Source organism: Lissotriton vulgaris, chromosome 12 (genome assembly GCF_964263255.1).
Source record: "Lissotriton vulgaris chromosome 12, aLisVul1.2, whole genome shotgun sequence".
Taxonomy (NCBI): Eukaryota; Metazoa; Chordata; class Amphibia; order Caudata; family Salamandridae; genus Lissotriton; species Lissotriton vulgaris.
The window spans coordinates 744,671,395-744,815,573 of NC_141700.1; the positions used below are offsets into that span (position 1 = coordinate 744,671,395).

General features: G+C 44.7%; 1 protein-coding gene across 1 annotated transcript; it reads right to left on the reverse strand.

Moving 5' to 3' along the window:
- Positions 1-33,509: 33,509 nt before the first annotated feature.
- Positions 33,510-102,334, reverse strand: LOC147678543 (extracellular calcium-sensing receptor-like). Its single transcript, XM_086946591.1, has 6 exons — positions 102,105-102,334; positions 84,839-85,130; positions 66,856-67,689; positions 56,072-56,308; positions 34,534-34,657; positions 33,510-34,438 (listed from the first exon to the last, which is right to left on the reverse strand). Exons 1-6 carry the CDS (start codon positions 102,332-102,334, stop codon positions 33,510-33,512), a joined length of 2,646 nt encoding a protein of 881 aa, XP_086802717.1.
- Between the last annotated feature and the right edge of the window lie 41,845 nt (positions 102,335-144,179).

Here is a 144,179-nt window from a genome sequence, read left to right on the forward strand (position 1 = left end):
CCCCAATACTGCCTACTCCTAGCATCCAGACCCCGAGGAAGGAAGTATTCATAGATGAGGATCAGGAAAGTGAGTGTGAATCTGTGGTTCTGATGGATCTGCCCATAAGGGAGTCGAGGGCCAGTATAGCAGGGACAAGAAGTCAGCCCAGACAAAAAGAGGTGGTGATTGAAAGTGCAACTGGAGTTAGGAGTGCCACTTTAGTTTCCCCTGAAGAATTGGACAGATGGACAAAGGAGCTAGAGAAGGAGACCACTCCCCAACCTAAAGCATTGGAAATATATAAATTAAGAATAGAAATAGAAGAAATGATGGCTGGGAACGTGGGAGTCGAGCGCCTAAGCTCGTATAATGAAGAAGAGTTACTATTCATCAGTAAAAGTCTTACCCGGAGTGCTAGGGTGCTCCATGAAAAGATAATGGATACCGCCACAGAAATGGGAGTTGATGTTAGTCGCTCCAAAATTCTTCAGAAACCCTACAGAGTAGACTTCTCAGACAAGGATTTAGAAAGCCTGAATGTGATGGGAAAACAGATCCAAGTAAGAGAATTGTTGAAAATCTTGCAGAAATGGGGCGAAGTGGGGAAATGGAGAACCAGGTGGGCAAAGAAAAAGGAAGGCAGCAGGGCTGGGTCAGTAACTTCAGAATTCGTATTAAAGGAAGTAACCCCAACAGAAAAATTGTGCCCCATGAGAGAGGTCCCGGGAGGAAAATATGTCCATGTCCCTTGGTCCAGACAAGACATTGTGTCATTTACAAACGACTTCCCGAAATTACGTGAGAAACCAGTTGACTGGTACAGACAGGTAGAACGTTTCATAAAAGTTCAGAAGTGTCTACTGAAAGACCTGGATGGGTTTTTCGACATTGTGGTCCCTGTAGATTTATGGACCGACTGTAAAATTGAAATTGATTGGCCCAGTGAGGAATTTCCCAGAGATGAGAAAACAGGAGCTCCCGCACCTGAAGTAATGAGGAAATATGAGCAAGTCATACAATACCTCAAGAAAAAGGTACCAGCAAAGGAGACAGATTGGACCCGTATAGATAGAACCACCCAAGAACGTGATGAAACGGTGCATTCATTTTATGAAAGGTTACTGCAGGTATTCAAAACTTACAGTGGTATCGATAATGTAGACATGAAAGACATGACCCATTTCAGTTATAGGTTTGTGCTAGGATTAAGGCCTGAAATCTCACAATGGATTCGAGATAACAAAATCAGTTGGCAGGGAAAACCCATAGATGATGTCCTGAAATATGCAAAATACTGCGAAGATGAAATCGAAAATAAAAAGAAGGCCCTCAAGGAAAAAGTCATGTGGGCACAGGTGAAATTAGCTGAACAGCAAGAAAAACAGTTAAGTAAAATGACTTCTGATAATAATGTTCAGAATACCAATACTGGGGGGGGAGGAAAGCCCAGACCTAAAATGAGTCGTGAAGAGGCCATGAAAAAGTTTCCGTGCCATGGGTGCGGCCAGATGGGGCATTGGAGAGACGAGTGTCCACACCTACAGGCCGGTAATGCCCCTGTAAATGGTTTAAATCCACAGGTACCGAAAGAGGGGACGAGAAAGAACCAGCAACAGGTAAAATTACCTCCAGTACCTCGCGCTCCTAGACAGAATTTTAAGAGTCAGGGTCAGCAGAATGAGAGGGCGGAAGTATGGGAGGTTGAGAGTGAAAGAAACGCAGTCATTCCACAGTACTTGCTAAATGATACCTTCCGTTGTGAGGATCAAGATTGACGGGGCCTGAGAGGGGAGGATGAGGAGTGCGTACTTGGCGCCTCCTTACCGGTAGACCAGACTGGACCATACATTGAAGGAAAGGTAGAGGGAAAAGACGTCACCTTTCTGTTGGACACTGGTGCTACCCGATCTACTGTAAGAACAGTGGATGTTCCTAACCTACCCCTCTCGGGAGAAGCAATCCAAGTAGTGGGCGTCTCAAATCAGATAATAAGTACCCCTGTAACTGAACCAATGGAAATTTCTATAGGAAATTTCAAGGAAATGCACAGATTTGTGGTCTGTGATTCCAGTCCTGTAAACCTGCTAGGACGTGATTTATTGTGCAAGATGCGTTGTACCATTTTCTGCACACCAAATGGCGTCGAAATTCAGACCCCCGATGAAGATGGCCTGTACAAACTGATGTTAGTCAGACAAGATGCTGACATCAAGCCTTTGACAATTGAGGATTTACCTGAAGAGCTCCAGTTAAGGGTAGTACCAGAAGTGTGGGATTTCACAGGAAAAGATGTAGGCCTGATGGCAAATGTGGACCCAGGTAAAATAGCAATAAAAACAAATGCTATCTACCCGAAAACCAGACAGTACAAAATGAGTGCAGAAGTAAAGGCAGGAGTAGCGACTGAAATTACGAGGCTGCTCGAAGCAGAAATAATAGAAGAAGTGTTGAGCAGCCCCTGTAATTCGCCTATCATTGGGATCAAAAAGCCTAGTGGGAAGTACCGGGTGGTGCAAGATTTGCGCAAGGTAAACCAAATTGTTGTGCCTTGCTGTTCTATTGTACCCAACCCTGCAGTGATACTATACCAGATTCCCTGGAATGCAGAATGGTTCACTGTCATCGATCTGTGCCACGCATTCTTTTCCATCCCCTTACATCCAGAAAGCAAATTCCTTTTCAGTTTTGAATTTGACAGCCATATCTATGTCTGGAATCGTGTCCCCCAGGGGTACACCGAAAGTCCATCGATTTTCAACCAGATACTGAAAAAGTGCCTTGAATCCCTAGTGCTGCCAAGAGAGTCTGTTTTGGTACAGTACATAGATGACCTGTTAGTGGCATCTAAAACCCAGACTGACTGTGTCACTGACACAATTGCCTTGCTGAATCACCTAGGAAAAGGAGGACATAAAGTGTCGCCTGACAAATTACAATTCTGTAAAAACTCAGTAAAGTATCTGGGGCACCAGATAGAAAAGGGAATCAGGAAGGTCAATACCGAAAGGATCAAAATAATCAAAGCAATGGAACTGCCCAGAACACAGAAAGAGGTGAGAATGTTCTTGGGAGTTGTGGGTTACTGCAGACAATGGATTGTAGGATTTGCGGCTCTAGCCCGACCCCTGATAAATATGACAAAGAAAGGAGTAGAAGACCCCGTCCATTGGGACAGTGAAAGCATGAATGCTTGGGTAACTCTGAGAAACTGTCTATGTACCGCACCTGCATTGGGTATGCCTGAGTACACTAAGCCATTTGAGCTGTTCTGTGACACAAGAGAGAATTGTGCTCTTTCGGTCCTGACCCAGGAGCACGGATTAGTCAGAAGACCAGTAGCCTACTTTTCGGCCACCCTAGATCCAGTGGCTGCTGGACTGCCTGGATGCTTAAAAGCCGTTGCTGCTACTTGCGTCAGTCTGGAACAGAGTGAGAACATTGTCATGGGACATCCCGTCACTGTCTATGTTCCTCACTCTGTTGTCATCCTACTGACTAGAACTAAGACCCAGTACCTCACACCTAGTCGGCTGACTAAGTATGAGAGAATTTTGATTGGTGCTGAAAATGTAACTATTTCCAGGTGCAATGTCCTAAACCCTGCGACACTGTTACCTATCCCTCTGGATGTAGAATCTGATGAGGACGGGGAACATAATTGCATCGATCTAACTGAATATAGCACAAAACCCCGTCCCGACATCCGTGAAATAGCGCTACTTGACGGGGATAAAACAATGTTCGTGGATGGCTCGTGTTTGAGACATGAGAGTGGGAGTCTGAGTGCTGCCTATGCTGTGGTTACACTGACAGGAACCATCGAGGCATCTTACATGTGCGAGGTGAAATCTGCACAAGTGGCAGAGCTCATCGCGTTAACCAGAGCCTGTAAGAGGGGTAAGAACAAGAGAATAACTGTTTACACAGACAGCCAGTATTGTTTTGGGGTCGTTCATGACTTCGGCCAATTGTGGTTACAAAGAGAATTCATGACTTCCTCAGGCACACCTATCCGAAATGGGAAGGTGGTGCATGACTTACTGGAAGCTATCCAATTACCCAAAGAATTGGCTGTGGTCAAGTGTGCGGCTCACAGATCTGGAAATGATGATGTGACTGCCGGTAATAGGTACGCTGACCAAATTGCACAGTTTTGTGCCCGACACCATATGTCCCTACAAATTGCACTGTGGGATGGAACCAGCTGCCAACTTATGTTGTTTGAGAATGTGTCAACGTGGGAAGAATTAAAGGAGTTACAACAAGCCACAGACAGGCAAGAAAAGGGCAGGTGGGCCGCAAATGGATGCGAGTTGAGAGAAGATGGTGTGGTGGTAAATCCGACTGGGGTGCCTGTACTGCCTGATAGTTTGATCGACCCCATGATCAGAATGATACATGAGCCAACACATATGGGAAGAGACGCGATGTGTCGGGTGTTTGAACAGGTGTTCTGTAATTCAAAGTTCAGGAACCAGGCGGAAAGGCTTTGCCAGAGGTGCCTAGTGTGTCAGCAATTCAATGCAGGAAAGAAGACTGTAGTGGAACAGAGCACTATTGGAAAGGCAGTAGGGCCCTTCGTTAGAATGCAGGCAGACTTCATAACCATGCCCAGATGCAAAGGATATAGATATATCTTAGTCATAGTTTGTCTATTCTCCAGGTGGGTGGAAGCATATCCAGCTAAGAAAAATGACGCTATCACCACAGCCAAGTTATTGCTCAGGGAGTTGATACCTAGGTACGGAATCCCAGAGACAATCGAAACGGACCAAGGTGGGCATTTTGCCAACGATGTCCTAGAAGAACTCTGTAAAGCATTCAAAATGAAGCAAAGATTGCACTGCGCCTACCATCCAGAGGCTTCTGGGGTAGTGGAACAAATAAATGGCACCCTGAAGTCCAGATTGGGAAAAATGTGTGCTTCCACAAAAATGAACTGGATAGAGGCTTTACCCCTGGTGCTGATGAGTTTGAGAAGTATCCCGAACCGAAAGACTGGCCTAAGTCCCCATGAAGTGTTGATGGGAAGAGTGATGCGCCAGGCATGGGTACCCGGAAACAAACTGCTAAGCATTTCTGATGATATGGTGCTAGAATACTGCAAGCAGCTGGGTGACCAAGTGCGTTCTCTCTCTCAGCAGATTGGAGAGACAGAAGACGAGTGGCCAAAGACTCCAGCACACAATCTGCAACCAGGAGACTGGGTGGTGTTGAAGAAACACACCCGGAGCAGTTGCCTGAAGCCAAGGTGGGGAAAGCCACGACAAGTGATCCTCGTCACTACCACTGCTGTGAAGTGTGCTGGTGTACCGAAGTGGATCCACGCCAGCCACACAAAGCGGGTATCTGGAGAAAACGCGACTGGAGCTGAAGGCAGCGCAGCTGAAGAGGCTTCCGAGGAAGAGAGTCCGGAGCTAGCTGACATCGAACTGCCGAGCACAAGTCGAGACGTTGAATGGTATCCCGCCGACGAACCAGTTCATGATCCAATACGAACCAGGAAATATTCCTACTTAGACAGTGAGTGGGATAGTCCAGGTGAGTCAGAAATAGAAGAAGAAGGTCAGGTCAACGAAAGCCACAACACACCTGATCAGGACATAGGCCAAGTAGGGTCAGATCAAGACCTCGAGACTCCTCCTGAAACTCCGGAGCCGAGAACGGGACAGTTAGAAATTAGAGCTGACGTTCATGCAGAAGAAAGCGAAGAGATCGAAGAGCATGAACAGGAACAGATAGAACTAGATCAAAGTGCTCAGACAACGGAAACAACAGTAACCAGAAATAAGAAGAAAGTGCGTTTTGAATCTGAGCAGGGTCAGAATAGGGACCAGGCAGAAGAAATAGACGAAAGACCTGGAACTAGTCAGACAGGCAGGAAAACAGAGGTGCCACCACAAAAGGTGAAAAGAGTGCACGAAGAAGGCGAAGTCTCCTCAACCACTGGGAGGCACGGAGGAAGAAGTGCACCCCGATACGTCAAGAGACTAAGGCTCAGACTAAAGACAGTCGAAGAAAACGATAAAGACCGGAAAAGGGCTCAAAGTGAAAGAAATGCAGCCCAAGGCAAATCGCTGAGAAAGAGCGACAGAATAAAGAAACAGAACCGACTGTATCGGAGCCCTGAGTGGACGTACTTTGTGTTGGAGGAAATTGACGAGCCACACCCCAGTGGCAACAGTGACGACGAGTCCATTGCTGATCGGAGTTCGGACGAAGACCCTCCTTGAGTGAAGCCCCGAAGTGAGCCTTTGGTGCAAAGAAACGAAGAGGGGTAGCAAAAGCCACCTGTAAGCTAAATATGTCTGATCCGAATGTCTCTGGGAGATCCCGGTGTGGGTGTCTCAAAACCTGTTGTAAGATATGCTTATGTAGTATAGCCATGCTAATAGTAATGTGGATAGGACTAACTGTTTTCCTACCTTTTATGATAAGTAAAGATCCAAACTTGTCCCCTACTGAACCAGAAGCAGTAGATGTAGGGGTTGTACAGACTGCAGAAACACCACGAAGCCTAGTAAGACACGACAAAAGAGTAGGACTGACACACACACGACCTAATTTAGAAGCACCAGATGAGGATGGACTACATTTTCACAAAATGAAAAACAGGACGCATCTAAATGTTTTTGCTAACTTATTAGTGCATTATGTAGAAGCTATGGAAATAGAGGACTGTTATGTCTGCATGAAGCTACCAACCTCAGTGGCTGAAGGCGTGACATACCACCATCTACCTTTGACCTATGGAATCTCCTGTAGTATATTAGCTAGCCTGTTCTATAGAAGCACCTTGCAGTACTATTATTCAAATGATGACGTAGTATTCTCTGAACTTCCTGTTAGAGGACACTTGAACCGTGTACATACTACAAGTGACGTGACACGCTATATGGGAGAATATTTCCTGACTATAGGTAACATAGATTTAGATCAAGCAAGAGAAGATAACCTGACCTGTTCACTGCAAGAGCAGGAAAAGATGTTTATAAAGATGGCAGACAGAAGGAGAGAAAAGTTTCAGAAGAAGGCAAATGATGAGAAGGATAGAGTCCCTAGGTGGGCTGAGCACATGGATAACACCTCGGAAGGCGAAGCTAGTCCTGCCTTGTTGCTGGATTTTGAACGAAAGGGGAAACTTTGTATCCATAGGGAAAAGACAGAGTACTATAACAATGTATTCATCGGTTCCAGCAAGTGTGAACATAATTACAAGGTAATTGGAGGTTGGGGATTCAAAAATGGGTCAGAACCTGTGTTTCCCGGAATATATTATATATGTGGGAACAAGGCGTATTTCAAATTGCCGGATCACTGGTATGGAAGCTGCTACTTTGGCATTGTTTTCCCGAAAATATACCATGTGAATAATGCAGCTGGAAGCGATGAAGAAACTAATGGTTTAGTGCGTAGTAGACGTGAAAGTGTAGGTGAAATTATAGGTGATATCTTTAGTGCACTGATACCTGGAATGGGGGTAGTTCTGAACACTCATAGAATCTGCAAATTGTCTACAGTAGTGGACCGGTTATCAACGGACACTGCTGCTGGTTTCCTGCTGGTCAATACGGAAATGGTTGCGATCAGATCAATGGTTTTACAAAACCGTCTTGCCCTTGACACCCTATTAGCAAAAGAGGGCGGAGTCTGTAGAATGCTGAAAGCGCAACATTGTTGCACTTACATTCCTGATAAAAGTATCGAATTAAAACAATATGTGAAGAACATAACTAATTTGGAAAGGGAACTCAAACCATTGGAGGTTGACAGTGCCTGGACGAGACTGACTGGAGGTCTCTCCTCTATAGGTAGTTGGTTTACTAACTTAGGTAAAAATCTTTTGTGGAAAATACTGATGCCAATAGTTATAATAGGTGTAATTGTGTTGATCATGTTTATCTGCTGCAAATGCCAAAAGTGCAAAAAGAAATATACAGTAAATCCGAGGGGGGTGAAAAGAAATATTGACGAACTAGAACTAGAAGAGCTAAAGAGTGCAATTTACAAAAAGGCGAAAAATCACCACTCTCATAGGGAAGCTGAAAGAAAACTAAACAATAAGTTTATTGAAATTGAAATGGACGATGTGGATGAATGAGAAAAGTTGGCATCTGTTTCCTTCATGTAGTGATGATAGTAAATATCATCAAAGAGGGGATTGATGGAGCAAGGATTCGCATGTAAAGCGCCTTGCTCGTGTGCAAACCCTTGTCTAAACCGCATAATAATATTAACACCATTGTTCGTCATTTATAAAGTGTTTTCCCAACACGCGGGTGTCCCCAGGATGCTTGCTTGTTTGTTTTTTTCCGTACTAAAACGAAGCTTGCACTGAAAATGGCTGCTTCGCTGAGATTCAGTCTGCGCATGCGTCGGTCATACCCATGTGATGTGACGCACTCGCATTCTGGAGGGATTCTGTGCTCATGCGCACTGATGCAAAATATGGCCGCTTGTCTCTCACCACGCTCTCTGCTTGCTACTGCTGCTTTAGCCTATCTGTCTTTTCGCACTAATCCATAATGATATAGTCATTATAAAATAAGGGTTGGTTGGATTTTATCATGGTATACAGTGCGATCATTTTTATGTATGATTTTAATTTGTTTTCGCTTACTTTTCATGTACCGCGTCTTTGTGGGCTGGGGCATACATGAGCGACGCCATGCTGAGGCTGACCAGGGAGAGTCCTAACTGCGCAGAAGCTAAAACTAGCCAGCTGGCTCCTGAAGCCGATGCGCCTGGGAACCCATCCCGAAGATGCAAGATTACACCTTGAATTGTCATACACTGTTGCTATATGCTGGACTCTTGCATTGTCTTCTGTATTCCTATGCCTGGGAACGTGAACCAGGGGGGCGGGTGTGCAAAATTGAATAATTATGATGGGAACGTTGAATTCTAGGAGGTGGTAATGACCGCACCACCTCTCCTGACCAATCACAATGTGGGAAACTGTCACTTGCAACATTAGTGGGTGGTCTGAGGGTCCCCAAAACAGTATAATTGCCCTAGTTTAGCTTAGAAAAATTGTCCGACTTGTCCGAGTAGCAGACCTGTCACTGACCCTACGATCTCAATAGGTGCTCATTCTGAAAGTGCTGCGGAGCACTTTGTCCATACTTTCCACAATCTCCTAAGGGGTGGAAAATCCTAAGTGCTGGCGAAGCACTTTGCTGGGGAATTCGAAAATCCAATCTGGGTTTCTGGCGGATTACTTGCAGGAGGGGGTAACGCAGGCGTTGCTGTCCGAAGCTGTGGGTGTTGGTCGTATCCTGGGAGGCCCAGTCCTTGACCTGAACCTGAGGGGTATCCTGTCCTTACTGTCCGTGAGCTGTACCTGCTCGCATTCTGGCATTCCTTTTCTGAGGGTCCCTGTCCCCGTCTTCCCAACTGACCCGTGGCCAGGGTTGGTCTTCAATCTGAACTAGGTAATTATTGATTGTGGGTTTGCGTATCTCTATCTCTCTCTCTCTCTCTCACCCTTTTGTCTGATCTGTTAAAGCCTTTTTACCTGTGATATTGCTCTATTGCCGTTGAAATATCAAATATATGTGTCTGAATTTTTAGTTGGTTCCTTCTCTCCCCCTCTCCTTTAGGAGTTCATTGATTTTATAAAGCAATAGCATGTTCCCGTTTTTCCCTTTCCTTTAGTGGATTGCAGTGAACTTAGCAAGAATAGCTTAAAACACTTAGGTTAAGTATATGTTCTAGGTCTCATCCCCATTCCTATGTTCTAGTATAAAATTGCAGTGATTAGTTTTGTTCTAAAAACTTCTACCTTTAGTCTTCCCATATATCCTAATGGTCATATTTTTGATGCAAAGTTACCTATTGGTGTTGATTTTAATGTTTGATATATTATTCTGTGTATCGCTTATTATCTTGGCATCTTCTCTTTGAATTCTTATATAAAGTTTTAAACTTCATCAGGTGTCTGTGGTCATTTTACAGAATTGTGGAAAGTATTTTTCTGATTATAAAGAGTACTTGATGTTAGGCCTGTCTACTATTTTCCCTGATAGCTCTAGGTCCGTCGTAAGAGCTGTGCCTGTGGTAAGTCGGGTACATGGTAAGCAGAGGTAAATCCAAACTTGATTACTCTTAGCAGCGTGCAGGAGAAGAAATCCTCACCCGGTTCACCCAAACAAATTAGTGTGATAATAAAAGGTTTTTTCACGCCAAGGGCCCAGTGCGTGTAAAGGAATTGGTAACTCGGGTGACCTGGGGGAACTGCGCGCTCTAGCAGTAGTAGAGTAAGCACCCTGCCGAATTGCCCCCCCCCGCCCTGTGAACCCGATACCCCAACTGTACTTAATGTAGATTCTACCCTTAAAATACTGAGTTGGAAGGTCGCAGGTCTTGCATCTAAATTAAATTTACCAGACTGGTTGGAGTTGGTTCACAACCAAGATATTGTAATGTTTCAAGAGACCTGGGCAACCTGGGAGTTATTCTTAGAGGGGTTTGAATGTTTTAAAATCGTAGTTCCTAGTCCAGATTTGGGCCGGCCGGCTGGAGGCCTTTCAACCTGGATTAATATTAGGGCAGGGGGCCGTGCCAGGGTCCTCCATACTAATAATGCCAAATTTCAGGCCATAATTTATACACGGGATTTTGTTTTTTTTAATTAATGTTTATAATAACGATTTTAAGAATGTTCCCAATATGAACTTTATTGCTTATGAGGCGATTTTAATGCAATAGACTCAAAGAGTATTTATTCAGCCATCTACCCCACTGATATGGCATTGCTATGCCATAGGGGGACCGGTTACTAGATCTCCTAAGTTCTAATAACTTTCTAGATGTTATGGAGCTTGCAGCTGTGCCAACGAGGGATGGCCATATAGAACTTCCTACAGGGGCAGGGGCTCGACCTCTACTATTCATTATATTTTTTCTACTGCTTGCCTAGAAAATTGTGTGTTAAAAGCAGAGGCGATTCCCAGACTTCAGGGGGATCCCAACCCAATTAATTTAACTCTGAGGTTTGCGTCCAGACCAATTTATGATAACGAGCAGGGTGCTAGGGATTTGACCCCCACTACTGACAACCTTAGACTGGTTGGGCGTGGTATAGATAATAAAGTGGTATTTGATAGGATGGTAAGATCTTATCCTGATCTGATTAACACTTGTTTGATGTTTAAAGAACGCAACTCGGAGGTAGATGGCGCTTTTTCAGAGCTTTGTTTAGGTATTAAACCCTCGTTGTCTAGGCCCAATAAGAAAATTCACTCAGACCCAGGTTGGTTTAATGCTGACTGCTCCTTAGCTAATAGAGCCCTTCGAAGGGTGCTTGCTAATAAACCCAGAGATGGCTCTCTCATCAAATCATTTAGGTCAAGTTACAAAAGAGCTATAGCAATTAGAAAGGAGGAGATTACAAAAGAGCACTGGGAAAACCTCTCTCGGGCCACCCACTAAAAAATGACAAGGATTTCTGGTTGGCTGTTAAAGGCATGAGGTCTCTGGGAAACCCTATGTCGTCAATCAGTTTTAATATCTCTAGTGAGTCTTGGGAAGTTAATTTCAGCAAAATTTATGCTGCCCCGTCTCGATCTTCAGCTATCAAAGAGTACACATTAACTACTAGGGTACCAATTGATTTATAGGAGGTAGAGGAGGCTATCGATCAGAGCCTGGGAAGTAAACCTCCTTGGCCCGACGGTTTGCCTATTGACCTCATTAAAAGCTACCCAGTTTTTGAGCGCCCCTATTGCTAAATATTTTTTAATAATTTAATTAATTCTCCCATACCTCATACTTGGTCCTCCAGTATTATCGTGCCGATTTTTAAGAAGGGGGACCGCTCAAACCCGAGTTGGTACAGGCTCATCTTCCTGATCGATAAGACTCTGAAAATTTTGGGGAGGGTCTTGTACAATAAGATTAGGTCATGGGCAGAGGGAGGTCAGATTTTACATTCATGTCAGTTGGGGTTCAGGAGCAGCATCGGCAATGTGGAACAATGCCTTAACCTCAACTTGATTTTCGGCAAATACAACATAGCAACATACAACAAGAAAACGCATCTTTATCTGGCATTCATGGACTTACGTCGGCCTTTGACTTTGTCAATAGGTCTCGGCTGTGCACCACTCTTTTAAATTATGGGTTGGAAGAGTCCCTTGTGTCTTCTTTAGCTTATTTGCATAAAGAGCTACACGCCAGAGTATGCATTAGCAGTTATGGTGAGGTTTCCAAAGACATTGAGGTAGGTAGGGGGGTCAGGCAGGGCTGTGTCCTGGCCCCCTCCTATTTATATTACATATCAACAATTTAAAGAAGTCTCTGATAACATTACCTCAGGATGTCCCATACATCAATGGTCATAAATGTCCTGCACTGTTATATGCCGACGCTGTGCCGATGGGGCGTCCCCCAAAAGCTCTCCGTATCTTGGTGCGTGGTTTCGTAGAGTTTATGGCAGCCCTGGATCTATGCACCAATTTAAAAAAATCTGTTTTAATGGCGTGTGGGTCTATGAAGTATTTTAATTAATCAATAGTTTTAAATTCCAATAGTTTACAGAGCACTCGCACTTTCCCATATCTTGGTTTAGTTTTTGCATCAAATCGATTGTGGACTGATCATGTGGCCCATTGTAGGAGGAAGTTCACAAACTCTACTAATATGATACTTGGGCTCTCAAAGCCGAGGAACACAGAGGTGGTATCTGCCACTGTCAAGATTTTTAGACTCCAATGCATGCCAATCGCAACCTATGGTGCCTAAGTTTGGGGTCATGCTAACAGTGGCAGCATCAAGGGTGCATAGAATACATTTTGTCGCAAAATCCTGGGTGCACCCGTCTCATCATCCAAATACACTAGTCACTGTGAACGTAAACTGTTTAGTTAGTGTGAATCACAAATTTGTATTTTTAAATCCCTCAGACCTTGGTACCATTAGCAGTAAATCCCTTCAAAGGGCCCTCCATGCATCGTACAAGAATGCTAGACTTGCCATAGAGCGTAAAAAAAGTCAGTTGTTAGATATATGCACATTGAGAATGTCTCATGCGTGGTTTCCAGTTACCTGTTAAAACCTATCGGCCTTTGGGAAAGGGGTTTACTCTTCCTCCTGAGGACTGACACCATGAAATTTATGCTCTAATTTTCCATGGGTTTTACTCCTAATCTTGACCTCTTGCCATGTCCATGCAATAACTAACATAAACATTGATGCTACACTTTTTATTTTTTTGTTCTTATTCTTTAATATTTACTAAAAGTTTTCTGATTCCTTATTCCACAGCCTCATCCGAGATTGATTATAAGGCAGCTTATGGGAGGGTCATTGCTCTAAAAGACGATGAACTAACCTTTCGGGTTGGCTCTTTCCTGAAGGCGCTGGTGCGCACTCGTAACTCAATGTGCCCATGCTGAATTATAGCACTTTACTTCATTGTTTTTAACCTGTATGCCATATGTTCTTAATGATTTGTTCCATTATCAGTTTGTGCATTGTATTACTGGAGGTCCAATTTTAATCTTAATCTTAGTGGATGTCTTAATTGTTTCTCTGTTTCTGCACTTTTTTGGATATGCACTTTTATCCGAATACAGTTTATATTGATTGATTCATTGATTTAGGTGCATAGTCACCTAGGCGGGTGGTTTTGTTTGCATACTGTCCTCTTAGTGTTCGCCCCCAGCTTGTTTGCCAATTAGTAGACTGATGGTCATTTTGTATGCTGAGTATATGCAGCCCAATAGTCTGTTCAGCTGCTTGGATAAAGTCACAATACTCTGACTGTATCTGTTCACTTTATAAAGATATCCTATATTTATTTTTGTCACAGTAAAAACAAATTGGTGGAAACCTAAATCATTGACAGACCTCTTGGAGCTTGGCGGAAGAGTTACCTCAGCGGGTTCTTCATTAACACATAAGTAAGTCCTGTACCTCTAGGCGGGGCTCTACTTCCAAAAAGTGTACGCCTCCCAGCTTGGTGAGTGTGGGTATAGACATCTTCGGCGTGAATTGAAGTGAGGTTGGTGGCAAATGGGGAAAAAAAATCATTGACAGAGTAAAAGGTTTGTGAATTGGGAATATGGTAGAGTGTTAAAATGCAGCATGTTTGTATTTTTTTATTGTAATTCATCACTGTGTTAACCCCTTCGATGCGTATGACAAGGTAAGCTCGTCATGGGCGTTACCTGCGCTGTGCGTGTGACGAGCTGACCTTGTCACGTAACGCAGGATTTTTAAAATCGCAGCGCTCAGCGGGAAAACCGCTAGCGTGCATGCGGTTAATGAAGTACAAATGGCGGAGTTAGAATACATTTGTGAATATTTGTATTCTGGCTATGAGTCAGTGGTATAAACTTGCGGCTCGATTGGTGAATGCTGGAGTTCGTATAGCTGAATCTCAGCCCCGGATGCTCCTAATAACTCAATGTAGTTTACATGTTGATAACTTGACATGAGCAGCATGCGATGTGTATAGGATTACCTCCTAGATTCAGGGCTGTAAGTGAGCTGGGTCCTGCCGGGGCTCAGCCCTGGCAGTTCTAAAAAGCAGGTGCTGAGACAAGTCTCTATGGAGCTCTCCATTTTTGCCCTCACCCTCACGGTGGAAAAAGAAATCTTAACTCTGCAATAGTGTCACTCTTCACTCCCTTCGAGGTAACTTCAAAGAGACTTGTTATAGTTCTTTTACTGTCTTATCATTTCAGAACTGAAGTGTTTTCAATATTCCATACAATGAAGTCGTAGTTGGTGCTTATTTATCAAATGCAACTAAAAACCACTGACAAAGCCAATAGTCCTGGCTTGTTGTAGGTGTAGTGTTGCTTGTTGTATTATATATCTGGATTCAGTGACAGAAGCAGCAAAATACCAGCTGGGTGGCACACTATGCTAAGCACTGATTTTTAGCTTATGTTTTTTTAAGCCACACCCTTAATTACATTGACCCCGCCCTTTGAAAGTCCAACCCCCACAGTTTTTGCCTAGATTATTTTGCAAATCGTTCAAATCGGGAGCTTCACTACAACTCCATTGTGAGTATACACCCAGCGTGCCCAGATTCTGACTAAGGCAATAAATACTACCTATGTATTTCATATAGCTCTTGAATATGTTAACTCCATTCTCAGGTGAATAATGTGTAATTTCGTTTTAAAGTTGCATCAGCAGGTGGGATTCCCCCAAAAACCTCTCCTGCATGTCTGAACACAATGCTAATATCCCTTCATATCGCCATCCTTCTTTTGTATCTTGCTCAAATGTCTTTATTTTGGGCAGCTCATAGTAACTTGTAAAGCAGTTTTCTGTTTTTGCTATGTAGTCTCTGTATGAGGCTGTGTGGGGTGAAATATGAAATGCATAATTTCTGTTGTACGTGGCTCATTTTATTCTGTTTTAAGGTACTATGACTGTGTTATTGAACTTTGCACTAGAGCAGAACGATATTTGCACCATTTTTAGGTCGAAACAGCATATTTTAAAACAAAAGCATATACAATATTACAAGACACCAGAACGTGCTGTAATCTAATAGCATACAATCATACGTGTTTCGCCCTGTCTTTGGCTGACAGGTGTAACTTGCATACTTTGCCATTGAATAGAATAAAACATACAGGGGCAGATTTACAATAACTGGAGCATTCCTGCATATCAGCAGGGATGCGCCAGTTATTGTGCGCCATGCCTCCTCCATGGATGCGCCGCATTTACAATGCGGCGCACCATGGGGCAAAAACGCGCATCTGTGCCGTAAAGGTGGCGCATTGCTGGAGTTGCGGCGCAAGCGAGTCGCAGCTCCAGCAGTGCTCTGGGGGGCCCTATTCTTACAATGCTGCGTCAATCCTTACGCCTGCTTCAAGCAGGCGCAGGGTTTTAACGCAGCATGGGCCCAAATGTGACTGAGCGAAATCTTGTAGATTTCACACTGCCACTCTTAGGAGGCGTTCCTGTGCCGGAACACCCCCCACCCCACAGGAACGCCTCCTTCTGGCGTAGGGATTTACAACATGACGCATCTCCCAGACGCGTCACGTTGTAAATACCCCGCACCATGCGTCATCTTTTGCGCCGCCACTGCGTCACAAAAGTGATGCAACAATGGCGTAAAAGAGGCACAAGGGGCTTGTAAATCTGCCCCACAAACTTTAAAAATAGACAAAGTGTATGTGATTATTGGCTATCTTTGAGAGACGTTTATCTTTTTGTGTGAGCTTGCTCTCCTACGAGGTTGTGAAGATATTCCGAGCTCTCTCATAGGAGTAATCTATCTAAAAGGTGAGCGTTTCCTGGTTAGCAGGCACGTCTCCTGCACATGCATTCATTTAGGTCTGATATCATACAGTAAGAGGTACAGGTTTTCACTAGCACCTGTGGGCTGAAATAAGGAATGCATCATTTCTGCTGTACGTGGCTCAGTGTATTCCATGTTAAGGTATGTATTTTGTTGTGTTGATGTAACTGAGAAGGGAGAGACAAAGCATCTACAGAAATACGAGCCATGTGAGATGTCATTAACTTGTAGTGTGTGTGTTAATTTATGGAAATGTTTCTTGGGTAACAACTTAATGGTTGTTTTCATTTAATGGAATATGCTTATTCATGCATGGGGTATTCGTCTTTTAATCCGTTCGGTTTCCTATTTAATCTCGCCAACTTGTTCTTGAAAGCAAGGCACAGTCCCCCACATCTTTAGTTTTCATATTGTACGTTAGTCAGAGGCCTCAAGGTTTACCTGTGCTCTACTAGTTCATAATAAGTTTTACTTATAAATCATACAGAATATAATTTCGTTTCCAAGTAGTTTCTGTACAGGTGGCCATTTGACACATGACTTGTTTAGTCATACAGGCTTTGGTATCCTGTAGACCCTTAGCACAGCGGTATCTCAAGTATTTACATCATATTTTTTGGTTCTCTTTACATAGGTGGGTGCTTTGTCAGGACAAACAGTATGATCTGTCTAAAGGGTTGTAGTTTCCAAGGCTTCTAGGCAGAACATTGGTTTAATGGTGTCATGTGCTTCTTGTGCTGCCAAAGGAGTTCTTCCCAGTGGTAATTCCATATTCTTTGTCCTTTAGGTAGTGCTGCAGCTGTGTCTCGGTTCTCAGTGGTAATTCATCAGTCTTAGCCCTGTAGACAATGTTGATAGCTACTTCTCTGATCCCAATGTTAATCACACAGTCTTAGTCCTCTAAACAGCACGGCTAGCTGCTTCTCTGGTCTCGTCTGTAATTCCTCATTCTGAGTCTTCTAGACAGTGCTGCTAGCGGCTACTCTGGTCCCGTCGGTAATTCCTCATTATTAGTCTTCTACACAGTGCTGCTAGCTTATCTGGTCCTATCTGGAACTCCCTCATTCTAAGTCTTCTACGCAGTACAGCAGCTGTGTCTCTGTTCCCAGTTTTAATTCCCCAGGCTAAGCCCTCCGGACTGTGTTGCTTGCAGTTTCACTGGTAATTCCCCATTCTAAGTTCTCTAGACAATGCTAATAGCTGCTTCTTTTGGCTCATTGGTAATTCCTTGTTCTAAGTCCTTCAAACAGTGCTGCAGCTGTGTCTCTGCTCCCAGTGGTAATTCCTCATTCTTAGTCCTCTAGAGAGTGCTACTAGCTGCTTATCTGGTCCTGTCAGTAACTCCCCATTTTAAGTCCTCTATGCAGTGCTGCAGCTGCATATCTGTTCCCAGTAGGAATTCCTCATTCTTAGTCCCCTTAATGTTGCTGCAGCTGCTTCTCTGGTTCTCTAGGCAGTGCTGCAACTGTCTCTCTGTTCCCAGTGGTAATTCCCCATTCTCAGTCCTCTGCATAGTTGTGCAGATCCGTTTCTGTTTACATTCACTACATTCCAAACCAAAACAGATAAGTAAAAGACATTGTCATTTACAAGGCCAATAGATCTAACTCTCAAAAATGCAAGACCTATTGCATTACAAATGCTTGTTTTTATTTCCCAATCCTAACACTTAGGCGCCTAAAACAAAAATATCCGTCCAAAGGAGCAATGAACAGGTTGAATCCATGTTAGGCCCAGAAGGAGAGAGGGTGATAAGTGGTGAGAGATTTGTTATCTGTATTTAAGTGGCTTGTCACTTTTGCTTTTAATGTTACCCTCTGCACCAAATGCTACTCATGCACAGATAGCTCACTCATGAACAACTGTGAAATAAATTATTATGAAGATCTGAATAAATGTCGCTTTTTTCGTTGGAATTAACATTGTGTATAGGACAGAAGTAGAGTTTGCTTTGTATGGTTTAATAAATGTGCACGCAAATGTGCTAATGATTTATAAGGAATAAATGCACCTTTACGGATTCATATATTTTCTATGCATTCTGGGTAAAACAACACTCTTCTGACAGCAATCCTTTTCAAAGTGTTTTCCTAAGCAAAGAAATATTTCTTGTATCTACTGTGAAATCCTGGAACTGCAATAGCTCACTGACCTGTACTCTGTGCACTCTGCTGTAAGAGTTTGCACCATGATGGTGACACGTTCTGGCACTAATGCGTATGTGGGACACGTGCAAAAGTTTTCTGTGGGCAACAAATAATATTTTATTGAAACTTTGCACTGGCACAAAAGCACTGCAATTCCACATGGAAAATATGGTCTTCCATTTGATGTTATGCATGCAGAAAACTATTACACATTGATTTACCTTGGTTGGATGTATGTCATTACAACGCATACTTTTACAATGCATACCTTTACAACGCATTTTTTATACAGCAACATCCATTACAACGCATTCCATTACAACGCATGCCATCACAACGAATTCTTTGAAACTACCTTTACAACGCATTCCACTACAACTCATACTACATTTACAACGCATACCATTACAACGCATACCATTACATTGCATGTTTGGTAAGTATTGGATAGTGTAGGGGTAAAAATTACTATTCTAACTCCAGGGGGTGCAATAGTAGGGTAAGTGTTGGATAGTGTAGGGGTAACAATTACTATTCTAACTCCAGGGGGTGCAACAGTAGGGTAAGTGTTGGATAGTGTAGGGGTAAAAATTACTATTCTAACTCCAGGGGGTGCAACAGTAGGGTAAGTGTTGGATAGTGTAGGTATGCGATTTAATGGTATGCGTTATAATGACTGCGCTGTAATGACATGCGTTGTAGTGCTAAGCGTTGTAGTGACATTCGTTGTAATGGTTGCGTTGTAATGGCATGCGTTGTAATGAATGTTGCGTTGTAAAAGTTTTGTTGTGAAGGTAGTGCGTTGTAAAAGTTGCATTGTAAGTGTTGTTTCCCACCTTGGTTATTTGGACATTCATCTTGATCTTGGATCATGTTACATTCTAAAAGAACTGTTTCTTTTCTTTTATTTGTTTGTGTGATTTCATATAGCACAAACAAGGTCCAAAGGTTTATCTGAGTTATGTAACCAGCTTATAAAAGAACAGTTGAGTGGGCTAGGATACATTAGGACGTTTTGCACAGTTATGAAATACAGAAGAACAACAAAGAAGAGCAAAAGCAAGTGGGTGACGTTTTTCCTAACAGCTTGACTGTCATGATGAAACCAAAATGGAGTAAACGCGATAGCAGAACGAGTCGCAGTATTGCAGCCTGAAAGAAATCAACGGAGTAACTCCAACCAATAGTCAACACAACGGTCAGCTTCTATACGCTCATGATATAGCATCAGGCTGTGCTGTAAGGTGGTGTCCACAGCTTTAATAGCTCAATGCATCAATCAGTGTTTGTGTAGCACAGCACTATCACCCCTAAGTGTATCTGGGTGCAGAGGGTGCTGGTCTTTAGTTGACAAGGCAAGTTTTGAGTTTCGTTCAGAAGTCAACAAGGGAGTAGGTTGTTCAGAGGTGGAGGGACAGGTCATTCCAAGTCTTGGCAGCGACGAAGGAGAAGGAGCGACGGCTGCAACAGATGCGGTTGGAGTGTGCAGGGAGTTTTTCAGTGCGCAGGTGTCTTGAGGGCCGGTGGAAATTCAGTCGATGGTTGATGTATGATGGTCCTTGATCATGTAGGGCTCGGTATGGCTCAGTATACATGTGTGAGGATTTTGAACTGGCATCACTTCTGGATGGAGAGCCAGTGGAGCTGGCTGAGGTAAGGCTAGCCCATTTGGGGAGGTCCAGGATGAGTCTAGCTGCAGTGTTTTGTATGGTCTGAAGTCTTTTAAGGAGCTGGATGGAGATTCCGGTGTGGAGAGCTTTGCCATAGTCGAGGTGGCTGGCGATGAGGGATTTACGTGACGGTATTTCTGGTGTTGATAAGGATCAATTTGTAGAGTTTACGAAGCATGCAGAGGGTGTGAAAGCAGGCAACTGCAATGACTTGTGGTTTGATGGTGAGTTGGCTGTTTAGGATGATGCTGAGGATGCAAGTCTGGTCTGTTGATGTGTGTGTAGATCAGAGTTCTGCCAGCCACCAGCTGTGGTCCCATATGGAGGTGTTGTTCCTGAAGATCAGAATTTCTGTTTTGCCGGAATTGAGTTTGAGGCAACTGTCTCTCATCCATTTTGTGACATTGGTCATGGTGTTTTAGAAGTTGGTTTTGACATTAAAGGGGTCCTTGGTGAGTGAGAGGATTAGTTGAGTGTTGTCGGCCTAGATAATGTTGAGCCGTGGGATCTAACGACATTTGCGAGGGGGACAAGCAGCCACCACAGCGCTGCCCTAACCTCTTGTATGGGTTATCACTAGCACAATCTCCCAGACTCTATTCCGTGCTCAACTCTCTAATTGGCATAGCAGGAGTTAGCGGATGAAGTCTCTGCTACCTCCCATGGACCGCACAGACTCTTCTGGTTGAGGGAGGCCACCAGAGCATGGCGGTGGCATCCCCCACACTTAAACAGAGGCCCAGCTGCCCCATATTGCATCTTCCCAGGTATCAATCACTAAGGAGCCTCAGGCATTCTGCAAGCATCTCCAGCAACCACATCAACTCCCTAGCAGCAACTTAGCAGCTGTGGCATGCAGTAGGGTTCCTCCAACTGAATCTCAGTGTCCATCGCTCCGAGGAGGTGCTGCCTATCTGCCGCTGCCATCATGAGATACTGTTACAGTTTGAAAGGCACCACAGAATTACTTTCATTGCTGGAAAATGTAAGCCAATGGAAATATTATCATTTGTAACAGTATGATAATCCATAGTTTTGTTATTTTCCAGTGTAGACAGCCCTGCGTGTTCTGCAGCTACAAGGTCAAGATCCAGGATGCTTCCAATAGTTACCGTGAGCACCTTCTGACCTTCCTTGCTCAGTTCCTCCTCTACCAGTGAAGGAATGTACACAAATCCATTTGGTTCTCTGTAAACAACTCAGACAGATGTAGCCTTAGATAGAGAATCATTAATACCTTCCATTGCTGTTGTTTTTACACCCAATTGGCACATGTAATTTACTTGTAAGACCCTTGTAAACTGGTACCTCATGTACCCAGGGCCTGTAAATTAAATGCTACTGGGGGACTGCAACACTCATTGTGCCACACTCTTAAGTAGTACCTTAAACATGGCTTGGGCCTTCCCTTGCAACCTGTGTGTGGAGTTTTAAACTGCCATGTCGACCTGGCAAAATAAACGTCTTGCGAAGCTCAAACCTTCCTTTTCAATACATCGAAGTCGCCCCTAAGGTAGGCCCTACCCAGCCCAGAGGTTAGAGTATAATATTTTTAAAAAGTTGGACATGGTCTCTTAAGTTTTCAATGTCCTGGTAGTGAAAACCTCCTAAATTCATTTTTCACTGCTGCAAGTCCTACTTTTCACATAGTATAATATTGGAGTAACCTTATTCCTTTAATAAGCTGTAATTTCCAATTCGGAGCAGGTGTACAGGTTGATTTGATGTCTAAAACAGTAATTAATAGCCTTCTTTAATGGTATAGTAACATTTTTAATCACAAATTTGAAAATGCCACTTTTAGAAAGATCTACGTACTAAGGGTTTGAGCCTTTTGATCAGCAGGGTCGGGCGACTTACTATTTTTTTTCCATCAAAGTGCCCTAGCTTATAACCATTCAATGAACACAACTTTTCAGAAAAGCCAAGTAATTTATTTGTCTTTTTTGGATTTTACGTGTTTTTGTATATTTCAAACACTATACATACACACTTAACATATCCTTTCAACAACATTTGTATGATTTTTACATTATTTTGGCCTTCCGGAAATGATATGTAAATTCTTTCCAAAACACACTAAGGGTTACATGATTCATACCAAATACATCATACAAAACATATATATGACAAAAATTAAATAATGATGAACCAGTATTTTGATTTTGAAGTGCTGGAGCTTCTATTATTTTTCTCTTTTCCTGTGAAACAGACTGAAAGTCTTTTTTTGCAACTATTGGTGTTGTTTCTGCACACTCTAGGTGCTGTTTCCGGTGTCCCTTGTAGGATTGCCTACACTTGATTCTTTTCCAGATTGGGTCAGATCGCTGTGTTCTAAACCTCCTTAAACATTTGAGTTCTCCTAAGGACCCTCACTGTGTTTTTGCTCTCCCTTTTTGTGGTGGGTTGTGCAATTCTTCAAGGTGTTCTGGCTTATCTTACTTGCCCATTCTGGTTTTGCCTTTGCCATCTTAATTTTTTAATTTTTCTCAGTTCAGGCACATAACAGTTTCAGTATTGAATCGTCTTCAGTTTCTGCAATTTTACAGATGTCTCACATGCCTGGTTACTGCTGGCATTTCGGTCACTTCTTGTGAATGTAATTAGAAAGATGGCATTTTCTCGTCCCAACCATTTGGTGTCTGATGCCTGTATCCTGGGTCACATGACTAGGTGTAATTGGTAGTTGGTCTTTTTCTATTGCTCCCAAACTGTGAGATAAAGGGAATCTAGGTGTTGGCCGGATGAGCCACTCTGAATTAACGAGAGGAGGAGCTATTGTCGTGTAGTTCCTTTGTACCCTATACAGGATCTGCGTGTTTGGATAACATAAACTGTGGGATTGGTGGCAGACTGGTTCTGAGAACCCCCACAGGATATGTTAGCCTGTTTGTATTACTAGCTCACAATCCCACTAGAATATCCTCTTATCGGGGAGAGAATAGTTTCTTGCAACCTCAGAACATGACAACCCTGATCCCCCCAGGATCGTGGCAACAATATACTACCTTTCGCTCAGTCACTCGTGTTCACTTAGTTTGTCTCAGGGATACCCAGAATAAACAGTCTGGGCGTTCAATAAGAATTTATTGAACAGTTGTTATTGTAGTGTAAAATAGATGTGCTGTAACAACCATTAGACAGTCGCAGAGATATATAATGAGCAGTACTATGACAGTAATTGGATGGTACAGTTCTACCGCTTTGCAATAATCATGAATACATACAAGTATATAAAAACATGATAAAAGTGCGTACTCCTACGATGCCTCCTATACTAGATATACCTAAATGTACCTAGCATCTGTGTAGGTGTTATGCCAAGAATCCCTCTAGGATCTAGTCGACCCCATTACCTGAGAATGAGAGAATATGGAACCCCGTCCTGGTCTCGAGTTGGACACCACGCGAGGGATGTTATTCCACTGCTAGCTGGAGTGTCAGCCTGCAGAAACCTCAGCATCTCTGGTCAGTGTGTCATCTGGGAAGTCACAGTCTCCTCTTTCTTTCTAAAGCAAGATGTGATGTATATATACCCACAGGTCTCCCCAGGCATCCTACCTTGCTGTGTTACAGTGTCGGCCTAAAGGATGACGTCTGGCTTGAACCTTATACAGGAGATGTTCGTCCAGCAAACCTCGTGCATAATGTATGAGTTTTCGAATAGGGAAAAATCTGCATTCTGAATGCAGTGCCGTATATAGGTAAAATGTCAGTCCCTATGAACTGTTGCATAGGTAATGTAGGGAAGTATATAGGTGAAAGTTTGCAGTGTTATCTGCACCTATATAGGGTACCTATATGGAATATAACACTGTCAACTACTACACTTGCATTTCACACAGTCCCTTCCTGGGAACTCTCCGAAAGTTTTTGAAACTAGTCAATTGTGACCGCAAAAACTCTGGGAAAAGGGCAGGGAGGCAGGACATTCCAAGCACCCCGGGGGATAGAATCCTTTGGAAGCTTCTACCACTTCAAAGTGAGCCCAGGTATAAATATTGGCCCTGCGGAACCAACTATTTAAGTACACGTATGGACCTGTGGACTCTCGCCAGGAAGGACCACAGTGCAGCCGAAAGGGCTGCCACTTTGCTGGACTGCTGCTCTGAAGGACTGCTCCCCCGCTGTTTTGACCTGCTGCCCTGATTCCCTCTTGCCTTGGTAAGAAGGACTTGACTTACAACTCTGAACCCAGAACCCAGGTGACTCCAAAGGATAGTTGACCAGCCTCCTGATCAGATGCCTAGGGACTTAACAGTCTTCTGACAACCTTGAACCCAGCACCTAAACTCTGACACCTGGGAGTTCTACCCTGCCAAATGGTGCCACCCCAGTCCTGGACCCTTGGAAGTGGTCCTAAAGCTTTTCAACCAGCCCATCTGTGGATGCAGCAGAACTGACACATCTTCTCTGCTGTGCAGTACAACCCCAAGCAGAACCGATGCATCGCCTCAGCTGCGTGAAATTAAAAAAAGTTTTTATTGTTTTAGACCTCATCTAAGATCCACAATATATGAAAATAACATTTACAAATTACCAATCTCATTATCTTACAGTGTATCATAAATACTTTATAAGCAATCTTGATTATTGTTCTTAACTTGCACATCTCTAAAATAGCGGAAATAACACTTTAAAATAATTAAAAACGTTATAGCATAAAAATTCATCAGGAGGGTTTCTTATGATCTCAATTAAATCTGTATTTCTAAGAATATTATGTTTTGTACTGATATGTTATAAAAATTGTGAACGCTCCTCAACCACACTACTATTTGGACAGACAAATAAAACATGTGCCAAGTCTTAGATTCCTCCATTACATAAGTCAAATTTGCCTGTTTTATTAATGTTGCCACCCCAATTGTTTGTTACATCTTTCAACTGGAGTATCCTCAGCCTTAACATCAGAATGCACCACCTGGCCCTATGGTCCAGTGTGAAATTCAAATATTTCGAGCACTTTTTATACTCCACACTAGCTAACGCCAACTTATAGTGCGATAGCTGATGACAATAAAGTTTATCCACTTCGAAGCTCAAACTCGGGGTAGATTTTTTCATAAAAGAACTTTAGGAATTCTGGGGACCAGCTCCGTAAAAGGATTTCTGAGCATTGAAAGTGTTCTAGAGCAAACTCTAAATTTTCCTTAAAGGTGTACACTCCAGAGTCCGCCTTAAACATTTCCTGACGTAAAATTGCTCTTAATGTACCATCGGTTGCATGTAGTATATTATATGCCCATCTAACAAAATTTGCCATAGCTCTTGCGTACGCACTCACCACTCCGAATTCCAGTCGAAGTGCTTGAACCGGAGTGGCTTGGCTTGTAGTCAAAAGCATACGCAAGAGTTTTGACTCCCTGAGATTTAAAAAGTCCCAACGGCTTATTGGAATATACTGTAAGCCATATGTTAGAATTGGGGTAATCTTTGTTCAATAAACATCAAGGAGAGCTGAAAAATGTCTCTTACTGGTGGAGTAGTAAAACATTTTTATAGCACTTGCATGGGGTACTGTTTTTTGTTCAATTTGCTGAAAGTGCGAGGCAGTACCAATGGACTGGGAGAAAACTCTCCCCAAATAGATGTAAGTAAATGCTATTTCTACTATTCTTCCTCCTAGTTTCCCGATAAAAGGTATAGCTTTTTTCCATCCCCTGAATGGTACTATTTTTGTTTTTGAAATATTATTTTTTACAAAGTGACTTTCAGTATAGTTAAAAAGAGCCCCCATGTTGCGCTGCAGTCCAATTGGGGTTAAATCGAATAAAACCACATCATCGGCATACATTAAAAGGTGCATTTTTTGTGGTGATAATTGTGGTGGAAAATTATTTGTCTATTGGAAACATTCTGGTAATTCACAGAGGTATTGTGAGAAAAGGAGGGGGCAAGTAAACATCCTTGTTTAAGACCATTTGCTTGGATATCTCTTGGGTTAAGCCCTTATCTCCTCCCATTTATACCTTACACTGTTTGGTTGTATGAAGTGCAACTAATATTCTTAGCAAAGTTACAGGCACGCCTAACTTCAGTCATTTCCTCCACAGGGAAGACCTCTCTACTTTATCAAAAGCTGTAGAAAAATCTACAAATAAGCTATAGACTACTTGAGCTCTATTAATCACATATTTATCAATAATAGTTTGAAGGATGGCAATATTGTCAATTAAGGAATGTTTTTGACGAATACCTGCTTGTGCCATAGGTATTACCCCTTAGATTTGGCCCAATCGTTAAGGTGTTCCAAAATGCTGCTGGCAAATATTTTTCCTGTGGCATCAAGGAGAGAAATCTGGTGATAATTGTTCAGAGAGAAGCGAGAACCTTTTTTCAGAATAGGAACTACTATACTGCCTTTCCATGAGTTTGGAACTTTTCCAGTCTGATAGCAGTACATAAATAGGGGGGGGCAAAAGTTTGCTCCACATTTCGCTATTTCTTTTATGACCTTAACTGAAATCCTGTCTGGTCCCTTTGCTGCTGTGTCTCTTGCTTTCCTAATGTATACAAAAATTTGCTGATCAGTAGGTAGCTTTATCTGCAGATCAATCTCACTGTTGACTCCATCGCATAGGGATTTCCCAATGTCAGTAGAAGGTATATTTTCCTCATATGTTAAATGTTAAATGTTAAGCATACTTATAGAGCGCACTGTCACCCCAAGGGCATCCTGGTGTAAATGTACAGTAACTTGAACCATGCACACATATTGCAGTTGGGGTCCAACCCAGAGAGGGCCTAAATAGAACCATTCATATAGTTTGGATACATAAATGGCCCATTCTTTTTGAGGGACAGGAATAGATCTTAGTTGTATTCTATTTCCACTGGCTTCAGCAACTATATCCCAAAAAGCTTTAGGATTTTTTGAATGGACTGCTTCTTGCACATCCACCCAACATCTATACATTTTTCTCTATACTATTTCCTGCTCAGCCTTTTTTGCCTTTTTTTCAAGGTGAAATTTCAGCCTTCTGGCCGTAGGGATGTTCATAAATTGTAACCTAATCAACTGGTTTAGTTCTTAGACAGATGCTTTATTGTTGGGTCATTTGTCCTTTGTGGGCTGACTTTGCTGGGAAGAGGTTTATTTTCCAAAACCGTAGATATTGATGTTTTTTTAAGTTTTCAAAACTGGAGATTGGGTTAACTCTCTTGTAGGTTTGTTCATATATATGGGACTCCATAATCTTATTTATTTCATTACAAATTTGCTTATGGTTGTTCCTGCTCCACAGTATTGGAACTGGCTTTCGTTTATTTATTTACCCCCCTACCAGATGATAGGGACCATGTGGAAGTTGGTTGAAGGTGGAGGTCTATTTCAAGACCAAGTATTGCATAATCACTACTTTGAACAAATTCTATAGAGAGGCTGCAAAAGTTATTAAACAAATCAGAGCTGCTGATGGCATAGTCCAATATAGATAACCCTGTTGGACCTTTTCGGGTATATGAGCCTGGCACATCGCCTCTTGTTCTCCCATTTAAAATTAATCTGTTGAATTCATTAATTTGTTCCAATATAATTTTAGCCCTTTTATTTGCTCTAATATGATCTGGAAATACTGCCGCTGGAATAGAGCAAGATTCTTCAAGTTCTAAATTCCGAAATGCATAGAGTACAGAAGTAGAGATTTTTGCATTAAAACCCCCCATTAGGAGTACCTGCATATTTTCATTTGAACCTATGGAGATATCTATTTGATAAAATAAATGTAAAAGTTTTGTATCATGTTCAGACCCAGGGGGAACATAAACATTAAAAAGAAGATTGGCGGAACGCGAAGATTTTTATCCTGATGTTTTATTGAAAGACATTGAACATTAGGACTAGTTAGATGAATTGCTGCGTGGACTTTCCAATGTCATAGATTTCATAGCCTGCAGCCTCAATAAAACCACAGCTGCGCAATGCACCACGATCACAATCCTTCACATTACAAGCCTCTCAGTGACTGTGATGAATTTCTGACCAGGACTTCCCATCTCCTCAAATTTGCGAGGCATTCTCGATGCATGACTCTATAACTCTTTGCAACCAGGATGCAGAAGGCCTAACTGGGCCCTGTAGCCAGCATGCAAACAGTCAAAAAACAACCAGTTTTTTTACTGTTTTTATGTTTACTTTTATTGTTTTTTTATGCTGAAATTAACCCTTTTTAAATAAATGTTTTTAATTTAGAGTGTAACCCTAAAAGGGAGGTACCATAATAAATTGTGAAAAGTTTCTAAACTTTTAGTTCAATTTTTCCTTGATTATAAGTGTGACACTCAATTGGATTCATGTTTAATGTATGATGCACTCCCCCAAATGTTTTGTCAATAGTCAACATTTTGACTTTTATAGATTTATAAACCACAGGACTTTACTTTCCATTGTAAAGATGACCCACACCCCTGGATGTGGTTACTTCTGGGGCAGATTAGCTGCAGGGGCTAGATGCCCATTGGCTACTAGTTCCATACCCTTAACTCCCATTAATGTAAGATGTAAGGGGCCCCCAACACCAGAACCTCATATCTGAACAATGTAAATCAAGAATGGACCCAGAAGAGAACTGTGCCAGCACAGCACCAAAGCAACAGATTGATGCTTTGGCCCTGCATGATCGAGCCTTGTCCTTGGCAAAAGCTCGACACTCCCTGTCAGAGAGACACCTGTGGAAGCCTGAAGCACCCTCAGATTCACCTATAATAGTGACACTAGGCCCCTGCAAAATGCAGGTAAAGCAACTCTCCAGTTCCGAAGATTTGCTGACTATCAGACTCTCTGAGGGATCGCCCAAATCCAGATAGACTAGTGCATTGTGGGAACTGTAGTCCTGCTTTTCACAAAGTTACAGGCAGCTACTGCATTCCCCAGAACCATCTGTCGTCAAAGTTATTTTTTTGCACTACTTACCACTGCTAAGGCCTGTAGTTCACCAGTCCTGCAACTGACCCTTTCACTCGACGCTACATTAAAAGGGAATTCCATCCGACCTTCGACCAACATTAAAAACACTTCCAGTGTTGTCTTATAGCATTTCTCCCCCCAGCATCATTTTAATGGTGAAAGCAGCTCTTCTGTACCTCCTGTTCAGCTCCAAAGACAGCTAAGACAAATTTGTACCCGGGGTCCACAGGCCAGGTAAAACTGAACTGATTGTTGTGTCTTGGTCCTGGGATCCACATCACCTTTACCCAGCAAGGGTTCGGTACAACTCAACCTGCAAGTGGCAGATTGTCATTAGTGTTTTTTTGCTCATTGACCACAATGTTAAAGTGTCCCTTTATTATTTTGCATTGATTTTCTATTACTTCTAAAATCGATAACTTGGGGGGGGTGGCCTTGATTCTAGGTAGATATGATGTAACTACTCGTCCCTCTGCAGCCGCCACTGCCATTAATCTGCCTCCGAACTTCCCTACAGTCCCACACAGGCCCTAAGGTGCCCCCCTTAATACGGAGAAGGCATAGCACCGGGGTACACTGAAGGATGAGAAGAGACTTGCCCCTGATTCGTTCCACACAGCCCAGCCGCAACGCTCAGGGAGATGCAAAATGGCGGTGGCCACGGCGCTGTGAAACACCGAAGTGGACAGACTGCACCAGCCCCTACGCTCTACTCTGAGGTGCCTGGGTCACAATTTAGCAGCAAAACCTGCTAATTAATCTGGCGGCAGTGTGACCGCAAAGCATCAAATCTGGGCTGCACCCCACCAGAGGGGACACAGAAGATGGCGGTGGCTGGGACACACTACCAATGCAGCGGTCCTCGGCCCCACCGAGATTTCAAGTGGGCTGCGTGTCTCCACATCTGCGACCCCAAAAAATGAACTAGTAGAGAGGGCCTGTAGCGTAGCTGCAGCCATTGCCGAGGCCCACTGCAACATCCGTAGCCTCAAGCAGGAAGCAGACACAATGATCTCCGGGGGGAAGCCAAAACCAGCAGTTTGAAGTTGCTGCATCAACCTACACCCAATGCGGGCACACTGGTGGGCCCTTCTTGCTGGGACTAACGCCAAGTGGACTAAAATGGACTGGACCAAACAGAGGAGTGCAGACTCCAGCTCCCTCCGTCGACTTCCTGTGCTGACTGTAGCCCCATATCTCTTATTAATTGTAAGGTAAAGATCTTTGCTATTATTCTTGCCACCAATTTGTGTGAAGTCTTGTGGTCCTTAATTCGGCCATAGCACATCTCCATCTCCTGTCCACTCCCTTGGCGTTGCTATTGCTTAACTTCGAAAAAGCCTTCATTACCGTAGACTAGGGGTACATGGTGGCTGTCCTGGTTAGGACCCTTATTCTGGGGTTTTGTACAAGTCCTTTACTCCAACCTGACAGCCAGAGTGCTAATCAATGGTGTGTTATTTAATGAGTTTCCTATACAGCGTAGTACCTGTCAAGAATGTCCTCTGCCCCCCCTCCACTTAGCCGTTGAACCCCATGCAAGGCTCATACGTTGTGACGCGCAGATGCATGGGGTAATGGACACCGGGTCATAAAGATTGCATAGCACTCTATGTGGATGATGTTCTCCTCTAGCTGGTTAACCTGAGAACAAGCAGCCCACAATGCCTCAAAATGTTGAGTCTTTTTACTGAAGCATCAGGACTGAAGGTCAACGCGTCTACATTGGTTCCATTGAGTCCCTCATGGGATTGTGTGGACTGGCAATCAACTATCTCTATAGGCTGCCTCAATTTCCATTACTTATGTGTCCAGGTCACCTTGGAGCATACACTGACGTGGTCCCTGAATATTATGCCCCTTACTTGCAAGGTTAAGGATGACCTAAAAAGTGGCAAGCACTCCCATTGTATGCCATGGGGATGACAGCATTGTACAAAATTATGCTTTTGCCTACACAATCCCCCTTCACTTGTTTCGGGAGATAAACTCTGTGGCAAGCACCTTTATCTGGCACAACATGAGACCCCATTTGGTGTTGGGTACCTGTCAGCTTGCCCCTTATGATGGCGGTATGTCCAACCTCTACTTATATTGGCTAGCGTCCCAACTCCTTACTATCAATGACTGGCTTACTTATGGTTGATCTGACCCACCCAATCATGTGACCTAGGTCACATGATTGGGTATAGTTGACAGGTGTATACCTTGTTTATTCCTCCCAGACTGTCTCACAAAAAGAGATTAGGTGTTCCTGGGTGGACCGTCAACAGGTAGGATTGTGGGGCAAAGTTGGGACAGCCCCACATGTAACTAAACAGTTGGTGCTATACTGTGACGGAAAGGACTTGTCATACCTGCATTGTTCATACAGATAGCCAGGAGCCAGGACAGGGGAAGCTGGAAACTTCAAGAAATACAAAGGGAATTCTCTGTAAACCTCTACTTCAAAGAAGGCACCAGGTATAAAAGAAATAACCCTCAGATCACTTTTCAGTTTAATTCCTGGACCAGCAGAAGTATCTCAGATAAATGCCTTTTGCTGTAGCCTCCAGTGTACTCCACAATACAGCTCTGTGGCACCTGCAGAACTGGTTTGCTGCCTGGAGCCTACCTTGCTGCTTGAGCCTTGTTCCACTGCTTGAACCCAGAACTACCAAAGTGACTCCAAGGGCCATTTAGCTGGCCTCTTGATCAGAGACTCAGGGGCAGAAAAGGCTCAAACCATTTTGATCCCACACTTGGGCCGAGCCAGAATGCATCATAATCCCCCAAGTGCTGACTGTGTCCTATCCACTTTTTAAGTCCAACTTGCGCTCCATCCCTTTGGCCATTTCTATCTACTTTGGCTTGGTCTTGCATAACTAGATGTCCACAGTTGGTGCTGTGATCTTTAGGTGGTAGTTTTTACCTTAAACTTTAAAAAATCACTACTCCAGTTCTACTGATTGAATTTCTGTTGTTTTGGTGTGAAATTATGTATTAAAATGTTCTCTTTTTCAAAATTACTAAGGGATTTTTTTGGTGTTGTCTTTTCAATTCATTACTGTATGTGTGCTATATAAATACTTTACGCATTTAGCTACCAGATGGTTAAGCACAGGTTTATTTAGTGACTGTTTGTGGTTCATCCTGCAAGGGATTTTGGCTGTGGTTGACCAGGTCTCACATTCCAGTAAAGCAACAACCCACTATCTCGCAGCCTCTAGAGTCTTTAGGCAGATTACAGATAACTTCCTAAAGATCCTGTGTGCTGCCTCTTGTTCCGTCCTATCACAGTGTGATCAAACCTGCAAACAGTAGCTTCTGTGTGTATAGGTGCTGGAGGACCTCTATATACCAGCTGCCTCTAGGTTTACCAACCTGAATTAAATGCCAAAGAGCGAGATGTTGGATAACTGATATAGTCTAATCCAACTATGCATCAAGAGTGAAAGTGTGGAGTAAGGTGGCAGTTCCCCCAAGTCAGATGTTAATTACTGAAACTTGGGCATGTGGACCGGAGGAGGCCAGACGCTCAGTTCTTCCCCAGCACTACTTCAATAAAGCAATGTCATTTCAAATAGATATGTCAGTAGAGAGTTTTTCACAGTCCCACCTGCCAGAAACAGAGCTCTTTTTCCTGTTTTTGGTGGTACAGAACAGAGTGTTCCATATGTCATAGACAAACAGTCAAATAAATGATTTAAAGACAAATCCCCAAAACACTGGACTGTCCTTGAAAGATACAAGCGCATAGTCATGATAGGTAGCCCATTTCCTGTCACTCCTTGGCCCTAGCATAAGAGGCCACAGCCCCTTCATTACACCATTAAACCAGACCCTGAGATTATGTTAATATCTGACAAAGATAATTGCTGGGGCAGGTGTTACAGTGGATGATCTGAAAGATATCAGCAAATTCCAGTTTACCAGAATCTTACCACCTTTAGGTGGTGGAGGTTCGAGACTCCACTGGGAGCTAGATTTATTCGCAAGTTTGATTAATTAGCAAACCGATTTTTATCTTGAACTGTTATGAAAAAAACATTGATATTACCAGTAATCACTAAGGTTATGTTTATTGGAGCCAAATCTTAAAGCCTGAATTACCCTTACACTGAACATAAATGGCAACTATATCAATGTGACATTCTAGGATGGTAAGACCACTAAGAAGCAAAATCAAGATTTTTCCACTGAATTAGTAAACATAAAGATCAGGGTGGCAGGGAATAATGCCATGTCATGTTAATGCTGATATTACATGTTCAAGGAAGTATGATTACATATAAGTGGGTTAAGAGAAAGGTATCGAGCTATGAGTCCCAGACATATCATAAGTTAGTTAAGCATCAAAGGTAAAAATATATTACACAAAAATTGTGAATATTGCTATGCCCTTTTTTTGCTCTGACCCCACAAATGAATTACAAATCATACCCAATGGCTATGTTAGTTCTTTACTCCAGCCATTAAAATCAATGCATATGTAAGTGTAAGTGTTTTCAAGGAGGAAATAGGAAGTTATAGTAGTGAACCTGACTTTAAATGTTTTTCTTTCTCTTGTTTTGTCCTGTTCCCCGTCCCATCAAGTGTTCCTTTGTGTTCATCTCAGATCTAAACAAGATAATGTAACATTTGGGTAAAAATATACAGGACACCAAAGAAGAACTGGAAGATAAGATGGCAAAAATCTCCATGGCTACCATGTATTTGCCCTTGGTGCTGAGATAGGCAGGAATAAATGAGATCCATACGCTGAGGAATGCAAGCATGCTGAAGGTGATATATTTAGCTTCATTGAAGCTGTCGGGAAGTTTCCTAGCAAGGAAAGCAACTATGAAACTGGTGGTAGCTAGAAGTCCAAGATATCCCAGCATGCACCAGAAAGCCACAGGAGACCCCTCATTGCATTCAAATATTAAGATTCCAGGCTTAGAGATAATATTATGTTGGGAAAAAGGTGGAGAGAGAATTAGCCATGACACACATAGAAGAACTTGTATGAGTGTACAAACAACAACAAGAGTATATGAAAGCTGGGGACCAAACCATTTCCTTAACTCACTGTTGGGTTTGGAGGCATTAAAAGCAAGAACCACCATGACAGTTTTGGCTAAAATGCAAGAGACACAAAGAGCAAAAGTGATGCCAAAAGCTGCCTGACGGAGGAGGCATTTCTCTTGAGTTGGGTAACCAATGAATGCCAATGAACACAGAAAGCAAAGGCTAAGGGAGAGGAGGAGAAGACAGCTTAGTGAGTGGTTGTTAGCTCTAACAATGGGAGTATTTTTGTAATGTATGAAGAGTCCAAGGATGGCTCCAGGAATTAAAGATGCCAAAATGCTGGTTGCTGTCAACATGGATCCTAGGAGTTCCTCATAATAAAGGTATTCAATGATCTTTGGAATACAACTATTTTGCTTCTGATTTGGCCATTGGTCCCAGGGGCACAGGGAGCAATCATTTGAATCTGAAATTGTAAATTAAGAAAAGTGTTATACCACAGGGCCATCATTTTATTTCAATGATTTTGTTCATGAACTACAGCGTTTCAGATCACCTCACCAGTTTTGTTTGCAATCTCCCCTTGAGGACATGGAACACAGACAAAGCAGCATATGGGCTGTCCTTCTTTCACAACTTTCCTTGATCCAGTAGGGCACATAGGACTGCACACAGAGACTGGTATCTATGAAAAGAAACACACAGATATTATAATTATGGCTGGGCAAAATTTAAATTACCAAGGAGTTATTTGAGATTCCCCAAATTTGTCGAAATTACCATTTCCAATCTTTATTTCGACCATTCGGCCATAAAAGATACACAATACACATATAAAATCACATATAAATCAGTTCATGAAGGGATAAAACATTGAAATGCATGTGTTAAAAAGGATGCTATACAAACTAAGCATCTAAAACTTTTTAAGTAGAACCCAGCACCTTTAAAATACGGTTATGCGTATGCCAAACATTAGTAAGAAATTTTGATAATGCAAAAACAGTTGGGCCAGAGACGTCAGATTTTAAAATCCTGTACATTGGTGCATATTCCCTGCAACCCATATTCCTTATCAACGGGAGGAGCCAATATTTTCTGGCTACCTTGTAGGCTGGGCAGAAGAAAACCACATGCAAGTCGTTTTCCTCCATTGCAACACAGGCCGGACACTGCTTTGTGGAGGAAGCCGATGACCAGGTGCTTGTAAAGGACCGGAAGGGCAGTGTGCCGTATCTCCATTGGAGAAACAGCTTTCTAGCAAGTACAGGGGAAATAGGATCCAGTACCTTCTCAAACCTATAAAGATCCTTGCTTTGCAGAAACACAGAGGATAAGGAGCCCTCTGGCTGGGTAGCTTGGGCCCTGGCCAATTTATGTTCGTGATATACATTAGCCAGGGACCTCTAGGAGATGTTTAGTGCGGCATTCGCCGGCTCAGTCCATAAATCAGGGAGCCCTAATTCTATACAGGTAACTTGGATGTTTTTGACCCAGAGGATACTGAGCGCTTTGGGGTGATTCAGTAATTCGACCAGTTCCGCCCTGTACTCTGCGAGATCATTACTGCTCCACAGCCTGCGCCAGAAGGCTATGGGTCTCAAGCTTATTTCATCAGCTAGCGGTCGTAAACCCAAATCAAGCCTCAAGGGGAGGAGCGGGGTACTGGGCGGGAGTGCGGCTATCTGTCTTATAAACTTGTTTTCCGTTAGTGACAGACTCCGACAAGGTGTGTGACCCCACAGTTCCGCCCCATACATAATCGCTCCCCTAGCCTGGGCTTTATATATCTGGATTAGTGACCCCAATGGACGGTATGATGAGCCGGTCATCATCCGTAAAATGCCCCCAGTGGTTTGTGTGAGTTTGAGGTTTGCCCTACTCTGGTGAGATCCCCAAGTCATGGTTTCGTTGAGAGTCACACCTAGGTATTCAAAGGTGGCTACTCTCTCGAGCCGCACAGCTCCCAATTGCGGATTCGGCCGCAATTTCTGGCTCGGATTCAAAACCATGAATTTGGTTTTTGCAGCGTTAATTTCTAGCCCTCTGTCAGTACAGAAGGTCACAAAGGAATCAAGAATCCTTTGTATACCCATAGGGGTTTTAGATAGCAGCAGGGTGTCGTCCGCAAACATAATTGCGGGCACCCTGCTGCCATTTAATTTGGGGGCGTCAGTATAGTCAGTGGCGTTCAGGTGGGCGATTACCCCGTTGACGAAGAGGCAAAACAGGGTCGGCGCCAGCACACAACCCTGTCTTACCCCTCGGCCAACGGGGCATCTATCGGTCAGTTCCCCCGACCTCCCGCACCTCACTCGGGCATAGATATTCTGGTGTAGCCTCTGTAAGATCAATAGGATGTCCGGGGGAACGCCCATCTCTGCCAGGACGCTCCAAAGTTTCCCCCTGGGCACCAGGTCGAAGGCGGCCCGTAAGTCCACAAAAATTGTGTACAGACTGCCGCCCTCGAATTTTGCTGCCCTCCAATAGATTACGTTCAATCTGAAAACCTGGTCCACTGTGGATACCCCCTTCCTAAATCCCGCCTGGTAGGGACTAAGGGCGCCCACCTCCTCCATCCAGTCCTGGAGCCGATTCAGCAAGACCCTACCAAACAGCTTCTGTGCTACGTCTATTAAACTGATCGGTCTGTAGTTGGCTGGGAGGAGAGGCGAGCCCTTTTTAAAGATGGGGACCACCTCTGCCCCCAGCCAAGTACTAGGGATTTCCATGCCGTCAAGAATTCCATTGAAAAGGGTGGTAAGGTAAGGCGCCCAAACAATGGGCTCCTGTTTAAACATGTCCCCAGGTAAGCCATCCAGTCCCGGCGCCTTTCCGGAAGCCAGGCCTGAGATGGCAGCAGTGACCGCGCCCAGCGTTATTGGCTCCCCTTCATGACCCGGCTGGCCCACCTCAATGGCAGCAGGAGATTCTCCAGGCTCAGAGCTGTATAGGGACTGGAAGTGAGCCTGCCACACCCCTGGTGCTATGTTAGGCTCTAGTGCCGATTGCAAACTCCCCGACCCCCGTTCACTGTCCTCCAAAACAGGCGTTGGTTTTGGGTCGCTAGGGCCTTGGTGAGTTCTTCCCACTGATTTTCCTCCCATTCGGCCTTAGCGTGGGCAACGAGTTTCTTGTAAGCTCGCCTGCTTTGTTTGAGGCTATCCCCCCTGTACCCTCCTTAATTATTCTGAGGAGTTCTGTTTTTGCCCGTCTGCATGCTAGGTTATACCACAATGTTTTGCCTTGCCGCCTCTCTCTAGGCTTTCGTGAACTACGAGTGAAATGGGGTGCCGCAACTTTGATAAGGTCCTCATGAGCCTTGTACAATTTGGCCTGGGAGTCTTTGTTGTTTGCCTCGGTATCCAAGCTCCCCACAGTTTCCAAGATGGGAGTTATCCCAACATGGAGCATGAGGAGTTTATTCTTACTTGTAACCAAGTGTTCCCACCTGATTCTTCTCCTGCTATTGTCCAGGAGAAGCGCAGGGTTGTTCCCTTCCACGTTAGTCACGGGAGCTTGGGGGCCAGGGTGAACAAGGTCAAGCTCAAGTGCGTTGTGGTCGCTATCGGTCCTTTCCATCACCCTAAAGTCCTGGATTGTCGGCCACTTCACTATTTGGGCCAAGACATAGTCAAGGCGGGACTCTCTTCCCAGTCTGTTATAAGTGGTTTTACTGGGTATGTCGGATTTCATTCGCCCGTTGCAAGCTCTAATACCGAACTTTAGGGTGAGGGCTGTAATTTGTAATGCTAGTGGGGTCCAAGCCTTCGGAGGTGGAGCTTCCACTGAGGGCACTGCCCACCTGGCCTCTTCTTCCGATGATAAGCCGTCCAGAAGGCCCGGGAGTGGCTCGAAGTGAGAATTAAAATCCCCTCCCACCACATAGAATGAATCATTCGGTAGTTCAGATATATAGTTCGAAAGTTCATCTATGGTCGGTGATTCCTTTGCAATTCCCCCCGGCCTAGAATAGATGTTAATCAACACAAGTTTAGCTTGGTTAGGCCATGATAGTGAAACCACAAGGATATCTTGAGAGTTAGCCGGCAACCGTGTTGCCACGCAGCCCAGATGAGATGCGACCCAGGTCGTAAGCCCCCCTGACGGATGGCCTTTGCCTTCCCACCTCGCTGGAATGGAGAATGACATGTAGCCTTGGTGACCATAGTCCTCTCTGGCCCAGGTTTCCTGGAACATACATACGTCACCAGTCTCGATGCAATTTGCCCAGTCCGGGTCACCCTTTTTGTTGGCCAGTCCAGCAACGTTCCAGCAAATTAGCCTCAGATGTTCAGAGGTGTCAGTTGCCGTGCCATAAGGGTTGGGGAGATGGTTCTGGGCATCACTTCAATCGGAAGTCCTGACGCATAACCAACAGTGGGGGCAGATGGCTCAGAGAGTCTACAGGAGCCGTTCTCCACAAGCAATGAGTCCTTCAGTATTCCAGATGCATTGTGAACATTGTGAGCAGATGGATGGGAAAGTCCGCTGATGCCATTATCCAGAGTCACTGGATCGTTCAGTGGACCAGAGGTTTTGCCAACAGTCGGGGTGGATGGCTCAGAAAGTCTGCAGGAGCCGTTGACCCGGGTCGCTGGCTTGTGAGCAGAAAGTCAGTCAACCCCATCCAAGCCATTCAAGCAATTGAAACGGTTGAAGTGAAAATAGGGTGTGTCCGGCAGTTGAAGATGTGGGCGTTGTACATAGTCCTTGTGTCTGCGTTCCACCCTTATCCATTCATCATGTGGTGGAGCTTGATGCATGTGAATAGGGGGGAAGAAGAAGGATACTGGAAGGGTCTGAATAGTGGAATCCAGTGATCTATTTATTCCTTCACAGATATGCAGAACAGTGCCCGGATCTTTAAAAGTTACCAAGATACAGTCCCCTATTATTGTTTTTCTGGTCTGCCCTAACCAAGGGACCCTTCTAACCATAATAATCTCATTATTAAAATGAGATGGTAGGGGTCGGTTCCAATTTAGCCATTTAATGACCTTTTTCTTTAGGGATTGGTAGTCTTCATTTTCCCCTGATCTTAGATGGGGGCGCCTGCTAGGACCACCGTTAGACTATTAGCTTCTGGCGGCAGATCTGGCCTCCGTGGTCTTGGGGCTGGCCGGCCCGGGGAGAGTAAGGGGGCACTGCCATCTTCTTTGTGTCCATCATTAATCCCTGCCTGGGAACTATGAGGCGCAGGGTCTCTTGGTTGCGAAGACCCATTAGTTTGGTTATTACGCGGTGCCTGGACTGAAATAGCCATTAGTGGCTGCAGGGGGGGGGCAGTAGGCACACTCTGAGGGGGAGGTTTGTTGGCACCTTGTGAGGCTCCTACTTTAGGAGAGTTTCCTGTGGGGAGATGGGTTCCCACTATTTTGGATTGCTTACTAACTAAGGTGTTCAAGGTAGTAAGAGATGTCTCTAATAAAGTGAGCCTGATCTCAACTCTTTTCAGACTATCACTAATGAGGGAGCGAAATAAGAATTCTATACTCCCTATAGATGTAAGGGCGGGGGTTTTTATTCGGTGTATTGGCCTCTGGATCCTTGTTGGTAACAGCTATGTTGGCGCTTTGGACCTTGGGGGGAGGAGTGATAGGCACATTCTCATTATCCTTCCCAGATTGGAGTGCATTGATATGTTTTTTACCAAAATCAAGATGGGATAGTTTGGTTTTCCCCCGTCCCCCTATTGACTTCCTACTGCGTTTGCTAGGTGGGGGCCTATGCAGCTCCACCACGACACTTGGTTTTGGCTTGCTCTTCTTAGTTACTTGCAAAGGGGGAGTTTGGGTAACCAAATTAACGGGGGTGACGCATACCATAGGAGGAGTTGAGTCTATATGCTTTCCAGGCGCCAGCCCAGGGGTGCTGGGAATTTCCCGAAGTAAAAGGGGGAAGTCCTCGAGAGTCGGGGGATTTAAGCTATTAGGGGGCGTACCTTCCTCTTGAGAGATAGGATACGGGATGATCTCTGTCAAGGGTCTGTTCTTCATAGATTCAATGGAGCGCCGACGCTCCGCCCTACGTTTCTCCAGTGAGCTTTCTTTGCCCGCATCTCCCTTGGCGGATTTAAAGTAATTGTCCAGTGTCCCTGTGTTGCTGCCCCCCTCCCTTGATGGAGTTTCACGTGGTGTCGGCGAGGGCATCACCTTGGACAGAATAGAAGTTGGGAGTTAAAATTAAGGGATAGGGCCCAGCCCGGCCTCCTTCGGCCACTGACGGCCACAGACGGTCCCGCCCTTGTCCCGGGCTTCTCCCGGCGCCCTCCCGCGCGCTCCCGCGCAGCGGGAATGTTGCTTCTCTTTTGTAGCTGTGTGGTTGGTCACCGAGGGGGCGGGGCTGGCAGGGAGAGCAGCCCAGGTGGTCACGGGCGCGCGGGGACTCCTGGTCCTTGGAGTCCGCCGCTCCAAGCTCGCAGCCCTGCCTGTCGGTTTGGAACAAGCCCCTTGCAGTGAAGAACTGGCCGCTGCTGACCGCGAAGCGGGACCCGCGAAGCGGGTCCGGCGAGGCGTGGCGGCAGCAGCAGGCTCTTGCGGCTCCCTCGGAAGTACTCTGGTCCGCTGGTCCGTGGAGGGGTTCGCCGTTAGTGAGGCAGGTAAGGCAGGACAATCCCAAATTACACTTCAACCAATTTGGCATACTTTTTGCTTGCATGAGACATAATTGTGCAGAACATTACTCATAGAGAAATAGGTTCTGCTTAATGCAGGGAACTGCTGGAATTTTGTAATGCTTTTTTATGTGAAGTGAGTCCTCCTGTGAAAAATGTTGGTACACAACAGGAGCCGCAGCCAACAATAGTATATTTTCCTGAAGTAGGACCAGAACAGGAGGTTTAGCTTCCTGCCGAGCAAGATGTACCAGTTGTTGAACCACTGGCTTCCAGATCTCCAGCATGATACTTGAAGAGTACTGTACCATCTTCTCCAAGCCCACTTCTGATGACATGGACATGGATTGAACACTAGCTGAGTTTGAGACACACCAGGAGAGACATGGGAAAAGGAAAGTTCCTGCAAGTCTTAGAATTATTGAAGGGGATGAAAATGATGATCCAGCAATTGTCATGGAAGCTGGCTCAGAGGACATTGACATTGCCCTTCTTATTCAAACTACTATGAGTGATGTGGCACCGCTACCACCACCAGCACCACTGCCAGCTTCCAAATGTGTAAGGCCCCGCTGAGATGGTACCCACCACTACCTCAGTTGAAGTACGCGCTGCGGAGAGGCAATCAACAACACACCCACCAACCTCCAGTTCTTCTTCAGGCATTGGCAGTGGTAAACTAAGAACGTTCTCCACCTCAGTTTTGGACTTCTTTGTGATTTGCAAGCAGGAGGATAACATTCAATATGCTCCATTTGCCATCTGAGTGTTCATCAAGGTAAAAACAACAGTTGATGGACAGAATGCAGAACAATGTCATACATTCATCCCAGTACAGAGATCTGGGCATAAATCCCTCGTCTTTTTGCTCACCATGCCTTTCCAGTTTGAACCCAGCCATATGCAAATCAGTCTTGACCCAGTGCCTCATGGGAACAGTCCAGCTGGAACTGCCAAACCAGGTCATCCCTGGATAGGAAACAAGCATCCTTGGACCGGTTTCGGGCTTTCAGCTCTCATCAACCAGGATAGCTTGAGTCCAGTGGCATGGAGAGCACGGGGCTCACGTCTGAGCATACCCGTCCCACTCAGGGTGACTAATGCAAAAACAACAGATGATTGACAGAATGCAGAGCAATGTCATACATTCACCCCTGTGCAGAGATCTGGGCCTAAATCCATAGTTTTTTTGCTCACCATGCCATTCCAGTTTTAACCCAGCCATATGCAAATCAGTCTTGACCCATCGAGGTAAGCCTGGTCCACATTTTGGTACTGGAGGACAAATGACCAATATGGAAAAACATCACGCAGTCTGGTAGGATGAGCACCTTATAAAAATTGCTGCATGTGGTAATGAGAGAGGAGAATCAGCTCAAATCACGGTGAGAGGTGAAGGTGATGAAGAAGAAGAGCGTGACAGCTTTACTCAAAGCAGTCCTGCCCCAGATGTGTGTCAGTCTCCCCCATCTCAGCAACTTCCAAAATGAAAAAGAGTCAGAAGGTAACACCACCACATACAGTGACTGTCCCAAGATGCACACTGAGTCTACCACCTCCTGGTTCTCCCCAGAAGTCACCTGTGTCAGTGACACCACAAAAGAAACACATCCAGGCTACTATTTTGGGCATGTTTATACAGGAGGGGCCCTACGAATGCAACCACTCAATGGCACGTTTGTAAAACAGGAAGCTGACTAAAATGTTAGCGCTGGACCTCCTCCTATTTTCATTTGTGGAAGGAGTGGGATTTTTAGGATTTGTGTTTTGGCCATCTGCCCAAAATAGAATTTTACCAGAGTGTCGCGCTCGATCATGGTGTGCTGCAATTGGTTGAACAAGCTTTGCAACAGAGTACGGTTCACACTATCTACCTTATGATAGCATTGTGGACCAGTTGTCAAGCCACTGATTACATGTGTATCACTGCACACTGGATCTCTTTTGCGGGGTTAGGCAACAGCTATCTACAAGTCTCAGTGCTGAAGAAACAGCATGCAACAGTAGCCACTTTCACTATGGTGAAATCTCATACAGCTGCAAACATCTTGGCAGACTATGAAGATGCTAGAATGGCAGCGACCCAGATGGTCTCAGAATTGGATTTGTTGACATGGACGTGGCAGTAACATAGTTAGGGCCAACACTGATGGTGGCTATTTCAGGGTCCTGTGTTTGATACATTTCATCAACCTGATTGTGCAGGACTTTCTAAAAAAAAGAAGACGCAGTCCACAGCAGACTGACCATCTGCAGAAGAATCTGCACTTACTTTTCCCATTCTTTTTAAGCCCGGAATCAGTTGAGGATCACTCAGCATGCTAATAGTGTACCAGTTAAAGCCCTCATACAGGAGGTGTAAATATGTTGAAACTCGACCTATTACATGTTGTAACATCTGTTTTAGCAGTACAACTGATCAATGATGATGTCATTCAAAGAGGAGGGGATGCACCTGGGAAAAGCATGACCTTCGAGATGAACAAACGGGGCCCAGTCAATTGCCTGACACAGATGCTACTTCCGTTTAAGGTTTTCACCCAGGAAGTCGTCAAAAAGACCAGTACAATGAGCCGAGCTATCCCGTTTTGGCATCTGCTCCAGGATCAGTTAAAAAAAATGTGTCACAAAGGTTCGCAGGTATGAACGGAAACAAAGAAGTACATAGCTTTGTTGAGAGCCTAATCCTTCGTTCAGCTGTTAATACAAGGCTACAAAGAGTGCATCTGTGCCACAATACTTGATCCACGGTACAAAAAAATACTGGTCACTTTTATTTCTTTTTTAGAAGGGGATATTTCACAATACATGACTTGGATTGTTGAGCAAACAAGGGACCTGGAAAAGAATGGCTGGAAGTTAGAGTCTCAGGCTGAAGATATGGCATGCAGCCTTCAAACTCCAAAGATGGCTGTGCTGTTGTCTCACAGCAGACAATATGGGCAACACCAGCAACAAAACCAGCAGCAACAACACCAGCAATAACACCAGCAGCATGAGAATTGGAGCCAACCTCTGCAATGGCTCGGTTTGAAGTGAGTACGTCAAGTGAGGAAGGAAAAGCAACAGAGATCGAGCAAGTGGCAGCACCAGTTGGAGGATGGTCCAAGACTATCCGGATGACCCAAAAGAGGTCTATGTGGAACAAATCCTATTGGTCTATTGGTATGGGAGGAAGCATGTGTTCAGTGCAGCTGGTGAACTTGTTACAGTGCGAAGGACCAGTCTCTTGCCCCAAAACGTTGATTGATCATTATCAACATGAACCAACAATTCATCCCACTCAATTATACTGTTCTTGAAATACCACAGAAACAGGAAGGGGATGGGGGTGAGTGGTCAGACTCAAGTGTTTTAATTGATCAACTGTTGGGCAAATCACATGAGTTTGAGGATGAACTCTACTTCCCTGACTGAGTGGGCCACCATAGAACATTTCAATTACTTATTGTCAAACTGCTTAATGCTTTGTGAAAAAAAGAATGGATATAGCTAGAGGAATATTATATACTTGTTAGTGTCTGACTTATGGATCCCCACCAATTGAACACACATGTATGGCTCAGCTGAATTTGGACCAGTTTTCAGTGAAGAAGCCTTCCCATTCCCTTCAAGGACTATGGAGATAATGCCTGCCTCTGTCCCATGCCTATCATTCTGTTTTTCCCTCCCCTAGCAGGGTTGCCCCAGTAAAGATCATTTGATTTACAAGACTGCCAATGTGTTGCTTGCATCAAAGAGGAGATACAATTGTGTACCATAATGCTTGGATTAGAATAGGTGACTATTCCACCAATAAGTGATATATTATTGAGTGATTGTGATTGACAACTGATGTTTGATGTGGTGGCAGACAGGAAGGGAGGGTGATCATAATTTGTAAACTTGATTTCAATGACTTACAATGTTTGGGGCCTGATGGGTGATCATTTTTCTTGAAAGTGACCAGCCCCTTCACACTTAGAGAGATTTACATGCAGAGTCCACTTCTTTTTTTCTGCTTCTTCTGAGACTAGACAAGTAAGTTTAGATAGCAAACACAAGTCTACAAAAAATACTCAAATTCTGTTTCTCTTCTTGCTCATCAACTGCAATACACTATACGTCTATCTCTCTCATTTCGGTCGGAATGGAGTTTGACTGATTCGTTACTCAGAGTCAGGAGGATGGAAGGACTCAGTGTGGAACTACCTCAACAGCCTGAAGAAAAAAGATATCAACTTCAAAAGGAAAACCAACATCACGATGACTCTAAGAGGCCTACTCAGCGTTGTGGACTGGAGAGAGGTGTGTTGATTTGGGAAATGCTGCTTAATGTGTGTGCTGGCTCAAATGTGAAACTTCTCTATTATGTGGATGTGGTCGGAGGGGCCTGTTGTAACTGGAGAAGGACGTGATTTCACATCATCATCACATGATACACACACTCGGCCAAATGTTATGATAACAGTTGTGAGATTGATCAACTGTTACATACAGCTACTTGTCCTTTATTGGTTGGAAATTGTTCTCAATTCTCAGTTAATCACTCAAGAGCCATCAAATGAATTATTTTTGCAGCCTATGCTCTTACCCTGGTTCTGAGTTTTGGTACATTCCTCATGAAGCTTACTGTCTGCCCTTCTCCTCAACTCTACAATATTGTTTCTGTTTTCTAATCCACAGGACTTCTCTACGTTTGCATGAAGGACCAAAGTTCCATAACAGTCCTACTTACCATACCGGACCAGTTCAGTGAGGAACCCAAGATGGACATTGCGAGAAGAATGCTGAGGCATCATACAATTTGAAATTTACAGTATCATTTTCTCTTAACAATACTAATTATCAGAACTGTGTGGGTGCAAGCTTACAGTATTTTTCAAACCTAGATGACATAACATTTTGATATATAATAACTTGGGTGTCTGAGGCTGAAGGACTGCTTGCAATGCATTTAATAGAACTGTCATTCCTTCATTTGCTTCCACAACAGATTTGATGAACCCTGATGAATATTGTTGTTGTGTAGTGTTTGTCTTTGTGACACCTTCCACAACTCTCCTTTCACATCCATTCATCAAACCCCTAACCTTCTGCCCCCAGGCTGTGTTATTTACTGTGGTGTGAATTGACCTACACCATAAATCGATTATACACTTGGTGGAGTGGATGTGGTGAAAATTACATAAACTCACTGTGGAATCTTCTATTACCTGAGCAATAGTCCATACCAGCCCTACTTACCCACCCATGCATAAAAGGGATCCGTAACTTAGATATAACGTAATTTGTCAATAGTATCATTAAGGCCTTGTGTTGTGTAAACACTTAACCTTCTCCACTCCTTACTCTAAGTCTACTTCTCCTGACTTAATATTCTCTTAAATTTAATCTAGCTCCACATTGCTCAGAAGAAGTTACTGTGATAGTTTTTGCTAAAATGATATTAGGTCTTTGTGTCAGGGTGGTAGTCTGGTCTCATTGTAACTTGTTATTCTCTGTGGTCTGACACTAGCACCTTGACATAATAGAGAAACCCAGCTGCTGTTTTTCAACACATTTGTTTTATCATATAACCAGGGACTTATCATTTTGAAAACACAGGGTGGACACTTGCAGATAGATCAAAGGTCCTGAGACAAAAGGGCTACGATGGCTGAGATATAGAGCAGCAATCTAGGTGAACCAGGGTATGGGGTTCACCACTACTCCCACAGATCTATATTCACCTTGCTTTGATAGTGATGGTGGGTTTTAGCAAATCTGTCAACTAATATGACAGGACTTTTTATTTTATATGGTTTTAATCATGGTAATGACATTACTGACCAGCATTTGTTTTCAAATTCAGGCACACTTATTGCATATTAAAAATAGTTTCAATAAATATTATAGGCTTCCTTTGAGTTCTTTTCTATTGATTGTGGACAAGTACGAGTCAAAGAACGAAAGGGGCTGACCTGCTACCATGATCCCAGGGAGGGTTGAGAGTGTTGTGTTCTGGAGTGCCAAATTACTTGTTTTGCTGGGAAGGTTAGGAGGGCAAATGAGGCCCTATAAGCTAGTCAGATTCAGGCCTATAGGTACTGAGGGGGTATAGTGAAGCCTTCCCTACATAATAATGTTTTAAGGTCCTAATAATAGTTCTGTTCCTGAGCAGAATCCCTGCAACATGGCGCCACCAAAGCTTTGTCTGTTACTTATTTGCGGGTCTGCTGAGTAGTGATTGTGCCTGTCCACAATACCCTTGCTCATTTTACTGGAGGCATTTGTGGTGTTGGTGATTAAGCCACAGTGTTTAAGAAGCACCTAAGTCTGCTTGTTTTTCAAGCTTGAATATTAAAAGGTTAGAACCTATTTTGTGATCCACTTTGAATCAATTTCTGTTTTTCTAATGGTTTAGCTCAGGATTTAGCCATTCTGTCTTGATCAATATAAATATATTATTTACACTGATGGTTTGGCCCGACCTGATATAGTTTCTAAGCAACAATATTCAGCGGTTTGTAGTGCTGTTTATTGGTGTTTTGTTGAATGGAGAATTCCAACCTAAAAAACATACACACAGTTTTTAGGTGACTGTACTGCGCAGTTGGAGGAACTGAAAGCTTTACTTCTTGCACTTGAATATACAAATCCTGAATGCCCCACACTTATAGTGGGATTTGTATTACTGTGTTCAGTCCTTTCATGATAATTTACAATATTAGTAACAAAGTGGCTGACCTCAAAGATAGGTTGCCAAGGACCCATGTAACGCATACATTGAGTCATCAACGTGTGGGAGGACACATTGTAGGGAATTCCTTGGCTGAGGATGGAACAAAATTCGCACACACTACAGCTACTGTTACTGCAATTACTCATTCTAAAGCGAGGATAGGTAATAATATCTTGACTGCCCTTCATGCAAATAAAGAAAGCACCCCTTTCCATTAAGATTTTCCTTCTAGGGGTGCTAAAGGGCGCCAAGCAAGATGGCAGCACCTATGTGAGGTATAAATCACTAAAGAGAATTTGACCCTCTGCACACCAATTGAAGCCTTATATTGATTATACAAGCTTTTTACTTAATCCTAGTATCACGTGATGCTTGCCACTCAAACTGACTGGCTCAAGTCAGTGCCAAACTAAACTAACAAACAGATACTGTTTGAGAGTGGCGCACTATTCACATGCCCCGTGGGATGCTAATGTTAAACACAGCTTTATATATTCACAATCTATACAAAGATAAACCAAATTTTCTCTTTCAAACTCAGTGTCCGTGCAACAATCTGTTGTAGCCACAAAAACGAAAATTCAAATCCTTGAAGACATCATATTTTAATGACAATTTTCTTTCTTGATTTTTTCTCTTGTGTACATTACATCATGTACATATGTTCGTCACAGCATCATATTCAGTCAATCCCAATGCATTTCGGTATAGAAATACCTTTGTCAGGGGAATACTGTAATTAAAACCAACATAACGAAAATTATCTAAACTTAGAAATCAGGAAGTTTTGGAACCAACCCCTTTTACATGAAAACATTGTGTAATTTTGTCATAACAAGTCCTGAATCAGAATACGTGCTTATGTCTTCGTGCTCCTATTGTGCAATCTCTGTGTGTGACTATTAGTATGCCAACCTGCCCAGTGTCACCATACAACCTCATGCCGGTCAATATCACAGGTGTTCAAACAACTGAGTCGGTTGCGGGCCACTCTATGCAATATATTGAGTTCCTGTCTGGAAAACGAAATGGTATCAATACATGCTGACAGCAATTGCCATTTCCTAAGTAAACTACTGTATCAATGTACCGCCTACCTGTCGAGCCCACTGTCTTTAGATGTCCCGTTTGCCCTGTGTCTTCGTTTTCACTCGCCGCTAATTCTTCTGAACTCTACAAACCAAGAGACTACGTTAGACCCTATTCTGAAACGCCCGAATTCTCATCGGCGCTTGGTGCAGTAACGCGACAGCTGCCGCTTACCTAACTTCACCAAATCCGACCGGCCTCTCTCCGTCTCGCGTTATCCGTGGAAAGCTTCCTGTTTCCTATATGTGGCCACCTCCCTCATACTAGACACTAAGAACGGACTGAACATCTGATCGTATGGCGAGCGCCCTCTTGGAATAACCTGATCGTGAAAAAACAGTGTGTTTCCTCCACGACCATGCTGGCTAGGGAAAAGTGATAACAAGACTAGTGTGTGTTAAACCACTCAGGTGATAATGATGGTGGACAAATGACAAATGATGCAATGTGTACTATTCAGATATTGTATTTAATTTTGCCATGTTATGTAACTTTGTCAAAATCAGTACCGATTGAAATGTGCTAGTCAGACATCATCACTTACAGCCACTATCAGTACTTATCATTATGGGCCAGTCAGAAACTCCACAGCATTAATATTATAGGGGGTTGAGTCCAACCTCATTATCACCTGAGTGGTTTAGCAATGTATAAAGTGTTTATGCAGCATAAAAAGAGTCATGAAGTGAAAATGACACCAAAATAACAAAATTCCAATCAGTAGAACCGGAGTTATGAACTTTTAACGTTTTTAGTGAAAACTAGCACCTAAAAGATCAAAACACCAACCCTGGACATCTAGTCTTGCAGGACTGGGGCAAAGTCCAAAAATATGCTGACCACAATGGAATGCTATTCAGATATAAAAAGTGGATTGCAACCCATCAGTGCTTCCCTTCAGACCTGCAAAGGTAATCCAACCGGCGATGTCTCTCAGGCGGATGGGCAAGCAGGTTGTTCCCGGTTTCCTCCTGGTTCTGAGAGGATTTTCTGGCCAAAATGTGTCCTCAGTTTAATGATTTGGCCATCTGGGTACCTTTAACACCACAACCAAGGGTCCAGGGCTGGTGGGAGACCACCTGGGGGTTCAAGGTTCACTCTGGCTGGGTCTAGGTGCAGGTTCAAGATGGTGGGAGCCTTTTCGTCCTTGTGGCTATAGACATGGGGCCATCAAACTAGCCCTTGGAGTCATTCCTGGAATCCTGCATTCATGTGAAGATGCAGGGCTCAACAGCAGGGCTGGCCTATGAGGGCTCCCGGCTCTAGACAATCCTTTCAGATGCAGCAACAGTCTTACAGTGTGCACAGCAGGTCACAGCAGCAGGTAGTCCTGAGAGTGCTCTTGTAGGTCCAGTAGTGAACTGAAGAGTGGGTCTGAAGGTTCCGTGTTTATACCATAGTGCCCTTCCTCTAGAAAGTGAGAAACGCTTGTATAAAGGTTTGTGAGGTGCATGACATTTCATAACTGTTCTGCCCTGGCTCTAAGCTGGCTGCACAGTCAATGTGAAGTTATTAGGTACTATCTGTGTAGACAAACACTCCCTATTCAGTTGCAAGTAGGGCTGTGCTCAGCTTCACACTCTCCTTCTGCCAGCAGGTGGCCCATTGAGGCACACCTAATTTCTCTATTGTGTGAATGTCTAGTAGGAATTAACAAATTCTAACTGCCAGCTACACCCAGTCATGTGACCCAAGGCAGGATGCAGATGCAAAGGGCTAAAGGCAGGAAAATATCAACATTCTAAAAGTGCCATTTTCAAAATTGTGGTGAAAAATCAAATTTTACCATTAATGAGATTTTATCATTATAGTTTCATAGATACAAAATATGACATAGCCACCGGCTTTCAATTGGAAATTGCAGCCTATTAAATTTAATAAGGAATCTCCAATGTTATCCTATGGGAAAGATAGGCCCCACAGTTCAGAAAAAGGAATTTAGGAGTTGTTCACTACCAGGAAATGTAAAACTTACAAACATAACTCTAACCTTTTAATTACAATGTAACCTACCCTATGGGCTACCTAGGGTCTACAGTACGGGTGATGTATATGTAATAAAAGGGGAGGTTAAGGCTTGCCAAGGGGGTTGTAATACCAAGTCGACATGGCAGTTTTAAAACTGCATTCAGGCTGTGGTGGCAGGCCTGCGACATATTTTATGGTGCTATTTAGGTGGGTGGTACAAGAAGTGCTGCAGGCCCACTGGTAGCATTTAATTCACTGGCCATGAGTATATAGTATGTCATTCTAAGACCTGTCAACTCACAAATACCACTATGTGCTACACAATATCGGCTCTCCTCACATGTCATCCTGTGAGGAGCCGATATTGTGTGGCACACGGTGGGAGGAAAGCAGTTGCAAACCACTGCACAATAGTTGCTTTTAAATTACTTTTTGAGCCTCTTGGTAGCCGATATCAATTAGAAGTGTGAACACACGCCAGGACATCAGCAGCAGCAGTCTTGGCAAGCTTGTGCACTTTTTGTTTTCTTGTTTTTTGAAGTAGGGAGAATTGAGAGTAGAGTGGTGGAAGTGCCACTTACAGAAGCAGTTCTGGGACAGAGGGTCCACCCCATTCACAGCTATGCCTCCCCTTCACATTAATACATGTTTAATTAAGTTAGCAGGTCTGGGACATATAAGTAAATTAAATATGACAATTGGGTATAGGCCAATAAAACCATGTTTAGGGGAGTGAGCACCTGTACTATATCAGTGGTTACCAGTGGTAAAGTTCACACAGTCTTAAGGACAACAAAAACAAATTCATCAAAAAGTGGCAGGTAAAGGCTAAACATTTGGGAGTGACCCTGCACAAAGGGCCAGGCCAACAGGTACCCTATTATGAAGATCCAGTGATGAGAGGTTAGCTATCCCACTACCACACATATTGGAGTTATCTCATTTAGCGTGAAAGTCAACATGCAATTTTTTTAAGCCAATTGTCAGTGCCCTTCATTCCAGAACACTATAAAATCTTGCATCAATTCATCTAAGGCTGCAGGACAACTATCTCCTCCACACACCGAGGAATCACACAGAATTATTAGTTGGCCTCAGATTATCCAAGCCCAAATGTAGCTATTGAAGTTTTACCATGACCATATTTGTATAGGACATCATTTATTGACTTCATCCAGTCGCATTATTCTTTGATCGGTATAGAAAAACAGTGTCCTTGACTATTATAGCTCAAGATCAAAGCAATACCATTAAATGAGTATAAAGATATTCATTAGGTACATGAGAATACAGGCAAAAAAGTTTCTAGGCTACTACCAAATGACTGATAATGCCATTTTATTCAGTCAAGATGGGTTATTCCAAAAAAACAATGAGTCAAAAGTCAATGAGTCAAAAACATATGATATACAATGTTATATCCTCACGGTTATCATCAAGAAGACCTACCACATCAGCACCCAAAATCACAAACCGACTAGCTATAGTGTCTTATTCGTTCTCCTACAAAGATCACAGAGCTACAAATGCTCAGACAACCCAGAACACAACACTTTCCGACTCTCTCAGAAATTCGCTCACTCACTCGTTCTTGTCCACAATGAGAATAAGCAGAGTAACTGAAATAGTTCAAAAATTTTATTTTAACTATTTTACTTTACAATACAGTATATGTGCCACTACTAGCAGCAAAATTCATAAACTTAACACAGTTATCATGGTTAGATTCCATAGAATACAAAGGGAGAAGTCATTTTATAAAAACTGTGAAAAAAAGGGCTTTTAGGCCTAATCACCCTCCCCTTGACTAGAAGAAGTTTATTTTATAAAAAAGGATGACCTCTGGGCTTTGACAGCAGATCCCATACCTTAAAGCCTGTATGTAAGGTTTACATCATAGGAACAGCAGAGCTCTTCTCCATGGATTGGCTTACTCAAAGTGTGTTAAAAAAACATGCAACAACGTAATATCAAAGCACAAGTCTTCCGTACTGCAGCTCTGTGTGGCATCTAACCTGTAACTGAAACCTGGTTAAAAGATTCCTCCACACCATTCATTGACATACTAGTACCCCCAAACTATGACATCATCCTACTGGACAGACTGATAAAACAGGGGGAGGCATCGCCTGTATACACCGTAGCAATATCTCAGTAAACAGATCCACATTCCCTTCTTGTGAATACATATGCCTCAACATCACCAGCAATGACAAACCAGTATGCTCTTTACACACCATCTATCACCCACCAGGTGACAAACTCACCTTCACCGAACACTTCATGGATATGTTATCAATGAACAACGGGCGCCAAAATAACCAACTATTCCTTGGGAACTTCAATCTCCAATGGGACAACCACAATGATGCAGTGGTCAATAGTCTTAAAAACTTCCTAGATGACCTAAACCTCACCCAAATTCGTAACAGTCCTGTGCACGACAAAGGATCAATCCTGGATAAAATAATCTCTAAAAGAGACTCCATCCAGCTTGAATCCATCCAACCCTGGGACTGGTCAGACCATCATATTATTACCTTCTTCATCAAGGAAATAGTGAAACTTAACACGGTTCAATCCACAAGACCAAAAGTATGGAAAAGAGAGCTGAAAAAATCCACCTTAACTCCTTACCATCTTCTGCTACAACATACTCCTGCCCCCTGCAGGCTCTTCGGTAGTTCATGATCTCACCAATCACTACCTCAACTCCATGACCTCGATAATAAATGATGTAGCCCCCCTTCAACTAAAGAGAGCCTCCATAAAAGACTCTAAACCCTGGTACAATGGAATACTCAATGAAGACAGACGATCTCTCACAACTTCTGAACGTACGTGGAGATCAGTTCCATCCGCTAATCACCTCAAGATTCTAAGGAAAAAAAGAAATGCATATTACAGAAAGATCAAACGCACCAAAGCAGACTTCTTCAGCTCCCAACTAGAGAAATCGTCCCCAAAAACTTTTTGAACTAATCAAAACCCAATCTAAAGAGGCACCTCAACGTCCACAAGACATAGCGTGTCCACAACCCAACTGTGAAGAATGTTCTGCCTTTTTGTACTCATAAACCTGAAAACATCAAGAAGGACCTCCTCAATGATCCAATCTTGCACTCGGGACCACATACCAAAACCTCCCCATCAATTCCAATTGTGCCATCCCAAAGCCCATCAAAGCTTGATCTAAAAAATGCAGCGGATTGGTCATCTTTTGCCACTTACTCGGAAGAAGCTATAGGCAAAATACTTAGTGCCCTGAACCCTGCCAATCACTTCACCAACCCTCTCCCCGCAAACGTGGTTAAAGACCCAATTCCCCTGCTTCTACCTGTCTGGACCAAGATCATAAATAGCTCACTTCAACAAGGTTGCATTCCGGACACCCTCAAAGTAGGTCAGGTCTCATCCATCCTAAAGAAACCCACGGCCGACCCTATGGACTGAACAACTATCGCCCTATCTCCAATATTGTGACTTTGGCCAAACTACTGGAGAAATGTGTGCACCTACAGTTGACAAGTCATATTGATCACTTCGACCTTCTTAAAAAACACCAATCAGGCTTCCGAGCAGGTCACAGCACTGAATCAGCCATGACACATATAATTGACGACGCGGTACAAATGCTTGATCAGAAGGGAACCTGCCTACTCATCCTGCTAGACATATCTTCAGCCTTTGATATGCTCAAACACGAGAACCTCATAGATCTTCTGAAATATAGAATGGGATTATCAGGTTCAGTGCTAAAATGGTTTACCTAATTTCTCCAAAATCAAACACAACAATTCAAAGTCTTTAACTCCATGTCAAATCCCGTCCCTGTAACTTTGGGGGTCCCGCAAGGGTCCTCACTATCCCCGACATTGTTTAATCTTTTCATGGAACCACTCACCGAAATTCTACACACGTCTAAAGTGCAATATCACATGTACATCGACGACACACAACTATATCTTAAGATCCACACCTTAGAAGACATCAACTTGCTCAACACATCGCTTAAGAATACCCAGACATGGCTGGCAGAAAACTATCTCAAACTGAACGCCCTAAAAACCGAATTCCTTCTAATAGCTCCACTTGCCAAGTCCCTATAATGCAAGACTGGATCAAACATCTTACAGCACTCAACGTTCAACTGACCATTGTGGACTCAGCGAAATCACTGGGAATAACTGTTGACAGTAACCTCAATATGCAAAAACACATCAGCAATGCTACAAAGGGTGCAAACTTCCAGATATCCAGATAAACACACTGAGGAAGATGAAACCCTTACTGCCAATCAATGACTTCAAGCAGGCTCTACAAGCTCTAGTAATCCCTAGAGTGGACTACGGGAATGTCTCTCTTTGTGGCCTACCCAAAGCTACAACTGCTCCACTAAGAGCTTCAATCAGTGCTGCAGCAAGACACATAACTGGTTCTAAAAGAAACGTCCACATCTCACCAGACCTAAAATCCCTGAATTAGCTGCCGCTGGAAGCCAGAATCCATTTGAAAATAGCGGGTATAACGCATAAAGCCATGCATCACAAAACGCCCAGCTATCATGCGCAGAAACTAACGATATCGGGTGGGATCAGATCTTCAATAAGTGTGAAAAACCTACTACTGAAACCACAGAAATTCAACAAGAAGAAAACATATACCAGATCCTTCTCAGGGATGGCGCCCAGAATCTGTAATGCCTTACCCCCAGAAACCTGACTTAACTCCTCCACTGCCTCCTTCAAAAAGGAAGTAAACTTTTCCCTTAGGTCCTCTCCCCATTATTTTGAATTCCGAAAAACCCTGAAAACATTTCTTTTTGTTCAAGCTTTCCCACGCTATCTGCCCGGCTTTCCCACTCCCCCATGGTTTATGTTTCCTAGCGCCAAGAAACCGCGTGGTGTATGTGCGCTTTATAACTATTTTAATTTCAATTTCAATTTCGATTCTCATGGCCAAATTAAACTGAGTATGGTCTAAAGAAATCTCAAGATCAAATGTATACTCAATACATACCCTTGTTATAACGAGGGACCACCTAGGCAACCTAATCTTAATGTCTTCCCTTTATTTAACACTATGTGATAGTTTTACGTTGCACCTTTACTATGCTGCCTTTACATGATGTGATATATTCGTGCTCTGACCTGCCTTTAATTTATGTATAAAGAACTTTATTCAATGTAAAGCGCTCTGATATCCACAAGGATCTTGTTCGCGCTCTATAAAACTTTCAAAATAAATAAATAAATGGTATGTCTAGTTGCAAGGCACTGACCACAACAGAATACCAAGGGGCATTGTTGATCGACCTTGTACATCGTGTTCAGACTAAACTCCAGGAAAGTCAGAGAACGTGAAAGCAGGCCATTCTCATGTGAAAGGCACAAACAGAGTGTTGCAAAATCAAAGGCGTGTAGTAACGTCCGCAAAAGCAGCAGCATTGCAGCGAAGCTCATGCTAACTTAGCAACGTCGACAATGTCCCTAAGGGCCCATAGAACAACATGGTTTGTATATCACCTTTTGCTGCTCGGATGTTTGCATTCTTTGTGAACCACTGAAACCCCCCTCCCACTACACTCCAAAATAATTCAAGGAAGGATTTTAAGCCTGAAGAAATCGTATCTTGAATAAAGGTTGAAACTCTATTAAAGAAATCAGACCAACATTTTTGCCTTTTATACTTTTTCACACCTTAAAAGTGTACACTAATTTTACCTTTGTGCCTCCTGTATCTCCTGTATTCCACCGGATTGCATTGACATTGATTTTAAGCGTTTCTCCGGGAGGGGCAGTGAAGTCATAAGCACCCACTTTCACAGGCTTGAGGGTGCCATTGTGGTTCTGCTGCAGGTTTATAATATCGTATTGTGGAGGAGGGTTTCCATGCTCATCAAAAAAGTTCCTTCTTCCACCAATTTCTTGCAAATGTACGTTCCTTACGTAATGAAGAAGCTGGAAGTGGGAATAACATAAAGACATTTGATTGTACTTGATCATTAAATATGAATGAACATTTTGAGGCTCACCCTTAATAAATAACCCTGAACTTTGAATTGTGCCAGGGGAGTTGGGTTGGGTTTGCTGAGATGCTCTTAAAAGATTAAGGGGGATATTCATAAAGAAGTGGCCTTGAGAGGCGTAGCTGCACCCTATTCACTAGAATGTGGTGCAGCCTGGTGTTTCCCCCTGCAACAGCCCTAAGTCTCATGACTTAACACCAAAACAGGAACCCTTCACCAGAGTGCAAGGGTGTCTGCTCGCAGGGGGGGTTTGGTAATGCACAGGAAGATGTCCCTTCATGTACATTAACAAACCTTAAGACCTGATTTTTCTAGGTCTTACATTTGGTGCTGCCACCTATTATCGCAGCCCTTGACAATAGGCGGTAGAGTCAAACTCAATGGGTGTTGCGGTGATACGCCCACCGCAACACCCACTGCACGCCCCCTTTCACGCTAAGTTTAGCGTTAAACTGGCCATATTCGCAAGGCAGCGTGAAGCCACTTAATGTGGCTTAAAGCCACGTCAAGTGGGTTAACACTGCCTTGAGAATAGGGCTCTGGCTTTATCGCCACGGACTGTCAAAAAAAGTGACGTACCCGTGACGGTAGGGGCTTGAGAATATGCCCCATAGAATCTTTGAATCTGGCCACTTCTAACTTTGTTCAGCCTAGTTCTCTTCAAGTGGAATTTTTAAACTGTTTTGGCAGTTTTATATATTTTATCATTGATCAACAATAGGTTTCTTCATAAAGTGAGTCCTATGTATATTCAAAACTGATACATCCGTTACATATATACTATCTCAAAAATATTTAACTTTTTATGTTTCACAATAAATGTAGAGTTTCGAGGCTAATTATACAATGGGATTTTGGCTGTGCAAAGGCTGCCCTGTGAAAAGTGTCAGGATCTGTGCTTGCAAAATTCAGAATCTCAATGTACAAAAGTGACATTGCTGTAACAGCCTTTCATAACATTCCAGCTGAAATCTCTAAAGACCTGAAAGTTAAAAACAAGAAAAATAGGGATTATTGCCTACGTTGGTTTAAACAACAATGTTCCAGATTAAATAGAGACTTCAAGGGAGAATTAAAAGTAAACCCTAGGAATAGTAGCCGGCTGCAAATTATTCACTACAAGTTTCTCCACACCTACACCTACGCTACTCCATAAATACAAATGACAGGAGGACAATCGATGTGCGCGATGTCACGAAAAAGGGGCCGATTTCTTACACCTGGCGTGGGCCTGCACTCAGGTCCAGGGATACTGATGGAAGTACTTGATGCACTATCTGAGATGATTGCACTCCCACTTCCATACTCTCCCCTGCTAGGGTTGCTACATGGCGGACATCCCCAAGGCGCATAGGAAGTTACTCGCAATGGAGCTACTCTTGACCAAGCGGAGGGTGGCATGCAGATGGGGTAGTGGGCGGGCTCCTAAATTTAAAGATTGCTGCATTATTTTATATATAGCAAAGGCTAATTAACAACCTATGCACAAATGTTATCGATTACCTCCTGACCCAGGGATACCTGTGAGCCGCTAATTGTATATCTCCAGGCACATAGTGAAGGCGCTGAGGGATCCCCTATGATGGTGAATCATGAGGGAGCTCCGAGGGGTAATATAACAACTTACTGTATGAGCACTATGCTATGTGCATATTGTAGATATATATCAGTGAGCAACCAAAAATACCCTTGAGGGCTTGGGTAAATATATGGAAAGGTAAGGAGTGCCTTCAAGGGAATTTATTTTCACAAATAGCTTTTTTGAAGTAATTTAAAGAAACTTATAAGGACAATTCAATGGTCCTCTAATGGAATCAATCCTAAATAGAACTTTCTACTGATTAGATAAAGAGTACACACTATTATACAACAAAAAACAAATATTAAAAAACAAACACTAGGCGGTGTATTAGAAAATAATGAATTTATCGTTCAATTAAAAAGGTAATCAATTTGAAATACAAATATATATAAACATATATAAACCGGCCTGCAGGTACATTGATCATAAACAAATATATGACTCTGTAGGTCCAGGTGACACCTCTCCTAATTCTCAATTTGATGGATAAAAAAGGAAAAAGGCGCTGGTCGACGTTTCGGTCTCCTAAGGGTTAATCTGTGAGACCATCTTCAGGACTGTTGACATTTATATTTGTCCTTATAAGTTTCTTTAAATTACTTTCAAAAAGCTTTTTGTGAAAATAAATTCCCTTGAAGGCACTCCTTACCTTTTCATGTGCATATTGGGCCTTGTTGGGCTGAGTAAAGCATATGGGGCGCTGGACTTCTTTCTCCTTCTCTGAATTCCCCATGGGCCTTGAATGAACTTTGTATTGGGCGCCTAAATAAGCCAACTTAATGGTGTACCAGAATGTGTTTGTGACCTGTGAACCTGTGAATGCAGTGCTTTCTTTGTCTGTTTTCTTCTTCTTCTTTGCTTACCATTATATACCTGCTATCTGATATCCTATGGTACTGTACAAGTGTGGTTCAAGCTGATGTTACGGTTCGTTTTGTTGTATGAAAAATCTTGATAAATAACGTTAAAAAAAAAACCCTAGTTATATAGGAAGAATTTGCATCCTTCGGAAAAGTTATAAGCAAGCCTTAAACTCAAGAAAGACTGAAATCAGGGAGAATGCGTGGGATAGTCTGATCCAAGCAAACAAGACTAAGAATTCTATCTTATTTTGGAAAACTATAGACCAACCCTTGTTGAAAGATATTTCATCTGCCAAGGTTAATACATCGGTGACATCAGAAGATTGGTTAACTTACTTTGAACTTATTTTCAACCCTTCACAAGAGGTCACCCAAACAGACGAAAACCGCTATATTATTGGGCTGAAAGTGGGATTGTCCCTATTTTTAAAAAAGGTGACAGAGGTAGCTTAACATGCTACCGTCCGATATTCTTTCTTGATTCCACCTCTAAATTAATGGGCAGTATCCTGTTAGCCAGGTTGGAAGGCTGGGTAAAAGACAAAAATATCCTAACTGCAGCCCAGTGTGGTTTTAGAAGGGGTATCGGAACGGTCGAGCAGTTCGTCAACCTCAAGTGGCTTATAGGGAAACACACCCTTTCCAAGGAAGGACTAGTCCACCTTTGCTTTGTTGACCTTTCTAGTGCGTTCGATTTGGTAAACCATACAAACTTATGGCAAACGCTAGAATAGATGGGCGCCCATATGACAACATAAGCTTTTTATCACAGATATATGCTCACTTAACCTCAAAGATACGCTATGGCAGAACGTGGAATGCACCACGCACTTTAGAGTAACCCGTGGAATTAGACAAGGTTGCGTCCTTGCTCCCCTTTTATTCTCACTTTATATTAATGGTATTGACTTTTTATTACAGAGTTTGAAAACTGATGCCCCTATTGTTGGTAAACGTGTAACCCCAGTTTTATTATATGCAGATGATGCAGTCCTTATATCAAGGACTGCAAATGGCCTCCAACTCCTGATACATAACTTTACAAATTTCATGACCGAAAAAGACCTAAAAATAAATCTGAGCAAAACATTAGTCATGAAGTGTGGGAAAAGCAAAGCTAAGAGCAGAACCCCCTATGTTGGGAGTACCCATTGAAAGGACATCTACATTTTCTTATCTGGCGTTACTTTTTAGTGGCGAAGGATCATTAACTTCTGCAAATTAAACATTTTGAGATCAAGCAAGGCTATTTTTAGATTCTCCCATTAAATAGGCAATAGGTTGATGCGTGAAATCTTAAAATTATGTGGGAGTAAGTGTGCCACAGGGGTTTGTTAAGGTGGAGCCCCATGGGGTATGGCAGACATCTCACCATTATAAAACCTACAGGGAGAACATGGCTTGGAAGTTCAGGCTGGACTGTTCCTGTAAGGAACAGGGTCAAGAATGATTTGCATATGGCTTGTCCCAAACTGGGGTGGCGTGGTGAGCAAAAGAATGATGGATTAAACCCAGATCTTTGTTACATGGGGTGAATTTTTGTATTCTTCAGCATTCCGCCCATCAATTGTTTCTTTTGCATAATTAATTTAGAAAAATAGAGTGAAATGTAAAACATTATTTGAAACCAAAACAACAAAACATAAAAATCCAATCCGCAGAATCAGAGTTGTGCATTTTAAAAGTTTTTTGCTAAATCCTATGCTTAAATTATCAAAGCGTCAGCAGTTGACAGCTGGTCACGAAAGACCGGGTCAAAGGTGAAAAATGTGGATGACCAAGATGGAGCGCGGTTTGGATACAAGAAGTGGATATGGACAGGTCAGCGCTTACATTCTGACTTAGATGAAATTCCAAAAAGAAAATTCTGTAGAAAAAAAAATTTGGACAATGTAATGTTCAGCAGGGCAAGGCTGCAGGCAGTGTCCAAGGAGGGAGTGTCATTGTTGTTGAATCAACTGGTGAGGGTTTCTATGTTTGGAGTTAGTCACTTTTTTGAAAATCTAAAACATCCAGCAGGACAAGGCAGGAGGGTTGTAGCCAATGAGAGTTCCAGGAGGATTGGAACCCCTTTGATGAAGGACAGCTGAACAAGATTTCCTGTTACAGATAAGAACGCAGCGGGAGCTATTGCAAAGTGAGGCCGTCCAGCGATGCACATTGGCTAACAGCATCAACTTGTACTCATTCTAAAGCCCCCCTGTCTACAGTTGAGTTACTTATTTTACACAGTTGTTTTGATGTATTTTATGCTTGTCCTTTAAATTGTTATCTCACTCTGCGGCCCTTCTTAAACAATACTGGTTGGGCCGACTCCCCAGCCCCTGACCTTGATTGCACCCCACTCCGGACGCACAGCGTTAGGAGCATAACAAAGATGCCAGGAGTTGATTTATCAGTGTTATTTATTTCCATTTCGTCTTTCCATGTATAACATTAATCATGGTTATTCAGTCATATGTGGGAAGCACTATGTTAACATAAAATCCTTAACGCTTTAGACATGCCTTGACGAGCCTCGTTCTATAGCATGGAATGCTACATAGATTCTCCTTGATTAAATCTTTTTCACCCAATGCATTTCGTGCCTTTCATGGCACTTCGTCAGGGGTTAAACTACAAATTTAAAAACACAATTGTTAGGCTACATCTTGAAATGGTTTGTGTTCATCATATTTAACATCCTATGCACAACATATCAACAGTAAATGTTTGAGGCTAAAGTTCACCCCGTGATCGACGTTTTGCCCGCAGAATTCATAATGATTGATAATATGAGTTAAACTCACCTTATTTCATTACGTGCTTATTGTCAAATGATCCCCGAAAATGCCTATAAACTAATCCCATCAAACAATATAAAAGCTCCCTTATCTATCCCTTAAATTCCACATTGCAAAAAAAGTTACACAAGCCCATACCTCGAGAGTTACAATGACTGCCTCTTCTCATTTTCAACTGCATGCTGAGTGTTCAGCCCTCTCCTTCAACTAAAAACACCTGTGTTGTATTCTCAGATCCTCCTATTTTTATCAAGTCCCACCCCTTCAGTGATCAAACTACAAAACCCACAATGCACTATTGTTGTGAAAATACTGCTACTGCCCGTATCCACCCTGTAGAATCTCGTTTCGTACCCTTAATTTGACATTATCGAAAAATATATATGTGAAGGACCTGTGTCCTGGATGTTAAATTATAGAATTCACCGCCCACCCATAAATGTTCTTTGTTAACGTTCGTCACATCTAGCATCAAGTAGTAACTGACTGCATTCCGTTATTCGTACAAAGTTAAAACATCACATCATTCCAATATCACCATCAATACAACTGATGTTAATCCGCATTATGTTTTAAAAAAAACGTAGTCCATGTTAATCATTCAAATGGAGGCTGTCCAATCGACCAGTAGCACCCATGGAACAAGACACACAAACCAACCAAAGGATTTCGTCACTTGCGGGACGACTTTTACAGCCTCCATTTGAATGATTAACATGGACTACGTTTTTTTTTTAAACATAATGCGGATTAACATCAGTTGTATTGATGGTGATATTGGAATGATGTGCATAGGATGTTAAATATGATGAACACAAACCATTTCAAGAAGTAGCCTAACAATTGTGTTTTTACATTTGTAGTTTAACCCCTGAAGAAGTGCCATGACAGGCACGAAATGCATTGGGTGAAAAAGATTTAATCAAGGAGAATCTATGTAGCCTTCCATGCTATAGAACAAGGCTCGTCAATGCATGTCTAAAGCGTTAAGGATTTTATGTTAACATAGTGCTTCCCACATGTGACTGAATAACCATGATTAATGTTATACATGGAAAGACGAAATGGAAATGAATAACACTGATAAATTGGATCAACTCCTGGCATCTTTGTTATGCTCCTAACGCTGTGCGTCCGGAGTGGGGTGCAAACCCGCCCCCACGTTCTCTAGTGATAACAGCCAAAGATGCCGACTTTGGGACTGGTGGACAAGGTTTGAGTCTCATCTATGGCTCAACATGCTGTAATTCTGCTCAAATTACTTAATCATCCCTTGCCTACCAACAATGAATATTTCCCTGTGTAAAGTAACTAGTGCTCAGGTAAAGTACTTCCATACTTTTGGGTTGAGTTTGTGCCATATAAAAATAATAATCTTGTTTGATCTGGTAATAATTAAAGCGCCGAGATGCTCCTTTGGGGTTGATTATTGCTCGCTATGAATGCCAAGTAACATAAAATAACATATTAAAACCCCACTATTACTGGTAGCTTTGGATGATTTTCTCTGAACATAAGTAGCTCTTATTACAGAAAATTTGGAAGAGCCCTGCTCTAGTGTCAGATTTTGCATTGTGATAACCACAACAGGAAAAACTTCCCTAAATTAACACCACTGGCTCTACATTGTTGTACACCAAGGGAAATTCTGACACAGATATCTAGTTCAATGGTGGTGTTAGAGAGGTCTTCATGTCATTGTGTACATTTGTAATTTTATGTGAAGCATTTAGTTGTGTGTGAATTAAAGTAAAAACACTGTACATTAACTAATTAAGAATTAGTTTGCACTTTATGGAGTTATTTAACTATTATCTAATGGTTTTAGTTGATTTAACTCATTTCATACAGCTAAGCAGTTGCAGCTTTGAATTTAGCTTACATTTTGAGAATGTCTTGTGTCAGTCACATGTTAGATAACAAATACAAATTTGCATTTGAATGCGGTTAAAACCGAGGAATTCATTATAGAGAAACATTCTTAAATATGACCCTCTGTTTGGTAGTCAGTTGTTCTTCGCCCACTCCCAGCAATTCCTACTATGACCAAACATGTTGGTGCTACTTCCAGAATTTACCTTACCTTCTACATGCATGCCGACCGGATAGCTGCTATAAGTTACTCCCTTTTGAAGATCTTAAGGAGAATTCTTCTGTGCCTCTGAGTTCCAGTGAGAAGTGCATATCCAGCAATCTATCTCATCTTGTTTGGATTGTAGGAAAAGAGTCTTCTTTGGCCTACCTAAATATATTTTTGGTCTCCTTTAGACTGTGCAACGTGCCAATTGCCATGTCTAGTACTTGATGTACCTCAATGTATTTCTGTTAAATCCCAATTGGACATCCTGCGCAGGTTACCCATCTATGACCAAAATTTAAGGCACTGTGAGTGGTGCACAAGGCACTTGTTGCTTCTTCTCCTGAGTATTTCACCACTTGGCTGAAGCCCTATGTGTCCACTGACATGCATTGTAGCTCTTCTCCTGCTCTGATAGTGATGTCCATAGTCTATGGACATAGAATAAGCACTTTTTTTTGTTTCCCCTGCAATTCTTAGTACACCAGAGGTAAAAGACTCTGCCCTTGTGAGTGCACAGTGAGCAATGTGCCTGTGAGAGTGCAGCATACAGCACTAAACTCAGAACTATCTGCAATGTCAATGCTTGTTCTTCTTTCTGGTGAACTGTTTATATCTTTTACTCCCCCTCCGGGTCTTTGATGGCCATGTGTAATTTTCAGGGAGTTGATGCATACCTTTGTTTCTACTTCCTTTCCCCATCTATCACAGGACCTAGAGGGACCCACTGTGAGACATATGTCCCTATTTAGAGTTTGCCCGATGGGTTACTCAGTCACAAATGTGACGGATATCCCATTTGCCATAATGTCACTTGGAATACAGAAGATGTGAAATCCGCCATGTTTGTGATGGAGTTACCTGTCCGCTGAACTTTAAAGCAGGCCCATTGTCATCATCACCAAATGTAGAGATGGATATGAATAGCAGTCATTTCCTCAGCATAGGCAACCAACCTTAAGCAAAGGAAAGCTCTTCTTATGCTACCACTTTTTTCAGTGTTTGTCTTTTGCCTGAAGCTTTCCAGCAACTGCCTACACCCTCGTACACTACAGGCAGCAAAACCAAAATATTTCCCTTAGTTTTGTGATATTGTGGGTCCAGAATTTGTACTTATTGCCTTCTGGTCCTGGGTGTATGATGTACCCTGCACTTTGGTTTACTTCTAACAAACAATTGAAAGGATTTAATTTCAATATGTCCCAAATGGGAAATGTTCATAGTAATTATGTGTTCAAAAGATTCTGTGCTAGAAAATTACCCATTTTTTTCTTTATGCATTCATGAGTAAATACATCTGAATGCAGCTAAAATTTTAAGAGGCATATAAGAAATGCACTTATAAGTGAGTTCTCTGTGAAAATCTGCTTGTCTGCTCAATATAGGATGCAGAGTTTCAACATCTGACTCGCTATCATGGCTAAATCACTTAGAAATACTGGTGATCCTTTTACCATATCTAAGGACCCACCACTCTCAGAATAAAAGAAGTCTTTGTTGCCCCATACTCATAGAGATTATACTCATGGTGTCTATTGTTAAATATAAAAGGCATATCAAAAGTAAATTGTAGCATATACCCATATAATAAGGGTGATATGACTTTAAAATGCAAGGGTTTCAAAGAAACATAATTATTGAATAGGAAATGGGAAAGACTTGTTTATATCCATTACCACGTAGCTATGCTTGGAGAATGCAAGAAATAGGTTGGGCTGCAAATAGCCCTCTAGAGTTCGGGCTAGAAAATCAGGAGGAGGAAGACTCACTCCAGAAGGACAGATTTATCTAATCTGTTTACTCAACCATAACACATGAATAAATATTTGATATCTACAAGATTATTTAAGTGCATTAATCTAACAACTCTAGAGACCCTATGATGGCTGAATGTCTTGTATATCTGCAAAAAATATTTTCAAAATCAATTTATTGTATATTTTCATAAATGTTTACCCAGTAACACATTGGGTATTGAAATATTGATTTTGAAAGTGAGATATGAAATGTTTGGAAAATAGATTGGATTGCATTACTGCATGGCAAAGAGCACGGTGTCCTTAAGTGCGGTGACAGTTTTACCATTGTGTAGAAATTTGAGGCGCTACAGCAATTCAGAAGATAGTAAGATTAACCTATAATCTATAGGTATAGTTCAACAACTTGGACATTAGGTTTGAGCGGACCCATATCTGACTATTGGATTTAATCTTCAGAGACTCCAGCATGTATGCCATTTAACTTTCTATTAATGCCTGTGTTTAATCACTCAGAGAAATACTTTCATATGTCATTAATATCCAGCAAGTCTTCCTGGCAAGCCTTGTTTAATCTCTGTTCTCTCCTTTTAAACCCACCAGGGACACACTGGTCTACAGTTAAATAATTCTCAACTTTCACCGTACGCAGTACACCTTGGAGGCTGGTGAGACTCAGTAAAAGTGAGTCACTGGATATCTAAACCTTCCTTAAGTTTAAAAAATTGAATGTTTCCCCAAAAATAAATAAATGCAACAATTCTGTCAGCCTTTTGGACTGTGGCATGAACTTTGAGAAAGGAGATTGCAATGATGAATAAACAGGCAAAAAGCAGGCACAATCGAGGTAGAAGGGCATACAGTTAACAGTGAAGTACACTGTGTACGCAACCCTACCATCTAACCGAAAGGTAAATAAAATTGTAAATCATTGTAGAAAACCCTTTTTGCGATCTCTATTTTGCAGAAACAATTATACGATAAATCAAATAGAGGGTTCTATAATACAGTGAAACATATTTTACGTTTAGAATAAAAATATGACATGCTATCGTTGGAGGAAAATTAAAACATTGTATGTTTTGCAAACTATATCTTATATGACTCCAGTTATTCCAATAAATGCAACACATGCCAATTTTAGCACATGTAAACAATGACTGGTGCATAAAATGCCCCTAACTTTGAAAATTCATGAACTTTTTAAAGTTTTTTGAATTTCCCTTGTGCATCATACACTTGAGTCATATATAAAAACATCAGTTACACATACAAATGAAACTTTTTACAGGTAACTGCATAAATCCATTCATTAAGTCAGAATGATTATCAGATAAGAAAAACATCGTTCCATTAAGTTCAGCAATTTCATTTAAACCGCAGAGATTTTTCAATGACACTCATGTATGGTTTGTACCTTCCATGGCTGTAAACCCATGATATCTGCACAGGTCCTCTGATCCAAGGGTGTGGCATCCATTTTACAAACACTCAGATCATGTAAAGACTGTGCAATAGCATAAACTGCAGTGTAGATTTTGTAAGGATAGCTAAAACTGGTGATACCAGTGGGGTTTACATGGAGCCTTTGCAACTTCTCCGCACCAGTGCACATTAGAGTGTCATTGCTGTAAACTTCCATTGATTGTTCCTTGCCATAGTGAAGCTTACAGCCAAATGTTTCTTCCCAGAACTCTTGAAGAAACAGATCATCTGTATTTCTTAAAGGGTGTAGGCTGGTTAGATACTCTACAAACCCTGGCATTTCTCCACTGTAGATTTCAAAGCCAATTGTGCCACTGAGAATTTCTGAATATTTTTCCATAAACATAAATCCAGATGTTGACCAACCCTCAGTGGCAATCAAAACCTTCCCGGTGACATTCTGTTTCATCATCTCATCTAGAACCTCAGCCAAACTGGCAGCATTAGCGAAGATGACAATAGCATTGGTGGTTGATTTCTTGATGACCTGAACAATGTGAAAAGCGTTCTTGTCAGCCCGACTTGTGATAATCGTCTCAGAGAAAGCTACACAAGCCCCAGCATTGACAAGCTCTTCCTGTACAAGTTGTATTCCTTGTTGGCCATAGTCATCATCGTCTGCCAACAGGCCCACCCAAGTCCATTCAAAGTGCAACACCAATTGGGCAAGTCCACGGGACTGATAGTCATCGCTGGGAACAGTTCGGAAGAAGGATGGGAACTCATTGTGGTCACTTAGGAGTGGACTTGAAGCAGAATAACTGATCTATAAAAACACATGGCCAAATTGTTATTTCATAAGACAAATTGTAATAATTGAGCTTTTACAGTGGCAGAGAATGGAGGAGAAGGTGTCAGGAGGTAGGAACAGGAGCTGCTATTATATTGTTTAAAGTTATTGTCATTAAACATTATCAAAGACATAGCCACCTGTGTTATTTTCCATCTAGTGAGAACTATTTTGAGAAGAGTCTCCTCGATTTTTTGGATGCTGGTACCAAATTGAAAGCTGTTCACCTTAAAACCAATTTCCAATGTTAAGTTCAGAACAGAAATGTTGTATGGTCAAGCTCCACTGATATTTTTATTACAGTTAGGGAAGTGCATGTTCACTCATTCAGAAAATAATGTTACAAATACACCTACATGTTTATTTTAAATATCATTGATAGGACTACTCATTCCTAAACCTCGATATTCTACTGAACTTGTTTTGAACATTGAACACGCATTGAGCCCAACACTGCTCCACCCTATGGGGTATTGCTAGTTTATGTTTCATTTTTTACAATATAAGCTCTTCAATATTTATTGTATGATTGTAAGTTCTTTATTGTTTGTTGTAAACACCAATAAACCCCAAAGATGCAGGATCAGTATACACAAATGTTAAATAAATATGTTAGCCTACCACAGAGTTTAATATACAGCTTTGCATTTAGATTATTGATTACTAACTGATGATCTGATATGATCTGGTATGCACCGCCAAGCACGACCGTACGCCGGTCGGGGTGGGGGGTTGCATTTACATATGGTAATAAAGTATTACTTTACATTTTTTTAAACTAGAAATTCACTGAAACAAACAAAGATTAAAGTACTATTATAGTTAGGTGTGATAAAAGGATCTGTTTTTAAAAAAAGAAACTTCACTGAAAAAAAACAAAGGTTAAAGTAATGTTCTTGTTAGGTGAATTTGTCAGTTTCAGAAAAACATCCCTTTTGCCCTGATCACCCCCCTTTTTTGACTGATACTGGTGGTCAATGACTTTGATTGTTCCATGGTTGGGCTCTGATAACCAGACCCAGGGCCAGTGTTTATTGTAAATGTTATATGGTAATTAGACATAATTACATTTGAAATGACAACCTACTTGTACCCTCCTAGTATATTGTAGGACATGTAGGTTTAGAGGTTCAGCAGATTTAATGTACTTAAGTGTGCACTGCTGTGTTGCTTGCTGTAATTTTAGAGGCAGCCCTGCCTGCGGGCTGCTTTTAAAATAAATGATATGCAAATTCGACTTTGAAATTAAAGGTACTTCCAAGGTCTCAAACTATTTTATTGTTACATATGTCATCCCTAAGTTCTCACCTAGGGGCCCCAGGGAAGGGTGCCTTGTAACTATAAGCATGGGCTTTACAAAATATGTTTTATATGTCCTGGTGAGGGAAAAACTGGCAATATTGTTTTTGGCCATTGAAGCACATTGGCTTTATAGGCTAACATGGGGAATTAATTCCAAAGTCCCTGTGATCCACACCTCATGTGCCTTGAGCAGTGCCCGGCTCCAGAAACTGCCATAAATCAATGATAGGGGTTTCATGCAAAGCTTAAGTGCGAGCAGGGACTTCGGAATTACCTTTCAGTGCTTGAAACAGAATAAAATACAGCAGTCTGAACAGTGGAACTAAGGTAAGCTCTGCTATGTGACATTTTGGATTGTGGAATCAAAGAAGTTTCTTTTATTTCGTGTCAATTGGATTTAAAGTGTGGCTGGCAACAGGCAGGAACTGAGATTTCTGTACCCACTCACATATTTGAAATTTGAAAATCCAGCGTGAAAGGCTGCCAAACACACGGAAATAGACAAAGATTTGTGACACAAGGATTCCAGGAAGTTAATTAAAGTGCGCATGGAGTTTGCAAGAGCTGAGGTGAATGCTCTTCATGTTTTCTAAAAAAGTTGTATATAGCTAGAAGTATGCAAAAATCGAAATTATATTTTAATTTTACTTTTTTACAAGTGATTGCCGAGATGTTAATACTGTGAACTACAAACACGAAAGATAAGACTACAAAAGTGATTATTTTATGTTTATGTAATTGGCAACACCTGTGGAAAGAGTTTAACCACTTCAAAGCTGCCGCATATTCCCGCTGGGTGCTGTAATTTCGAAAATCCCATTGTTTGTGACAAGGTCATAAGCACAGGGCAGGCAAAACCCATGACGAGTTGGGCTTGTCACAAGCATGGAAGTGGTTTAAAGAAAACGAAAACTCAGTACATTTTATTGGTTGAAAAAGGCTGAGTCTGTAGCCAAAACCTGTTCCAGTTTTTAATACAAGTGCTGTTGGTGAATAAAGAAAGTGCACCCCATGATTTCAGTGCCGATTTTCTTTAGATGGAGGGAAGAATGTTTTGCATTTCAAAGAGGTGTTTGTAGTATGCCTCTTTCCTAGGAGATGTATATATATATATTCAACAAACAACTAGCACCTGAGTGAGGGAGGCCACAGGAACGTTTATGCAGCGAATTTTAATGGCAGCAGCTCGGGCATACAAAAGTGCAGGTGAGTTTCATCTCGAATCATTCATTTGGCCAGACGCGTTTCGGGAGCCCAGGTTCCCTTCCTCAATGGCAACAAAGTCCTGCAATCACCATCTTGCTGCACAGTCACAAGTTATATTCTTAGGACTGCCCCAGTGGGTGGAGCCAAACCTTCGGCATTCTGGTCCTCGTAGTGACTGTGAATTACTGCTCAAGTGAGCGCATTCCGGTGGAATGCAGTTTTAAAAATAATATTCCCCAAGTGGGTTGAAGAACCACCAGCTTCCTTCTGCTGTCCGTTTTATGAGCTGCGGCCTCGCTTGTTGCTCCTGAGGCAGTCCTAAGAATATAACTTGTGACTGTGCAGCAAGATGGTGATTGCAGAACTTTGTTGCCATTGAGGAAGGGAACCTGGGTTCCCGAAACGCGCCTGGCCAAATGAATGATTCGAGATGAAACTCACCTGCACTTTTGTATGCCCGAGCTGCTGCCATTAAAATTCGCTGTATAAACGTTCCTGTGGCCTCCCACACTCAGGTCCTAGTTGTTTGTTGAATGTTAGCGGCCGTGCCCGGTCGCGAGAGGGGCCCACCGCTAATGCGGGCCTGGGATGCAGCCCGAGAGGCGTCATCTACATATCAGGAGCAACGAGCGAGGCGGCAGCTCATAAAACGGACAGCAGAGGGAAGCTGGTGGTTCTTCAACCCACCTGGGGAATATTATTTTAAAAACTGCATACCACCGGAATGCGCTCACTTGAGCAGTAATTCACAGTCACTACGAGGACCAGAATGCCGAAGGTTTGGCTCCACCTACTGGGGCAGTCCTAAGAATATAACTTGTGACTGTGCAGCAAGATGGTGATTGCAGGACTTTGTTGCCATTGAGGAAGGGAACCTGGGTTCCCGAAACGCGTCTGGCCAAATGAATGAATCGAGATGAAACTCACCTGCACTTTTGTATGCCCGAGCTGCTGCCATTAAAATTCGCTGCATAAACGTTCCTGTGGCCTCCCTCACTCAGGTGCTAGTTGTTTGTTGAATATATATACATATATATATATATGTATATATATATATGTATATATATATATCTGCAATACCTCGCAGCGCTCCACCACTCAGGGGAAAAACAAGGCATGGACCACTTCGTTGTAGCATACAATTTATTTGCCCAAACAGCTAGTCATGACGCGTTTCAGCCGTCCCTGCGGCCTTGGTCACATGACAATGCAATATGCTCAGCCCCTTTTAAAGTGCAAGTGCATCACATGTCCAAATGGAAATAGACAAAATACTTTCTGTATGAATACATTGATAAGACTCAAGTTTGCTGTCTCATTTATAACCGTATGAATACGTAAACCTTATTGCACAGAAAAGACAGTTAATAAACTAATTGAATTGTGAATTTCTTATGTTTCGGACAAAAACAGTGTTTCACCAAAATCAAGTTTGAACTTACAGCATGAATGCTCATTCCTTATTCCAAAACATAATTCACAAAGACCATAACCATTTGCCATGTCTAGTAACTATAACACGTGCTCACACTAACGTGCACAAACTATAAATCATAATGAAGAAATCTTAAGAAAATCATAAAATTGCTCAAAATTAAACCCTATGTAATAAGGAAAAACTGCACAGGAAATACCTTTGTAAGAGTAGTTTGAGTCACTGAACAATATGAACGAGTCATTCTCAGTAGTATAAATAAATGCTTAATATGTCTAACACATGATGGTTTGACATACATAGGAGGGTCCCCTCCTATGATGTTACTAAAGTGACCTCGTGCAAAAGTACAATACAGCTAAAGTGACTCATGCTTACAAAATTAATAAAACCACATATAACTTATCAAATATCAGTTCATAATGGCATTAATTCAGTTCATTATTCAATGTAACATCGGAAACATTTGGAGGGAAATTCATATGTTTGATATTCTTCCGAGGACAGTTTCAAATTGATTTATACAGTACTTCATGTGATTGGCAGTATATTAGGTTTGCTGCTTAACATATAACACCATAATTAACGGAAATATAGTTGTTAAAACAAGTTTATACAAATAATACATTTATAAAAGGATATCGGTGACACAATTAAAACCAACTATCTAAAAGACACCTGGATAAAACCTACCCTGACATCTAAAAAACAGCCAGAATTAACTATGGGCAATTGCTTATAAATATTTTGCACCTGTACTATATCTAAAAACTGTAATAGTTTAAAAGAAATAAATATTTTAGTACACAAAATTGTGCAAATCTAGCAAGTTAATATCCCAATTATCCTAATTATTCTATGCTCTATATTAGATGTTATGTTGCTTAACTTCCTAACCCATATTCCCATTAGAGACCTCACATTTAACTTTACTTAATGGTCGTTTACAAGTATGTGTGAAGGTCTTCTGTGGTGTTCAATCCCCCAGGCCACTTAGAATCGAATTCCAGAATGTAGTTGGTTTCAGTTTTTCGCATGCAGGCCTCCCTATCCCCTCCTCGTTTGGTTACTGGGATAGATTCAATTGCGTAGTATTTTAGACATTGAGGTTTACTGTTGTGACATGCCTCAAAATGCCTCGCAACTGGATAGCTTTAATCGTTATTAGTTATAGCACGTAGGTGCTGCAGGATTCTTTTATGAACCGGCAGTTTCGAGCTGCCTACATATTTCAGCTGACACTCGCATTCCAGGATTTATATACAATATTCTGTTTTACAAGTCAGGTGTTGCTTGATCTCCCTAGTTGTCTTTGGGATGACTGTGGTATATTTTTTGGTATTCATACCATACTGACATGCCTTACATGTAAAACATTTGTAGAACCCCTTGCGAATAGGTCGCCAGGGTTCTTTACCAGGACATTCCTGACTCTTCTTGGTTAGAATTGTGCCCAGACTCATTCCTTTACGATAGGTTATTGATGGATTGGCGGGCATCAATTCTCCAATGATTGGATCATCCTGCACAAAATGCCAGTTACGTCTGACTATACTCCTTAGCTCCTTTTCTTGTTTGGAGTATGTCAGTACTAACCGGACTGGGTTAGTGTCTACACTCTGGGTTTGGCTCACTTTCGGGCTGTATTTTAGGAGATCACTTCTAGCTCTCTGTCGTGACTTTCTGATGGCGGTTTCTACTATTCTGGTACCATACCCTCTATCCACAAATCTAGACAAACTTTCATGTTGCTTCACCTTCATATCCTCATCATTACTGCAAATACGGCGGATGCAAAGCATTTCACCGTATGGTATTGATTTGATCAGGTGTTGTGGATAGGCGCTCGTTGCATGTAACAGAGTGTTACCCGCCGTCGGTTTTCTAAAAAGGGTAGTACTAAGAACATTATTAGATAAAAAAACCTGCACATCTAAAATTGTCACCGATTCCTTACTGATACTAGAAGTAAAATTTAAATTAAGATCATTCACATTAATTTCCTGTATAAATTTTAAAACACTTTCTTCAGATCCATGCCATACTATAAAAAGGTCATCAATAAAACGAAGCCATGATATTATATTGGATGTGCAATAGTGCATATATTTGCGCCTGAGGACCAGTTCCTCCCACCACCCCATAAAGAGGCAGGCATAACTTGGGGAGAAACTGGCCCCCATGGCTACACCCTGGATCTGTTGGAACAATGGCCATTGAACATAAAATAATTGTTCTCTAGGCAGAAGGATAGCATTTCAAGAAGCATTTTGGTGTGGTAGGTTAGTTCCATTGGCCTGCTGCTTAAATAATATTCACATGCCCGTAGGCCATCCAAATGTTTGATGCAGGTATACAAGGAACTTGCATCCAATGTTACTAAGAGGAAGTCTGATTTCCACTCAATCTCTTCAATTTTCCGCAGGAAATCACTAGTGTCTTGGACATATGAATTCAAGGATTTCATGTGTGCCTGTAAGAAATAGTCTATGTATCTCGATAGATTTTCTAGGGGCCCACCACATGCCGCAATTATTGGTCTTCCTGGCGGTTAGGTAAGATTTTTATGTACCTTTGGTATAAAGTATGTATATGGTGTTAGTGGGTGATCCTTTTTAATGTACTTGAACTCATCCCCACTCAACATAACTAACCCCTTCCAGGCCACTAAGTTTTTACACAGATTTTCCTGCATCATCCTGTATTTTTGCGGGTTGCTTCTTCTGTAACATTGGATATCATCCAACTGGCTGTATGCTTCATGAAGATAATCTTTGATTGGCTATAAGACGATGTTCCCGCCCTTGTCCGAATTGCGGATCACCAATTCTGCCTCATGTAGCTTATTCACCAATTGATTCAATTTCCTTTCTTGGCTTGTATATTTTTTCTCCTTTTTATTGTTCACTTGGGCCAATCTTTTTATTTGTGTCACCACTGCTTCACTAAAAGCATCTAATCCATCATGGGCTGCCAGGGGGATATACTTTGATTTGGGTTTAAATGGGGTAGTGGGTTTCCTTTGCCCACTTAATGCAACTCTTTCTTGTGTCCCCAAACTGTCCTCACTTCCCAATTGGCACATGTCATGAAAAAGGCCGATATCCTCACTGTTAGCTCTTCCTTGCCCAATCTCGACTTTGGTGGTTCAGTGATTGTATTTGATGATTTATGCAGAAACTGTTTTTTCAATTTCAATTTACGTATATACTGGTATACATCTGCCCTTGTTCTTGTGTAGCAAAAGTTGGATTCCGGGCAAAAACTTAAGCCTAGACTAGGGAGTTGTTCCTCCACTTTGGTTATTACTGTGGAACTCAGGTTGATTATGGATTTAGATTTGGTTGCTTCTGTTGCATCCACTACCTGAGTATTTTCCCCAGTTTCTGGTTCTTCAGAGGGATTTACTGCCCTGGTTTCCGGGTGGCTCCCCGATAACGCTTGCTTTGTTCTCCTTTGTTTTGCGGCAATGCGCCTGCCCCTCCTGCGTTGGGATTTTGTTGCGCAGTTTTGGCCTTGAATCGTGACCTTAGGGTATCCATTCTGCTGTCTTTTAAAATTTCCAATTCTTCCCCCAAGGTCAGTGCAACGCTGCTTTTATCTCTTGGTCCCTCATTATCCGAACCACTTTCCAAGGCGGAGCTGTATACCACTAAGGCATCCTCTGTTGGTTGGGCTGCCTTAGTATTTTTTGTGAAAGTTTTCTTAAAGATAGGGGTTGCACACCTCTTAATGCACATGTCTTTATTCCTCATTTTTTTATCCCGCTTTCATCAAATTGCGTACACCGATCTGCATGCAATTTGATGAAAGCGGGATAAAAAAATGAGGAATAAAGACATGTGAATTAAGAGGTGTGCAACCCCTATCTTTAAGAAAACGTTCTTAACCATTGCCCTAACCAGGTTTTGCACCCGTTGGATAATCAGAGGATAATTTAAAAATAATAGAGGAAGATTCGGGATCCACACAAGTCGACGGAACATCTAAAAGTTCATCACAAGTTCAAACAATAAAATCAGAAGTAATTATAAGTAGATGGACACTGAAAACATTTGCAGCATGTTACGTTTTTTGTTGTATTAACTCCCTTTGGAGCTTGACAGGACTTATAGTTTGGTTGCTACGCTGTTGGAATGCATAGTGGGAAATGTAGTTTATGTATTCAGAGATACGGGAAGTCCTTTGGTTTCTAACCAATCGGGAGGGATTCTGGGCACACAGGTGGAGTGATTTAAGAGCGTGGGTGGGGCATTGAAGCTGTTTTTCGTGTTCGGAAGGATGGCGTGATAGCTGGGTTTTAATGACGAACAGAGCAGGTACGTGAAAACGGCACTATGTCATTTTGTCTATTTAGGAACAGGGCGATTCGTGATAAGTGAAGTTACCAACATAGCAGTATGATTTAATAGCAGCAACAAATGCGCTTTTGAAACATGCAGAGCGGTTTGATAAACAAACAAGCGAAGAATAGGGACGTTGTTTAAATAGAGTGCCTGATTAGAGGGTTTCAGCACGAGGAGGCTGCAATAGACATGGGGATTACCAGGGAGGAACTGTGGATGGACTGGGAATGAGGGGGTGTGCCCATGAAGGTTCACTTGATATTGGGGTAGAATATCAAGTGAAACATATGATGATGCTATGCCTTTATTGAAATTAATTTGTCAACATGTACATACAGAATAAGGAATGTGAATCTATATCATGTTGGGATGACACATTTACTTAGGATTACTGGTATTAATTGTTTGTGTTCATTTTAATTTTAGTGACCCCGAAGAAGGGCCTCAGCAGCCCGAAATGCATTGGGTCTTTTACGCATAATAAAGACTGCTTGTGATGAACTTTTGCATCAGTCCTATTCTTTGAAAGAGACCTGGATTGGCTCAATTTGAATAGCAGAAATTTGAAAAATGGCATTGTAAACCAGTTGTGGACCTTTGGAGAAAAATGATAAAAGATGGTTAAATGAAGAATGTAAAATGTAGTTTAAAGAAAGAAAAATGGAAAAAATTGATAAAAAATGATTGTGAAAAACATGCACGTCAGAGACGGCATGGAGATGCGCGAAAGGTTTCTTGGGGCTATGCAGTCCCTTCTCACATGGAGTTAGTATTTTTGTGCCACGTTTGCTCGCTGTGGCCGCTCTTAAATTATCATAGCGGCGCGCAAATGTAAATATTTGCCCGTTGGCATAATCATCTCTGTCTCTCTTGAATTTATGAATTTTTCTGGCCTTAATTTTTTCCTCCTCCTTCGCCAATCTTGTTACCATGTCATCCCTTAATTTTATTGTCTCTGGGGTCTCTTTTCCACCTATTTGTGTCTTAATTGATTCCTCAAGTGCATCTATTTTCTTCTGTAACTCTTTCCCGTCTATCTCTGCATACTGGACCAAAATCTGCATTAGTCGACGGGGCGAGTCAAGATTGCACTCACCCCATGCCACAATCATAAGGGGATTTGGCGACTCATAGTTGGGGGCCAGCATTATGCGTAGTCCTCAAGGAACTCTCCCAACATCCAGATATCTTTTTAACGAACGTTCCTCCCACCATTTGGATTGTTCATTACGTTTGACTTTTCCAGCTCCTTAAAGGCCGTTCTGATGTTGCTGGGCTCTGCTACGCTTGGCTCCCCTCCAGTTCCTTTGTTAGCATTCGTTTCGTTCTCTATCTCCTCAGAGAACATTTCCTGTGCAGCGAGCTCACGGGCTCTTTGTGCATCGCCTGACATTGCTGTTTATTAGGGCTCTACTGCTTTGTGCTCACTTAACACACGGAAGCCAACTTGTTGCTCCAGTCTTCGGCGGCTTACTGCCCACCTCGATTGACCTCTCTTGGCATCGTGTGCACACCTCCCCTCTCCAATCAGCCACACATGTACGCCTGTAGCACTCTTACCGCGGCTGCAGAGTTCGTATTCGCGCGTTCTCGGTCCCTTCGCCTGCTTTTTCAAAAACGGCGTCCCAGGCTCCTTCTCACTCGCGCTCCGATCCTGCAGACCGCTAGTCGCTGGCTTCTTCCGGGTGTTACAACCTCGTTGGCGGCTGATTGGATGGCTTCACTCCTTCCCTTAAATGGGAATCCAAAGGCACCCCCGGGGTCCCCACCAAAGCTCCACCAGCCGGCAGAGAGTGACAGAGACTGGAAGCACGGTAGACTGCTTGCCGTGAAGCCTTCTTGCAGAGGAGGGGGTCCAACACCGGCAGCAGTCAGATGCCGGTAATTATCTGCAATACCTCGCAGCGCTCACCACTCAGGTGAAAAACAAGGCATGGACCACTTTGTTGTAGCATACAATTTATTTGCCCAAACAGCTAGTCATGACGCGTTTCGGCCGTCCCTGCGGCCTTGGTCACATGACAATGCAATATGCTCAGCCCCTTTTAAAGTGCAAGTGCATCACATGTCCAAATGGAAATAGACAAAATACTTTATATATACTGCGGAGCAACTTAGATGCCTGTCTGAAACTATAAGAAGAAAAGGACTGGCCAGCTAGAAACCTGGCCTGCATCAAGAGGATTGCACTCTGAATGACTGCACATGCTGCACACTTTGGAAATACAACCCTAAGGACTTTGTCTTGCTTTAAAAAGTCACGGAGTGGACTCCCTGAAAGCAACTGGTTAACAGAGCTTGATCTGCATCATCTCCAGCCAGAAGAAACCAGCTGACAACCTTTAGATGGACTTTAAAGGATTTAGGCAGGTACATTGTGAGAGACTGTGAGATGCTGGCCTGGTATGTGATGTACAATCATGTAAGTAGACACCCTGCACCAGTCCAGACAACCCTTATGGTGATTTAGGAGGTCTTAGACAACCTTAGAAAGCTCTCTAAGTGGTAGCTGTGGAGAGCAGCCTTCAGGCTTAGTCCATAAGGAGTGTATATCAGCTTGTTTTCCTAGAATGCAATCTTATAGCATAGAATAAGTGAAAAAGAACCACACGAGGTATTTTTAAAAATATGTATTTATTATACAATACTCTCTAGCACATACAAACCATATACTAAGAAAGGGGAAACAACCTTTACAACGCAACCTTTACATAGCAGTCATTACATCGCAACATCCTATACATAGCATGTCATTACAACGCAGCCATTACATTGCATGTCACTACAACGCATGTCATTACAATGCATGTTACTAAAACGCAGGCATTACATCGCAAGTCATTACAATGCATAGTACTCTTACACTATCCAACACTTACCCTACTGTTGCACTCACTGGAGTTAGAATAGTAATTGTTACCCCTACACTATACAACACTTACCCTACTGTTGCACTCACTGGAATTAGAATAGTAATTTTTACCCCTATACTATCCAACACTTACTCCACTGTTGCACTCACTGGAGTTAGAATAGTAATTATTACCCCTATACTATCCAACACTTACCTTAAATGCAAAGTAATGGTATGCATTGTAATGGTATGCATTGTAATGGTATGCATTGTAAAGGTATAATACGATGTAATGGAATGCGCTGTAAGGTAGTTTCTGAAAATGCGATGTTTTGGCATGCAATGTAAACGAATGCGTTGTAAAGGATGTTGCGATGTAAAAACTGCATTGCAAAAGCATGCATTGTAAATGTATGTGTTGTAACATCATACATTCCTAAGAAAGCAATATAAAAACCATGACTCGGGTCAAGACAATGTCAAGAGGTATTAGAAGTGCTGGGGACCCAAGGAACCACCCAAGGTAAGAGACTAGGAACCCCATGGAGAGCGTGGAACCACGACTGTGTGCTCCGTACAAGTCTACGGTTGGATTTTTAAAGCTTAAGGACCCTTCCCAGTGGGCCTTGAAGAAACCCTGTGGAAGACAGAAGGTTGGAGAGCCACCCCACCCGTGGAAACCCTAGTATCCATGTTACCTACACAGTGCATACGTGTAAAGTGGTGTCGGAAACAGCCGTCCACCCAATGGAGGACTTCAGGAAAGTGCTGCTGCTGAAGAAGAAGAAAGTGTCCGGTGGAACCTGAAGGTGGATTCTAGTTGAGAGGTACCTTCAAGCAGAGGGGACATAGTCTATGTCACTCAGGAGTGACCAGGAGACTTGGTAAACGAATGCCCTCCGATGTTGGGTGCCGCAGGAGAGATGACACTGACCTTGACTCTGCAGCTGTGGGGACCTGGTGACACTGAGGAAGACTAGGAGCCATACTCAAGCTGTCCCATGAAGGATGTTGAGTTCTGAGGGGTCTGTGTCTGGCGTGAGCACCAACAAGCCTTGGCATATGCAAGAGCTGAAGAAGGAGCAACATTGGGACCAGCAAGGGCCAGGGGACTCACCACAAGCAGGGGAGACAGGGCAGGCCCAGAGCAATCAGGGGAGTCCACAAGACTCACAGGCACGAGGCACTAGAGTCGCTAGAGGACCTCAAGCAGCTCACAAAAAGATGCAGGCCTTGATGCACATAATGTCGTGTGGCCCAAGATTCTTGTCACTGGAGATGCTTTAGGTTGGGGCTACTTGAAGCCCATAGATCTTCTTGGTAGGGAGCCAACAAGTCTTTGCAACTGCAAGTAGGCACGGTGCACAGGAGTTCGTTTATTGCAGCCCCCACAAGGGACACTGACCTCAAACTTGATGACAGGGCAGGGCAAACCTCAGGAGCTGTGTAAAAACCACCAGCTGTGTTGCAGAAACTTTCAGAGCCCGGAGGAGCTCAGGATCAGCAGACCGGATGACTTAGTTGCGGTGCCTGCGAATGCAGAGGAGTGGCTCCTTCACTCTAAGGGAGATTTCTTCAGGTGTCTTTGATGCCCACAGGCCTTGGAATGTTCCTGTATTGTACACAGGCACAGAGAATCTAGCAGACTGAAAGGAAGATGAAGTTGAGCCCAAACGAAGTCCAGCGAATAACAGAGCGCCCAGACGGTACAAGAAGTGGTGTCTGATCTGCATCGTATTCCACGACGAATCTAGGGACCTAAACCCAGTTAGGCCCTTGAGTCCCCTAGGGAAAGGTTTGGAGTTGAACGAGGCCTCATGCTGAGCCAAGCCACCGTTGTTGAACACAAAGTACACCCGATGAGGATACCTCACTCGATGTCGAGAGAAAAGGTCCAAAACAGTGACTAAGTCAAAATGTAAAAACTTGACCAGTCCCTACTGCTAAGTGTATCCAACACGCTCTATCGAGGTCAGCTTGAAACTCTTCCTTGTCCCGGTCAAGCACAAACAGATGTCAAAAGTGGAGTTTTTGGCTTTTAGGCTAGAAAAAGTATGTATTCTTTATCAAATTCATATTTCCTGTCAGTGACAACATTAAGTTGAGCCCCCTGCCTTGCACTGTTTATGACCCTATATATGACATCACTCATGACATGTTCTATGACACGACTCATGACATCTCAAATGACATCATTGATGGCACAACTGATGACATCATGCACACTTCGTTTTACGGCATATTGCTGTATAAATTACTATGGCATTTGAGGTCTGACAGTAAGTACAAAATATCTCAGGAGAAGATCAGACATCATTACTACCAACACAAAAACAACTCCCTTAGGTTTTGAAAACAATACATTACATTAATAATCAACCACAGATATGGGAAACCCTCATACAGCTGTTCAGAGAAAACTGAAATAGTGAATGTAATTTCCAAAACAAAATGCCCTACTACGAACAGACTGCCTTTGTATCAAAACCCTGATGCACACCAAACCTACTTTATAAATGAAGTTGATAGTAATAGATAACAGAGTACTGTAAACACTGCTTACTCTATGGTTTGCAACTAGTGAAACTCCCATGACAAATACATCACAAAGTATTCTATTGAGAACAATGCACATTATATGCAAGAGTTGTAGAAAAAGACACTAAATGCAAAAATAACAAAGACCAGAAGGTGCTAAATATCATACTACCTGCACCCTTCATAGTATGGAAAATATTTTACAGATAGTACATTGTGTGAAGCAAAACAAGCACAGGTACATCGGTTAGTACCTGGTGCACACACTCTTCTATGTTAAGTATAAATGATCATGCTGACACAATTTCATCTAATAACTCAAGGGAACTTACAACAGGTAGCATCTACTATGTAGAATATTTCTCCTGCTGGAAACTTTTTCTGCAGAACCACAAAGTGGTATGGAACTTGAATACAAACATGTTTGACATATTCAATGCCTCTACTCAGCGATGGTGCATTAGGAGCATATGCATTTTGTGACCACACCCATTAGCTGGACCAAGGCAGTACAAAATTAGGTAGAAAAGTATTATAGTAGATACCCACCACTATATAAACTGTAAAACAAACTAGCACACACATTGGATGATGTTGTCAGAGATGCCATCAGTGATGTCATTCATGATGTCATTTGAGATGTTATCTGTGATGTCATAAATGATGTCATAGATCTTGTCATGAGTAATGTCATTTGTGAGGTCATAAGCAGTGCAAGAAAGGTGTGCAAAATACAGTTAGCGCAGCTAACTAATACAGGGGAAATTCTGTGTATTTTTTAGTTCAAAATATTAATGTTGTGTTAGAAATTGGGGGCCTCTAGTTGGCAGATGAATGCACCTTGTCCACGTAGGGACCTTTCCTTCTAAGCACGGTTAAGGGGGATTACACTTCTAAAATAGCCCATGCTCACTGCCTTGGTAGCTTGCACGAGCAGTCAGGCTTATCTCAAAGGCAATGTGTAAAGCATTTGCACATAACACACAGTAATACAGTGAAAACACAACAGAAGGACACCACACCAGTTTTAGAAAAATAGTCAATTTTTATCTGAGTAGAACAAGATAAAAGTGATTGAAATCCAACATACAGTACTCAAAATATGAATATTGCAAAAACAGGCAAACAATACAGTTCCTTGAAGTTGATAGCTCCATGCAGGGCTACCATGGCGTTGTGAATAAACAAATCCAACAATTCAGCCCAACCACGACGTCTTGGGCCAGCTATGGTGTTGGGAAAACCCTCAAACTGAACCTTGGAAATGCAGGGCATCTTGGACCTTGGGATGAACTTCGAAGAGCCGGCATCATCATGCATTGGTCCCGGAGGTTGGTGTAAGAGTCGTTGGTCACATGCATTGCACATCAAACTCTGTGATGCTGAAGTCAGGAATGCCAGCGTCGGCAGGCATTGGGCTGTGTTGGGAAGTATAGTGGTCTGACATGCGGTGTCCTCAGGTTTTAGTGCAGGCAGCGGCTCAGGGACAGTGCCCAGCGGTGATGCTGGAACCAGGGCTGTGGTGCAAAGTGGGGTGGTGCTCATCGCGGTGTTGGCAGGCCACAGTGCAAGCAGCAGTGCCATCTTTGCTTGAAGCACACTCAATGGCCCAAGACTGCGTTGTGGTACAGGGCGGTGCATCGAACAACTTACAACTGGTGTACCCAGGCCACGTTGACGGCAGCGGCATCAATTCTGGTGTGGACAGTTGTCATCAGGGATATCAGGGCAGTGATGTGAAATGAGGTGGTGCGACATGCAGTGCCCTTAGGTCGTGGTGCAAGCAGGGGCTTGGTGGCGGCATCGCCATAGGTGAGACCAGGGTTGTGGGTGAAGTGGGGCGGTTCGTTCTGCGGTGCCAACAGGTCGCAAAGCCGGCAGCAGTGTCATTGATGGCATTGGGTTGCTTTTTCTTCTGTTGCAGCACAAAACACACTGTTCCCAGTGCTGGTAGCAGAAGATCTTGAAGTATTTACTGTTCCTGACAGTTGTTGAACAAGGGGCTAGCTCTACCTCAAGCCCTTGGAGAAACTCGGTCCTTTCACTGCTCAAGTCAGAAGCTGTCACTGCGGGCCAGCACAGAAAATCCCACAGTAAAGTGGTAGTTCCTCCTCACATCTTCTCCAGCTCTACGAGTTCTAAAGTTCTCGGGTCAGGGCCTCAATATTTATACTACTTTTCCCTTTTAGGTTTTAGGCAGCAAGTCTCTCTTGTCAGTAGAAACTAGTTCTGTCCTTCCTAGTCTAGTTTCACTACAGGAGGTGGAGACTCTAAATGCAGAAAAGTCTATTCAGCCGGGCTACAAGTAACCCAGGGAAAGCAGGACACCTCTCAAACCCTAGTAGCAAAATAAAGCACAAAGTTCCCCAGAAGGACTAAAAAGGAAGAGTGTGTATGTGTATAGAGAAAGCCAAGAGGGAAAGGAGAAAGGGAAATTTCCCTCTTGGGAACTAGAACCCTCACACACCCAGCAAGCTAGGTGTAATGCTTCATCATATGGGTCCTGCTCCTCGTCAGACTGGCGCTGCAATGTCTGACGGGCACCCGTGAAGGGGCTCTTTAGCGGAGATCTTTTGTTCCAGCCATATGGTGCATGCGTGTGAGAGGGCAGAAAAAGTGTGTAGTCGTGAGAAGGTGGTGGTGATTAAAAAAGGTAAGTCAGTCCACAAGGATTTTTAATAGCGTGGCTAACTCCCTTGGTTAAAAAAGTGGGAGGGAGATAGACGCTTCGGAAGTAAATGGCGAAGGTATCTGCAACCCTCTGTTTAAGTCGACATGTTTCTTGCTAATCTAGCAATTCCTCAGGACCTTGGTGTCTAGTACTACACAGTGAATTAAAAAACTTGTATACAACCTGGTCCTGCTTCAAGTGATGCAACCCTAAGAGTATTCCCAATGTGCCCCGCAGTCTGCTCCTGGGGGACCTGCACAGAGGAGTCAGGGACCCGAACGGCTTGCGGTCTCTGCCTGCAACACCTACCCCCACGTGGAATCCGTGGTGGATCCGGAGCGACCTCTCAAACCACCCTTGTCACTGTCTAGAATGAATGCACATCCCCAGCTCCTGTCACTCCAAAACTAGCACCAGAACTCAGAACTAGAACTCAGAATTGTTTTTGTTATAATTCTACAAATGGTGTTAAAAAGTTTGAGAAGTTCAAAAGGAAAACAAGAACAGTTTTTTTCAATGAAAATCCTGCAATTCAACTTTTTATATGACAATTTTACATCCATTTTTAAAAATGTCTTCCACAAAATGTTTTTGTGGAGAGAACGGTTAATGTTTAGATATAAGACACTACTTCCCAACTTTAAAAAGTACAAATGCTCTGCACACTGTGCAGTTCCTCTTGTGAAAAGAAAGAATTGCACACTACAACTCTAAAATGCAGCTATGTTATCCTAAATCTGTTTGATAGATCAATGATCAATGCAAGGTCTTACCTGGGTGTGCTTGTAGAGACTCAATATTCGTGACATGAGGATTGAAACTGTTGATGTAGCATCTCCTACAATGGCCATAGTTGGGCGATTCGTCCAGCACAAGTAGTTTGGTGTTGGTACTTCTTCCCCTGTCAGCATCCATAGTGTTCCCTCGAGGGATCGCTCTAAGACCATGCAGGAGTCATGGATCCGGAAGCCCAGGGTAATGTTGGGTAAGAGATTGGATTTCATGTTAACCTCCTCAATGGCAAAAGTCATGGCTTGGTACCATTGGAAAGATGTAGCCAGAAACCTGAAACATAAAGAGAAAAATGAGTAGTGCTTTGCCAACATTTTCCATGATTGTCAGACCATCTGATTCTTAATTTGGGAATGGGTGGCCTCTGTAAACTTAATAAGTCCAATATTGTTAGGCTAAAGCCCGCTTCATCGAGAATCTCTACCCATCCCTGGGTAGCTATAGATAAAGCCGCAGGATATCCCAGAGATATGTGTGTTACGTTCAAGCACTTTTAAAATAAAGAACACAGCTCAATAAAATTCCCAAAATAGTTCAGACCAATAGTGAAAATGTGAATGACAAAAGGACACTAAGATCATTACAATTGGTTAAAGAGAACCAGAGATATGAAGATTTACTTTTTTAAGGCAAAAAACACTTAGTAGAAGTAAAGCACCATTGAAAAAACACAGTTATTCACTGACTAGGACCTAGAAGGCATTTTAGGAAACTATAATGATGAGACAGATGTTACATTCACCCAATTGAGCATAGGACCCATGTCTGAGCATACCCGTCCCACTCGGGGTGACAAATGCAAAAAGAACAATTGATGGACAGAATGGAGAACAATGTCGTACATTCACCCCATTACAGAGATCTGGGCTTGAATCCATTGTTTTTTTGCTCACGATGCCATTCCAGTTTGGACCCAGCCATATGCAAATCAGTCTTAACCCTGTGCCCCTTGGGAACAGTCACACCCCGAACTGCCAGGCCAGTTTCTCACTGGACTGGAAACAAGCATCATAAAACCGGCTGCTTCTCCTGCCTTGCTTGCCCCCTCTGTCCGTCCTTACTTGCCCCTGTTGCTGCTTGTTATTGCTTAATATTATACAACACTGCTGATAAACCATACAGCAGGATTTCCTGAGCTTTAATTCACTACTCCACATGGTGTGCTCTAGTCAGTCATTCATAGCCCAGGGTCATTGCATTTCCCTTTCACGCTAGAGTTCCTCAGCAAAGGAAAAAAGTGATCTCACTGAACTCTGAGTGCTTGATACATGTCTCCTTTTTTTTCTTTCACAATCTGTAACTTGTGTACATGTTTTTTCACGAAGGTGCAATACAAACAGATTCCAAACTCTACATTGTGAACAATCCGGTGCTTAATTTGAGCGGGTGGTTTCCGGTGCCCAGCAACGGCATTTAATTTTCATCACAAGCACTAAATTGTTGAGACCAGCACTTTAACATTCTTCCACATAGTGGTGCTGTTTGACCAATTGTGAAATGAGCCAACAACAGTTGTTTATTACTTCAAAATACATTAGAAATGTCAGCTGTCTGCCGCCCAAGCCAGTCTTTGGCCTGGAATAGCCGGCATTGTCGCACTTGGAGAAGTGTGATGGTTAGTATTTGTGATGGTACTCTCACTGGCAGCTCTGGCCGGGGCAGTGGGTGGCGCAAGCTGCAGTGACCTCTTGACAAGAGTACTGGCACTTACTGTTTTACAAATTAAGCACTGGAACAATCTCAGACACTTAGAGGCCCATTAGGATCACGGGCAGATTGCCACCTCCCGCATGGCGGTGGCGATCCTCCCGTGATCCAACCCCACCCGCCACCTATTTCCCCCCGCCATATTAATCTGGCTGGGGGGACTGCGGTGGACGGAAAGACCGTCCGCCGCTTTTCTGCCCGGTCAACAAGTTGACCGGGTGGAAAAGAGTTTAATATGGTGGCGGAGTCTGTTAGACATCGCCAGGCATATTAACATGGGGGCGGAAACATGCCTTTCGGTGGCGGCATTGCCGCCACGGAAAGGAATGCGGGAATTGACTGCGGGCCTGCGCCACTGTGCCACTGTGGCGGGCGCATCCTAATTGCCTCCACTGGACCCCCGCCCTTATGGCGGGCGGTCCCTTTTATTATGAGGATGGCGGGCGGACAAAGTCAGCCCGCCATCCTAATGATGCCCTTAGTGAACGGAGGACACATCCCCCTGTGGCCAGCGGTTTAATTAACTTCTTCAAGATCCCAAGCCAGCGGTTTGGTTAACTTCCCTTTCAACCAGCTCTTGACCAATATTTGAGCTCCCTCCAGCGCTTCAGCTGCACATAATGGCCATATGTATCATCAAGCTGATTTGCGATTCTGAAATAGCGATTTTTTAGTAATCGCTATTTCAGAATCGCATGTATGTACAAATTCGCATTTTTTTGCGAATTCTTAGTATTCCTTAATTGCGATTCGAAAATTGTGAATCGCAATTAAGGAATACTTTCCCATTCATTTCTATGGGCCAGGAGGCCCATAGGAATGAATGGGAAGTTATTCTGAATTTGCAATTCGCAATTTGAGAATCGCAAATTGAGAATAATTTCAAGGGTGCAGGGGTGTCCAAAGGACACCCTGTTGCACCCCTGAAATAAGCATGGTTGAACATGTGGCGCACATACATGCCCTACGGGCATGTATGTGCATCACATGGCACTTTGAAAAATGCAACAATGTGCATTTTTCAAGAAATTCGCAACTTACCACCAACTTGAAGTTGGTGGTAATTTGCGATTCCTTAAGGGCATTTTGCTAATTTTTTGCTACATACATTGCATTTAAGGAATCGCAAAATTTGCGATTCCTTAAGGAAAATCTGCATTTTTTTTTGCTTCATACATTGCATATAAGGAATCGCAAAATTTGTGACTCCTTAAATGCAATTGCAAAATAAGGAATCACAAATTTTGCGATTCCTTGTTTTGCACCAGATTTTGCTTCAAACATACCATTTAGCAAATTCGCATTCACAAAGGCCGAAATTCGGCCTTTGCGAATGCGAATTTGCTTGATACATATGGCCCAATATGTTTGCCTTTCATTACCGTGTTAACGCGAGTTGATGGGCCTCCAGAATGCTCTACATGACCAAATGCGTGTATGGAAATGGCACTCAGATTTATCTCATGCTTATTATTATGCATTAAAGAAAACAATGCAACTCATGCAGAGTCAGCTGTCAAGGCATGTTCCGTTTGTTGTATGCCTCCTTTCCATGCCAGTCGCATCTGTAATGCCAGTTTTACTGTCACCATTATCCGTATTGTTGTTTTTCTCTTTCACCCGTCTACGCCCATCTGGTTCTTATCTGCCCCCGATTGTGTTTGCCTTTTACCCACCCATCTGCCTGCCTTTATTTACACCTATTGTTGTGTGAAGCACTTCTCCGACATGCCAAGCAAAGTTTACCCTGATGGTCAGATATAATCTGGCAGCAAAAGTATCCTGCAGAGACAGCTAGCTGTACAGGCACGCTCCCTATGTTGAGGTTCCGTGAGAATCGGAACGCCGTTTTGGGCTTGGTCGGATATGGATGAGTTTGGTATCTACGAACCGTAAATGACGAGATTAGTAGGTGTACGTGTTTTCGCTACACCACTTGGAAGAGTTCGTCTTATTTACGGGTTTTTCCATCTGAACCTTCGGGTTCCATTTTAGATACGGCATCAATTTTGTTTCTTGCCCTCACGTAGCCGGCGAACGGACAATGTTCGCTCGATGACCCTGGGATTCCCAAGCTCTTGCGGAAGATGCATATTCCTTTGAGTGTGCCTTTATGACTATGGGAATGACACGGCAAAAGCAGATGGCTCCGCTCGAGGCTCATCTTGCCGTGCCGGTCTATTGTTTCAGCCTTGCATACGTTAGGCTCGAATCCTTTGATCCTGTGATCACGCTTCCGATATTGCCCCCACACTCTTTTTAATCTGTTGTCTGTCTTTGTTTTCCTTGCACCTGTTCCTGTCCCTTCTCTTAGCTCGTTTACAACTGGAATGGAATGTGCCTAATGGTGGGATAGCGTGCTTTTACAGTTGGGAACCGACAATGTTTCTGTAATTATGTTCCGGGCTTCTGAAAACATGAATGCAATCCTTTTGAAGTTTACTGTGGGAACTGAGTTGTTACCTTTGTTCGTTATGTTGTGCAATGGCGAAAATGTGTATAAAAGGAGCGATCCACTTTTGCAATTCGAAGCAGACTCTCTGAACATACATTCTGTTGTACTTCTAGCGATTTCCGTGTCCCTGCAGTAAATAAACGCTGATCTTTGACGCCGAAGGAAGTGTCTCGTGTCTCTGTGATTTGTACGCCGGAACCGGTATATCCACGAAGGTTTCAGGTGTTGTCCCCTGGCACCGCTGGGCCTTAAATTAGCCCAGTCCTTCAATGTGTTATGCCTTCTTTTCATGTGCGTGGTTAAAACAACACTGAAATTCACAACAACAATAGCTCTCAGAGTGCTGAGACCTATTAGCTTTGCCAATGCTTGCAGTGCCCCCCAATCCTGAGCTGTTCAACCACTGCGACCCAATGCGGCTCTGCCAGTGCCCCTGAATTCTGATATGCTGAACCACTGCAAACCAAGAGCAACTTTACAAGTGTCCCTCAATCCTGATATGCTGAAACACTGTGACGAAGTACAGCTCTGCCAATGCCTCTCAACCTTGAGATGCTAAACCAATGCAACACATTTGCTGCTCTGCTAATGCCCCTCAATCCTGAGACACTGAACCAATGCGTCCCGAGTGCAACTCTGCCAATGCCCCTCAATCCCGAGATGTTGAACCACTGCGGCCCAATGCGGCTCTGCCAGTGTCACTCAATCCTGAGACGCTGAAACACTGTGACCCAATGCAGCTCTGCCAGAGCCCCTGAATTCTGATATGCTGAACCACTGCAAACCAAGAGCAACTTTACAAGTGGCCCACAATCCTGATATGCTGAACCACTACAACCCAATGAAGCATTGCCAGTGCCTCTCAGTCCAGAGATGCTGAACAACTGCGTCCCAAGTGCAGCTCTGCCAGTGTCTCTCAATCCTGAAACGCGGAAACACTGTGACACAATGCAGCTCAGCCAGTGCCCCTCAATCCTGAGATACTGAACCAATGCGTCCCAAGTGCAACTCTGCCAGTGCCCCTGAATCCCGAGATGTTGAACCTCTGCGGTCCAATGCAGCTCTTCCAGTGTCCCTCAATCCTGAGACGCTGAAACAGTGACCCAATGCAGCTCTGCAATCCTGAGATGTTCAACCACTGCAGCCCAAGAGCAACTCTGCCAGTGCCCCTCAATCCTGGGATGCTGAACCACTGTACAGACATGCAGCTCTGCCAGTGTCCATCATTCCTGAGATGTTGAAACAATGCAACCCGAGAGAAACTCTGCCAGCGTCCCTCAGTCCTGAGAAGGTGAACCACTGCGACCCAATGCAGCTCTGCTAGTGCCCCTGAATTCTGAGATGCTAAACCACTGCAAACCAAGTGCAACTCTGCCAGTGCCCCTCGATCCTGAGATTTTGAACAACTGTGACCCAATGCAGCTCTGCCAGTGACCCTCAATCCTGAGATGATGATCCACTGTGACCCAATGCAGCTCCAGCAGTGCCTCTCAATTCTGAGATGCTGAACCACTGCAACCCAATACAACTCTTCCAGTGTCCCTCAAACCTGAGATGTGGAACCACTGCGACCCAATTCAACTCTGCCAGTGCTCCTCATTCCGGAGATGCTGAACCACTGCGACCCAATGCAGCTCTGCCAGTGTCCCTCAATCCTGAGATGCTGATACCCTGCGACCCATAGCAGCTCTGCCATTGTACCTCAATTCTGAGATGCTGAACCACTGTGACCCAATGCAGCTCTACCACTGCCCCTCAATCCTGAGATGCTGATCCATTGCGACCTATTGTCGCTCTGACAGTGTACCTCAATTCTGAGGTGCTGAACAACTGAACCAGAGTGCAACTCTGCCAGTGTCCCTCAATCCTGAAACGCTGAAACACTGTGGCCCAATGCAGCTCTGCCAGTACATCTCAAACTTGAGATGCTGACCCACTGAACCCAAGTGCAACTCTTCCAGTGTCCCTCAATCCTGAGATGTGGAACCACTGCGACCCAATAACTCTGCCAGTGCTCCTCATTCCGGAGATGCTAAACCACTGCGACCCAATGCAGCTCTGCCAGTGTCCCTCAATCCTAACATGCTGAACCACTGTGACCCAATGCAGCTCTGCCAGTGCCCTCAATCCTGAGATGCTGATCCACTGCGACCCATTGCAGCTCTGCCAGTGTACCTCAATTCTGAGATGCTGACCAACTGAACCCAAGTGCAACTCTGCCAGTGCCCCTCAATTCTGAGATGCTGAACCACTGCGACCCTTTGCAGCTCTGCCAGTGTCCCTCAATTCTGAGATGCTGAACTACTGTGACACAATGCAGCTCTGCCAATGTCCCTCAATCCTGAGATGCTGAACCACTGTGCTCAAATGCAGTTCTGCCAGTGTCCCTCAATCCTGAGATGTTGAACTACTGCAACCCAAGTGCAACTGTGCCACTGCCCCTTAATCCTGAGATGCTGATTCACTGTGACCCAATGCAGCTCTGTCACTGTCCCTCAATTCTGAGATGCTGAACTACTGTGACCCAATGCAGCTTCAGCAGTGTCCCTCAATTCTGAGATGCCAAACTACTGCTACCCAATGCAGCTCTATCAGTACTCCTCAAACTTGAGATGCTGAACCACTGAACCCAAGTGCATCTCTGCCAGTTCCCCTCAATCCTGAGATGTGGAACCACTGCGACCCAATGCAGCTCTGCCAATGCCCCTCAATCCTGAGATGTTGAACTTCTGTGACCCAATGCAGCTCTGCCATTGCCCCTCAATCCTGAGATGCTGAACCAATGCGACCCAGGTGCAGCTCTGTCAGAGTCCCTCAATCCTAAGATTCCGAACCACTGCCGCCCAAGTGCAACTTGCCTGTGTCCCTCAATCCTGCAATGCTGAAACATTGCAGCCCAAGAGCAACTCTGCCAGCATCCCTCAATCCTGAGATGCTGAAACATTGCAGCCCAAGAGCAACTCTGCCAGCGTCCCTCAGTCCTCAGAAGGTGAACCACTGCGACCCAATGCAGCTCTGCTAGTGCCCCTGAATTCTGAGATGCTGACAAACTACATCCCAAGAGCAACTCTGGCAGTGTCCCTCAATTCTGAGATGCTGAATCAATGCAAACCAAGTGCAACTCTGCCAGTGCCCCTGAATCCTGAGTTTTTTAACAACAATTCGACCCAATGCAGCTCTGCCAGTGCCCCTCAATCCTATCACACTGAAGCACTGCATCCCAATGCAGCTCTGCCAGTGTCTCTCAATCCTGAGATGCTGATCCACTGCAACCCAATGCAACTGTGCTTGTGTCCCTCAAACCTGAGATGTGGAACCACTGCGACCCAATTCAACTCTGCCAGTGCTCCTCATTCCAGAGATGCTGAACCACTGCGACCCAATGCAGCTCTGCCAGTGCCCCTCAATCCTGCGATGCTGATCCATTGCGACCCATTGTCGCTCTGACAGTGTACCTCAATTCTGAGGTGCTGAACCACTGAACCCGAGTGCAACTCTGCCAGTGTCCCTGAATCCTGAGACGCTGAAACACTGTGGCCCAATGCAGCTCTGCCGTTGCCTCTCAAACTTGAGATGCTGACCCACTGAACCCAAGTGCAACTCTGTCAGTGCCCCTCAAATTTGAGATGCTGAACCACTCCGACCCATTGCAGCTCTTCCAGTGTCCCTCAATCCTGAGATGTGGAACCACTGCGACCCAATTCAACTCTGCCAGTGCTCCTCATTCCGGAGATGCTGAACCACTGCAACCCAATGCAGCTCTGCCAGTGTCCCTCAATCCTAACATGCTGAACCACTGCGACCCAATTCAGCTCTGCCAGTGCCCTCAATCCTGAGATGCTGATCCACTGCGACCCATTGCAGCTCGCCCAGTGTACCTCAATTCTGAGAAGCTGACCCACTGAACCCAAGTGCAACTCTGCCAGTGCCCCTCAATTCTGAGATGCTGAACCACTGCGACCCATTGCAGCTCTGCCAGTTTCACTCAATTCTGAGATGCTGAACTACTGTGACCCAATGCAGCTTTGCCAATGTCCCTCAATCCTGAGATGCTGAACCACTGTGCTCAAATGCAGCTCTGCCAGTGTCCCTCAATTCTCAGATGTTGAACTACTGGAACCCAAGTGCAACTGTGCCACTGCCCCTTAATCCTGAGATGCTGATCCACTGCGACCCAATGCAGCTCTGCCAGTGTCCCTCAATTCTGAGATGCTGAACTACTGTGACCCAATGCAGCTCCAGCAGTGTCCCTCAATCCTGAGATGCTGAAACATTGCAACCCGGGAGCAACTCTGCCAGCGTCCCTCAGTCCTGAGAAGGTGAACCACGGCGACCCAATGCAGCTCTGCTAGTGTCCCTTAATCCTGAGATGCTGATCCACTGCGACCCATTGCAGCTCTGCCAGTGTTCCTCAATCCTGAGAAACTGATCCACTGCGACCCATTGCAGCTCTGACAGTGTCCCTCAATCCTGAGATACTGATCCATTGCAACCCATTGCAGCTCTGCCAGTGAACCTCAATTCTGAGATGATGAACGACTGCGACCCAATGCAACCCTGCCAGTGTCCCTCAATCCTGAGACGCTGAAACACTGTGGCCCAATGCAGCTCTGCCAGTGCCTCTCAAAGTTGAGATGCTGACCCACTGAACCCAAGTGCAACTCTGTCAGTGCCCCTCAATTCTGAGATACTGAACCACTGCGACCCATTGCAGCTCTTCCAGTGTCCCTCAATCCTGAAATATGGAGCCACTGCGACCCAATTCAACTCTGCCAGTGCTCCTCATTCCGGAGATGCTGAACCACTGCGACCCAATGCAGCTCTGCCAGTTCCCTCAATCCTAACATGCTGATCCACTGCGACTCATTGCAGCTCTGCCAGTGTACCTCAATTCTGAGATGCTGACCCACTGAACCCAATGCAACTGTGTCACTGCCCCTCAATCCTGAGATGTGGAACCACTGCGACCCAATTCAACTCTGCCAGTGCTCCTCATTCCAGAGATGCTGAACCACTGCGACCTATTTCAGCTCTGCCAGTGTCCCTCAATCCAAACATGCTGAACCACTGCGACCCAATGCAGCTCTGCCAGTGCCCTCAATCCTAACATGCTGAACCACTGCGACCCAATGCAGCTCTGCCAGTGCCCTCAATCCTACCATGCTGAACCACTGTGACCCAATGCAGCTCTGCCAGTGTCGCTCAATCCTGATATGCTGATCCACTGTGACCCATTGCAGCTCTGCCATTGTACCTCAATTCTGAGATGCTGAACCACTGTGACCCAATGCAGCTCTACCACTGCCCCTCAATCCTGAGATGCTGATCCATTGCGACCTATTGTCGCTCTGACAGTGTACCTCAATTCTGAGGTGCTGAACAACTGAACCAGAGTGCAACTCTGCCAGTGTCCCTCGATCCTGAAACGCTGAAACACTGTGGCCCAATGCAGCTCTGCCAGTACATCTCAAACTTGAGATGCTGACCCACTGAACCCAAGTGCAACTCTTCCAGTGTCCCTCAATCCTGAGATGTGGAACCACTGCGACCCAATAACTCTGCCAGTGCTCCTCATTCCGGAGATGCTAAACCACTGCGACCCAATGCAGCTCTGCCAGTGTCCCTCAATCCTAACATGCTGAACCACTGTGACCCAATGCAGCTCTGCCAGTGCCCTCAATCCTGAGATGCTGATCCACTGCGACCCATTGCAGCTCTGCCAGTGTACCTCAATTCTGAGATGCTGACCAACTGAACCCAAGTGCAACTCTGCCAGTGCCCCTCAATTCTGAGATGCTGAACCACTGCGACCCTTTGCAGCTCTGCCAGTGCCCCTCAATCCTGAGCTGTGGGACCACTGCGACCCAATGCAGCTCTGCCAGTGCCCTCAATCCTACCATGCTGAACCACTGTGACCCAATGCAGCTCTACCACTGCCCCTCAATACTGAGATGCTGATCCATCGCGACCCATTGCAGCTCTGACAGTGTCCCTCAATCCTGAGATACTGATCCATTGCAACCCATTGCAGCTCTGCCAGTGCACCTCAATTCCGAGATGCTGAACGACTGCAACCCAATGCAACCCTGCCAGTGTCCCTCAATCCTGAGAGGCTGAAACACTGTGGCCCAATGCTGCTCTGCCAGTGTCTCTCAAACTTGAGATGCTGACCCACTGAACGCAAGTGCAACTCTGCCAGTTTCCCTCAATCCTGATAGGCTGAACCACTGCGACACATTGCTGTTCTGTTAATGCCCCTCAATCCTGCGATACTGAACCAATGCGTCTCAAGTGCAACTCTGCCAATGCCCCTCAATCCTGAGATACTGAACCACTGATAACCAATGCAGCTCTGCCAGTGCCCCTCAATCCTAAAAAATGGAACCACTTATTTATTTATTTATTTTTTATTCAGTGTTTTGAATAGCGCAAACTTGACCCTGTAGGGCATAAGAGCACTTCACGGTGTAGAGCATGGGAACTTTTCTAGTACAGAGTTCTGTATAAAATTTTAAATATTCTATTCCAGTTCAAATATGTCAAAGCTACATCTTTTGATAACTTCTATCGTACGTTTGCAGGCTGTAAGACTAGAGAAACCATGTCCTCAAGGGAAGCAGACCCCTATAAGGACAAATGACTCCCTGGAGATACTGGCGGCAAGATGGTGGCCGCTGTGTCGGCGGTGTGAGTTGCCGGTTCCTCCACTCCGGGTCAGAAAGGAAGGAAATGAACTGCCGCTTACTTTGTACTACAGCTTACGATTGCGAATGATCTTTACGTTCGGCTTTTGCTGAAAGAATTCAGCCATTAAAAGAACCTCGCTGGGCTGAGCCGAGTGAATACGACTTTCCCGGTACTGGCGTCTTCTCCTCCTGATGGTGTGTTTGTTGCTGTTACTTCCAGGCATACTTCACGGATCGCTGCAGGCACGGGCTTGGCGCTGTTTTTGCTCCCCGGCACAGACCTTTACGGGAGGTAACTTTGGACAGCTGGTGCAATATGCCTCCAACGCCCCCAAACTTTTTGAAGCCGCCCGTAACTAGAAGCGTGAAAACGAAGACTTCGGTGATGGCTGAAGCGGGTACTGACGCTGATGTTGCGCGCTCCGTGGACACTCAATCAGCTGGGGAGTCAGCTTCATTGCAGCAGCCGTCTACTCATAAAAGAGGCGCTGAGCGTACCAACAAAAACATTATATCGTCTCAAACTGTACCTGCTCTGTTCGAAAAACAGATAATTAGAAATGCACGGTCTCAGCGCGCTGAGATTACTGCTTCAGTGGCAGACCCGGATTTAGTTACTAATGGCAACGATAATAGCACTGTGACTACTATATTCCAGGAGAAATCTCTTCAAGAAGGTCTGATAAACATGTCTGAAATGTCTGAAACAGTACAAACGTCTGAACCTGAGTTGGAAGCTGTACCTGAGACGGTATTTGAAAATGAGAAAAATGCAGTAAGAGGCATTATGGGAACTGTAGTCTCTGGAGTAACCGCAACTGCAGGAAGTTCGGGTGAAATGCATGTTACATCTGGAGCGATATCTGCGATGGAGGCAAATTAATTTTCTAGTCAAGACCTAACTGACTCACAAGAAATCACCGATAAATTTTTTTCAATGTCTGACCTTACATCAGATGAAAGTATTGACAGAGACTGGGCAGACTATCCAGGGGACAGTAGTATGGACGAGGGGTCAAGGTTCAGTGAGATTTCTCCAGGGTCTGTTATCACGGTCAAGAAACATAGAGTCAGAAAGTCACAGGGTGTCAGAAATAAACTTAGTGATATTGGTGATCCCCTACTGGTGGCAGTGTCCTAGCCTACGCCTTCAGGACAATGTGTACAACCCGAGGAGCCTGACCAGGATGTGACATTAACCATGATTTATCAGACGATGATGCTACATAGAGCTGAGATAAAGATGGAGATTGCTCGTACCCAAGCTTCTTGCCGTAAAGTTCAGAACGCTGTTAGGCGTATCACGAAAATATGCACTGACATTTCCATAAGAGTTTCTGAGGCTGAGACAAGAATATCTACTCTGGAGGATGAAGTAGCTGCACAAAAGTTGGAACTCTCGGGTGTTAAAGCGCAACGGGACGATATCAGTCTCAAGCTTGTCGAGTTAGAAAATCAATCTCGGAGGAACAATCTTCGGGATTTGGGGATCCCGGAACATCTAGGGGGGTCCGATGTACGAAAATTTATCTGTGAATTGTTCTCCGAGGCATTTCAAGAACTTACATCATGGGACTGGGCTGTAGTAATTGAGCGAGCGCATCGCTTTCCACTTCCAATTAATATAGCTAGGCAAAAAGAAGGTGATTATCCAAGAGCGATATTAGTCAGATTTAATATTTTCTTGGCCAGAGAGGCCGTCTTTGGTCTGGCTAGACCAGATAAGAAGAGAACTGCCAAGGGCTGTAATTTTTTTGTCAGACCTGATTTTTGCCAGGCAACGGTATCCAAACGATGGCATTTAAGGCAGCTAATCGCTGGATTTCAAGAAAAAGGCGCAGTAGTATATCTGCAAAACCTGCTACATTAAAAGTTGTCGCGAGGGGTCAAACAAAATTTTTTTTCTGTCTGAAATAGCGGCAAAATACCTAACCTCACTGGGAAAAAAAAGTAATATGAAAGATGTTGCTTTTTCATGTAAATTTTCTTGCTTTTTTTTGCATTATTATACTTTATATGTAATATTTCGTAGTATTATCAGTTTATCCGTGATGGTGTGGTTAAGGCGGGTGGTTGCTATAGATATCCTTCTTTTCTGACCTTGGAAATGAGTGGGGGGAAGGGCACTCTGTGTTCCCAGGGACTGACAGTTCCTGTGCCTCATAAAGTGGGTTGGGGAGGGGGGAGGGGAAGGAGAGGGGGTAGGGGGATGTTGGAGGGGGGGTCATGGTGGGGTCAGTGAGGTTGTAAATCAGCAACAGTTGTTATTGAGCATAAGCTTGTGGGGGTCGGCCTTAAATCGTCTAGGATTTTGAGACTTTTTATCACATACGGTATGAAAATGAAAATTGAAATGTTATTTTTGTTTAGTTTTGATTTACAAGATGGATAGGAAACTGAAGGTTTGTACGTTGAATGTTTACGGCCTTAATGATGCAAAAAAAAGAAGGATTCTTGTCAAAATGATACAACTCCCTCAAATAGACATCCTTTGTTTACAGGAAACACATGTCGCTTGGGAAAGAAGGGAATGGCTAAAAAACCTGGGGTTAGATTTGCTAATATGTTCCAAACAAAGAGGGATTAAGAGGGGTGTTGCTATTTTTATGCGGCGAGGCTTAGGGGTATGTACTAAAACCTCCGCAGATAAATGGGGGAGATGGGGATTTGCAGAACTTCAGATTCATCAAAAAAAATTCACGATTTGTACAATACATGGTCCCAATTTAGACGACTCTGAGCTGTTGAACTTTTTGAATTTAGAGCTCGCTCTGTGGAGTCAGCCTATTATCCTCTGCGGGGATTTTAATATCCATATTGATGCCGGGTTTGATATCAGGCAAAGCAAGGAATATCTGAGGCTTAAACCCCGGATTTATAAAACTCTCGGTAATTTAGTAATAGATAATGGGCTTTTGGATGTCTGGAATACTTTATGGTCTACTGATCCTGGATATAGTTTTTTTTCTGCTCCCCATCGGAAATTTGTTCGTCTTGATTATTTTTTGTCTCCCAATATTTTATTGACAAAATAGAGATTAAAATTCTACCCAAATTGTTGTCAGATCATAATCCGTTGTTACTAGATATACAACTTTCTTATATTACAGAAGGTACTAAAACGAAATGGTCGTTTAAAAGGAATTTATTATTTGAGGATGACTATCTGCAGTATATGACTAAAATTATCCGAGAGTTTTTTTCAGATCAATAATAACACTGCCTCCGTACCAATTGTTCGGGACACTTTTAAATCTATAGTCAGAGGAGAAACTCTTAAATACTCGAATTTTCTGCGAAAAAACAAACAAAATAAGTTTAAAAGGGATTGCGATACTGTTATGAATGCAGAGATAAAGTTAGCAGAAAATATTAAATCTAATTGGCATATCGAAGAATCACAAGTAGATCTATCTATTAAACGGAGTGTAGTATCCTCCCATATAGGGGATCAGGTTTCCTGTAAGTTTAGACAATATAAGGCTGAAAGCTACGAATTGAGCGAACAAACGGGTAGAGTATTAGCTCAAAGATTAAGGCAAAAAGCAGAATATAATGAAATTTTAATAATTCGAGATATAACTGGGGTCACTAAGACTTCCAAAGGGGATCTACTAAAAGCATTTAGTGAGTTTTATCAGTCATTATATTGTGAGCCGGATGAAGCTGTAGATTTAGGAATAAAGACCTCACAATATCTCGAAGTATAGATAATGTTGGATTGTCAGAAGAGCTGAGAAGTATACTGTCGGGCTCTATTTCATGGGAGGAAATTAGGATAGCAATTTTGGGCTTGGCCGCTGGGAAGGCAATGGGACCAGACAGTATACATTTAGAATTTTATCTTGTGTTCCGGAATCTTCTTAAGCCCGAAATGCTGAAGGTATTCCAACAAACTTTCTTTGTAAATCCCACTGTTTCGTTGTCACTAGCCACTATAATTATTTTCAAAAAGAAGGGAAAGGCTGATGATGAGCTAGAGTCATATAGACCGATTTCTCTTATTACTGCTGACAGCAAGAGTTTCTCTAAAATCCTTGCTAATAGATTGAATGATTTCAAGCCGATTCTTGTTTCAGTGAGACAACATGGATTTATCTCGAATAGAGATACCACAGACCATGTTAGAAAAATTGGACAGGGCGCAGGCCCGGAATCCCAGGTTGCGGTGGCCCTGTTGGATGCTGAAAAGCATTCAACAGGGTCGCCTGAGGGTTCTTGTGGTCCGTAATGGTCTGGAAGAAGTTCCCTAAAGAATATATTAATGCAATAAAAGCATTATATCATCACCCGAAGGCTGCTTTTCGGATAACAGATACACTATCCGAAAACTTTATGATAACAAGGGGGAAAAGGCAAAGCTGTCCCTGTTCCCCCTTATTGTTTGCCTAGTATATCGAACCCTATCTTTATAAATTAGAAAAAGAGGTTTATATTGGTCCGGTCACTATCTTACAAAATAAATTTAAAGTATTTGCGTATGCTGATGATGTTGCCATCATCACCTCGAATATTGGGAGGGCATTACCTAAAATAATTGATTTCGCGAATGAATTTGGAGGACTCTCAGGATACAAGTTGAATATTTCAAAAACGCAGCTGATCCGTTCAGAAAAGGGCCGGCCCAATAATATAGGTTTAGCTCCAGAGGCACTTTATCTCCGGATTATATTATCTCCTAAAGTAGACGACATAGTGCGTCTCAATATAGAGCCTGTGTTAAAATCGGCAAATAGAACTTTGGAAAGGTTAAACAATTTACACTTTTCATTATATGGCTGTACCAATATATTTTGTACCTATTCCATACTATACCCCTTTTATTATCATCTTTTTATTTTTCCAAAATTGATAGAATGTCCTCCAGGTTCTTCTGGGGATACCATCGGTCCAGAAGGGCTCTGAAATGGTGTACTCTCCCAAGATTAAAGGGTGGTTGGGGGATTCCCAATTTTCATTTATATTATTGGGTCATTTTACTTAGACATATGGGTATACTAATCTTACCAGATATTAGCCTGGAAGAACCGATCAGTCCGTCGATTTACGAAATGCTAATAAGAAAGGAAGCTCGTCAATACTTGCTAAGAATATTGGAGCCAAGCTACTATAAAAAGACAAAGTTCAGAATTATGATAACTGCTTCAACAATTTGGAGGAAGATTAAAAAGAAAATTCTTCGGAGTAGTGATTTAAATTATTATTCTCCGGTTTTGAATAATCGTATGTTACCTGGGATTTTCAAGGACCAAGTGTGCCTCAATCCTGAGATGTTAAACCACTGCGACCCAATGCAGCTTTGCCAGTGTTCCTCAATTTTGAGATGCGGATCCACTGCGACCCAAAGCAGCTCTGGCAGTGTCCCTCAATTCGGAGATGCTGAACCACTGCGCCCCAATGCAGCTCTGCCAGTGTCCCTCAATCCTGAGATGTGAAACCACTGCGGCCCAATGCAACTCTGCCAGTGCCCCTCAATCCTGAGATGCTGAACCACTGCGACCCAATGCAGCTCTGTCAGTACCCCTCAATCCTAACATGCTGAACCACTGCGACACAATGCAGCTCTGACAGTGTCCCTCAATTCTGAGATGCTGAATCACTGCGACCCAATGCAGCTCTGCCAGTGCCCCTCAATCCTAACATGCCACAAAACCTACTTCAATTGAAAGAACTTTCTGGTGTGTCTGAGAAATAGGTGATATTTTTGGGAATATTAGTAAGTATGGTCAATACTGACATGATTTTCCCTGTTAAATTTGACCTGCTTGTATTTAACAAGGGGTAAGGTCTTTAAAGCACCATGCCTCACATACTGCTAATTTGACCCCAGCAGAAACTGGTGTTTGCACAGGCGTCAGAAAACACCGACCAACCCAGAATCAGATTCTAAGGCTAAAAGAACATTTTTTGCAATGATTTAAAATTCAGCTCTGTGGTATCGGTCACAGTACCATCGCTGGGAGTGCCCTCTTCAGAGGGCATGAGAAGGGACGTCCCCATGCTTCGCGTCTTCGCTCGGTTTCGCGAAAGCGGCGAAACCGAGCGGACGAAATAGGACGAGACTAAAAGGATTGTACCCTGAGAAATCAAATCTTGAAAAACAATCGGAACTTGTGAAAAATAAATCAATACCATGAAGACTTGCAAAATCAACATATGATATTGTAAATAGCCTTGAAAAAGCCCCGGCGCAAATCGCCACAGGGGGCGAAACATGTGTCGGCTGTTCATGTTTTAATCTTATATAATAAAAGCAATTTTTTCACATCATATGGACTCCTGACGTTGATTACAAGAACTAGGATTCAGCCTAAGGACACCAACAAACTTGGCCAAACACACTCATCACCCCCTACAACGTCCCCATTCTTGTCCCCAGTAAGTTCCTGGGTTACTTACGTGTGGCAGGAGATCCGCGCGGGTCTCTCCGTGAAGGTGAGGGGCTCGTACTCCCTGGCGTCGTGCAGGGCGAAAGCCCCCCCTAGTAATATGTCACCATCCCTTGTGAAGCCGGTGACACTGGCTCTTCGAAGCTTGCAAGCTGGCTCCGCGATCTGGCCTGTGCACGGGGACAGCAGGAGGATCTGGACCAAGCACACGGTGACCTTCTGGAAGTTTCTGAAGAACATACTCCCACCTCCACTGAGACGCACCGCACTGACCGCCGCTCTACTGGGTCCACACACCCGACATCGCTTCCTCGCCAATGGAAACACGTGCTCCTTGATGTGCTGTTTATGTAAATCTGGAATGAAATATTCGTGGATCAACCAGTTTAATCAAGACATGGAAAACTATCAGTAAAAAAAAATCACGTCAGAAATGCATGAGGAGACCAAAAATAACCACTGTCAAAAAATGAACCCATATTTACAAGAACACAAAGAAATATATAGCCTTACTTTTATATACACGTGTAAACATATAAATATCCCTGTTTTTTTGTTCTTTACCTTAAATTCATTTTGCAGTGCGTTTACTCTCAGAGTGTGATGCTTCACAGTAAAAAGGAAAACCGCCTAAAAACAGCTGTGTTACTATTGCAAATTCTGGTATTAAATAGCAGCTTTCTTCCCTGAGACCACATTATGTGTTTAATAATTCAATTACGCACTCTCCTTTCAATAAAGAGCGCATTTGACCGGAAGAGAGGTGGAGAGGACCAAAGACCCCCTCACCGCCAAAACCAACCTCCACAAAGGAATGAAGGTCATCGCCAAGTGGATGAAGAATAGCCGTCTGAAACTGAACTTGGACAAGACAGAGGTCCTCATCCTCGGCTCCACCCCTTCAGCCTGGGACGACTCCTGGTGGCTGACCGCACTGGGAGCAGCACCGACTCCCACAGGCCACGCACACAACCTGGGGTTCATCCTGGAATCTACACTCTCCAAGACCAAGCAAGTCAACGCCATCTCGTCCTCCTGCTTCAACACCCTCTGCATGCTCCGCAAGATCTACAGGCGGATCCCGACAGAAACAAGAAGAACAGTCACCCAGGCCCTCGTCAGCAGCAGACTGGACTACGGCAATGCCCTCTACACAGGAACGACAGCCAAACTCCAGAAAATACTCCAACGCATACAGAACGCCTCCGCACGCCTCGTCCTCGACATCCCCCGCCGCAGCCACATCACTGCCAACCTGAGAGACTTGCACTGGCTCCCCGTCAACAAGAGGATCACCTTCAAACTCCTCACCCACGCACACAAAGCACTCCACAACACCAGACCAGCATACCTCAAAAGACGACTCACCTTCTACACCCGAACCGACAGCTCCGCTACGACGACCTCGCCCTCTCCACCATCCCCCGCATCCAAAGAGCAACTACCGGCGGCAGATTGTTCTCCAGCCTTGCAGCCAAGACTTGGAACACCCTCCCCATCCTCCTTTGGCAGACCCAGGACTTATTAACCTTCAGGAGACATCTCAAGACCTGGCTTTTCGAGCAGTAGCAGCACTCCACCCCCCCATGCGCCTTGAGACCCTTACGGGTGAGTTGCGCACTTTACAAATGTTATGATTGAATTTGTCTCAGGAGGTCAAAGTGCAGGCTAGAATTACAACAGTCACGTACCTCCAAACAGCTTCTTTCACGTCTCCCAGCCGGACAGCCAGTTAACTCGAATGATAACCTTATACTTATTATGTCCTGCTCACCCTTCTGCCATTTTGTAGCACTAAAAGTACACCGTGTGCGTTTTCTACACAAGTTACTAGTACACAGTTTACAGACCTCGGGAAGATGAAAGGCGGAGTTTGCCTTGTAGGAATTTCAGCTCATAAATGTGTTTTGCTCACTGAGTCTTCTTGCAATGGGCTAGCAGAGTAAACAAGTATCGAAATATTTACATTGCTAATAAACATATATAAAAAGAGTGATTGAGACGAGGGCGCTCAGTTATAAATTAAATACATTGCATATAGTGCAATTTTAACTTTTCTGGATTGCCTGGGATTGCACTGGTGCCCGTTAGAGAAATGTGGCACTAAAGTCACGTGACATCAACATTTGCACTGTCTGGAAAGCAAACTTTTCACTAACTGACCAGTGCAAAAAGAACATTCAATTTCAGGGGTACCGTAGCACAATGCCCCACTCCAAACGTTTTATTGTCCATCTTACTGCTTTCTAGAAGCTGTAGTATTCGTTCATATGGATTTAAAATAAATGGCTGAAAGAAAGCACCAGATTTAATGGTTTACAGAAGGAAATGAAACAAGGTGTCCCAGAGAGAGATTATCTTCCAATATCACCACCAATATCCTCTGACGTTCGACTGTGCAGCCTTTAAATGTTTTATTTATATTTTTCTTACACCAATGTAATCTTGGAAATGCTTAGAAACAGACTTGGTACCGCTTTTATTCATTGTAATATGTCAGTCTGCGAGGGTGGCCAAAAGGACCTGGAAGATCTAGGGCCATATGTAAATGTAAATGTAAATGTATTTGAGCTTATATAGCGCACAGCTACCCACAAAGGGTTTCCCGGCGCTTGCTTAGGGAACCCGTCCTGGTATTCCCCTGTGAGATAACCCCGGCAGGGTATCCACAAGGTGAAAGCCAGGCATCCCGCCGCGAGGGGCTGTTGTGGAGATTAAGCAAGCTATTGCCCAGAGTCGCAGAGTGTGAACCCGTGAGTTGAGAAGGCACCGGAGCGAGAATTATCGAGTCCGTGGAATTTTTGAGCCCAAGGCCCGCCGAGGCGGGGAATTGAACCCTGGTCCAGGGCCGATCTCAGCTTCCGGGTCTGCCGCCTCTAACCCCTGAGCCACACTTCTCCGTATCAACATTCCTTTTTGCGATTCCTAAATAGCGATTTTGAAGGAATCGCTATTTAGAAATCGCAAAATGGTATGTATGTAGAAAATCGCTTCTTTTTAGCGATTCCTTAAAATTCTATGATTGCGATTATCAAATTGCTAATTGCAATTAAGGAATAATTTCCCATTCATTTCTATGGGCCCGGAGGCCCATAGGAATGAAGGGGAAATTGCGAATCGCAATTTGCTAATCGCAAATTGAGAATATTTTCAAGGGTGCGGGGTGTCTCAAGAACACCCTGCTGCACCCCTGAAAATGACATGTGTGCGCATATGGCGCACATACATGCCCTAAGGGCATGTATGAGCGTCACATGGCACCTTTTGATTTTTTTTAAAATGCTTTTTTTAAAGAATTTGCAATTTACCACTAACTAGAAGTTGGCGGTAATTTGTGATTCCTTAATGGCATTTTGGAATGTTTCTTTCCTTGATTCATTGCATTTAAGGAATCACAAAATTTGCAATTTCTTAAATGGAATCGCAAAATAAGGAATGGCAAATTTAGCAATTCCTTATTTTGCACCAAATATGTTTCATACATACAATTTAGCAAAAAATGGGTTAGATAAAGTAAGGTAACTCAGCGAGATTATAGATGTGAGCTACACAGTGTGTGTAAGGGTTACGCCTCAGTCCTCAAATCAACTCCCAGACTTATGAAGGTAATTTATCCCGAGCAATTGCGATGACCATTAGATGCCTGTCCATTATAGTACCAAACCCTTGTAAGCACTACGGAAAGCAAGCATTGTCCACGCCAATATTTCTGACTTTAACGACCGAATTAACGAGCGGAAAGCAAGCATTGTCCACGCCAATATTTCTGACTTTAACGTAACCGTTACGGTGACCAGCATTTAAAAGCCAAAAACCGGGACATTTCAGGAAAATGGAAGTAGAACTGCAATTTTACTTCAAGCGAGCGCACAGAAAAACAGCGCTCCCCAGCAGAGAATTACCGAAGAGGCAGAAAGAATATACATGAAATGCTATTTTAAACCCAGTAGCTTGCCTGCTGCTTTCTTGACACGCCTGCTAACTATTGTAAAACATAAGAAGCACCCCCCACTTTTTTCAATCACCCCTCTTTAAAAATCGGGACACGAGGAACATGTCTTGAAATCTGCCGGGGCACCTGGTGAAACGCCGGGACCGTCCTGGCAAACCCGGGACGCCTAGTCACCCTATAACGCATGCAGACACTGGCACGCACTGTTGCACGCCGACTTTGCAGTGTACTCTGTGCGTCCCGCCTCTATCGGTGCTTCCGGTGTCCTTGTCCTGTTCTTATTTCCCATGCGTGAGGAGGAGGCTGGCGGAATGAAAGGCACTTGAAGGGTCTTAATCGAGAGGACCCTCCATGCATCAAGACGGGTCTTGTGGCTTAGTGGCCTAATGCGTCCGCTGTTGAACCCTGTGTTTGACCTCATTTCCCGGCGAGTCCATTCAGACTTTCATCCTTCTGAGGTCGATAAAATTATTACCCTTGAGTTGGGAAACAAAAACATCTGTTCTTGAGCGACAATGTGCCCACGGCTAACTTGGGTTTACTGATGTCCGTTATGTTATGAGTGTCCTCGCTCAGCTCGTCTTAAATGAGCATGAAAGTAACAACGAGGTGTTCGGAGTTTACAGAGCGCAGTATTGATCACCTTCACTTCAAAGACTTTTTGGAGAATAATATGCAGCACCTAAACCCTGCATGCTCAGTTACTACTGGGCCTTTTCAAGTGTTTAACTCTTGCTGGGTTTGACATGCAGAAATATATTGAGGGGTGACACGTGTTCACTCACTCTTGGTAATTCCAGGTGTGAGAAGCAACACACACTCATAACTGCGATCCCGACAGGCCACACAACAGGGCCGGCCTTTAGAAGAGGGATGGAAAAAGGAAAGAAACACTGGTGTAAATCTTAAATGAAGGCAAGGGGTGAAACGTGACTGGTGTTCATGTAAAGCGCTCGAGAACGCGCTATGTATCTGCAGTGGAATGAGGTTGTGAAAGGGTCTACCTATATGGAAAAAAAAGAAAAGTACATCACCTTCAATTTATTTTCCTGGGAAATGAAAACAATGTGACTGATTGCAACCTGTCTATGTAAGAAGAGTGAAAGAAAGAGAGGCCGGCGGTCTTAGAATTGTAAAATGTGACCCTCAGGGTTACCTGAGTCTTACCTGAGGACTCCTGGCTAAGGATCTGCTTCGTGTCTATGCAGCCAATCAGAACAAGGGTGGTAAACTCTGAGTGCCACCGAGGAAGGTCTGATCACAAGAAGCAGAGGACTGAGGTGAAATAAATGTAAGATCCTAAGAAAGGAGCTGTCACTAGTCCTCAGCCCCTCACAGCTCCCTAGCCCGTCTCCACACCAGACTCTCTGTCTTCATCCCAGGGTGAGCTGCCTGCTCTCGGAGAGACAAGCTCTGAAATGGCAGAAGGGCGACCCCAGCTTCCGCCCTACCTCTGGAATCCAAGTATGCGTGCGGTTCTGCTGTGAGCACCTGTGTTTCAGGACAGCAGAGCCTTTCCTGAGCTCTCCTGGGCTCTCTGCCTGCTCCTTGAGTGTGCCTGTGGACACTGGGCTCTCTGCCTGTTCCGTCTGAGTGTGTCTGTGGACTCTGGGCTCTCTGCCTGCTCCTTCAGTGTGTATGTGGATGCTGGGCTCTGTGCCTGCTCCTTCTGAGCATGTCTTTGGGCTCTGGGCTCTCTGCCTGCTCCTTTTGCGTGTGTCTGTGGACTCTGGGCTCCCTGCCTGCTCCTTCTGAGTGTGTCTTTGGACTCTGGGCTCTCTGCCTGCTCCTTCAGTGTGTATGTGGACGCTGGGCTCTCTGCCTGCTCCTTCTGCCTGTGACAGTAGATTCAGGGCTTCCTGCCTGCTCCTTCTGCGTGTGTCTGTGGACCCTGGGCTCTCTGCCTGCTCCTTCTGCCTGTGTCTTTGGACCCTGGGCTCTCTGCCTACTCCTTCTGAGTGTGTCTGTGGACTCTGGGCTCCCTGCCTGCTCCTTCTGAGTGTGTCTGTGGACTCTGGGGTCCCTGCCTTCTCCTTCTGCCTATTTCTGTGGACTCTGGGCTCTCTGCCTGCTCCTTCTGAGTGTTTCTGTGGACCCTGGGCTCTCTGCCTGCTCCTTCTGCGTGTGTCTGTGGACTCTGGGCTCCTTGCCTGCTGCTTCTGAGTGTGTCTGTGGACTCTGGCCTCCCTGCCTGCTCCTTCTGAGTGTTTCTGTGGACCCTGGGCTCTCTGCCTGCTCCTTCTGAGTGTGTCTGTGGACTCTGGGCTCCCTGCCTGCTCCTTCTGAGTGTGTCTGTGGACTCTGGGCTCCCTGCCTGCTCCTTCTGAGTGTGTCTGTGGACTCTGGCCTCCCTGCCTGCTCCTTCTGAGTGTTTCTGTGGACACTGGGCTCTCTGCCTGCTCCTTCTGAGTGTGTCTGTGGACTCTGGGCTCCCTGTCTGCTCCTTCTGAGTGTGTCTGTGGACTCTGGGCTCCCTGCCTGCTCCTTCTGAGTGTGTCTGTGGACTCTGGGCTCTCTCCCCGCTCCTTCAGTGTGTCCACAGACTCAAGACTCTCCCGTGTCGACTCCTTTTGAATGTGTGGATGGCCCTACACACACCGAGCTGCTCTCAGTGAAGTGCGAGGCAGATGCACGGGCACCGACTGGCATCTTTTATGGAAATCAGTGCCCCGAGGGAGTGCAGCGAGAGCACTCCAGGAAGCTGAAGTAATTGCACTAGATGCCAAAGGAGTGATACTGATGGTTCTTCTGCTAATTGCTCAATCCAAACTCAAAATGTCCTTAATGATATGAGATGTTTTGCCATGAATTAAGTTTTTCAATTCGCATCCTGTTGCATTTTGGAAGGACTCCAACTACCAAGTGATTCTCCACCAAACCTGTGTTTGTTTATGATCACAGAAAAGGTACTGCACGGGGCGTGCTCCTGCATATGGGCAATCTTCAGTGCTGCTACTACACCGTCTATCTGTTTCAGCTCTAACAAACTCACACCCTACAAAACAAGTTGCTTTACTTGCTTTGGTAGGCATCAGTAGTGGAATGTAGTGTGGGCTGTTGAAGCACGGTGATTGGACCGACTGCCAGATTTGCGGCGGTCCAACCGGTCCAATTAGGATGCGCCTGCTATCCTGGCCTTTTAACATCGCTAACGGTGCTGTTGGCTGCAGCACCATCTGCAATGGTAAAAGGGCAGGCACAGCATTTCCCTGCAGCACGTGGCAGGCACCATGCAGTGCCTGCCACTTGGTGCAGGGAACTGCGGGGGGGTACCATGGGCAACCCCCAGTGCACCCCCCCCGGGAGCCCGCAACACACCCACGAAGCCAATCCTGCCAGCCCTTCCATGGCGGTATTGCCGCCATAGAAATGCCCATCAATCACCCACATCCTATCATGGTGGGCGGTGCTTGCTAGGCACCGCCACCATATTAGTAGCCCAGCTCTGCCCGTCCAGCAATCAAAACGATTGCAGACCGGCAGAAAAGCGGCAGACGGACTTTGCATCTGCTGTGAGATCCAATGCCATCATAATATGGCGGGGGATTTCTCATTGCGATGGCGTAACGGTCGCCACCGCCGGCCTGGCGGTGGCGATCATTACCTCATCGTAATGAGCTCCTAAGTTTCAGTTTTGTTTTCATTGAAATGATGACAGCGTACCATGCGCGCAATCATCATTGCATCGAAGACCCTAATCAAAGTCCGCCCGCCATCGTCGCGGTACTAGGGACCGCCGGCCATAAGAGCGGGGGTCCCGTGGGGGTTATTAGGATGTGCCCGCCACAGTGGCGGGCACATCCTGCATTTTTAGCATTCTGGCGGGCGGTGTTCTCTGCACCGACCGCCACAATGCTAAAAATCGACAGGCACCGCGCGGTGCCTGCCGCTTTGTTTATGCAAATGCAGGGGGGTACCGCAGGTACCCCCGTGTGCACCCCCCTCCTCTCCTTCACTCTGGGGGCGCACAGAGTGCATGCCTTTAAGGCCTCTCACCAGGCCCATCATAATATGGCTGGCGGTGTCTGATAGACACCCCCACCATATTAAACCTTTTTTGCCCAATTCGCAAGGCGAACGGGGCGGAAAAGCGGTGGACAGTCTTTCCGTCCGCTGCGGTCCCCCCCGCCATCATAATATGGCGGGGGAATTCAGGTGCGGATGGCGGGCGGATTGCCTCCGCCAGGCTGGCGGTGGCTACTGCCAGCCTGGCAGGGGCAAACCGCCCGCCATCCTAATAGGCCCCTAAGGGGGTCATTATGATAGCGGTGATTCTGCTAATTATAAATTGCGCGCCCACAATCCACTGCTGATGATGTCTCATATTACATCATTCATGACATGGTCAGTGTTATCAGTGATGTCATCAATGATGCCATTTGAGATGTCATCAGTGATGTCACTGACAATGTCATGAATGATGTAATATGTGACATAATCAGCAGTGGATTGTGGGCACACGATTTATAGTTAGCAGAACTAACTATAACGAAGGAATTTCAATGGTTTTGTAAGAGTGAAATGTCCTGCTAACTATAACAGCCCCGAAACCTATGGTTTTTTCAGTGAATTTCTAAGGTTTTTTAAATGCTAATTCCTAACTATAACATGTCTGAAACCAATGTTTTTTTCAGTGAATTTCAAAGGTATTTTAAAAGATCATTTTTACATGTAATAATAGTTATATTTATTTTTTTGATACTGGTTTTCTAATTTTTTTAACTCAAAATTTTTACATATTTTATTTTTTAAATTACATTATATATTTTTAATATAAATGGTAAAAAAAATGTTTTTTAAAATATTGAAACTGAAATATTTTTTTTTGTTTTATATTTCTATTTTAATATATTTAAATAATTTTCTTTCTTTTCAAAATTTTTGGGGGAGTCGGGCACCCAAAGCGTACCTTTCTTGTTCACTGCGCGTAACCTAGCCGCCATTTTAGAAATGTTGGGAAGGATTCGCGTAGGGTGTGCGATGAGTGTGTATTTTCATGCGCGATCGCTATGGGACCGGTATGTATGTATGTATGTATGTATGTATGTATGTATGTATAGGCATTTATATAGCGCACTACTTACCCGTAGGGTCCCAAGGCGCTTCAACCGCTGCGAAACCCTTCCTGGCTTCCCTGAGAGATGGTCCCTTAATGGGTATCTCCAGGGTGAGACCAGGCATCCCCGGCGGTCTGGTGGGGCCGTTAGTGAAGATGAGGCAAGCTAATGCCCAGAGTTGCCGAGTGTGATCGCTGATCAGAGTGGGCACCGAGGCGAGAGAATTATTGAGTCCGCTGACCCTGGTCCAGAAACCTGCCGCGCCGGGAATCGAACCCTGGTCCCGGGCCGTCCTCTGATCTCGGGTCTGCCGCCTCTAACCAGTGAGCCACACTCACGACACATGTGCATTACTTTACGCAGCGCTCGCGCGCTTCCGCGTGACGTCATATGCGTATACGACGTGGTGGGTTTGTGACTGCCGTGACATTTTTTAATGTCTAAAATGATATATATTTGTCTTTAATGTACATATTAGGTAGGGTAAGACATTATCTAAGCTATTTATAAAAATAATATATTTTCACTTGTAATAAACGTATATTACTTTTAAATGCAATTTCCTGAAGTCGTATTGGGTGCGTGCTGCCTGTGCGTAGGGTGCGCGCATCCCATGTGACCTTAAAAAATAAGATTTGATTGGTTGATAACATTTCCCATTCTAACTATTGTAGGAGCCCACCCATTTCCATCATTTTTCTTTGGAGAGTGATCTCTATGCTTAGAATAACCTATTCCCATTATTTTTTTGGGTGTTTTTGAGAAGAAAAAGAACATCATGGCTTCAGGACAACAGCCACAGGACCAGGAAGAACATTCTTCAGAGGAAGAATTTTTACCGGAAGCTTCACCCCCACAAAGGCCAACATAGGTGGTGTGGAAGTTTTTCACCTTTCCGGAGGGGCAGAAGAAAGTGAATGCCACCAAAGTAACCTGCAAGATCTGTGAGCGTGTCTTGTCTCGAGGTAGTGCTGAGAAAAAATACTCTTGCGGTACTGCCTCGATGTATAAGCACCTGAAGACTCTGCATCCAGTGAATCTGGCTCGGGAGGAGTGCAGGAGAGCACAACAGAACCCTCCACCTGTAGGGCCTGGTGCCTCTGGCAGATCTACATCACCATCACCATGGATATACGTCCTGAATTTGACCACCATCAGCAGCACTGCGTAAAGTGCGATAAACTAATATCCTATGGAGAGCAGAATGTTGAAGAAGTGTGTGTGGTGCAATAAAATCATCGTTGTTAGACTTTTGTTTGCTTTTTTTTAGTTGGTAATCGCTGTTAATTCATAAAGTTTCCTGGTTTTTTCGTTCTTTTATCATTTTCTTAAAAAACACCCAAAAAATAACAAAATCATTCAAAAAAATATATAAAAGAAAAAAAAGGTCTTCTCAGAGATAACTTCTCTGGTTAAAGAAAGAACTATATTTGTATGTTAATGTGTGAAAGTTTGTTTGAATGTATATGTATAGCTTAATTGACTGAAAGAATTCATTAATAGTGTATTTTGAATGTATAAGTGTGTTGGTTAGTTAGGGGACTGCTTGCATAGTGGATAGGGGTTTGACGCCGTCCATGTGCTAAGGCCTGGCTCAATGCATGAGTACTTGAGTACTGACTGAATGATTAGAGTACTGCAAGGAGAGTGCCTGGGTGGTTTTATAAGTGTTTGGTTTTTGGTAAGCATGGGCAAATTTTGCGAATTTGCAATTTGCAAATTTGCGAAATCGCGATCCGCAAAATCCGCGAATTTGCGGATTCACGGATTTTGCGGATTGTGTGGGTAAAGGCCGGGCGGGAAAACGGTGCACATCGCTAGTGTGAGGGGCAGGGCCAAACGGGCGAGCCTTATATGCGAGTTCACATGCCTCTTGTGTGTATAAAAGGACAGGCACGGATCAGAGAAGCTCGTGGTCACAGGAACTGCACAGGGATTGAGCTCGTGAAAGTCAATAATGCAAAGGCCTCCATCATGCATCATAGCTATTTTTCAACGATAGATATGGGGAGAACGTACCCTGCCCAGCCTCGACAAAACTCACATTTTTGGGGGGGCTGATTAACTTTCCCATCACACCGAAGAGCACCGGGGTCCCTCGAGTGAGCTGTCCTTCATAGTGGGTAAAGGGCTGGAAAACGGTGCACATCGCTAGTGTGAGGGGCAGGGCCAAACGGACGAGCCTTATATGCGAGTTCACATGCCTCTTGTGTGCATAAAAGGACAGGCACGGATCAGAGAAGCTCGTGGTCACAGGAACTGCACAGGGATTGAGCTCGTGAAAGTCAGTAATGCAAAGGCCTCCATCAAGCATCATAGTTAATTTTCGACGATAGATATGGGGAGAACGCACACCTGCCCAACCTCGACAAAACTCACACTTTTGTCCTGTAACTATTTTAGGATGGCGCCGGCAAGCTGCCAGCGCCATCCTAACATAGTTACTAAATTAGCTTCATCAGGAAGCACTAATAGATAAAATAAAGCAGGTGCTCGTGCACCTGCTTTATTTTATCTATTAGTGCTTCCTGTTGAAGCTAACTTAGTAACTATTTTAGGATGGCGATGGCAGCATGCCGGCGCCATCCTAAAATAGTTACAAGTTCAACAGGCTTGAACTTTTGCCCCCCAAATCCGCCGCTCGCGGATTTCGCAGATTTTCAGTAAATTCGCGGGAGTTCACGGATCGCGGATTTACCGAAAATCCGCGAAATCCGCGAGCGGAACAGATTTTGTGCACATGCTTAGTTTTTGGCACAGTGAATGGATTAGTACATGGTGCTGAATCTGTCACTAGAGGAGTGCAAGGGGAGTTATAGGGTGTTTGCTGGAAGTGTATATATATTGACTGGGGAATTGAAGGTTTGAAAGACAAGTGTTTAGGTGGTTAGAGGACTGCATGCATAGTGGAAAGACGTTTCAAACAGTCTATGTGCTAAGGCCTGGCTCAGTGCATGAGTACTTGGGTACTGACTGAATGATTAGAGTACTACAAGGAGACTGCCTGGGTGAATTTATAAGTGTTTGGTTTTTGGCACAGTGAATGGATTAGTACATGGTGCTGAATGGGTCACGAGAGGAGTGCAAGGGGATTGACAGGGTGTTTGCTGGAAGTGTATGGATACTGTTTGGGGAATTGAAGGTGTGAACGACAAGTGTGTAGGTGGTTAGAGGACTGCATGCATAGTGGATAGAGAGGCAGTACATGTGCTAAAGTCTGGCTCAATGCATGAGTACTTGGATACTCACTGAATGATTAGAGTACTGCAAGGAGAGTACCTGAGTGAATTTATAAGTGGTTGGGTTTTGACCCAGTGAATGGATTAGTGCACAGTGCTGAATGAGTCACTAGAGGAGTGCAGGGGGAGTGACAGGGTGTTTGCTGGAAGTGTATGGATACCAACTGGGGAATTGAAGGTGTGAAAGACAAGTGTGTAGGTGGTTAGAGGACTGCATGCATAGTGGATAGGGGTTAGAAGCAGCAGTCCATGTACTAAGGCTCAGCTCAGTGCATTAGTGCTTGGGTACTGACTGAATGATTAGAGTACTGCAAGGAGAGTGCCTGAGTGAATGTATAAGTGGTTGAGTTTTGGTGTAGTGAATGGATTAGTACATGGTGCTGGATGGGGCACTAGAGGAGTGCAAGGGGAGTGAGAGGGAGTTTGCTGCAAGTGTATAGACACTGACTGGGGAATTGAAGGTGTGAAAGACAAGTGTGTAGGTGGTTAAAGGACTGCATGCATAGTGGATAGGGGTTAGAAGCAGTCCATGTGCAAGGCATGGCTCAGTGCATGAGTACTTGGATACTCACTGAATGATTAGAGAACTGCAAGGAGAGTGCCCGGGTGATAAGTGGTTGGGTTTAGGGCAGTGAATGGATTAGTACATGGTGCTGAATGAGTCACTAGAAGAGTGCAAGGGGAGTGACAGGGTGTTTGCTGGAAGTGTATGGATACTGCCTAGGGACTTGAAGGTGTGAAAGACAAGTGTGAAGGTGGGTAGAGAACTGCATGCATAGTGGCTAGGGGTTTGGAGCACTCCATGTGCTAAGGCCTGGCTCACTGCATGAATACTTGGGTACTGACTGAATGATTAGAGTACTGCAAGGAGAGTGCCTGGGTGAATTTATAACTGGTTGGCTTTTGGCGCAGTGAATTGATTAGTACACGGTGCTGAATGGGTCACTAGAGGAGTTCAAGGTGAGTGACAGGCTGTTTGCTGGAAGTGTATGGATACTAACTGGGGAATAGAAGGTGTAAAGACATGTGTGTAGATGGTTAAAAAACTGCATGCATAATGGAAAGGGGTTTGAAGCAGTCCATGTGCTAAGGCCTGAGTCACTGGATGAGTACTTGGGTACTGACTGAATGATCAGAGTACTGCAAGGAGAGTGCCTGAGTAAATTGATAAGAGGTTGGGTTTTGGCGCAGTGAATGGATTAGTACATTGTGCTGAATGGGTCACTAGAGGAGTGCAAAGGGAGTTACAGGGTGTTTGCTGGAGTGTCTGGACAGTGCCTGGGGAATTGAAGGTGTGAAAGACAAATGTGTAGGTGGTTAGAGGACTCCATGCATTGTGGATAGGGGTTTGAAGCAGTCTATGTGCTAAGGCCTGAGTCACTCCATGAATACTTGGGTACTGACTGAATGATTAGAGTACTGCAAGGAGAGTTCCTAGGTGAATTTATAAGTGGTTGGGTTTTGTCGCAGTGAATGGATTAGTACATGGTGCAGAATGGGTCACTAGTGGAGTGCAAGGGGTGTGACAGGGTGATTGCTGGAGTGTATGGACACTGACTGGGGAATTGAAGGTGTGAAAGACAAATGTGTAGGTGGTTAGAGGACTTCATGCATAGTGGATGGTGGTTGGAAGCAGTCTATATGATAAGGCCCCAGCCACTCCATGAATACTTGGCTACTGACTGAATGATTAGAGTACTGCAAGGAGAGTTCCTAGGTGAATTTATAAATGGTTGGGTTTTTGTCGCAGTGAATGGATTAGTACATGGTGCAGAATGGGTTACTAGAGGAGTGTAAGGGGAGCGACAGGGTGTTTGCTGGAGTGTATGGACACTGACTGGGGAATTGAAGGTGTGATAGACAAATGTGTAGTTGGTTAGAGGACTGCATGCATAGTGGATAGTGGTTTGAAGCAGTCTATATGCTAAAGCCGGAGTCACTCCATGAATACTTGGCTACTGACGGAATGATAGAGTACTGCAAGTAGAGTGCCTAGGTGAATTTATAAGTGGTTGGGTTTTACCCTCCCCCACACTTATGGAAGCATGTCGCGCAGGGACACACATGGCCTCACTGGCCTCGGGAACAGCAAGGGTGCCCCACACACGAGCACGATATCCTAGCAATGACGACCCCAAGGTCGGACGTTAACGTCCTCACATTGAATGTACGGGGCCTCCACACACCTAGCAAACGCTACTCCATTTACTCCTACATTAAACGCATGTCGGCTTGCGTAGCACTTTTACAAGAGACACATACCAACGCTGCAGAACTGGGCCGACTACAGGCCAAATGGCGAGGGACCTTCTGCACCACGACATACTCTGCATTCGCACGGGGCGCCTTAATTTGGGTTAGACCAGGCACCCCCTTTCGAACACTCAGATGGGTGGTTGACAGGGAGGGCAGATACACACTATTAGAGGGAATCTTAGACGGGCATGGGGTCCTCCTGGGCAGCATTTACGCCCCTAACACTGAGCAAGACAAATTCTGGGATCACCTCACAGGAGTCCTGGCCCAATTCACTGCCGTCCCATGGATCTTGAGGGGAGATTACAACTGCTCGCTGGACCCCGCCCTGGACCGATCACACCCACCCCCGCAGGCTCCCCGATCCCCGACAAGCGGAACACTTTAGAGCTTGGACCACACACTGGGGGCTCACTGACGCGTGGCGACACTTACACCCACTGGCCCGGGTTTACTCATTCCACTCAATACCACACAACCTTCGGGTCCGTCTGGACAGGTTCTTATGCTCTGCACCTATTCTCCCAAAGGTAACATCCTCAGACTACCTAGGTCGGATCCTCTCGGATCATGACGCCCACATTCTGCGCTTGATCTGGCGCCCCCCACACCCACCAGTCCCCACTTGGCGCCTCCCGAAGGACTGCTTATCAGATCAGGTCTTCAGGGACACACACAAAACCAGCATACAGGACTACTTCCTACAGAACACAGACTCGGCTTCGTCGACGTTAGTGGAATGGGACGCATTCAAAGTGGTGGCACGAGGGGACTGCATTAAACAAATCGCAGGGGTTCGCCGCACATTAGAACAGACACTTCTAACATCGGAACAGCGCCTCGCTACACTTACTAAACAAATCGACGACTCAGAGGAACACGTTGCGCTCACGGCTGAGGCGAAATCGGTGTACCAAGCTGCCTGCGCAGATCTTCGGAAATACAATTTTCGAGCTTATGCCTCCAGAGTCCACAAAGACCGGGACAAGACGGGAGTGATGCTTGCCTGGATGGCGAGGCAGGACACCGAGATCAAGCCAATTATGGATATTATCAATCTGGAAGGCGTACTAGTGCGTTCTCAGGCTGAGATCCTGCTGGCGTTCCAACACCACTACGCAAAAGTATACGAGGCCCCGACCCGGTACACTCCATCATTCGTGGATCACTTCCTCGATCCACTAACACTGCCCACGATATCGGATGCAGACAAGCGCACACTTGACACTAAAATAACACCCTCGGACGTCACCCAAGCACTACGGGCCCTGTCCCGGAATAAAGCCCCGGGGCTCGACGGCTTCCCACTAGAATACTACCTGCCGTACTCTGCCCTGCTGGCTCCCCGACTGGCTCGGATGTTCGCGGCAGCCCTCCACTTAGGGGTGCTACCCCGTTCACTGCGGGAATCCGTAATTGTGACCTTCCCCAAGCCTCACAGGGACCCACTCCAACTGGGATCGTATCGTCCCATCTCGCTCCTGTCGGCAGACTGTAAGATCCTCGGGAAAATCCTGGCTGACAGGTACACCCAGGTCATACGCTCACTGGTCCACCCAGACCAATGTGGATTTGTGCCGGGTAGGAACACCTCACAGAACATCCGCCGCGTCTTCAATGTACAGGACCAGGTTCGGGACAGATTCCCCGCGCCGCCTGCCTAATTATGGACTTGGAAAAGGCGTTTGACACCCTCACCTGGCCGTACCTTTTCGCGACCCTGCGTCGTCTCAACTTCGGCCCGACACTCATGGCATACACTCGTCTCCTGTACACCGACTTAACAACGCGAGTGCGGATTGGGAAACATATATCCTCTGCATTTGAGGTTCGCCGAGGTACGAGACAGGGGTGCCCCCTGTCGCCTCTTCTAATCGGTCTGGCCGTCGAACCGCCGGCGGTCCGGCTACGCCAGGAGGGGATACACTGGGGCATCCCAATCGCGAACGACACACACTGCGTCTCTATGTACGCGGACAACCTCCTTATGGATCTATGATGTTACAACGCGTTATTTTACAACGCATGCTGTAACATCGCAACTTTTACAACGCAGGTTCCATTACATCGGATGCCATTACAACGCAGGATATTACATAGCAGATGCTATTACAACGCATACCATTACATCGTAAGTATAGGTAAGTATAATTTTTTAAAAAAAATGTAATTAAGCTAATTTAATTAATTTTATTTTACTAGTATAATTAAAATAATTGTAAAAATGTAATTAATATAATTTATTTAAATAAGTTTAATTTAATTTTAAATAGGAATTAATGTAATTTAATTAAATTAATATAATTTTATTAATTTAATTTAATAAATTTTATAATGGTAATTATTTACATTTAATTAATTTAATTTAATTAATATAATTGAATTAATCTTAAAATTGTAATTAATTTGATTTAATAAATTTAATTAATTATAATTTATTTAATTAATTTAATTTAATTAAAGTCGTACTTTAAAAAAATAAACCCTAAAAATACCCCTGAACCCCAAAACCCAAACCCTGCCCTAAAACCTAAAAACACCCCTGTACCCCAAAACCCAAACCCTGCCCTGAAACCTAAAAACACCCCTGTACCCCAAAACCCAAACCCTGCCCTAAAACCTAAAAACACCCCTGTACCCCAAAACCCAAACCCTGCCCTGAAACCTAAAAACACCCCTGTACCCCAAAACCCAAACCCTGCCCTAAAACCTAAAAACACCCCTGTACCCCAAAACTCAAACCCTGCCCTAAAACCTAAAAACACCCCTGTACCCCAAAACCCAAACCCTGCCCTAAAACCTAAAAACACCCCTGTACCCCAAAACCCAAACCCTGCCCTGAAACCTAAAAACACCCCTGTAACCCAAAACCCAAACCCTGCCCTAAAACCTAAAAACACCCCTGTACCCCAAAACCCAAACCCTGCCCTGAAACCTAAAAACACCCCTGTACCCCAAAACCCAAAACCTGCCCTAAAACCTAAAAACACCCCTGTACCCCAAAACCCAAACCCTGCCCTAAAACCTAAAAACACCCCTGTACCCCAAAACCCAACCCCTGCCCTAAAACCTAAAAATACCCCTGTACCCCAAAACCCAAACCCAGCCCTAAAACCTAAAAATACCCCTATACCCCAAAACATATACCTCAGTACCCCAAAACATATACTCCCATACTCATACTTATTTTAAAAATTACTTAAATTAATATATTTAATTTATAATATTAAAAAACATAAATAAATATATTTATTTATAATTAATATTAATTAAATTAATTAAATAATATTAAATAAAATAAAAAAAAAATTATATACTTACCAAAACTTACGATGTAATGGTATGCGTTGTAATAGCATCTGCTATGTAATATCCTGCGTTGTAATAGCATCCGATGTAATGGAACCAGCGTTGTAAAAGCTGCGTTGTAACAGCATTACGACGTAAAAGTTGCGTTGTAACAGTAAGTTACCCCTCCTTATATATGTCCGGGATATCTAGGCGGACCTAACTCCCATAGGAGTGGCGCTGAATGAGTTCGCAGATGCCTCGGGACTCCAGGTGAACTGGGACAAGTCCACGATCTACCCCTTCCACCCGCACGTACCTCCCCGGGACGTTGAGCTCGGAACCCACAGACTCTCGTGGTCCGCGGAAGCTCCCCGGTACCTCTGAGTCCGCCTGTACCACTCACCGGCAGACATCTTCGACGGCAACCACCGTAAAGTGCTCGCGAATCTGCGCCCGACGGTCGCCTTCTGGAACAAGCTCCCATTGGCCCCGGTGGGACTGATAGCCCTGGCCAAAATGGTGATGCTCCCCCGACTTCTCTACCACTTCACAAACCTACTAGTGGTGCCGCCTAGATCCTTCTTCCGGGACCTCAACTCTCTCCTTGGTACCCTTATTTGGGGCACGAATCGACACAGAGTGGCCCTAAAAACCCTCCAACTTCCCACAACACAAGGCGGGCTCGGAGCGCCTTCCTTCGAGTCCTACTTCCTAGCGGCACAGCTTCAGTGGCTGTCGTACTGGACGGCGGACCGCCACACTTAGGAGACCTTCACCCCGACCGGTAGAGTCCCGATCCCGGAACTCACTAGTCTTCTCCTTCCGGGCACTAAACCCCGGCGCACATATCCCCTCCAGGTCGCGATAGCGCGTCAATGCATGATGCGGATCCACCGGATGGCCCCCAGTAGAACCCCATACTCCCCGTTACTGCTGCTAGTAGGCTGCCATCGACGGGACTCCTATTTCTCAGCGTCAATGCTTACCGAATGGACGCATTGCGCAGTCACGGACATGAAGTCGCTTTTCGAGGAAGGACAGCTGAAGTCAATCGATCGGCCGGTGGCAGAGTATGAACTTCCCCCAGGTCAGTTCCTCAGACACCGACAACTACTCGAGGGATTCCCTGCCTGCTCCTTCTGAGTGTGTCTTTGGACCCTGGGCTCCCTGCCTGCTCCTTCTGAGTGTGTCTGTGGACTCTGGGCTCCCTGCCTGCTCCTTCTGAGTATTTCTTTAGACTCTGGGCTCCCTGCCTGCTCCTTCTGAGTGTGTCTTTGGACTATGGGCTCCCTGCCTGCTCCTTCTGAGTGTGTCTTTGGACCCTGGGCTCCCTGCCTGCTCCTTCTGAGTGTGTCTGTGGACTCTGGGCTCCCTGCCTGCTCCTTCTGAGTATTTCTTTAGACTCTGGGCTCCCTGCCTGCTCCTTCTGAGTGTGTCTTTGGACTATGGGCTCCCTGCCTGCTCCTTCTGAGTGTGTCTTTGGACTATGGGCTCCCTGCCTGCTCCTTCTGAGTGTGTCTTTGGACCCTGGGCTCCCTGCCTGCTCCTTCTGAGTGTGTCTTTGGACCCTGGGCTCCCTGCCTGCCCCTTCTGACTGTGTCTGTGGACTCTGGGCTCTCTACCCGCTCCTTCAGTGTGTCCACAGACTCAAGACTCCTCCCTGTCGACTCCTTCTGAATGTGTGGATGGCCCTACACACACCGAGCTGCTCTCAGTGAAGTGCGAGGCAGCTGCACCGGCACCGACTGGCATCTTTTATGGAAGTCATTGCCCCGCGGGAGTGCAGCGCGAGCACTCTAGGAAGCCGAAGTAATTGCTCTAGATGCCAAAGGAAAGATGCTGATGGCTCTTCTGCTAATTGCTCAATCTAAACTCAAAATGTCCTTAATGATATGAGATGTTTTGCCATGAATTAAGTTTTTCAATTCGCATCCTGTTGCATTTTGGAAGGACTCCAACTACCAAGTGATTCTCCACCAAACCTGTGTTTGTTTATGATCACAGAAAAGGTACTGCACGGGGCGTGCTCCTGCATATGGGCAATCTTCAGTGCTGCTACTACACCGTCTATCTGTTTCAGCTCTAACAAACTCACACCCTACAAAACAAGTTGCTTTACTTGCTTTGGTAGGCATCAGTAGTGGAATGTAGTGTGGGCTGTTGAAGCACGGTGATTGGACCGACTGCCAGATTTGCGGCGGTCCAACCGGTCCAATTAGGATGCGCCTGCTATCCTGGCCTTTTAACATCGCTAACGGTGCTGTTGGCTGCAGCACCATCTGCAATGGTAAAAGGGCAGGCACAGCATTTCCCTGCAGCACGTGGCAGGCACCACGCAGTGCCTGCCACTTGGTGCAGGGAACTGCGGGGGGGTACCATGGGCAACCCCCAGTGCACCCCCCACGGGAGCCCGCAACACACCCACGAAGCCAATCCTGCCAGCCCTTCCATGGCGGTATTGCCGCCATAGAAATGCCCATCAATCACCCACATCCTATCATGGTGGGCGGTGCTTGCTAGGCACCGCCACCATATTAGTAGCCCAGCTCTGCCCGTCCAGCAATCGAAACGATTGCAGACCGGCAGAAAAGCGGCAGACGGACTTTGCATCTGCTGTGAGATCCAATGCCATCATAATATGGCGGGGGATTTCTCATTGCGATGGCGTAATGGTCGCCACCGCCGGCCTGGCGGTGGCGATCATTACCTCATCGTAATGAGCTCCTAAGTTTCAGTTTTGTTTTCATTGAAATGATGACAGCGTACCATGCGCGCAATCATCATTGCATCGAAGACCCTAATCAAAGTCCGCCCGCCATCGTTGCGGTACTAGGGACCGCCGGCCATAAGAGCGGGGGTCCCGTGGGGGTTATTAGGATGTGCCCGCCACAGTGGCGGGCACATCCTGCATTTTTAGCATTCTGGCGGGCGGTGTACTCTGCACCGCCCGCCACAATGCTAAAAATCGATAGGCACCGCGCGGTGCCTGCCGCTTTGTTTATGCAAATGCAGGGGGGTACCACAGGTACCCCCGTGTGCACCCCCCTCCTCTCCTTAACTCTGGGGGCCCACAGACTGCATGCCTTTAAGGCCTCTCACCAGGCCCATCATAATATGGCTGGCGGTGTCTGATAGACACCCCCACCATATTAAACCTTTTTTGCCCAATTCGCAAGGCGAACGGGGCGGAAAAGCGGTGGACAGTCTTTCCGTCCGCTGCAGTCCCCCCCGCCATCATAATATGGCGGGGGAATTCAGGTGCGGATGGCGGGCGGATTGCCTCCGCCAGGCTGGCGGTGGCTACTGCCAGCCTGGCAGGGGCAATCCGCCCGCCATCCTAATAGGCCCCTAAGGGGGTCATTATAATAGCGGTGATTCTGCTAATTATAAATTGCACGCCCACAATCCACTGCTGATGATGTCTCATATTACATCATTCATGACATGGTCAGTGTTATCAGTGATGTCATCAGTGATGCCATTTGAGATGTCATCAGTGATGTCACTGACAATGTCCTGAATGATGTAATATGTGACATAATCAGCAGTGGATTGTGGGCACACGATTTATAGTTAGCAGAACTAACTATAACGAAGGAATTTCAATGGTTTTGTAAGAGTGAAATGTCCTGCTAACTATAACAGCCCCGAAACCTATGGTTTTTTCAGTGAATTTCTAAGGTTTTTTAAATGCTAATTCCTAACTATAAAATGTCTGAAACCAATGTTTTTTTCAGTGAATTTCAAAGGTATTTTAAAAGATCATTTTTACATGTAATAATAGTTATATTTATTTTTTTGATACTGGTTTTCTAATTTTTTTTAACTCAAAATTTTTACATATTTTATTTTTTAAATTACATTATATATTTTTAATATAAATGGTAAAAAAAATGTTTTTTAAAATATTGAAACTGAAATATTTTTTTTTGTTTTATATTTTTATTTTAATATATTTAAATAATTTTCTTTCTTTTCAAAATTTTTGGGGGAGTCGGGCACCCAAAGCGTACCTTTCTTGTTCACTGCGCGTAACCTAGCCGCCATTTTAGAAATGTTGGGAAGGATTCGCGTAGGGTGTGCGATGAGTGTGTATTTTCATGCGCGCTCGCTATGGGACCGGTATGTGACTCCAGCTCCCGTGCATTCTCGACACATGTGCATTACTTTACGCAGCGCTCGCGCGCTTCCGCGTGACGTCATATGCGTATACGACGTGGTGGGTTCGTGACTGCCGTGACATTTTTTAATGTCTAAAATGATATATATTTGTCTTTAATGTACATATTAGGTAGGGTAAGACATTATCTAAGCTATTTATAAAAATAATATATTTTCACTTGTAATAAACGTATATTACTTTTAAATGCAATTTCCTGAAGTCGTATTGGGTGCGTGCTGCCTGTGCGTAGGGTGCGCGCATCCCATGTGACCTTAAAAAATAAGATTTGATTGGTTGATAACATTTCCCATTCTAACTATTGAAGGAGCCCACCCATTTCCATCATTTTTCTTTGGAGAGTGATCTCTATGCTTAGAAGAACCTATTCCCATTATTTTTTTGGGTGTTTTTGAGAAGAAAAAGAACATCATGGCTTCAGGACAACAGCCACAGGACCAGGAAGAACATTCTTCAGAGGAAGAATTTTTACCGGAAGCTTCACCCCCACAAAGGCCAACATAGGTGGTGTGGAAGTTTTTCACCTTTCCGGAGGGGCAGAAGAAAGTGAATGCCACCAAAGTAACCTGCAAGATCTGTGAGCGTGTCTTGTCTCGAGGTAGTGCTGAGAAAAAATACTCTTGCGGTACTGCCTCGATGTATAAGCACCTGAAGACTCTGCATCCAGTGAATCTGGCTCGGGAGGAGTGCAGGAGAGCACAACAGAACCCTCCACCTGTAGGGCCTGGTGCCTCTAGCAGATCTACATCACCATCACCACGGATATACGTCCTGAATTTGCCCACCATCAGCAGCACTGCGTAAAGTGCGATAAACTAATATCCTATGGAGAGCAGAATGTTGAAGAAGTGTGTGTGGCGCAATAAAATCATCGTTGTTAGACTTTTGTTTGCTTTTTTTTAGTTGGTAATGGCTGTTAATTCGTAAAGTTTCCTGGTTTTTTCGTTCTTTTATCATTTTTTTAAAAAACACCCAAAAAATAACAAAATCATTCAAAAAAATATATAAAAGAAAAAAAAGGTCTTCTCAGAGATAACTTCTCTGGTTAAAGAAAGAACTATATTTGTATGTTAATGTGTGAAAGTTTGTTTGAATGTATATGTATAGCTTAATTGACTGAAAGAATTCATTAATAGTGTATTTTGAATGTATAAGTGTAGAACTATAAGTGTGTTGGTTAGTTAGGGGACTGCATGCATAGTGGATAGGGGTTTGACGCCGTCCATGTGCTAAGGCCTGGCTCAATGCATGAGTACTTGAGTACTGACTGAATGATTAGAGTACTGCAAGGAGAGTGCCTGGGTGGTTTTATAAGTGTTTGGTTTTTGGTAAGCATGGGCAAATTTTGCGAATTTGCAATTTGCGAATTTGCGAAATCGCGATCCGCAAAATCCGCGAATTTGCGGATTCACGGATTTTGCGGATTGTGTGGGTAAAGGCCGGGCGGGAAAATGGTGCACATCGCTAGTGTGAGGGGCAGGGCCAAACGGGCGAGCCTTATATGCGAGTTCACATGCCTCTTGTGTGTATAAAAGGACAGGCACGGATCAGAGAAGCTCGTGGTCACAGGAACTGCACAGGGATTGAGCTCGTGAAAGTCAATAATGCAAAGGCCTCCATCATGCATCATAGCTATTTTTCAACGATAGATATGGGGAGAACGCACCCTGCCCAGCCTCGACAAAACTCACATTTTTGGGGGGGCTGATTAACTTTCCCATCACACCGAAGAGCACCGGGGTCCCTCGAGTGAGCTGTCCTTCATAGTGGGTAAAGGGCTGGAAAACGGTGCACATCGCTAGTGTGAGGGGCAGGGCCAAACGGGCGAGCCTTATATGCGAGTTCACATGCCTCTTGTGTGCATAAAAGGACAGGCACGGATCAGAGAAGCTCGTGGTCACAGGAACTGCACAGGGATTGAGCTCGTGAAAGTCAGTAAGGCAAAGGCCTCCATCAAGCATCATAGTTAATTTTCGACGATAGATATGGGGAGAACGCACACCTGCCCAACCTCGACAAAACTCACACTTTTGTCCTGTAACTATTTTAGGATGGCGCCGGCAAGCTGCCAGCGCCATCCTAACATAGTTACTAAATTAGCTTCATCAGGAAGCACTAATAGATAAAATAAAGCAGGTTCTCGTGCACCTGCTTTATTTTATCTATTAGTGCTTCCTGTTGAAGCTAACTTAGTAACTATTTTAGGATGGCGATGGCAGCATGCCGGCGCCATCCTAAAATAGTTACAAGTTCAACAGGCTTGAACTTTTGCCCCCCAAATCCGCCGCTCGCGGATTTCGCAGATTTTCAGTAAATTCGCGGGAGTTCGCGGATCGCGGATTTACCGAAAATCCGCGAAATCCGCGAGCGGAACAGATTTTGTGCACATGCTTAGTTTTTGGCACAGTGAATGGATTAGTACATGGTGCTGAATCTGTCACTAGAGGAGTGCAAGGGGAGTGATAGGGTGTTTGCTGGCAGTGTATATATATTGACTGGGGAATTGAAGGTTTGAAAGACAAGTGTTTAGGTCGTTAAAGGACTGCATGCATAGTGGAAAGACGTTTCAAACAGTCTATGTGCTAAGGCCTGGCTCAGTGCATGAGTACTTGGGTACTGACTGAATGATTAGAGTACTACAAGGAGACTGCCTGGGTGAATTTATAAGTGTTTGGTTTTTGGCACAGTGAATGGATTAGTACATGGTGCTGAATGGGTCACGAGAGGAGTGCAAGGGGATTGACAGGGTGTTTGCTGGAAGTGTATGGATACTGTTTGGGGAATTGAAGGTGTGAACGACAAGTGTGTAGGTGGTTAGAGGACTGCATGCATAGTGGATAGAGAGGCAGTACATGTGCTAAGGTCTGGCTCAATGCATGAGTACTTGGATACTCACTGAGTGATTAGAGTACTGCAAGGAGAGTACCTGAGTGAATTTATAAGTGGTTGGATTTTGACCCAGTGAATGGATTAGTGCACAGTGCGAATGAGTGACTAGAGGAGTGCAAGGGGAGTGGCAGGGTGTTTGCTGGAAGTGTATGGATACCAACTGGGGAATTGAAGGTGTGAAAGACAAGTGTGTAGGTGGTTAGAGGACTGCATGCATAGTGGATAGGGGTTAGAAGCAGCAGTCCATGTACTAAGGCTCAGCTCAGTGCATTAGTGCTTGGGTACTGACTGAATGATTAGAGTACTGCAAGGAGAGTGCCTGAGTGAATGTATAAGTGGTTGAGTTTTGGTGTAGTGAATGGATTAGTACATGGTGCTGGATGGGGCACTAGAGGAGTGCAAGGGGAGTGAGAGGGAGTTTGCTGCAAGTGTATAGACACTGACTGGGGAATTGAAGGTGTGAAAGACAAGTGTGTAGGTGGTTAAAGGACTGCATGCATAGTGGATAGGGGTTAGAAGCAGTCCATGTGCAAGGCATGGCTCAGTGCATGAGTACTTGGATACTCACTGAATGATTAGAGAACTGCAAGGAGAGTGCCCGGGTGATAAGTGGTTGGGTTTAGGGCAGTGAATGGATTAGTACATGGTGCTGAATGAGTCACTAGAAGAGTGCAAGGGGAGTGACAGGGTGTTTGCTGGAAGTGTATGGATACTGCCTAGGGACTTGAAGGTGTGAAAGACAAGTGTGAAGGTGGGTAGAGAACTGCATGCATAGTGGCTAGGGGTTTGGAGCACTCCATGTGCTAAGGCCTGGCTCACTGCATGAATACTTGGGTACTGACTGAATGATTAGAGTACTGCAAGGAGAGTGCCTGGGTGAATTTATAACTGGTTGGCTTTTGGCGCAGTGAATTGATTAGTACACGGTGCTGAATGGGTCACTAGAGGAGTTCAAGGTGAGTGACAGGCTGTTTGCTGGAAGTGTATGGATACTAACTGGGGAATAGAAGGTGTAAAGACATGTGTGTAGATGGTTAAAAGACTGCATGCATAATGGAAAGGGGTTTGAAGCAGTCCATGTGCTAAGGCCTGAGTCACTGGATGAGTACTTGGGTACTGACTGAATGATCAGAGTACTGCAAGGAGAGTGCCTGAGTAAATTGATAAGAGGTTGGGTTTTGGCGCAGTGAATGGATTAGTACATTGTGCTGAATGGGTCACTAGAGGAGTGCAAAGGGAGTTACAGGGTGTTTGCTGGAGTGTCTGGACAGTGCCTGGGGAATTGAAGGTGTGAAAGACAAATGTGTAGGTGGTTAGAGGACTCCATGCATTGTGGATAGGGGTTTGAAGCAGTCTATGTGCTAAGGCCTGAGTCACTCCATGAATACTTGGGTACTGACTGAATGATTAGAGTACTGCAAGGAGAGTTCCTAGGTGAATTTATAAGTGGTTGGGTTTTGTCGCAGTGAATGGATTAGTACATGGTGCAGAATGGGTCACTAGTGGAGTGCAAGGGGTGTGACAGGGTGATTGCTGGAGTGTATGGACACTGACTGGGGAATTGAAGGTGTGAAAGACAAATGTGTAGGTGGTTAGAGGACTTCATGCATAGTGGATGGTGGTTGGAAGCAGTCTATATGATAAGGCCCCAGCCACTCCATGAATACTTGGCTACTGACTGAATGATTAGAGTACTGCAAGGAGAGTTCCTAGGTGAATTTATAAATGGTTGGGTTTTTGTCGCAGTGAATGGATTAGTACATGGTGCAGAATGGGTTACTAGAGGAGTGTAAGGGGAGCGACAGGGTGTTTGCTGGAGTGTATGGACACTGACTGGGGAATTGAAGGTGTGATAGACAAATGTGTAGTTGGTTAGAGGACTGCATGCATAGTGGATAGTGGTTTGAAGCAGTCTATATGCTAAAGCCGGAGTCACTCCATGAATACTTGGCTACTGACGGAATGATAGAGTACTGCAAGTAGAGTGCCTAGGTGAATTTATAAGTGGTTGGGTTTTACCCTCCCCCACACTTATGGAAGCATGGCGCGCAGGGACACACGCGACACACATGGCCTCACTGGCCTCGGGAACAGCAAGGGTGCCCCACACACGAGCACGATATCCTAGCAATGACGACCCCAAGGTCGGACGTTAACGTCCTCACATTGAATGTACGGGGCCTCCACACACCTAGAAAACGCTACTCCATTTACTCCTACATTAAACGCATGTCGGCTTGCGTAGCACTTTTACAAGAGACACATACCAACGCTGCAGAACTGGGCCGACTACAGGCCAAATGGCGAGGGACCTTCTGCACCACGACATACTCTGCATTCGCACGGGGCGCCTTAATTTGGGTTAGACCAGGCACCCCCTTTCGAACACTCAGACGGGTGGTTGACAGGGAGGGCAGATACACACTGTTAGAGGGAATCTTAGACGGGCATGGGGTCCTCCTGGGCAGCATTTACGCCCCTAACACTGAGCAAGACAAATTCTGGGATCACCTCACAGGAGTCCTGGCCCAATTCACTGCCGTCCCATGGATCTTGGGGGGAGATTACAACTGCTCGCTGGACCCCGCCCTGGACCGATCACACCCACCCCCCGCAGGCTCCCCGATCCCTGACAAGCGGAACACTTTAGAGCTTGGACCACACACTGGGGGCTCACTGACGCGTGGCGACACTTACACCCACTGGCCCGGGTTTACTCATTCCACTCAATACCACACAACCTTCGGGTCCGTCTGGACAGGTTCTTATGCTCTGCACCTATTCTCCCAAAGGTAACATCCTCAGACTACCTAGGTCGGATCCTCTCGGATCATGACGCCCTTTATTCTGCGCTTGATCTGGCGCCCCCCACACCCACCAGTCCCCACTTGGCGCCTCCCGAAGGACTGCTTATCAGATCAGGTCTTCAGGGACACACACAAAACCAGCATACAGGACTACTTCCTACAGAACACAGACTCGGCTTCGTCGACGTTAGTGGAATGGGACGCATTCAAAGTGGTGGCACGAGGGGACTGCATTAAACAAATCGCAGGGGTTCGCCGCACATTAGAACAGACACTTCTAACATCGGAACAGCGCCTCGCTACACTTACTAAACAAATCGACGACTCAGAGGAACACGTTGCGCTCACGGCTGAGGCGAAATCGGTGTACCAAGCTGCCTGCGCAGATCTTCGGAAATACAATTTTCGAGCTTATGCCTCCAGAGTCCACAAAGACCGGGACAAGACGGGAGTGATGCTTGCCTGGATGGCGAGGCAGGACACCGAGATCAAGCCAATTACGGATATTATCAATCCGGAAGGCGTACTAGTGCGTTCTCAGGCTGAGATCCTGCTGGCGTTCCAACACCACTACGCAAAAGTATACGAGGCCCCGACCCGGTACACTCCATCATTCGTGGATCACTTCCTCGATCCACTAACACTGCCCACGATATCGGATGCAGACAAGCGCACACTTGACACTAAAATAACACCCTCGGACGTCACCCAAGCACTACGGGCCCTGTCCCGGAATAAAGCCCCGGGGCTCGACGGCTTCCCACTAGAATACTACCTGACGTACTCTGCCCTGCTGGCTCCCCGACTGGCTCGGATGTTCGCGGCAGCCCTCCACTTAGGGGTGCTACCCCGTTCACTGCGGGAATCCGTAATTGTGACCTTCCCCAAGCCTCACAGGGACCCACTCCAACTGGGATCGTATCGTCCCATCACGCTCCTGTCGGCAGACTGTAAGATCCTCGGGAAAATCCTAGCTGACAGGTGCACCCAGGTCATACGCTCACTGGTCCACCCAGACCAATGTGGATTCGTGCCGGGCAGGAACACCTCACAGAACATCCGCCGCGTCTTCAATGTACAGGACCAGGTTCGGGACAGATTCCCCGCGCCGCCTGCCTAATTATGGACTTGGAAAAGGCGTTTGACACCCTCACCTGGCCGTACCTTTTTGCGACCCTGCGTCGTCTCAACGTCGGCCCGACACTCATGGCATACACTCGTCTCCTGTACACCGACTTAACAACGCGAGTGCGGATTGGGAAACATATATCCTCTGCATTTGAGGTTCGCCGAGGTACGAGACAGGGGTGCCCCCTGTCGCCTCTTCTATTCGGTCTGGCCGTCGAACCGCTGGCGGTCCGGCTACGCCAGGAGGGGATACACTGGGGCATCCCAATCGCGAACGACACACACTGCGTCTCTATGTACGCGGACAACCTCCTTATGGATCTATGATGTTACAACGCGTTATTTTACAACGCATGCTGTAACATCGAAACTTTTACAACGCAGGTTCCATTACATCGGATGCCATTACAACGCAGGATATTACATAGCGGATGCTATTACAACGCATACCATTACATCGTAAGTATAGGTAAGTATAACTTTTTTAAAAAAATGTAATTAAGTTAATTTAATTAATTTTATTTTACTAATATAATTAAAATAATTGTAAAAATGTAATTAATATAATGTATTTAAATAAGTTTAATTTAATTTTAAATAGGAATTAATGTAATTTAATTAAATTAATATAATTTTATTAATTTAATACATTTTATAATGGTAATTATTTAAATTTAATTAATTTAATTTATATAATTGAATTAATCTTAAAATTGTAATTAATTTGATTTAATAAATTTAATTAATTATAATTTATTTAATTAATTTAATTTAATTTAAGTCGTACTTTAAAAAAATAAACCCTAAAAATACCCCTGAACCCCAAAACCCAAACCCTGCCCTAAAACCTAAAAACACCCCTGTACCCCAAAACCTAAACCCTGCCCTAAAAATACCCCTGTACCCCAAAACTCAAACCCTGCCCTAAAACCTAAAAACACCCCTGTACCCCAAAACCCAAACCCTGCCCTGAAACCTAAAAACACCCCTGTACCCCAAAACCCAAACCCTGCCCTAAAACCTAAAAACACCCCTGTACCCCAAAACCCAACCCCTGCCCTAAAACCTAAAAATACCCCTGTACCCCAAAACCCAAACCCAGCCCTAAAACCTAAAAATACCCCAAAACATATACCTCAGTACCCCAAAACATATACTCCTATACTCATACTTATTTTAAAAATTACTTAAATTAATATATTTAATTTATAATATTAAAAAACATAAATAAATATATTTATTTATAATTAATATTAATTAAATTAATTAAATAATATTAAATTAAAAAAATTATATACTTACCAAAACTTACGATGTAATGGTATGCGTTGTAATAGCATCTGCTATGTAATATCCTGCGTTGTAATAGCATCCGATGTAATGGAACCAGCGTTGTAAAAGCTGCGTTGTAACAGCATTACGACGTAAAAGTTGCGTTGTAACAGTAAGTTACCCCTCCTTATATATGTCCGGGATATCTAGGCGGACCTAACTCCCATAGGAGTGGCGCTGAATGAGTTCGCAGATGCCTCGTGACTCCAGGTGAACTGGGACAAGTCCACGATCTACCCCTTCCACCCGCACGTACCTCCCCGGGACGTTGAGCTCGGAACCCACAGACTCTCGTGGTCCGCGGAAGCTCCCCGGTACCTCTGAGTCCGCCTGTACCACTCACCGGCAGACATCTTCGACGGCAACCACCGTAAAGTGCTCGCGAATCTGCGCCCGACGGTCGCCTTCTGGAACAAGCTCCCATTGGCCCCGGTGGGACGGATAGCCCTGGCCAAAATGGTGATGCTCCCCTGACTTCTCTACCACTTCACAAACCTACCAGTGGTGCCGCCTAGATCCTTCTTCCGGGACCTCAACTCTCTCCTTGGTACCCTTATTTGGGGCACGAATCGACACAGAGTGGCCCTAAAAACCCTCCAACTTCCCACAACACAAGGCGGGCTCGGAGCGCCTTCCTTCGAGTCCTACTTCCTAGCGGCACAGCTTCAGTGGCTGTCGTACTGGACGGCGGACCGCCACACTTAGGAGACCTTCACCCCGACCGGTAGAGTCCCGATCCCGGAACTCACTAGTCTTCTCCTTCCGGGCACTAAACCCCGGCGCACATATCCCCTCCAGGTCGCGATAGCGCGTCAATGCATGATGCGGATCCACCGGATGGCCCCCAGTAGAACCCTAAACTCCCCGTTACTGCTGCTAGTAGGCTGCCCCAGACGGGACTCCTATTTCTCGGCGTCAATGCATACCGAATGGACGCATTGCGCAGTCACGGACATGAAGTCGCTTTTCGAGGAAGGACAGCTGAAGTCAATCGATCGGCCGGTGGCAGAGTATGAACTTCCCCCAGGTCAGTTCCTCAGACACCGACAACTACTCGAGGGATTCCGTCCCTACGGTAATCTAAGGGCAGGCGAACCAGACACACATCCAGTAATACACACCATCCTACACATGGGAGTGGGACGCCACTTGGTCACCTTGTTGTATAAGTCAATTTGGGAACTCTCGCACGTCCCCCTGACAGCCCTGCGGGCCATGTGGGAGGAGGACATCGGTCGCGCACTTCACGACTCCGAATGGACCAAGGCGCTCGAGGCCCCGAAACGCGTCTCTAGGAACGCTCGATTCAAAAACATTCAATACTATATACTCCACAGGGCATACCTCACCCCAGCACGCTTACAGCGGTTCTACCCTTCCACACAATTCCTGTGCCCCAGATGTCAATCCCCTGATGCAGATTTTCGTCACATCTTCTGGAGCTGCCCCGACCTCCATTCCCTTTGGAAAACGGTACACGACACACTAGCAGATCTTACAGGTCTCACGTCACTAGCCTCCTGGGAATCTAGCGCACTAGGCATCTTCCATGTCCCTAAACGAGACCCGGTGCACAGGCGCTTCGTGTCCTTGGCGCTATTGCTGGCAAATAGATGCATAGCTATGCATTGGCGATCTCCGGAAGGCCCCCTATAGCGGCTTGGACGGGGGCGGTCTGTAAGTGGGCGGCGGCGGAAGAGGACGCCCTTAGGGAAGAGGAAGCCAGAGGTGCGCGCAAACATCCCATCTCTATGGAATGGGCCATGCTCCTGCACGGCTTTAGGCGGACCCTGCACACGGAGGACCCACCCATGCCCCCCCTCCCCTCTCCTCCCCCCCCCCACTAGAATGTGCACCGTCCCCCGTCCCCACACCACCCACCCGACTACTCACGGTCACAGAATGCCCCCACTCTCTGATTGCTCTATCGTAAAGCGAGTGCACACTGAGGGAACCCCTTGTCTCCCGACACCCAATACATTTTCCACTACCGAGCTCTTGCCAACGCCTATATGCTCCCTCCCCACAGTTCTGTCCCCCCAGTTACTGGTAATACCGTCATCAGATCTGTACAGACCCTGATCCTACGCCATCAAGGCGGGTATTCACGTACCCACTAGTATTCTCCTTACCCCCTTACGGAGCACGATACCTAGACCCCAGCCTGATGATACATCTGTATAATCTGTACTGTTTAATGGAAGAAATGACAATTACCGCGAGTCTGTATTCAGAAAAGTTACGCGCAAGGCTGACCGTGGCTGAATGTTGACCCCACGCCAGCATTCGATCCACTTTGTATCCAGGTGTAATGATGCAGCAATAAAAACAATTTTTTTTAAAGTTCATGTAGAGCGCTCCAATACCCTTGGGTCGAGTTTGTGCTATACAACTGCAAACAAATTGTGTTTATGTGTTATGCAATATGCTATGTATTTTCCCATGTATTCTGATTTGCCAAAGAGATTAGGGGGCATATTATCAAGGGGGTTTATCTCCACTTTTTTGGCTTTAAAAGCCAAGAAAGCGGAGATAAAATTATCTCCCTATTACTTAGCTGTCGCTAACACCAGTTAGCGACAGCTAGTAGGAGATAGCGACCATCTTGGGCCCCACTTTGCATGTCAGTGATATTTATCACTAATGACATGCAAAGTGGGCGTGCCAAGAAGTTAGCGACTGAAAACAGTCGCTAACATCGCTATCTCCTATTACCAACTTTTGGAGATATTCGTGCTAAGCGCGAATATCTCCAAAAGCTAACACCTGCCCAGAGCAGTTCTTAGCCATGTTATCCAATGGGAGGTGGATAACATGGCTAAGAGCATTAGCTTGGTAATGCATGAATATAGCGGACTTTTCAGCGATATTCATGCATTGCCGCGATTTTTATCGCATTTGCGATAAACCTTGGTAATACCAAGGTTTATTTGCGGTAAAAATCGCCGCAGCTCAGCGGTAAATTTTTGTCTCTAACCAAGCAATAGCGATAATTATCTATGTTTTTCACGCGGACCGTGATGATTTTGCAGTTTTATTAATTTAGTATGAGGGAATCGTGTAAAAGAACACCTTGATTTGGGAGGTAAGCCAGTAGACTTCCATCTTCTACCAGGAATGCTGTCCAATAATTCTGATTTTGCCTATTCTGTTTTTTCATCTGAGTCATTATGGCATTATTTCTGGACCACTTACTTTTGAATTTTGTAATAAACTGTTTACATTTCTAAAAAAAAAAAAAAAAAAGTGGTTGGGTTTTAGCGCAGTGAATGTATTAGTACATGATGCTGAATGTGTCACTGGAGGAGTGCAAGGGCAGTGACAGGGTTCTAATACTACTAATAGTTGACAACAGGATACGTTTTAAAGCAGTTATTAGTCAGCAAAGAGATGAAATAACCACATGCTTCTGTCTCAATGGTTGCACAATTGAACACAGACTCACAGTTTGATTCTAGACAAGCAACACTATTCCCTGTAATTTAGCAGGTGAGACTCAGTACTCTGAAAGGGGTAAAGTGACTGCATACATTCTACATTTCAACTACAGCACAGCTAGTGTGAATGCCTGACTCATCCTGCGAATGCATAAGCAATGACTGGCTTCTAATAATACTGAAACTTAACAAAAGGATGGCTTTTTAAGCAGTTATGCATCAGCAAAGATATGAAGTAACCACATGCTTTTCTCACAATGGTTGCACAAGTGCACACAGACTCACAGTTGTGTTTATTGAGAGATTTTGGTACCTACAAGCAAGTACCAATGCAAAGTCTAAAGTTCAAGAGGAACACTCTGTTACCCTCATCTGTAAAATGTACACCATCTCTCCTATAGATGCCATCCATATTGAAACATGGATTGTTGGTAAATGGACCCCATCCTATAATCTCGGCGAAAAGCAGAAACAGATTTATTGATACGTTTCCTAGCTTTCTCAATCTGTGGACAAAGTTGATTGGACCAGCTTCATTTTTGCCTTTGGGATATATTAGAATAAAAAAAGGCAGTTTAGGGGGAACAGTGACTTCAATTCTCTAAATGTGTCCTTCATAAGCATGTCCAGACCTACCCCAGTCAAAGTCCCTAAGTCATTGCCACCACAGAGTACATTTATAAGGTCAGGGTGTTGGAGATCCAAAAAGGATTTAACCAATGGCATCAATTGATGTCTTTGTCAATGCCTTTGTTTTCTGCATACCTTTGGCTCCAGAAAATATAGCTGTGTCCCACAATCCAAACTCTAAGCATGTTGAAGGGAGGTCTGGATGCACTGTGTGCTCAGTTCAGTGTTCCATGAACTGTTACCATGGCAACAGGCAGTAAGCAGATTGGGGGTAGTGTTCAAAAGTATGTCAATTGGAAAGGGTTGATATGTGAAACCAATAGAAATGTGTGTTAGCTTTTGAATTAATGTGGGAAGCAATGAGATTTGATATTTACATGTATATGTGTGCTGAATGAGAGGGAAAGTTTGCCATTTTTTTGGTTTTCCTAAGAGTAGTACATTACAGAGATTCTGTATAAGAAAATCTGGAGTGTGATTGACATACTTCTTATTCTACAAATCGATTTGAAAGGTGAGTTATTAATTTGTGAGGGGTTGTATGTGGTGTGTTTGTTTTTAATAAGATTAATGTGTTTCTCCTGGTAAAGTACAGGGAGTAGTCTTGCTTGTCTAGAATCACAGTGTGAGACTGTGTTCATTTGGGAACCATTGTGAGAGAAGCATTTCGTAACTTTATGTGTTTATTGACAGCTAACTGTTTTAAAACCTGTAATGATGTAAAGTTGTAGTAGCATTAGAAGCCAGTCATTGTTTATGTATTTGTAAAATGAGTAAGGCTTCCACAGTAAAGTGCAGTTCTAAAATATGTGGAATGTGTGTAGTCATCTGACCTGTTCCAGACTAGTAAATGTTTTTTAGTAAAGTGCAAGGGATACTGTTATTTGTCTAGAATCACACTGTGAGTCAGTATGCATTTGGTAAAATTGTGAGAGAAGCATTTGGGTGCTTCATGTGTTTACAGAGACATATGTGCTTAAAATCTTTCTTGTTGTCAAGTTTTCGTAGAATTAGAAAATAGTAATTGTTTATGTATTTGCAAAAGGAGTTAGGCTTTAACACTAAAAAGCAGTAGTGAAATATGTGAAATGTGTGGAATCACCTTAGTTTTTCTAGATCAGTAAATGTGTTTTGATAAGTTCAAGGGATAGTCTTGCTTGTCTAGAATCACACTGTGAGTCTGTGTACATTTGGGAACCGTTGTGAGAGAAGCATTTGGTAACTTCATGTGTTTGTTGACAGGTGATTACAATTTCAGTTACTGATGAGAAAAGAAAGTGGTTAAATGATTTTTATATAGAATGTGTTTGTATAGTAATAGATAAGTATAATTAATGACGTTATTAATATACATTTATTTATGTTTATTTTTTGACAGATATTGTTTATCATCTTGAAAATAAAGTTATCATGCCTGAAAAATCAAGAAAGAGAAAAAAAGAGCTAAAGGACAGTTATTTGAAGAAAACTCCACAACAAGTATTGGATGACAAACAACTTGTGGCTAAAAAGAAGAAGTCTTCCACTAAGACAACCAAGGAATTCATTAAAAAACTTTCTAGGCCCAGAAACAATGTATAGAATGTTGAAACTACTAACAATGCTTCAAGCAGGAAAAATAATCAAAATAAGAGGAAAGGAAAAAAAGCAAATGTACTGTCAAAAGATACGATGTATGGTAAAAGAAGAGAAAATCAGTATAAAGAAATCTGCAAAAAAGTTTTTTATAATAGAGTACTACATAATTTGCTCAGAGATATGAAGAAATATAGAAAAAGAGCACAATTTTTCCTATTAACACTATTGTGTAGAAAACAATATATTATATATTATAACTGTATTTTTTCACAGATCCTAATTCTAAAATATGACATTTTCAGAAATTTAAATTATAAAAAACAACTGAAAGAAATGTGTAGCGTTTTTTATTTCTATTCCTGTGCGGGTAAGTTTAACTAAGTATTAAAATGCACAATGACCTGTGTTTGCACACAGGTGAAGGAAGGGGAGATGGACGGAGATGATATGTGTGGTAAGATGCTCTGTGGGCTGTTTAAGTTACAGGATATAGTTAACATGAATACTGAGTGTCACTGGGGGCCAACTAATCCACCAGATATGTGTAGAAAGCATCCTGGGCAACAATATGTCACTTTTTGTAACATAGTGATAGCGCAAAACACTCTTTCATATTTACAAGGAGAGGAAAAGGCACTCTGTATACCTTTTCTTCTCCATGTAAATACGACCTCATCATACACACCACTTTGCGTTGAAAGGGCGTTCTATAGGTGTTGCTGTGCGTGTTTGCACAGAGCAGTCATAGAACAAGACACATCACCAGATTTATCACAAATGATAAATCTGGACATGTGTGCGACTCTATTTACTCACCTGGAACTTTACCTTGGGCAGCAGAGACTTTGTTTTGGGAGCATTTTTGGCCACAGCACTACCAGCGCTTGTACCCACCGTTGGCTGCTGGTCCCCCCTGCCGCCGCAACAGGAACACCACGCGACCGCCGAGCGGGGGGACTACAGCCCCCACAATCCTTTGCCTGGTGACTCCGCCCTCTTCCGCCCACTGACGTGCCCGGAAGGCGCACAAAAGACCAGAGCTCCTTCTGGGGAGCGGGCGACTGTATTTACTCACCTGGAACTTTACCTTGGGCAGCAGAGACTTTGTTTTGGAAGCATTTTTGGCCACAGCGCTACCAGCGCTTGTACCCACCGTTGGCTGCTGGTCACCCCCGCCGCCGCAACAGGAACACCACGCGGCAGCCGAGCGGGGGGACTACAGCCCCCACAATCCTTTGCCTGGTGACTCTGCCCTCTTCCGCCCACTGACACGCCCGTAAGGTGCACAAAAGACCAGAGCTCTATCTGGGGAGCGGGACGCGCGCGGGCGGCGTCGGGCTAAGCCCGGGCAAAGGGCGGGCCGTCTGTGGCCGTGCAGGGCTGCCCAAGGCTGGGCTGGGCTACCCCCTTTGATCTCACGGACATTGAAGTAAGACTATATGTATCAACAGAAAGACCTCACATTTTCATCATTGCCTATTGTGTTAAGTCCACTGTTTAAAATATGAATAACATCCTGAGCTTAGGACGGAAATCATCAGTGGGGGGCTCTCTGAGAGGGACATTAGACGCTTTTATTACAAGGGCTACTTCTGTTTTAGAAAAAGAAATAGCGCTAACTGAGAGACGAATATCCTCAGAATGGCAGAGCAAACGCTCATCTTTGGGGGCTATTCAGTCAGCAAGAACACCTACGCTTACCAGTATTAGTAACGAACAATCAAATGATATAGGTATTCCACCACAGCTCCAAGACCTCTCAGCTCGAATAGCGACCCATGAGGATCTCATTATTTCTGACACCAGTCTAGATTCACAATTAGAACTACCCTCTGAAGAATCATTACTTGTAGTTTCTAGTAATTCTATTTCTGAGAAGATCACTAGTACTAAACTACCAGGGGTAGGCATTCCTTTAAAAAGAAAGAGGGGTGGCGTGAAGCAAAAGGGAAGTTGAGCAAAATCCCGCAGGGCTGTTACGAGTCCGAAGAAACCCAAAGGTTCACATGCTAGTGGGGATAATCAGGATTTTTGGGTACACACTCTCAGCAAACATTAATGAACAACATTGAGCATTTGATTAAATCCTTGCTATTACCTATAGTTGAGAGGGTCAAGCGAATGAATGAACAATTGGGGTCCATTACAGATATTGGAATTGCTATTTCCAACCTACTTAAAGAATTGTTGCCTAAGAGGCCTCCCTTGATTGATCCTGAGATGAGGATAGTGCCAATAGCAACTAACAATGAATCTAGTAGCAAGTTGCATCAATCAATCAATCAATCAATCATGGCATTTGTATAGCGCACTACTCACCCGGAGGGTCTCAAGGCGCTTGGGGGAAGGGGGGGTCTGCTATTGCTCGAACAGCCAGGTCTTGAGTTGTCTCCTGAAGGCGAGATGGTCCTGGGTCAGCCGGAGGTGGGTGGGGAGGGAGTTCCATGTCTTGGCCGCCAGGTAGGAGAAGGATCTTCCTCCGGCGGTGGCTCTTCGGATAAGTGGTATGGCGGCGAGGGCGAGGCTTGTCGAACGTAGCTGGCGGGTGGGCGTGTAGAAGGTCAAGCGGTCGTTGAGGTATTTGGGGCCCAGGTCTTGGACGGACTTGTGTGCGTGGGTGAGGAGCCTGAACGTGATTCTCTTGCTGACGGGGAGCCAGTGCAGGTCCCTCAGGTGTCCGGAGATGTGGCTGCATCGGGGGATGTCCAGGATGAGTCAGGCGGAGGCGTTCCTGATGCATTGGAGTCTTTTCTGTAGCTTGGCTGTGGTTCCGGCGTAGAGGGTGTTTCCGTAGTCCAGTCGGCTTGTGACGAGTGCCTGGGTGACCGTCTTCCTGGTTTCGGTCGGGATCCATTGGAAGATCTTACGGAGCGTGCGTAGGGTGTTGAAGCATGATGAGGAGACGGCATTGACTTGTCTGGTCATCGAGAGGGAGGAGTCCAGGATGAAGCTCAGGTTGCGTGCGTGGTCTGTCGGCTTGGGTGCGCTGCCTAGGGCCGGGGGTCACCAGTTGTCGTCCCAGGCGGAGGGCGATGGTTCCAGGATGAGGACTTCTGTCTTGTCTGAGTTCAGTTTCAGGCGGCTGTTCTTCATCCACTCGGCGACGTCTTTCATCCCTTTGTGTAGGCTAGTTCTGGCGTTGGCGGGGTCACTGGTGAGGGAGAGGATCAGCTGGGTGTCGTCAGTGTAGGAGATGATGTTGAGGTTGTGTTGGCGTGCGATGGCTGCAAGGGGTCTCATGTAGACGTTGAAGAGGGTGGGGCTGAGTGATGATCCTTGCGGTACGCCGCAGATGACTTCGGTGGCCTCGGATCGAAACGGGGGCAGGCGGACTCTCTGTGTTCTTCCGGCGAGGAACGAGATGATCCATTCCAGAGCCTTCTCTTGGACACCTGTGTTGCTCAGGCGTTGGACTAGGGTGCGGTGGCAGACCGTGTCGAATGCTGCGGAGAGATCCAGGAGGATGAGGGCCGTTGTTTCCCCATTGTCGACCAGGGTTCTGATGTCGTCGGTGGCAGCAATGAGGGCGGTCTCTGTGCTGTGGTTGGCTCGGAAACCGGACTGCGAGGGGTCAAGGGATCCGTTCATCTCGAGGAAGGCGGCAAGCTGTCTGTTGACGGTCTTCTCGATGACTTTGGCAGGAAAAGGGAGGAGCGAGATGGGGCGGAAGTTCTTGAGGTCGGTGGGGTCCGCAGTTGGTTTCTGCAGAAGGGCGCAGAGCTCGGCGTGCTTCCATCTCTCCGGGATGGTGGCGCTGTTGAAGGAGATGTTGATGATGTCCCGCAGTTGGGGTGCGATGATGGAGTCGGCCTTGTTGAAGATGTGGTGGGGGCAGGGGTCGGTCGGAGATCCGGAGTGGATGGTGTATATCGTGCGGGCTGTGTCTTCGGTGGTCATCGTGGTCCAGGTGCTGAGGGTGGCGGTGGGGCGCGTTGGTTAGACGGTAGGGTGCGTGGATGGTGCGCCGGAGCTGTTGTGAATGTCGGCGATCTTGCGGTGGAAGAACGAGGAGAGAAAGTCGCAGAGGTCTTGAGAAGGAGTGATGTCGTTTTTGCCTGTGCTGGGCTTGGAGAACTCCTTGACGATGCTGAAGAGTTCCTTGCTGTCATGGGCGTTGCTGTCTAGTCGTTCCTTCAGTGTTTTCTTCTTGGTAGTGCGGATGAGCTGGTGGTGCTTGCGGGTGGCTTGTTTGAGGGTAGTCATGTTGTCTGTGGTCTGGTTGAGGAGTCAGGCTTTCTCGAGGGTGCGGCAGTTCTTCTTGGAGTCCTTGAGTTCGTCGGTGAACCAGGTGGCTTTCTTGCTTCTGGGTCTGTGGGAGGGTTCTTCAGTGGCGCGAGGTGGTCTGCGCAGTCGGTCAGCCACTGTGTGAAGTTGCGGGCTGCTTCGTTGGGGTCCGTTGTGCTTGTGGGCGGGTTCTGGCTGAGGGAGGTGGTGAGCTGCTCAGCGGTGATCTTGCTCCAGCTCCTGTGAGGAACGTGTTGCGGGTGGTGGTGGGTCGTTGTTCTTTGGAAGCTGAAGTGGACGCAGCTGTGGTATGTCCAGTGAAGTCCGGTAGAGTGGCTGAAGGTGATGTGCTTGCTGGATGAGAAGACGGGATCAAGCGTGTGGCCTGCGTAGTGAGTGGGGGTGTTGACCAGTTGCTTGAGTCCGAGGTTTGCGAGGTTGTCCAGCAGGGCGGCGGTGTTGCGGTCCTTGTTGTTCTCCAGGTGGAAGTTGAGGTCCCCTAGGAGGATGTAGTCCGCGGAGGGGAGGGCGTGCGGGCTGATAAAGTCCGTGATGTCTTCGCTGAATTGTGTGCGTGGTCCCGGGGGTCTGTAGACGAGGGTGCCTCTGAGGGTTGTCTTTGGGTCAGTGTGTATCTGAAAGTGGAGGTGCTCGGCGGCGGGGAAGGTGTCGCTGGAGTCGGTCGTGATGCGGATGGTGTTCTTGTGTATGATGGCGATGCCTCCTCCAGTCTGGTTCCCGCGGTCCCTCCGGATGATCTTGTATCCGTCCGGGATGGCGATGGCGATGTCAGGCGCTGAGGAGGCGTTCATCCAGGTTTCCGTGAGGAAGGCGACGTCTGGTGATGTTGTGTCGAGCAAGTTCCAGAGTTCGATGGCGTGTCTGTGGACGGAGCGGGTGTTGAGCAGGATGCACTTTAGATGGTTGCCGCGGGTGTTCGGCTTGGCGGGTGCGGTGCAGGTCCGGATGCAGGTGAACTTGCAGGCTTGGCAGGTGAAGGGTCCGTGAGTGCGTTTCGGGGTGGCTCGGCAGCAGGCTGGGATTCGGCCGGTGTTGAGTGCGTTGAGGGTGGCGGCGTCGTAGGTCCGTTGTGTGGGCAGGCGTCTTCGAGGTCCAGGGGGTCTGGCACAGGGCGCGGTCCAGGCGCGGACGGGCGCAGACGGGCTTGCCTTTGGCGCGCCTTCGGCGCACGATCGGCGCGTCCGCTGCGCGTGACCGCTGCGCGTCCGTGCGGTCGCCATTTAAGGCTAAGTGGGAGGGAGGAGCAGCTGGGAGGACACGAAAAAAGGGGGCGTGGCCGCGAGGACAGCAGCAGGAAGCGGAGAGCGGGGCAGGCGGCAGAACGGGAACAAGCACACACTACAACAATAATCCAGAAAGAAGCACAAAATACTACAAGTTACAGAAAATTAAATAGACACAGCTATTGGACAGTACAGTGAGGCGGCAGCTAGGGAGGCAGGCAGAACGGCGGAGCGAGGCTGCGAGCAGCAGCTAGGGCACACGAGGGGGCACACACACAGCTGGGGGCCGTGCGGCACGGGGTTGTCCTGAGAACAGGTCACACTCACCTGCGCCGCGCGATCGCCATTTAAGGACAAGTGGAAGGGAGGAGCAGCTGGGAGGACACGAAAAAAGGGGGCGTGGCCGCGAGGACGGCGGCGGGAAGCGGAGAGCGGGGCAGGCGGCAGAACGGGAACAAGCACACACTACAACAATAATACAGAAAGAAGCACAAAATACTACAAGTTACAGAAAATTAAATAGACACAGCTGGGGGACAGTACAGTGAGGCGACAGCTAGGGAGGCAGGCAGAACAGCGGAACGAGGCTGCGAGCAGCAGCTAGGGCACACGAGGGGGCACACACACAGCTGGGGGCCGTGCGGCACAGGGGTGTCCTGAGAACAGGTCACCAATAGTCCATGATAACATCACAGGTACACAGCTTCAGAACATAGCTCTAGAGTCTATTAACCCTAGAGATTTACCAGAAAATAGGCAATTAAACAAGAAAGTCCAGGGAAATAAGGTTAACATGCAGAGGACCCCTAATAAGGACAAACAGACTATGGGGCCTGCAAAC

Bases quoted from the DNA above. Each gene is read 5' to 3' on its own strand.
- LOC147678543 (XM_086946591.1), bottom strand. From the start codon at position 102,334: ATGTTCTTCAGAAACTTCCAGAAGGTCACCGTGTGCTTGGTCCAGATC. The intron at 67,690-84,838 runs GTAAGACCTTGC...GTGTTTTTATAG, and splicing joins GTCTCTACAAGCACACCCAG to ATCAGTTATTCTGCTTCAAG. The intron at 56,309-66,855 runs GTACAAACCATA...TCCCACTTCCAG, and splicing joins TGGGTTTACAGCCATGGAAG to CTTCTTCATTACGTAAGGAA.